Source organism: Dermacentor albipictus, unplaced genomic scaffold (genome assembly GCF_038994185.2).
Source record: "Dermacentor albipictus isolate Rhodes 1998 colony unplaced genomic scaffold, USDA_Dalb.pri_finalv2 scaffold_14, whole genome shotgun sequence".
Classification (NCBI taxonomy): domain Eukaryota; kingdom Metazoa; phylum Arthropoda; class Arachnida; order Ixodida; family Ixodidae; genus Dermacentor; species Dermacentor albipictus.
Window position 1 is genome coordinate 4,401,858 of NW_027225568.1, and position 144,179 is coordinate 4,546,036.

Sequence of the window (144,179 nt, forward strand, 5' to 3'; positions counted from 1 at the left end):
CAAATGCGAGCGTATAGTCATTTGGCGGAGATTTAGCAACACATTTTCTAGAACTATCGTTCACCGCTCTATCACGACATGGCGAAGCAGCGTGGTTGGTCCTTAGTAAAATTTTCTATGTATTGCCAATTTTGCGATAGCAATTATATGGACACAACCGCCGAAATATATCTGTCGGTGTTGCCGTGAGCTTACGTATAAAGTGCGATAAGATCCTATCCTGCGCCGTTAGCTGTGCGCGTTAAAGGAAGTGTACGAGGGCGATCCGAGATGTATAGTGCCTGAATGGGTGCCCCAAGTATCTATAGGTGGTCACGTGATAAAACGCGCGCAAGCCGGGGAAAGGAGGCGCTGGTTTAGCACGCTTCTCCTCTGGCCGTTGCTCTAGCCCGGTCTGGCGCCACTCTCGCTCTGTCTTGGAGATAATTTCCGATGGGTGCAAAGTGGGGAGGGGGGGGGGAGAGGGGAAAGGCGCTTCTATATCGCCATTTCAAGTTTCGGAGACGCTTTGAAGGACGAGGCAGCAGAAGCGTTCTGTCCGCTGTGTTCGCGCCCTTCATCACGCCGACGCTGTGGCAGCGAGTGTTCGCGGTCATTGAGTGAAATCTGTTCATGTTTGCACGTGCGCGCGTGACCCCGTGCTTGCTAATTTACGGAGTAAGCGATTGTTTACTGCAGTTTATTCAGGCGATGAAGCTACGAACCTTGGTTCGTGCAGTTGTTCGTGCAGTGGTTCATGCAGCATTGGGGGGAAACTGCTATATTTTTATTTTTAAATTTCTGGGGGGTTCAAAAGCAGTGCTGCGTACGCTAATGCTTGTTTCTGGTCGCGGAACGCAACGCACTGCGGTAGCCCAGTGGCTTTGGTGTTGCGCTGCTGAGCTCGAGGTCATGGGTCCAATCACAACCGCAGCAGTCGCATTCCAATGGGGGCAGAATGCGAAAACGCGCGTATATTGTGCATTCCGTGCACGTTAAATAACCCGAGCTGCTGAAAATAAATCTGCAGTTTTCCATTACCGTGCGCCTCATAACAAGATCTTGATTTTGGAACCTAAATCCTCAAAATTTAACTTTACGTAGCGCAATTACATTTACAATCGACACTGTTAAGTGCGCCTACTGAACTTGTTATCTCGTTGCTGTGCTCTCTTAAGTAGCCAATGCTATATTTTTTAGATTTACTTATGGTCAGAATCCATTGTGACAAATCCGGGTCTTCCTTAGCATAGGAAGCCAGCTACCGCTTAAGCGTGTGAGATATTAACAAACATGTTCAAGGAAAATCGATATTTAGAGTTCGATGTAATTGCAGAACATGACAAGCCTGACGAAAGAATGATACACCGCATGTCGGTAACATCATTTCAGCATCAAACAAAACACTCGGTTTTCTAAAACGTCACCTTCGTCTTGCCCCACCACATGTTAAATTGCTCGCGTATAAATCACTTATAAGACCCAAATTAGAATATGCATCCCCCATCTGGAGCCCACTTCAAGCATATCTAATCACCGCATTGGAAGCTGTGCAGAATCGTGCTGCCCGATTCATTCATTCCTCATACTCATATGACGTCAATGTTTCATCCTTGAAAGCTACATCCGGACTGTCACCCCTCTCTTTTCGTCGTCGCATTGCTAGCCTCACCCTTTATCACAAATTCTTTTATTCTCCTCTCAATCAAGCACCGTATATCGCCGCCGCATCACGCATATCTCACCGCACCAGTCATCCCCTTCATGTTGCCCGCCCACTATCACGTACTACTACGTTTTCAGCTTCGTTATTTCTTCGAGCAGCCACGGACTGGAACGGCCTACCCCATGACATCGTCGCCATCGCTTCAACACCCGCTTTTCAAGAACGCGTAACAGATCACCTTCCATGTTAAATCACCATCGCTGTTTGTTTTCCTCACTACAAATGTAATCCCACCCCTTATGTAACACCCCCTGAAATGGGGGCCTTAAAGGAATGAAACTGAACTGAACTGAACTGATTACAACCAGGACAGGAACCCGAGGGCCTGCCTATAACAGAAGACGTTATCTGGTATTTCTTCTCCTGCATTTTAATCTTTCTCTCGCCAGACTCATCTCGAATATCAGAGGAGTCGCAATCTTGCACGACGACTCTTCGCGTCCTATTAAGAGTCAAACGACCCACACACAAATGTTGACTCTTGTTTTGTGACTCTACCCGCGCGAAAATGGGTCTTCGTAAGAAAAAAAAGAGTCAAGTTGCTGTGACTCACTTTTTACTCTCTTTTTTCTTAGAGTGTAGAGGAAAAGGAGCGCGACCAGAGTACGTGGCTGCGATATACGCGCGACGCAACCTGCAGTGTGCTTGCGGTTCTGCGATGAAAAAATAAAATGAAACCCCTTTAGGAAGTATATCAGTCCGCCATTGTGTGTCGCAGTTGACAAAAATAAAATGTCATGGTGGTGGGTGACTTGTGTTCTGTGTACAATATGTTGCGAGAACTGGAAAACAGTCGTTTCCTGTTTTCTTCATTCAGTAACCTGCCGCGTGCATCGGCACTGTGATGCCCATTCATCGATACGTGGTGCCGGCCCGTATTGACACAACGACATGACCTCGAAATATAGTATCCTTATGCCATTTCTTTAAAAAATCATTATTTGTGTAAACGAGCGTTTTTGGTTGAAACCAAGAAAAACAATATTCAATGGTAGGTATCATTTTTGTCCGGAATTTTAGTTCTAGCTGAAAACAGTCGGTGAAAGCAAATTTACAATAAAGCTATGGCGACCCTCAATCTACACGGAGCGCAAGCCTACATGCGCTCCAATGAGAATAACCTGCCAAAGTTAAGGTCATGTGTCAGCTGGCGGCTCAACCAATCTTTACTTTTTTTTTCGTTTCTGCATCCGTTCTGCCTGCTGCGGCAAAAACGTGAAGTGGGAAGGCAGATAGATAAACAGAAATTGGTGGAGGCAGGTGGTAGCGTAATGGTTAGCGTGCCAAATACCCAAATGCAAGATGGAGCATTTGGGAGATGGGCTCGAATCCTGGTGGTTGGTTTGTGAAGACAGCTTTCTGTGCTCTCTGGTGAGTGCGAAGCTCAGAATGAGGCGGCAGCCTGACGACAACGGTCGCCGTCAACGTAGCAGAATAAGCGGGCGTGCAAGGTCACCCCTAAAGCCGAAAGCACATTCAGAGGAAATACACTATGCTCTTGCCGACAAAAAAAAAAAAATGGCTGTGGCTTAGGTAAGGTTAAGCCCAGGATGCGAAGCATACTAGCCTTTATTTTAGTTGTTGAACCACTGTTTAGCCTGGTGAACTGCTGTTGCTTGGCTATATTTGGTTCGGCTAGACGAAGAAACAACTCATGCATTACTTCTTCGCCTTCAAGAGTGGAACGCGACAGCGTTCCCGTCGACCCGCCAAGGGGTGTAAGACAATGGGCTACAGGGCAGCGACTACGCGCCCCGCATTGGACGCGGTGAGCGTCGAGCAAAGCAGCGTTCGGCGCGGCAACGAAATGTGCGCCTGAGCAAGAGACGCACGCCTTAGAAACAGCGCGTTTCTAAGGCAACACCGCATTCACTAGAGGCGCTTTTGTACCGCTTTGAAGCGTTGTACTCGTGGCTCAGTGGTAGCGTCTCCGTCCCACACTCCGGAGACCCTGGTTCGATTCCCACCCAGCCCGTCTTGCAAGAGTTGAGCCAAAGCCACTTCTCCTCTGTCGTGACGTCACGGTGTCACGTGATTTCATGGTCACCGCCGCGCCTGAGGAGCTGGGTTGAGCCCTCGTAATATGCTTCGCATAAAAACAAAGCAAAAAAAAAACTTGATGAGTAACGAGCTGTGTTGTTGAGCGAGGCTTTAGACGGATAATGTCACCATAGACAGGACCACGCTCCAATCCCGGTGCTCCGCGGAAATATACATCGACAGCGTGTCAGCTAGCGTGTAATTGATACTTCATTAAGGTCGTTGCGTGTTTGTGTTGTGTCTAGCAGGAGCGAGTAGTGTAATAGATGAAACTGGAGAGAAGGCGGTGAGCGAAGTCCGCGAAAAGTAATTGAGGATAGCTATATTGAAGTCGACGCCATGTTGAATAAAGCCTGCGAATTCAGTTGCTCAGCCGCCAGAAAGGCTTGAGTCGTAGCATATCGCTGGGCGTATTTGGTAACCACAGCGATAAACACACATTTTGCGGATGTATACAGAGGAAAGGGACGTAGTGAGTTGGCCGCCCTTTTCGAGCTCTGGCATAGTTTGAAAAATGAATGTGGCGAAGTATGACGCACAAAATAGTATATGTCAACCCAAATGAATCAGCGTGGTCATACTTGCGCGACACGCCATGGTGGCCTGCCACCAGGACATCATGAACTTGCAGTGATGAGAGTTTTCATTGCGTACTTGAGAATAAAAACGAGCACATCAGAGACGTTCGAGGGACATTTCTAGGGCGCAAGAGCACATCACCTCCTCCCCCCCCCCCCAAAAAAAAAATCACGAATATAAGCTTACGAATATGGACGTCATAAGATCGAGCACTACGGCACTTGTTGATCTTGTTTAGGATAATGTCAGCATTTTATTCAGCGTTTATTTCTGAGAAAAAGAGTTGCCCGTTTATTTGCATCACAATGGCAGGCGTAATCAGGCAAACATTGACAGCATTTCATTAGACAGTGCCTGTATACTCTGAGGAGATTACGTATGACAGTGACAACAAACACAGAAAGCTTTGCTTACATCGATTCGCACATACACGGGATTCGCATAATTTTGTCGCTGTCAATATAAATGCTTAAGAATGGCGCTCATTAACGCCATATTTCCATTCACAGTGAGCAAAAGCGGCTGTCGTATCCACAGTAGAATTGATTTAACAGGCTTTAATCCCGTGGACATTATATCGTTACCAACCGTGGGATTGGTGCCGTCAAAATGGGATAAAGTTGACAGGGAAACCAGGAGGTTGATGAACGGCGAGAAGGCAGAAGCTTGCACAAGAACTCAGGGATATAAAATGACTTTTTGAGCAGCTTGGTCAGGGGGCCACGCAATGGTTTCCACGCCTATTAATAATCCAAAATATGAACAGAGGCCGACAAAAACGCAGGCATTTCGGGAACGGTGAAAGAGCTGGAAATTTCAGGACAGCATTGGCCTAAATATAAAAGATGACTTAAAAATAAGAAACCATAACGTTGACAGGGTGGCCAAATTTTGGCACAAATAAATTGGCTGTTGAAGCAGTTCAGTTGAAACGTGATGGTGCGAAATGATGCCCCAACCACTGGCACGCGCCGAAAGCTTCGGCGCGCGCTGGCAAGCGAATGCGTCGCTTCGCTTCGGCTGGAGGGAAAGGGCGCGCAACCACTGGAGACAAGCTCCGACGCGCGCCGAAGCTCGCTCCTCGGCTGCGGCGCACTGTTGCTGGACTATTCCGTCTTCATCCGTCAAAGTCCGGCCTAAAACAGCCTGCTGTAAACTAAGCTTGAAACAAAAAGTTAGAGATCTGTATGTGCTTTTACATATAAAAAACACGTTTGAATAACGAATACACGCCTGCCGCCACAGTTTGTTTTTATTTTTGAAGTAACAATAGTGTACAAAATATCGACATCAGCGCTCGCGCGTCGTCTGTCTGCAAGATCGCTTTGCAAACACCTGCACGACGATGCCATATATCAAAAACTGTTGTACCATTTCATTTTTGGGTAGCTTATTGCACAGCCAACTATGCAAGAATTAGGCGTGCAATGTATAACTGAAAAAAATCTGTGTTGGAAATATTGCCACGTAGTAGTGACGGTAATTGAATAGTGCCGGCTCAATCGCATCGATAGCGGCGAGCAATGTCGGCAATCGTAGAAAATCTCATCTGCGGGTCAAGCGCGTCGGTTTGCATACGTCAGTCGTCGAAAGTTACAGCCCGTTCGCTGGTGCCCGCGCGCCTTCCAGAAACAACAACACAATTCGTGTCGCGTATGCAATCAGATTAGCAAGGTTCGTCGACAACAGACAGAACCATCGATAACATTCGCGAAACTTCCGATACGTTCAGGCGCATCCTGCACCGAGCGATAACGTATTGACATTTTTTAGCCGGTGAAATACGGTAACCGGACACAGATAAAGCATCGGTGTCAATATAATTATGCTTGTTGGTGCATGAGATAAATGTGAAAAAGTGGGCTCTGAGAAAATCAGCAAAACAGAATTGAAACACCTGTAGCACTCATAAAAAAAAACTAGAATAGCTAAAATGTATGTAATTCGTATCTTGTCTCCCCCCCAATTCATGATTCTGCCAAATCTAGCCCATGGAGCACCTCTATTATTCTAGGTTGTTTTGATGCATCAACACCGCATCTGGAGGCCTTCACATTGAGTGTATTGCTACAAAACATTTTCACAGTGTAAGGGCCATGTTCTATTGTAACTGGTTTCCACATATCAAGTTTGCCTTTCTTTACATTAATCAAATGACATACCGTCAGATAATACAAGCTTGAGAATTAGAGGGTTTTAATAGGAGTCTTTCGTTGCCCTTTGCCAAGTCGTACTATTGAAGCACTTATTCGAATGTATGGGAGCAGCTCATTTGCATAGTATAAGAAATATATAAACACGTTATTTTCACAATTTATACACTTCGTCAACACAAAAAGAAAAATTGCAGTTTATTGTTTTCAGCCTGCTATGGTGTCTTGACTGAGAAAGATATATTCAATTTGTTCTGCGAGGCACGCAATAATTGCTGTGGCATATTATTTTATTGCACAACACTGCATACAGTAGCCAGCCATTATTAAAACTCAGAAGAAATTAATAGCACAATGCATATGATCAGGCACATAGCATATTATTGCATTTTCCTAATTCATGCCAGAAGGACGACCACAGGCGTCCTTCTCCAACAAGGTCAGCATCCATCGTGCCTCCTTACCTTCGGGCTTCACACCCTCAGCACGTTCAACCTCAGCTTTGTGGTGTTTAAAACAACCTCAAGTGCGTCTTACGGTTCCAGGGATAAGAAAGAAGACCGTCCTGCCTACCTTGGCCTTGAAGCAAGCAGCTCTGGATTGTTTGCACACTTTCTACTTTGATCGAGTCCACATATATACAGATGGTTCTTCCACTCAGACCAGCTCCACCAGCGCAGTGGTTATACCATCACGATCACAAAGCATCCAATACAAGATTTCTCACTTGACAACGTCGACTGGTTCGGAGCTTGTTGCCCTCCGAGGTGCCGTTCATTATATTAATAACCAACCGCCTAATCGGTGGGCAATATTCTGCGACTCAAAGGTGGCCTTACAATGTCTTGTGTCATCTCTTCGTCGCGGGTCATGTGAACAACTCGTGTTGGAGATACGAGAAATGCACCATCACATGATCATGAAAGGACACGACGTTGTGTTTCAGTGGCTGCCTGGTCATTGCGGTATCTCCGGCAACGACCTCGCTGTCGAAGCTGCTAGGAAAGCACACGAAGGAGCAACCCTTGTTTCAATACCTTTATCGCGGACCGATGCAGCCCAACACTTAGGCAAGCTAGCACACTCTTTGACATTGGAGAAGTGGCACACATCTGAATTCACTCACCACCGCTTGCATTCCCTCGATCCCTCTATGCAACTGCGGCTGTTACCAGGTCTTCCGCGAAATGAGGAAACAGTGCTGTGCCGCTTACGTTTGGGCGTCGCATTCACCAGTGCATATGCATTTTTGATTGGAATGGCTGATAGCGCCGACTGCAATGCCGGCGGTGTCGAGGAAACCATATAACGCCTAATGTGCTACTGCCCATCTTTTGAAGATGAAAGGCAAGACCTCTGCAGAGCTCTCAATCAGCTAGATGGAAAGCCGTTCACGTTGAACAAGATCTTGGGACCATGGCCTCGCATATCGCAGCTACAAAAGGCCACAGAAGCGCTGCTGCGATATTTGAAAGATACCGGATTGAGTCAGCGTCTGTGATCCGGACTGAGTGACCGACTGATATCCCCAGTGGACTTTCTCTTCTTTTAATCTTTCTGTCCCCCTTTCCCTTTCCCCAGTATAGGGTAGCTAACTGGGCTCAGTCCTGGTTAACCTCCCTACCTTTCATTTATCATTTTCTCTCTCTCTTCTTAATTCATGCCCTTTTTTTAATTGCACAAAAGCTACTGCACTAAAATAGTATACTAGTACATATTTAAAAAGCACAATTTTATACTACGATAATAATCAATCATTCAAATTTTCATTGTAGTGCCCAGGAACAGCTAGAGAGCCTTTGTACTGGTGCATTTAAAGAGCTTTAAGGAATGTATAATGTTATCGACCACCTTATACAGGAACAAAAGGTGCGATTAATTAAGACTTGAATCTAGTGGTGCGAGTTGAAGTATATTTGAGAAGGCTCAACTGTGGTTGCCAGAATGGCAAAAGTGGTGCTTCAAGATAGACATCAATTTATTCTGGATGCGTTCAATGCGGTCAGAATTAGATTTGCTCATTGCACCCCGCTCCTACAGAGGCATACTCTAGTAGTTGGAGGCACAGAGCAGAATTTCAGAAACACAACAAGTGAGTGGAAATCATGCAATATACGGCATGCAATTCCAAGAGCGTGAAGGGAATCTTGTGTAATTATCTATGTGAAGAGAAGCTTAGCATTTTGTCGAAGTACACACCAAGATCTTTCATTTCATCGACCCTAAGGAGTGGAGCATCACGTAGGGTGTATCAAAATTTCACATGGTGCGTTTTGTGCATATAACTTAATGCCATAGTGTTGGAAGCATTTAAGAGTACTTATTGTTTCTGCACCAGTTTGAGAGTGAAAAAATGTCTTTTTGGAAGTCGATGCGGTGGTGAACACTGTTGACAGTCTGAAATAGTTGTCAGCACATAAAGTCATGCTGTTCATTTATTAAAATGCTCTTAGCACTAACAGAAAGCGAGGAATCCCATATCGATTCAAACACCTGGCGCACTGAAGAGGATAGATATAGGTCGGCAGTTAGTAACTGCCCATCTAGCACCTGATTTGTGCATGGGCAATGTTCATGCTAGCTTCCGAGTGCTAGAAGAGGTACTAGACTTTAGGGAACTATTGAAGATGCTTGTGAGAACGAGGAACAAGTATGCTTCCATACGTCTTAACCCTTTCAGGCACCACTTTATCACGTTGATTGAAAAAGTGCTTTCACCACATCTCTTGCATCCTCAGAATCGTAGAAAGTGTACAGCTGCAGCAAATATTAAGAATTTTCAATTGTTTAGCGAGTTTTGTCAAGCTTACAAAATTTCGACTCCATGCGAAAACTCACTACAGGAACACAAACTATGAGAACATGTACTATTTCGTGTTTTGAAAAGCTTGAAAAGCTCTTATCCAGCCACTTGACAATTATGCCTGGTGCACGACATTGTAAAAAAACTGGCTGTGGCTTAGCTAAGGTTAAGCCCAGGGTGCGAAGCATACTAGCCTTTATTTTAACGCGACAGCGTTAAGGAGCTCGTGTCGCAGAAAAGCCGGTGTCGTCGGCGTCGGCTCAGGCGTGCGGCGCTTGCTCAGGCGTACATTTCGTTGTCGCGCCGAACGCTGCGTTGCTCGACGCTCACCGCGTCCGATACGGGGCGCGTAGTCGCTGCGCCGTAGCAAAGCCACCTAGAAACAGTCTCTGTAGCACGCCGCAACCTTCGCTTCTCATTCCAACGAGCAGCTCTGTCTCCAGGAGGCATCTCACCTCGTGAGTGTCTAGCAGAGGCAAGCGCAGCTGCTTATATACCACCGCGACGCCGCGAGCGACGGCGCGAGTTGGAGCCCCGTTTCTCCTCTGTCGTGACGTCACGGTGTCACGTGGTCAGCCTTGAAGGCGACGCCGGGAGCGACGGCGCGAGTTGGAGTCCCGTTTCTCCTCTGTCGTGACGTCACGGTGTCACGTGGTATTGAAGGCGACACCGCCGCGCCTGAGGAGCTGGGTTGAGCTCTAGTAATATGCTTCGCATAAAAACAATGAAAGAAGTGAACCCGCTACATACAACGTACTGACACAGAGTAACAACACCCAGCCGTCTACCTTCCCACTCATTTTGTTAAAACATTCTGCACGTTATTCAAAATTGCAGCACAGTTCCAATAATAAGTGTTTTAAGATGTATGAACACATTTTAAATACCATTACTTTTATCAGTGCTTTTGCTATTGATGCACGCTCCTGCTGTGCCCAATTGTGTAGACAGCGTCTGAAAGGGTTAAGCTCTGTGGAGGAAATACCATCAACATAACAAGAAAGGGAAAGTTTAAGGCAAAATTTAAGGCACTTCATTTCATGTACTTCGAAATGAGGTTTTCATTGACTGTTAACATACACTGTGCCAGACTGAGAAGGAAGGCTACTTGAAGCATATTTCACACCATATAGCAAACAGAAATGTTCTGCAATGGCATCAGCAGTGTTCGAGACAACACCACTATTTTCATGAAGGCGTACATCTTTGGGACTCTTTTTAGAAGGGAGAGACCACAAAGCTCCAGAAATATTTTGAATTATGTGTCACGCTGGCTTCAACACAATCAACGTGGTCAAAGTGATGATTCTAATAATAATGATAATAATAATAATAATAATAATAATGAAATGGGGTTTATGTAGCTCGTTCGAGGGATCGCAGGTAGCTCTAGATCACGAGTCCTAGCGCTTCGCATCAACAACCCGCGCTCGTGTCTCGCGCCGCAGCGGTGGCAGTCCGCACAGTGCCACATGCATATTACCCGCTACAACTGCCCCCGGGGCGAAGAGGAGCCATCCTGGCGACCTAAGGCGATGATACGATAAGGGGGTCGTGGTACGGCTTCAGGCGGCTGACGTGAACAGTCTCGCGGCCACGGCGGCGTTTGTCCGAAGATGGCGTCACCGGTTCGACCACATAACTCACACGCGAAGTACACGCGCCGATCCGGTACGGACCTTGATATTTCGGGGCAAGCTTTGGGCTAAGGCCTGGAGCTTGGAAGGGCAGCCGAAGCCAGACGTGAGAGTCCACGGCGAAGGACTGTGTGGGCTGATCGTTGTCGTGGCGATCTTTGCGGATTCCTTGGGTATCCGACGTGAACGAGCGAGCCAGTTGGCGGCACTCTTCAGCATGGCGAGCAACTTCGGAAAGAGGGGTGAATTCAGAGGCATCCGGGTGATATGGTAGCACGGTGTCGAGGGTAGTGGATGGTTCACGCCCATAAAGAAGGAAAAATGGTGAGAAGCCTGTGGTAGCCTAAACGGCGGTATCGTATGCGAACGTCACAAAAGGGAGGACATCGTCCCAATTGGAATGATCCGACGCAACATACATGGTGAGCATGTCCCCAAGGGTGCGGTTGAATCGTTCCGTGAGACCGTTAGTTTGTGGGTGATACGCCGTAGTGGTGCGGTGAATAGTGCGGCACGCGGCGAGTAGTTCATTAATAACTTCGGACAAGAAGACACGGCCTCGGTCACTGAGCAGTTCGCGCGGTGCGCCGTGCCGTAAGACGAAATGCCGTAAGATGAATGCGGCGACGTCGCCCGCAGTAGCCGAAGCAAGTGCAGCAGTTTCAGCATATCTTGTCAGGTGGTCTACTGCGACAATTATCCAACGATTTCCGGTAGCACTGCATGGAAGAGGCCCATAAAGGTCGATGCCAACCCGATCAAAAGGACGTGCAGGACACGGTAAAGGTTGCAGAGGGCCTGTCGTATGAGAAGATGTCTTGCGTCGCTGACAGGCTGCACATGACCGAATGTATTTGCGGACATAAGAATACATGCCGCGCCAGTAGTACCGCTGGCGGAGCCGCTCGTAGGTTTTCAGGACACCAGCATGAGCTTGTTGTGGGTCGGCATGGAAATACGTGCATACGTCGGAACGCAAATGGCGAGGGATGACTAGTAGCCATTTGCGACCGTCGGGCTGATAGTTTCGGCGGTACAAGATGGCGTCCCGTAGCACGAAGCGGGTGGCTTGGCGACGAATGGCTCGAGGGCATGTAGACGTTGAAGAACTGCTAAGAATGTCAATGAGAGACACAATCCACGGATCTTTTCTCTGTTCAGACGGCATGTCAGTAACAGCAAGCGTAGCAACCGGGCACTCTAAGGATGAGGGTGGCCTTTCGTCGGATCGCATGGGCGCACGGGAGAGCGCATCTGCATCAGAATGTTGGCGCCCGGATCGATAAATCACGCGAATGTCAAATTCTTGGATCCGAAGAGCCCAACGTCCAAGACGCCCCGACGGGTCTTTCAGTGACGCAAGCCAGCAGAGCGCGTGGTGGTCTGTCACAACGTCGAACGGACGGCCATACAAGTAAGGACGAAATTTGTTTAAGGCCCAAACTATAGCTAAACATTCTTTGTCCGTGACAGAATAATTGGATTCTGCCTTCGTGAGAGCACGACTCGCATATGCAACCACATATTCTGGAAAGCCAGGCTTCCGTTGTGCAAGGACGGCCCCAAGACCAACGCCGCTGGCGTCGGTATGAACTTCAGTCGGTGCACTCGGGTCGTAGTGGCGTAGAACAGGCGGTGAGGTAAGTCGACGACGCAAAGTGGTGAAGGCTTGGTCACACGCCGGAGTCCAGTCGCGAAGGTCACCAGAGCCAGCCAGGAGCTTCGTCAGGGGAGCGATGATGCAGGCAAAATTGCGCACAAAGCGGCGAAAATAAGAGCAAAGACCGACGAAACTGCGGAGCTCTTTCACTGTAGTCGGCCGCGGAAATTCTGCGACAGCACGAAGTTTGTCAGGGTCGGGAAGGACGCCGTCTTTGGAGACGACATGGCCAAGTATGGTCAGCTGGCGGGCTCCGAAGCGGCACTTTTTCAAGTTAAGTTGAAGGCCGGCGGTGGTAAGGCAAGTAAGAACTTCGCGTAGTCGAGAGAGGTGAGTGGTGAAATCAGGGGAGAAAACTACCACGTCGTCTAAATAACACAAGCACGTCTTCCATTTGAGGCCTCGTAGAAGATTGTCCATCATGCTTTCGAATGTCGCGGGTGCATTGCAGAGGCCGAATGGCATTACGGTAAACTCATACAGGCCATCAGGCGTAATAAAGGCTGTCTTGGAGCGGTCGGATTCATCCACTGGCACTTGCCAATAGCCCGATCGCAAGTCCAAAGAAGAAAAGAATTCGGCACCATGAAGACAATCTAGGGCGTCATCTATGCGCGGTAGAGGATAGACATCTTTTCGTGTAATCTTGTTGAGGCGACGATAGTCCACACAGAAACGAATCGAGCCATCTTTTTTCTTAATGAGTAATACAGGAGATGACCAAGGGCTGCAGGATGGCTTGATAACACCACGTTCAAGCATGCCTTCAACTTGCTCGGCGATGACACGACGCTCGGTGGATGACGCGTGGTACGGACGCTGGCGTAATGGTGCGTGGTGTCCCGTATCAATGTGTGAGAGACGGTACTTGTGCGGCCTAATGATGCTTGGTTGCAGTCAAAAGAGGCGTGAAAATCATTTAAAAGAGTAATAAGCCGCTCACGTTGTGTCGGCTCGAGGTCATCGGCAATAGAGCGACAAAAAACATCCGGTGGTACTCGGTTAGATAGCACATGGGGTGCCAGTGCTGTTACGTTGGCAGTATCCACGTCGTCGGGAACAGGGAAATGCACAATAACGCCAGCGTCCACAGTCTGGATGGTACCAATAGTCTCGCCACAGTGCAAAGCCAAAGTGTACGAATTTGGGTTAGAAATCAGTATTTCTGCAGCCCCATGGTGAACCGTGAGGAGAGCGAAAGGCAACAATATAGGCTGGCGGCGAATGAAGATGGCAGCGGGTGAAAACATGACCGTCGCTTCGGCAAGCGATGCGCATGAAAGAGGGACAAATACCGCAATGTGAGGGGGAAGGTCAGTATCTGAAGCTACACAGATCCTGGTTACATCATGAACTTGAAAGTCGTGAGATGGCATATCGCACAGAACGGAGAACTGAACCTCAGCACGTGCACAGTCAATGACGGCGTGATGGCGCGACAGAAAATCCCAACCGAGAATCACATCGTGGGAGCAACAAGTTAGCACAAAGAAATCAATCGGATACAAAATGTCTCGAATCAACACCCTGGCAGTGCACATAGCGACTGGCTGAACTTGCTGTGCACTGGCTGTTCTAAGCAATAATACCGAAGGCATCATGGTCACTTTCCGTAATTCACGGCAAAGTTTCTCACTAATCACAGATACAGCAGCACCTGTATCGACGAGGGCAAGACATTGGATGCCATCAACAGACACTTCAATAACGTTAGCGGGGGAAAAACGAGGACTTTGATGTTCCGACGATGACGCAGTTCGTGCCTCAGGAACTGCGGAAATCAGTTTTCCGCCTCAGTAGTACTGGCACTGGGCCTACGACGCATGGGTGAGAGTGAGCGCCGACGAGGGGAAGGTGAGCGACGAGTATTGTAGAGCTGTGACTGCGGTGCTGGTATGTCATCAGCAGCGTAGACTTCCGGTGGTGGTCGCTGAGGCATACGGTATGGTCGGAAGCCGGAGCTGGGTGGTCGCGCGGTGCCCACGAAGGCCGGCAAGCGCCGGCGGCAGAAGCGCGCTACATGTCCCGGTGTACCGCAGGCATAGCATATTGGGCGGTTGTCAGGAGTACGCCAAGGATTTGTGCCTTGCTGCTGTGCGCTGAAAAAGGGAGCGACCTGCTGGCAAGGCGAGGGCGGATGAGAGAACACCGGCTGGAGAGGCGCTGAAGGCGGAGGGGAGAATCCCGGCAGACGAGGCGCCCGTGCAGCGGCTTCAGCATACGTCAGAGGCGCGGCCACGGGAGCCGGCTGACACGGAGGTGGAAGAGCTTCGGTCACTTGCTCTTGAATTACCTGTCGGATCGCTGGAGCCAAATATTAAGAAGGCTTCTCCGTGGCCGGCAAAATCGAGAGCTGTCGCGCGACCTCCTCGCGCACAAATTCTTTTATTTGCGTCAGCAAAGTTGTGTGGTTGTCGCCAATAACCAATGCTGCTAACGAATCTTCCGTAGGCGGTGGGCGCCGAGCTAAGATGCGTTGTTTCCGTAGCTCGTCAAAACGTTGGCACAAGTTGATAACTTCGGCCACGGTACGCGGATCCTTCGCTAGCAACATTTGAAATGCGTCCTCATCAATGCCTTTCATAATGTGTTTTATCTTGTCCTGTTCCGCCGTTGACGGATTCACGCGCTTACACAGGTCAATGACATCTTCGATGTAACTTGTGAACGTTTCACCGTGATGTTGCGCGCGCCCCCGTAAGCGTTGTTCTGCGCGAAGCTTGCGCACAGCGGGGCGCCCGAACACTTCTGTGAAACTTGTCTTGAATCTGCTCCACGTTGTGAAATCGTGTTCGTGGTTTCGGAACCAGAGGTTCGCGACGCCGGTTAAGTAAAACAGCACATTGTGCAACTTTGTGACGTCGTCCCACTTGTTATGCTGGCTCACCCTTTCGTAAGATGACAACCAATCCTCCACGTCATGATCATCGGTGCCGCTAAAGATGGCAGGATCACGCTGGCGCAATGCACCGAAAACGATGACCGTCGGAGGCTGAGGTGCATCTTCCTGGGTTGTTTTGTCAGGCATGGTCGCAGCAGTCGGTAGCGTCCGGCTTCGGAGTTCCAGTTTTCGAGGTTACCAGTTTCGGTTACCAGTTTCGAGGTTTTCGAGGTTAATAATAATAATAATAATAATAATAATAATAATAATAATAATAATAATAATAATAATAATAATAATAATAATAATAATAATCTTAGTGGTAACTTGCCACACTAGACTAAAAAGAAGGCTGATGCCTGTATGTTAGAGCATCTGATAACCAGCCATCTAAAACTTCCTTCCCCTCCACGTGCACACACAGTTGCTCAATAACACAGCACGGCACACACACACACATTCGACAGGTGCACAACACACAGGAGTGCCAATGAAGTCTGGTTCCAAGGAAGGAGAATCCAAATCGCCAGGGGCGTGGAGAGAAAGCTTTGGATGCGAGATATAATCATGGAGTTGTGGTGTCAGGCCATAGAGGCGTGATGAGGGCTCAGGCTGTGCTGACCACTTGTTCTGACGAACTGAAGAAAGATTAGTGCTGTCCAGAGAGTCGTCAAACACCCTGCAGTATGGACTAGTGCAATGTTGCGTTGGTATTGCACGGAGTGCTAATCGAGGGGTTTGAGGCAATCCTCGAAGGCTGGCATGAGCTTGTGACAACCGAAAAGACGGCAGTAAAGGGTGCGTATTGTCCGGCGCTGAACAAGCTTAAGTTTGTTAGCGTCGCGAGCTTGGTACGGGAACTATACTGATGAGCAGTACTCAAGTCGTGACAGAATCATAGAAGTGTAGAGTGCTCGGAAAACCTTAGGTCATCAGGGAAGGGAGACACGGGACACAAACCCAAGAAAGGGCCGGTGCTGACATACAGTGCTGGCGACATATACGGAAAAGTTGAGAGAACAGCTAAATGCTGCACCCAGAATGGGAAGGGCCCGAACAGTCTTTATAGAAGTGCCTCCAAGGAAGAAGGTTGGACGTCCAGCAGTTTCGTTGTGGCTGATACGCATGGCAGCACTTTTTACGGTGCTACTACGAAGTTTGATCCCAGTCGTTCACCTTTACGGAATGTATTTATTGTAAGCACATATGCTGTGCATCGGCATATTGTTGTTGTGGAAGCGTTAACTTGTTAATCAAACACATTCTGCGCAAATGCATTAGTAACTTGGTTTTGAGTAGATCTTTGTCCTGACTACAATTTATAGTATCGCAGCAAGAAACATTTTAGTAGAAGCTGAAGGGATTCCAGCAGTTTAAGCATACTGACTGCACAAAACACTGATGACACCTTTTCACCTTCCCCACCATGCACTCACACGATCTACACTTTCCATAAGCAAAAAGTGAGATAAAAAATCAATTACAGTTTCATTGACTCAGTACTTGGTGCTTCTGAAGCGGGCATCGAAGCAATCGTGGTATACGATGCTACATGCATAGGTCTTGCATGATGCAGGTCCTGCTATGCACTGCACACAGGGCACGCGTTGCAAACAGATTTCTTTTTTGCAGTGCTCAACTATAACGACACACTGACTCAAACATGACTGCGTTGTTAACGTATGCTTCAGTGCGTCAGTGTTCTTGATTGCTACATGAGCGATTTATGCCCAACTAGCTCAAAAGACGGACGCACTAGAAAGAAGTGAGTGAATGAGCACAATGAACTTGTACTGAACTGGATTCACATGCCGAATAGAAGAGCGCAGTGTCAGCTGAAACAAGCGGCACGGCTGATTATGTAAGTACTTCTAATAGTTCGGCTACTAGTGTATTTCGCTTTCGGAAGTTATCTTTACCACTAGAAACAGCGCAGAGCTTGCCCGTTAAACTTGAGTCAACCGACACCACACGAAACACGCCGCGGTTGACCAACAACTTCCACACGGTTCATTCACCACATCACAGGTCACACGAAGTCGAGAGTGCCATATTTTAAATCACTGCAGCACCAAACGGACCTGAAAATTCATTTCCTTCGACAGAGTTTTTCAGGTGAGTTCGTTCACTCGCCAGTTAGGATCTCGATGGACGCGCTAGGCCTACGCGTAACGTAAGCAACATCGGCGATAGGCGAGTGTTGATTGTCCAGACTTCGGAGCTCGTAAACGTGTTTACATTCGTTTTGAGCACAACAATATGCACATACAACAAGTACAGACGTTGCGGCAACCGTGATTCAGTTGGCTGTTTTAGCAGACGATCGTACCGAGCCCGGCGGAACCCAGTGGGCAGGTTGGATTAGTCGGCGTCGTTCGAAGTCGCTTCGGATCCACGTCGCACTGCCACAACCCACGGTCGTCGGTCGGTCGGTCATGTCATTGTCGGCCTACTATTACAACACTGTCTTTCAGGAACACTGTCGCGCGCGTCGTGCGTCCAAAAAACTAGGATGATCGTTGGTGCCGGCGCACTTCGCATCGTCGGCCATTACATGCCTAGCAGCCGGAGACTCCGCAGCCTCCGATTGGTTGACGCCTGCGACTCGTCGCAGCCTCTCATTGGTGCACGCCGGCGCAGCTTCGCCGTGCGTCGGCAAACTTCTAGCATCGGCAGTAGACATAATCGCTGCGCGACGTTCCGCTTCGCAGAGTCCCCGACCGACGCTTTGGCGCATTTGACCCTTTGGCGCGCGCCGAAGCTTTCCAGCGCGTGCCAGTGGTTGGGGCGTAAGGCGAGAATGTCGGCAAGTGTTGAACAAAGGTCAAGTACGTCCTGTGGCCGGCGCCAGCGCTCGGCAGCTGTCAAGCGACTGCACGTATTAGCGAGATGCCTGGTCGTCAGTAGTTACAGTACCATTCGGGTCTGAAGTATTGGACGCGGACTCCATCACATTGAATACAGTGCATTCTACAGTGTCATTCTTCGACAGATGGTACCGATTCTCGCGCAATGAAGATGGGAACAAATTGTCTCACGTGCCGGCTGTCACCTTCCTCCTACTGCCAACATTCCTTCCCCTCCGTAGTTGCTTAGCTTTTATTGGGTTCGGAGCTAATCACGAGGTCTCGGGATTAAATCCCAACTACGGCAGCCGTATTTCAATGGGTGTGAAAGGCGAAAAGCCGCGTACTTAGGGTTAGGCGGACGTTAAAAAATCCCAAGTGGTCTAAATTATTCCCGAATCCTCCACTACCGCGTGCCTCATAATAAAATCGTGGTTTGGGCAAGTAAAGACTCATAATGTGTTATGTAACATTCGTTAAGGATGATCTGGGCAGTCGCACAACTCTTGAATACAATTAAGTGTCAGGAGTTGTGCGCGAGGTCTTTGAGTATGTGGATAGCCTTTATCGCGTTCGATAGCTGCTAGTCTGCATTGCGGCTATATAATAAAGGCGGAACGGCAACGTGGTAGAGAATGTGCAGAAAATACAAATCCCGCATGTATTACTGCACAATAATTTTAAATAGCGTTCTTGCTTCACGCACGTGGACAACCGCTATAGGAGACTACTTTGGAAACTAACTGCAAGTACTGTATATGTCGTACCCAAGGGTGTACCTGGCTTGCTGGCCCGTAAATGTGACGTAATATTGCGAGCAGCTTCGGCCATAGCATGCTAACGGACGACGACACAAACTGAAGTGACTAGCGCAACAGTGGACAGGGAACACTAAAGACGCTACAAGGACAAGTGCCCAGTTGGATGTTTGCGCTTATCCTTGTCCCTTCTAGTGTCCCGTGTCTACTCTTGTGGTAGTCACTTTAGCATGGAATACCAACTAGCCCGGTCTCACACCCTGCGACGAAACAGGGACAGTTTGCTCAACTCTCGTAACGTGCCTTTTGTGTTAAGGTGAAAAACCAACTTATCCATTTATATGTCTTAATACTTTTTTTTTATTGCGATAAAGACTTGCCCTTAAGGCATAATTCTTGATGCGTATATGTGTATTATATGTGGGCTGTGAGGTCTGTGTTGTGTATGAATTGAAGCAGTGTTTTGTGGAATCATGTGTTGTCATGTATCCAGCGGTCATAGCTGGTTGTCACACTGTAGCGGAGGCCGGTTTGCAGTAGGAGAAGCGAGCGTTCCGATTTTAAACCAGTACATGTCCATATTAGGTGGTATGCATCTGCTTCCATCACAGGAACGGAGCAGTATAGACACGTAGCACCCAGTGGTAAAGGTGACCAGTTCCACCTTGAGATAACAGCCGGTGTAAGGGCCACCCCGGCCCGAAGCCTCCTAAGCACAACTTTCTCCGCCCAAGTAAGGTGAAGGAGGAGGGAGCAGACAAACGGTGGGATAAGAGCGCGTGTGTCCTGCCGGAGAAAGTTTTTGAGGGCTCGGAGCGAGTTAAGGGGTTGAGGTGGGAGGGGAATAGGCGTAAGATCAGCATTAGGAGGGCAGTGTGCCTGCTGTTCAGCAGCAATGTTGTGAGGGTTCGCTGAATGGCCTTGAATCCAGTGTACCTTGACGCAAGTAGCTGCCTTACTATCCATAGTGTGTATTATCTCACAGATTTCCATCGCCTTATCAACCTTCTTAAGTTCCTGAATAACCACTAAAGAATCAGTGAAGATATCTAGTTGCTTGATGGTAGGCAGCTTAGATGTCGCATCTTTCACAGCCTCGTGGATGGCTTGAAGTTCCATTACTAGAGCGCTGGCTTCCGCAGATAAATAGCGCTGGTGGCCGCTGATGAAATTATGCGTAGTACTCAGGAATGATGTCCTTCCGCCGTCTGGGAGAATGGCAGCATCCGCATGAATGGTGTTAACGCATGATGCATCGACGATATTGTGTTCGTCAATAATACCTGTTGTATCGCTGCGTCGTAACTTCGTTGGCTTATTAGTTGTGATGCTGGTGAATTCCCAGGGAGGCATTGGATAGGGCTGATTGTCAATTCGAGAGCTGCGGTGAAAATGAGCATGCAACGCAGCAACAGCCGGAATAAGTAGCTTTTTTTATTTCACGTTCTTTTGCACGTTGCAAAATTAGCTCTGCAATTGTGTTGAGCTGGGCATGTTCCTGTAAGGTTGGTATCGGAGTGATGCGCTGCAGTGCTGTGATTGTGCGCATAGCATCGCGATTAATCGTCTCCAACTGTGCCAGCTGTGCCAAAGTCAGATGTTGAAATTGTGCTTGATATAAAATTCGTGGTTACAAGACTGCACGCACCAACCGCCGAGCTACGTCAGTACGAGCTCCAGCTGCTTTTGCTGCAATGCGACGAATAAGGTGAAGTGTTTTTGTCGAACTCTGTCTGGTTTTACGGAGCCAGTGTGCACCACTGCCGGATTGGTGAATATCGAGACCCAGTATGCGGATGTCAGAAGCCTCAGGGATTGTCACTGCACCGAGTCTAAATGTAAAGGGGTGCTGCGTGATTCTTGTGCGTCCTTTCTTGTTGGCCACCACAACATAGCTTGATTTTTGGGCGGAAATGTCCAACCCTGCTTTCCGAGCGTAGTTGTTCAGCACATCAAGGGATTCTTGAAGCTCTTGAGTTTGTCTAGATATATATTTATGCACGGACCACAAAGTGACGTCATTCGCATAGATTAAAGAGAAGCTGAAACACTAAAAAAAATTAGTTCTCTGCGGCATTCTACAGTTTTGAGTCCCCTAAACACGAATATCTCGTTCAAAAAGGGCGGGAACAAGCGCGAGCGGCTGTTTTTTCATGAAAACGCGCACCAGCGCCTCAGGATATCGCGCGAACGCCGCTGTTGCCCGTGATTGGTCGGGGCCGCTTTGACGTCATTCGCGGCAATCGCCGGTCGGCGCCGCCGTTTCAGAGCGTAGCACGCTGTTCTGTTCTGGCTTCATAGCTGAGTTGTAAGCATTATGGAATGTTCTCGCTGTCTCGGACAGCTTGTATTTTCGCCGTACATGTTCGAACTGACAGCCGATACGGAAAACGATGGCGGCAACGGCGGCAACGACGATGCTGAGTGTGCCAAAAGTTTGAGCGATGTGTGCACCTTCTCGCGCGTGGGATATCTTAGCTGGTACGTTTTTTTTTCATGTAGCTGCACGTTCCAATGACGGGAGAAAAAATGAGCTAAAGTGTCACTGGGAACTTGCTGCTGGAAGAATGCCGAAGCACTAACTTCTCATTAGATTGTAAACACGGGTGCAATTCCGCGATGTCAAGCACCTTGCCGCTGCTTGTCTGAAGTCCCGTGGTTTTTTGAGTGTTGATATACGATCGCGAACATAAGTGCCGCGTTTCAAAGCGCGCACATGCAGTGCTGCGAGGTACAGTCATGGAAGTTGCTTATCATACACATCCAGAGATGGCCAGAGGTATTATATGTTCAATATCCATACTATGGTTCAACGACTTTGCGATTGTGGCTCAATCAAGAATCGGTATGCGTGCTCCATGCTAGTGTTGACATAAAGATATTAGGCAGTTTTTGCACCGCCGTGTGGTAAACACGATAACTGCAACCGTACGTCGAATGTCACTAGGCAAGCCTATACTCCAATTTATACCTCAGGTGCAACGCTGCGGAATCTACGCATGAAGTCCGGTCACCAAAATTTATTACTGCGCGCGTTTCCGTCTATGCTTCGCAGCGTGCCAGCGGCGTTTGCTCGCGCGAGCATGCACGTGAAGCTGCCGCGACGGGCTGTAATTAAAAAATGCCGAAAAGAAAATTGATTTAAAAGAAGTGTCAGTAGCCGTATAAGTGTACGGATTGTTTCTATGGGTAAATTTTTTTTTTTCATTCAGAACTGAGCTTTTATATGAAATGTTTTTTCAAAAATTGGGTCAAGAAACACCGAACTTTTTCTAAGTGCGAACGCAGCCACTGCAAGAAGTATCTCAAGCCTCCACAGCGTTGCACCTGATGTATGAAACGGAGTATAGCAACGCTAGCAACAACGCGTTTCCGCATTTGTCGTAAGGCTATCCGGCTATCGCGGAAATGGTCCGAGCACAGCACAGTTGATTTCGTCAGCATGAACTTATCTCTCCTCATGGCACTGCGCTGCAAACTTCTTGTCCTTCGGGAACCTGTGAAACACCACATCGTCTCACCCGCCTGTGTTCGCGCAGCCGAATGCTGCACAGAACGATGGCATGTTGGGCACCCTTGGCTGTAGGCACTCACGCAGCACAGAAGGAAAGAACAGTTTACGAAAATCGCAAAAGAAAACAAACGTGAGCGGCGGCGGCGGCGGCGGCAAATCTCTCGTAGCGTCGTTCAGCAAAGCGCAGGACGGAAAGAGGCATGCCAGCACATGCCAGCACGCCGGTCCGGCAGCTCGGTCCCCGCGAGTGACGTCACTCTCGCCGGTTCTCTCCTCTGGCAAACACCACACCCGGCGCTCTGGGAAGCGATGGGGGCGTGTCGGCGGGGGTGATATAGAAATTGATTTCCGCCCCTTATATTAAATAACGAAGAAAAAAATTTCGGAACCGGAAATTATTAGGTCTGTTCTTCCCAATACCAGCAATTCATGGAAATTGAAAACGGTTTCAGCTTCCCTTTAAGAACCTCACATCTGGAATCCGATGTAGTTGCCAGGCTAGAGGTATTAGAGCAATGTTGAAGAGAAGAGGAGCCAAAACCGAACCTTGTGGGACTCCTCTGTTCGATGTAAAGTATCCTTCTTGCCTTCCATCTGCTCTAATCGCAAATGTGCGATTCTGAAGGAATGAGTAGATGAATCTTATCACCCGTGGTGGAAGTCCCAGGTCGGTGAGGTTGGATATAATGATTTCGTGGTCTATATCGTCCTAAGCTTTCGTTATGTCTGTTGCTACTACCGTGCGCACAGCGTGACTGTGTGGAGAAACCTGTAAAACATCGTCTGATAACATAGGAAGTCTGTCTTCAGTTCCCATGTAAGAACGGAATCCAATTTGAGCAGGACGATATCTATCGTGGCGTTCAAGCCACCAGGAAACTCCTGTGGCCAGCATCTTTTCAGCGAGTTTGCAGACAGTTGAGGTTAGTAAAATTGGGCGTAAAGACTGCAGGCTAATTGGAGACTTTCCTGGTTTCGGAATCGCGACAACAATTGAATGCTTCCAATCAGGTGGAACGTTTCCAGTCTCCCATACTATATAAATAGCCTGAAGAAGTGCGTCGTGAGCTGTTCCTTCCATGTTCTTGAAAACCTCATAAGGAATACCACCGGGACCAGGTGTTGTTCGTTGCTTCGAAGTTTCAATCGCCGCTATTAGTTCGGCCATGCTGAAAAGGCTGGATATTTCGGATTTGGAGGTTGTGTCAGACTCATCAATTTCGGGGCAGTTTATGGGTGACGCTTGATCGTATTTCGGGAAAAACGCTCTAGCAGCGTGTTCAGCAAATTGATGTGGCGAACTCTGCATCGCTAACCTAACATTCGCTGCAGGGTCAGGTTGCTTATGACCGCGTTCCATTGACCGGAACGTACGCCAAAGCGCTCTGTTTCCAGTGCCCGATCCAAGATTCTCGCACCACTCATACCATCGTCGTCGAGAAAGTTGCTTTTCGTGCTGACGCGCCTTCGCCGCTATATGGTTAGCACGTGCACGGCTACCTGGTGCATCGGGATTCCTCGACGCATACTATTCCGCCTGACGTCGCTTTGCCCAAAGTTGCAAAAGGGTGAGGTCCGGTTCAGGTTGTTCCTCGTCAACTGTGGTTACAGTAATGTTCCTCCGTAGCAGTTCTTGCAAAGCGGGAAGAATTTCTGAGGGCTCTGACGGTACTTTATCAATCGATGATTCCCGAAACTTATCCCAATGCGTGACTGTTACTCATCGTCGAATTTTCTTTATGCACGTTCTGTGCAAACCAATCATTATCGGCATATGATCACTGCCCCATGTATCTGGTTCCACCCGCCACTGCAGCATTCCAGGACCCAACCACCCAGTGGCGTAGCTAGGTCGTCTGGCACCCGGGGCCCATTGGTCTTCTGTCACCCCCCCCCCCCCCCTCCCCGTTTGTAGTTGAGGAAGGCGAGGATATTGACAATTTCCGGGTTTCAGCACCAGTACAACCGGCGAATTCTGGATCAAGCTACAGAACAGGTATTCGGCTTTAACACAGGAAGAGGACCTTAGTGTTGAAGCAATGAACGACAATCTTATGGGCATCATTAAGGAGTCTGCAATAGAAGTCGGTGGCAACTCCGTTAGACAGGATACCAGTAAGCTATCGCAGGAGACGAAAGATCTGATCAAGAAACGCCAATGTATGAAAGCCTCTAACCCTACAGCTAGAATGGAACTGGCAGAACTTTTCAAGTTAATCAACAAGCGTAAGACAGCTGACATAAGGAAGTATATAGAATAGAACATGCACTCAGGAACGGAGGAAGCCTAAAAGCGGTGAAGAAGAAACTAGAAATAGGCAAGAATCAGATGTATGCGTTAAGAGACAAAGCCGCCAATATCATTACTAATACGGATCTCTCCAATGCTATTCACAGCGTGTTTACAGGAGGTATTCAGAGACCTGGATTGGGAAGAATTGGGGATAAGAGTTAATGGAGAATACCTTAGTAACTTGCGATTCGCTGATGACATTGCCTTGCTTAGTAACTCAGGGGACCAATTGCAATGCATGCTCACTGACCTGGAGAGGCAAAGCCGAAGGGTGGGTCTAAAAATTAATCCGCAGAAAACTAAAGTAATGTTTAGCAGTCTCGGAAGAGAACAGCAGTTTACAATAGGTAGCGAGGCACTGGAAGAGGTAAGGGAATACATTTACTTGGGACAGGTAGCGACTGCGGATCCGGATCATGAGAATAAAAATAATCAGAAGAATAAGAATGGGGTGGGGTGCGTTTGGCAGGCATTCTCAGATTATGAACAGCAGGTTGCCATTATCCCTCAAGAGAAAAGTGTATAATAGCTGTGTCTTACCAGTACTCACGTACGGGGCAGAAACCTGGAGGCTTACGAAAAGGGTTCTACTTAAATTGAGGACGGCGCAACGAGCTATGGAAAGAAGAATCATAGGTGTAACGTTAAGGGTTAAGAAAAGAGCAGATTGGGTGAGGGAACAAACGCGAGTTAATGATATCTTAGTTGAAATCAAGAAAAATAAATGGGCATGGGCAGGACATGTAAGGAGGAGGGAAGATAACCGTTGGTCATTAAGGGTTACGGACTAGATTCCAAGGGATGTGAAGCGTAGCAGGGGGCGGCAGAAAGTTAGGTGGGCGGATGAGATTAAGAAGTTTTCAGGGACGACATGGCCACAATTAGTACACGACCGGGGTAGCTGGAGAAGTATGGGAGAGGGCTTTGCGCTGCAGTGGGCGTAACCTGGCTGATGATGATGATGATGAGAGCCGCCGTGGATACCGCGCACGTCCCCCGGGTCCCCCTCTCTTTCGCTTTCTTTCCCATGAGATCGCGAATGCAGCTGGTATTGGCGGCGAGGAGTTACGGAGTCGCCATCTATCGGAAGCGCCTCGCTGGCATAGTATGAGGGATCACGCGGCACGCTCGTCATAGGCTTTGCTGTCAGCGCTGACCGAAAACACCACGCGGGAGCTCTCCCGGACATTTCTGTAGGTACTTTGGAAACGAGAGAATGTTTTTACAGTCTAAATAATAAACTTGGGCAAACTGAAAGCACAGAATCGTTTACAGGCGCTATCTCTTTACCGAATACGTACAGTGAACGCGACTGTGCGCGGTCGTCGGCATGGAGTCTCCCAAACCGGCTTCTTAAGTGAAAGATAGGCAAACGCTGAGAGCAAACTATGTGGAATATGTTCTTATAGTGTTTGTATAGCTAAATGGAGCGTAATAGAAAGAAGCCTCAATACAGCTATCGCGCAGATTCGCAGCGACTGACTGCGGGTCTGCATGCTTGTCCGCCATCGTTTCGCTTTCCCCGCGCGCGCGTTTTCGCACCGTGCCATGAGCTTTAGGTCGCAGAATATCAGCATTTGACAGTATACAAGCAACCATTGTTGCATGGGCGCTATTAGAGCTGTTCAAAAATAATTTCATTGTAGAGACTTCGACGCCTACTGGGACTGTGATGTGACGTCGCCATGATTCATCCTTTTTTTTTCTAAATTCTTAGACATTTCAATATTATTCCTCGAGTTGCGCCGCACTATATGTTTATCGGTGTTCTCAACGTGCGATTTCTCGCTGCTTCTTTTTTTGTAATCCAGTGCACTATTCCATAACACAAGCATGACCATATGCCATGCTTTTTTTTAATGTGCTTCTTACCACTCCCTTTCCATTGGAGTGAACTTGCCAGTATTTATAGCATCGAAAAGTTCATAGACCAAACCGTCATGATATCAGTCGGGCAGCGGACTCGGGCGAGCGTCTCAGTGCGCGTTTTTCGAACATCGCAGACCCGGCGCCGTAGCAGAAATCTTCCTCGCCCTGTGCTTGCTGCATACCCGAGTTGTAACCGATGACTGTTTGCCGGTTTTATGTTTCGCGAGCCAAGCTTCGCGCAGCTTCTTGTCCTGCGGCTACGTATGAATAAGGCTGACACCGGGCTCCGTTCCGTACGTCCGGCACTGCGGCACCGAGCAGTAGTCTACCATGTTGCGCGCCTTCAAAGGCAGCCACTACCTAATGTAGTGCTTTCAATCGTTGTAAGGGAGACACTCGAAGCTGGAAAATCTCGCCACTAAATGAGGACCGCAGCGTACGAGGGAACTTATACGATCGTTTCCAGCTCGCTTCGGCGCTCCCGAAACAGGCGACGCGGCCACTATGTCCACGTGATCCCTAATAGCACGTCACGCCGACAGTGGCGCCAGCTTTTCCAGTGTGCACACAGTGTGCTGCACTGATAACTTGTGATAAGCGCATGTGCACATCTTCTGTCAGACTGTAAGGCTTGGCAACCAATACAAATGCGGCATCGTGGCTAATACGGCTCACGTCAGAAATAGAAATAAAAACATTTTATAAAGATTTAACTGTCAATTTTAGCGACCACATTGCATTTGCAAAACTGAAGGCCGACATTCATATCTTGCCCAACAGCAACTTCACAAAAATCGTCGTAGGTACTATGGCCCGCAGTATTTTGGCTGTGGGCAGCCCTGAACGAAAACGAAAATTAAATTGTGTCTCAGTGACGCTGATCTCCCCACCATATTAGAGAAACGGAAAACGCCACCTGCCTCCCTGCTGCGCGGGCGCCAATGCTATGACAATTACGAGTTGTCTTCATTCTGATCAATAAAGCCTGTTTTTATTTGCTGCTATGCGGACAAACGTGATTATCCGAGCTGCGGTACCACCAACAGATTGGGAGCAGAATAGAGCACGCTTCGCGTCGATTCTTGGCATCACCATGAAGCCCGTGTCAGCGAAACCTGTTCATTTGCACTCGCAATGGAGAGGGTTGAGGGATCAACGCCACTGGTCTACTATTTCATATTTCTTTCGCTACTGCCATACTGGGCGCCGTCCGCAGTGCCAAAGTACTGTAGGCTGCAGCACCCAAAACGATTTTGTTTAGGAAGTTTTTGTTGACTTAATAATATGACTTTGAATTCTCAATTCTTGGAATTGAAGTGCTTCCCCCTTAAGTACTAATTAAGGGATTATTAAGGATATGGTTATTACTTACCTGCCATATTTTTCACGCTACCGAGTAGCTAGTAATCACAAAGACACATAACTTCATAGAATATCAACAAATATCCTTACAAGATTCACGTTCTTTTTTTTTGTAAAATTTGGTGCAGCTGACACAGACGCTGTACTTGTGACATGAAGTCACACAACAACAACAGTTTACTGAAACTTTCGAGGGTAAGAAGGAAAGCGTGAAACATAACGGCAGGTTTCGCAGCGGCTTCTCGGAGCGAGTGGGAGAGGGGAAGTAAAAGCGAGCTGAACATCGCGGCACCCGCGACTGTATACAGCCTGTCGAGTCATACGCCGCCAAACACTTCGGCCCCACCGAGTCTGAAGACGATCCAGAGAATCCCATTCGCGACTTTTGAGGCCCGCACTTATGCAACGTCGCTTTCAACGAACGCTTCGCCGTAAACGCGAGCGCCGGGCGCGCTGGTTGAACGCCCTCTTTCTGCCGTCTTAGTTTGGCTTCGCTGCGCGTTCTGAACGGAAGAGGGACCCAAGAGCCCCAACGCCTAGTGTTCCTGTATATGCTCCCGCATATACAGGAACACTACCAACGCCTTACAACGCCTCACTGTATCTTTAGCGACTCCTGCTCTCAGCATGAACGCACGGCACGAGCGCACCACACATGAAACATTCCACTAAGGCGAGTAGCTTAGCGACCATTTTACGGATTAGTTTGTTTTGCCCGCACATTCGTGGAATTATTTCGTGGGGTGCTCATAGAGCTGCAGCCGACAATTCTGCGGCCGCGCAACGCATCGGGTACATGAGCTCGGGCGACTGGATACCGGAGCATTCGTTGCCATTTGCGTCCAGTCAAGCCGGCGGAAAGAGGGGTGTCTTCAGGCGTATGACCCCCCCCCCCCCCACTGGGCCCTTGCACCCGGGGCCCACGGCCCCCCGGCCCCCCCTGTTGCTACGCCACTGCAACCACCACATGAGGTCTGGAGCGTTTGTTCTAGATACTGCGGGTACAGCACAGGTAGCCACAGAGTGATGGTTCAGCAGTGTAAAAGTGGCATCGCTCATGATGTTTTTAACTTGGTATCCTCTTCGGCAGTTGTACTTGTACCCCCATTCTGTATGTGGGGCATTGACGTCTCCACCCGCGAGAATAGGAATTCCCGGGTACGTAGACCGGAGATGGGCTATCCACCCCAAGTTCAAACGTGTGCGCTGCGGTCTGGCGTAGAATACTTAATACTTAATGCTTAAGCACATCTAGATTTGCAGCTGCGGTGATAGCCCATGAGTGCGCATTGCAAAGTCGCTAGTGAAATAATTGTGTGCACCTTAACGAATTCGATAGTGGAAAATCAGAATCCGTCCACGACAGCGTCTCTAGTAGACGCTGTGCGATGTTCGGACGTTAACAATGTGTGCCGACTGAAGAAAGGCTGCCCCGAAGTACTTTTGATGATGAGGCTAGCTTCTTTACTCCGTAAAATGAAGAAAAAAGAAACAGAAAAGGAAAAGAAAAAAAAAGAACCGCATCAAAAGCCCACAATCAACCATTGCTCGTCGCGACTAAATGCTCTTAGCATGACGAGTAATTTCTAGGCGACGAGCGAATACGCTTGATCAAGAACACTGATAACACCGGCGGGACAAGCATTGTGGCGAAGTTCAATGCGCAGGGATAGCTTTTATTTTTTTTATTTTGTTTGGTTGACGTCACCACGCGTCACCGTGGAAAGTTTGAAAAGTTTAAGGTTAGTACGCCACGTGGTGGCACTCACGCGAACTAAACCCTCATGTCTGGAAAAGCTGGATACGATATGCCACTACAGTCATAACTTCTTGGAGGGCAGAATTTTGGTTTAGTTGGTTTGATAGAGTTATCGGGACCATAACGCTTAGGTGACGCGGACAAGGAAGAATGGCTAGGACGGGCACCCGTCTTTGTCGTTCTCCCTTGCTGCGTGCTTCCTTTCTTTCAAACCATACTCACTTCGAAAAGATCAATCTTTCGTTTATTTATGAATCGTTCCAGCTGATGCCATGCGCCGGTTACGTACAGTAGGTATTCGGGCCCGAGCTTGTGGCGCCAAAATCAACTCTGAATGCTTTTTCAAGCATAAAGAGAAAATTGACGTAACTAAATTAACTTGGTAGCCTATGCCAAAAAAGTCACTCGAGAGACCAAGACTACCAGGGGTTGCAAAAAAAAAGCATAAACAGCAGCTTGTTAACTGCCGTCGTCATGGTGTTTACCAGATACGTCTGTTCTGACAGCGTCTCCATATGTAGGACAAACGGGGCTTTGTGTTATTTGCCGCATGGCCGAACGCTTAAACAAGGTCAGTAAGCAGGCAAGAAATAACCAGTTGTCATCGCATTGCATCGAATGCGGCTGTGAACCCCTTTTTTAACGATTTCACCATATATTTACAAAGTACCATGATGAGCGCGCACGACTGATATTCAAAGTCTTCCTCGTCGAAAGAAGTGGCGATGCATGCGTGTAGTATAAGCCAACCTTCCATTTCACTGCTTCCGAAGAAATCATTCCTATCGGAACAATTTCGTTGCATATTCCTTTCATGCATGCTCACGTCTTTATTATTAATATTTTTTTGCTTCTATAGTTGAGCTGAGCACTATACTAGATGCGGGTTGAAAGAACAAATATTTGGTTTTTTTAGTCAGTGCCGCTGTCTGTCCTGTTCTCATGTCTTGTTATTTGGCGCTGTTTGTGCTCAAGTCATGAACCAGCTATCTCAAATACGTAGCTTCTGGAGAAACAACTGACGCTGCCGTGATGGTGTACGCATGAGATTGTCGGGAAGCGGTAGCTTAGCTAGACTGCGCATCTGTCTAGGAGAGCCAACATACCGTGACCACGCGTCGGACTAGCAGTGTATCACGTGTCGCAGTGGTTAATTGTTTACTAAAACACAGTGTAAAAGGCTGCTTTTATTGCTATTATGTGAAAACATTATTAGAACACCTGCTGGGTTCTGCACTTCAGTCTGCTGTGCTGGGAAACTGAGATTCGATCCCTGCATTGGGCACGTAATGATTTTTTTTACATACCCAGTGATCCATTATGGTCTGACGGTTGTTTTCGAAACGGATTCCCTCGGTACATCAGCTCAGCGCTCTAGCCATTCAACTATTCACTACCTAGTGACGAAAGGTGTGAACTACTCGGCAAGAGACCACCACCACCACCACCACCGCCACCACCGCCACCACCACCACCATTATTTGTGCGCAAATGACTGTTTTGTGCCATGTCGCGTCCAAACAAGCCCCTCGCGCCCACCACAACCACCACCACCACCACCACCACCACCACCACCACCACCAGCGCCCTCTAGAAAACTCGCATATATAGTTGGTGATGCGAAATTTTCTTTTAGGCCATATTGTAAAAAAAATTGCTATTGTCATTGGCTTTCGGGTTGCTTGGTTTGTAATTTTTATGTACCACGCCACTTGCCGCCTTATTGTTTGCCAATATTCGGTTAGGCAGCCGGCGGCCTTCGTTATTGTTCTATTGCCTGCCGAGATCCCTTTCGTCAACGACATCGAGAACTACGACATTTTCGGAGGCTTTCATTCTGTTGATTTCGGGTTAGTACTCTGAAGACCCCGGTGACACCGCGTACTGAACGCGCAAAACATCAGGCATTTTGCGGTTCGCTCGAAAAGATAAGAGTTTGGTTTTACATTGTGATTTTATGCTTTGTTAAACCAGCTGTTTACGCCGAATAAGCTTTGAGATTATTTCTAGAAGACCATCTACCGTGCACTCTAGCTTGGAAGTTCTTATTGTTTGTTTAAGAAGCGTGCGTTACTTGTGCAGCTGTTGCGCCGAAAAAGTTTAGCAACTGCAATTATAACTGTCTCACTCAGCATCAGCAAACTTGCGCTGAACGGCTGTCAGCTGATTGCATTTTTAAACAAGGTAAAAAAGTTTAATCAGCGGGCGCTTCACTTGTCTCACTAACTGACAGGCAAGGCAGCAGCATGGCCTTGGTCTCAGGCAGGCATCGAAACTTGTCTGTCCTGCTGTTATTAAAAATGATTTCGTCCAAGTCTAGAAAGCGACTGGTCACATTCACCCAATCAGTTATGATTGCAAGCGAAAGGAGCATTCGGAGCATTGTCGGCAAAGGACGTCATTTGTGAACGCCATTTTTTTACCTCGCTCTCTTTCTTTCTGGGTCACTTGTTTCGACGTCGAGTGCTACTACAGAAGCGGTATATTCTGCTGCACAGACTGAGAGCGAAATGCTAAGAGGGAAAGCGTGAAATCAACAACGCGCTGAGGTAATTTCCCGACATCACTGATTTTGCCGCAGTTTCCCTCTCATCTCACGCCAGTGTTTTCGACATATCGTAGCCAAAGCTGCACTCTAATACGGGAGCCTCCTGAAACGCCTCAACTATGGCAGGAAAAAAAAATAGGACGCTTAATTGGTTTGCTCTCCGGCGGTGAGCTCAGTACTCAGGTGTTCGCACGCAGCTACGTGCCCTTGGTCGCGTACCTCACTCCACTAGCACTGATGATCCGACTTGCACCATTCCCATCGTTTGTCGTCAGAGTAACTATACCCTAATTATTTGCTTCTGGCGTCATTTCTGAGAAATCCTTGAGGCATTCTGCATGGTCTACCGTTTCTGCGCATATGGCCATCCACGGGCAAGCGAAATTTTTGTAACTGTGCACATCGGCTCCGCGAAGGAGGCTGTCTTCTTTTCATAACCACGTTACATCAGTCAGCCAGGAGTGCCCAGAAGTGTCCATCCTTTGTAATCATTCTGCACCATTACAACCTGGCCACGTTGACGAGTCAACCGCAACGATTATCAAGACCGGTTGCTCCAAAGCTCGAAGCCAGATTCATTCATATTTTCCCATTGGCAAAACGTATATCCATACGCTAACGCCACATTGATAGATTAAAGTGTCGAGCTGCATTTTTTTGTGTTTCGCTGCTTTGCCGACGGACATTGCTGTGTCACTAGAGACTTCCATGTTCATGCAAGGGGACTGCCCTTCGTACGGCTGTGGGCAGAGATAACTGAGTTTTGCAAGGTTTTACCGCTCTTCTCTTTTCATTAACGTGGCTCTTCGTCTTAAATCATCGTAAAAAAGAGGCAGCCAGCAGATACAGAAAAAAAAAACGATAGGAGTCCTGTTTTTTAGGAATCGCGCACAATGTTCTTTCTATCACCGATGGGGAAAAGTAGACGGAAAAGCACCACCATGAGATTAATTGTCTTGGCGATCTGCTTGCTGCTCGATATCTCCGCTCGATGCTCGCTAGCAGAGAATGTTACGGGTGGCGCCGATGAGAAATCTGCGCTGTCGACACCAGTGAGAGCAGCTGCCGCAGATGCAGATAATAACACTGCTGACATCACACAAGGGCTACAAAACATGATGACCAGCCTCTTCGCCAGCGTACCACCGTCTCTGATGCGGAAGCTTTACGGGGCCAACATTCGGCAACAGTGCAGATTGGCCCTTCTCCGTACGGTGGCCGCCTTCAAGAAACCGGAGCCATGGGCACTCAGACGTAAGTGAACACGCCTTTTCCCCTGTATATCGTGGTTGGTAAGTGAGCGGCGAAACTACAGGAAGTACGTGCGGTACTGTCGTTGAGACAACCAGTGCACCAAATCGTAGCAAAAAGAAAGTATACGTCGAGCCTGTCATAAGAAGCCTGGATATCGTCGCAAATATTGCGTTCGGTGTGGAGCTAAGGGGCACAGCTACTACTTCTTATGCGTTACTTTTTGTCCTCAGCGGTGGACCATGCACAGCTGTTTCGCCCCCCTCCCCCATTCTGTAGAATAATAATATTTACTTCTGTGCCACCACGATGTCGCTCTTACACTTTTATTTACGATCATTCACGTGCACTGTTGCTTCAGCAGGCAGCGCAGCAGTGGAGCATGCAGGCCTGTGATAGACAAAGCTTTCACCGTCCTGTAACGCATGAAATGAACAACCACTGTCACTTCTTTTTAGCGAGTATCTTCAACCATATCTTCCCTTTCTGTCGTCGCTTTCTTAATCTGGGCAGGAACCAAGCCTCATGAAACAATTCAATTCCTTAGAAGGTAACGTTTCGTCTCGTTGCTCCTTTATCATCCTCACAGAGGTGAAAACGTGACATGACTGCACACACTTCGAGCTGCAAAGAACATGTACGTTTCTGCATAGTCTTTGCACCAAAAACTGTGTAGCGCTGACAAAATTTGTGCCTGGCTTAGAGCAGGGACAATGATTCTTGCGGTGACGTCCTGGGAACCGATAGTGGGTCCAACAACAGGGTTCGCGACGAGGTTTTCTATATTTTAAGGAGGATGCGTAAAAAAATTGAAAGTTTCTAGTGTCGTCTCCACGACGTACCAGAAGTGTTCAATTGTCCGTGAAACTCTGTGACACTGACCAACTCTGTGAAACGTTTGACTTAGCGCTGCTGCAGCGAAAGCGAAGCCCTGAGGGCAGTTCGGTGTACACGAGTCCCGTCAACACACCAGCCGAAAACACGAACCTCCCAGATTTCTTTTTTGCAATTGTGGGCATTTAGTAGGTAAAACTAAATGCAACTATAAAATATTGTGCGCGAAAAACATGTTTTGTCTGCTTGAGAATTGTTTGAATGCTACCCTTTAGGGAAAATAAAATGCACAAGAAAAAAAATCGCGAACGCTGATACTTAATTCAAAGGAAGTGGGAACTTTGTCTCACAAACTTAGAAAGAGTGTGCTTTACTATGCACTAACCATTGAAGGCCCCAACCTTATTTTTGATCTGGTTATAATGCGGGCAGAAAAGCAAATTTGGGGCACTTTTTAAAGTTTAAAATAAATGTTTGATTAGTCCACGGTTGTTTTGTTAATAATTTTTGGCATAATTATGTCCTAATAATTGTCTAAAATATTTTGGCACGGAACAACCACAAGATATTAGAGAAAAACGATCCCACAGTTTCAAAACTTGAAGTTTTGTCGCGATTTCAATTGTAAATTCCGCATTCAGGGGGTTCACTTAAAATGATGAAAAGTTCCGTATTGCATAGGACATCTATCAGTTTGTTTCAAAATGTGTACTTTAAGTAATTTTTGCTGTGTTGAAGAAAAATTTTGAACTTTGGTCCTACTCTATTCAGCGCCGTTGGCTAGCAGTTCATCTTCACTGCAATACACGTTTTGATGTGGTGATAAAGATTGCGTACTGACATTATGTTTTTCTCGGGGGATTGCTACAGAAGTGCTTGAGGCTGCCCTGGCTCAGTTTATTTAGCCACATCTAATTCATGTGTCGAGGAATAGGAAGTCAGCCCCACACCGATCACGGATAGGGGACGTTGTATTAAAGTGGAAAGTTAGGCGAGTTGGTATACATTCGTAATGGGAACAGCGCGAACAAGACGACAACGCAGTGAAACGACATCCTTTCATCTAGGGAAAGGCTCGTCCAGTGTTCTTTCACTCCGTCATCGTCTTGTTCGTGCTGTTCCCATTATGAATGTAGAGGACGCTGGATGAAATCGGTGGAATTGTGTACCTGCGACTGATACGTCTCTTTAAAACCGTGACGTTAGTTTGATTTCTTTTTTTTGCTTGTATAACGTGTTTCAATACGCATATGACCATGATCCTTTTGACTTTTTTCTTTTGCCCATTCTAATAGCTGGTCGCGATGTGGTCTCTGTAAGTCCTTTGAAGGCTTGCCCTAGCCACTGAACTCTTGACGATGCTACCAATGCCATTGCAAGCACTTTTACTATGCGAAGAGTAAAAAAAAAAGTTCGACGATTACGATACTCCCTAATGGGAAATTTGAGTGCAGCTGTACACGTGTTTTCATTTCGCGATATACTGAGGCAAAGTATTTTAAACCAATATCACCGCACCGACTGGCAGTGGGCCGGTGCCATCAGCGCCTTTGCAGAGGGAGAGCAAGTATGGGAACGCTGGCATGATGAGTGGCATCGGAGCCAGCTGTGGAAGACGACGACGACGAACGCGCGAGCAGTGGCACGAGTGCGTTCGTGCGGTTACGCCCAGGGACGGCGGCGCTCAACGTTTAGAATATTCTTCCGGCTCTTGTATAGAGACGAAGCTCCAATAGAATAGTAGCATAGTTTACTAATTCCGTGAAACTGTTGTTTTGTGAATCTTGAAAAATTCAGCTCAGAACGCTGACACTGTGGTTTGTTTTAGGCAGTGTGTAGTGATCACAGATATCATCACCGCTTTCATCCGGGTGGAAGTATGTGCCTGTAGCACAGGCTGCAGCCCGTTCGTTCGTCCAATGAAAAGACGGGAGCATACTGAATAACGTAGTGGTAATTTTCTGCGAAATCTACGAAAACAATGACCTCGCCTTTTTTGCTAATAGTGTTTGGATCCCGCTATAATTTTACATGTTGTTTGCTTATCAAATGATCTACTTTCAAATCCTGACTACTGAATAAACGAAGCACGGAAATATCAAACATTCTACGACGCTCCCGTGACACAAACGTTGTCGGTGCACAGGTTATGTTTTTCGCCACTCCAACGCGTATACGGCAATGAACGCGCGCTGTTAACATTGCGGTATGAAATATGTACCAAAGTTCAATTTCTTTTGCCTCAAACAAATTACTCTGATTAAGCTTTCTGAAACAATCTATTACGCGTTCTTCTATGCTAATGATCTGGACAAAAGACTGCCAAGAATAATGAACATAGCAACTATGGATGAATGAACTGTTTATGAAAACAACAAAAATGCCTCAAATTGGCCGGTTAGCCAGCTTATACGTAGATCAAAAAATAAATTGAGGGCCTACAAAGGAGAGTGCATAGTAAAGTACAATTTTCAAAGTTAATAAGACAATATGTTCGCCTTCTTTGAATTGAACTTCAGTTTTCGCGAATTTTGTCTTGTGCACTATATTTTCATAACAGTCAGAATTCAAACGGCGCTGCAGACAAAAAGCTTAGTTGCAAAAATATTTTGGCAATGCATTATCTTGGACCTACTAAATGCCCCCAATTTTTAACGAGAAATTGGAGACGTCGAATTTGCCGGCTGGTGCATTTAGGGTAGAATGTGGAACCGACCGCGATCGCTTGGGGAACCCACGAACGATGGAGGTGCCAGTATCTGGGGAAAAATTGTCGTTTTGGCACTACTTCGTTGCTAGGAGTGTGATGAAATAATTATGGTTGAAATGTTATATAGCGCTTTCCGATATTAGCAAGCAGGCACACCACATGCTTTCTTTAATATTTCATGGGCTTTAAGACACAGAAAAAGAAATGGTTGCGTAGCAAGTAGAAAGTTTGAGGCTGCTGAATTAGATGTTTCCTAGAATGCTTAAGAACTTTCTTTTCGGAATTTTCGCCATATGCAGTTAATACTCACGAAGTTTTCAAACAACACTGACTAATTATGCAATTAAGCAGATTAACAAATAGTGTGATTCTTCTATACAATAGCGAAGAACATGCATTTGGTCTCATCCTTGTATTGAGCGCCTCGGCATATTTTCAATCATTGACTAAGGTTAGCTGAAACACCCTGTATCGCCGAGAAGTCCTTTCTTTGCGCTTCGCAGTGACGTCGACATCTTACGTTCTTCGCTGGTGATTTGGTCAACATCCTCGGACACTCCATCAGATGTGGGCATTGTGAACTTGGTCTTTCCTTGTCACTCTACTCACTTTATCGACAGAACTTGTCCAACAACATGTATAGCACTTTAGTGGAACCCGCAGTGTTCCTCGTGCGTCCAACCTGTCGTACGTATCGCCGCTCCTGCATGGCTTCGCAAAGATCAGCTACTCGTCCTTTTCCTTGACGCTGTGATGTAGTGATGAACAAACTGCACCCTTTGCGCGTGGTGTGTAACAGCCCTGGGCGTGCATATGAGCATCAAGCGAACATTTGTGCGAGATTCGTCTGACCAAGGAACGTTCATGGCACCCTGGACAATCATAACCTGGCTGCCGTTATAGTGACCTTCAGTGGTCAGTGGTGGACGACTGAAAGATAACGGGCTGTTCGGTGTGGCAGACACGGTGTTCTCGTGGACGAACATATTAGCGGAAGTTAGCTGTGGTCCCCTTGATGCCGCGTCAGTGGGAATCACAGCAGGCCAGATATACATGCTGCCGCAGGTGGCTTCCCTTTGCTACGATTCAAGCTTCTTTCGCCATCTCGTTCTCGTGATCTGCGTGGTAAAGGAGTAGGACATCAACGCCCCCTTCATACGGGGCTTCACAGACATGGTATGCTTAGAAACTGAGATGTGCGTCACTGTAGTGCAGTGTTAGTTACAGATCTTGCCCATTTATTTCTCGAAAGCCATCAGCTGCTATATAAGAAAAAAAAAGCTCGTTTGCATTGAAGCTTGACCTCTCATGTCTCACTCCTCGGCTTTGCGCATCGAAATGGCCGCTCCTCTATACATTTCAGTTGACACATAGACACTACGTATCAGAATCGCCTTTGCTATAGCCACCAAAGTACATGGTAGATTTCACGATAGCTTACTGGGCTCCAGCCGACGAGTGCCGCAGGCGCTTGCAAGAAATAGGCTCTGAATTGAGTTTTATCCTCCTGAAATTTGATGCAACAAACCAAAAAGACGCGCTGCATCGAATTCCTCTTGGTGTCGTCGTTCACTTGACACTATGTGCATTGCACCATACTTTTCAGCTGTACGCGTGACAGCTGCAGACGCTGACCACGCTGCAGGCACACATCGGCAGGCAGGCAGTGGTCTCGTGAGCGCGTGGCAGCCAGAATAGCTATGCGGGTGTACGGACTATTTGCGAAGAACTAGACTGGCTCTTGGCTTTGCGCTCACCAAGAGCAATGGCTTGAGGAGCACAGGAAACAACGTGCAAACGAAATGTCACAAGTGATATGTAGAGGCATGCGCTGATCCTGTGCAGCGACATGGTTTCTAACCGTGGTCACCTCGTCAAAGGTAGCCAGTGCATTTGAGCATCGATCTGTCATTTGCAGCAACACTTGCGCGCATGATGGAGTGTAATCGGCAATATTATGCTGCTGTAAACGTCACTAAGCATTTACAAATTAATTAATTCAAATTTTGACATAGTGACCTCGAGGTAACTCAAGTAAAAATTGGCGCAAGGGCGACGTTTTCAAGATTTCGTGTTGTGTTTTATTAATGGTTACATTGCCCTCGTCTCACGTTCACCACATTCGTGCCTATATGCTTCGTTGCTTCGATGTTGTGTTGCATGTTATTAGCCCCACACGTTCGTAGCGCTTCCTCTCTCCAGAGGATGCCGCTGCGATCATTATTTTGAATAGCACATGCCTCTAGGCCCTTGTGGTTCAAGGGCTCTGGCGAGGCAGTAGTGCTGTAAGCAATTTAACATCTCGCATATTTTAAACAATGCATCATTCTTTTACGATTGATTTTATTGTTCATAGTATTCGTCATCTGTCATCGCCATAATTTTATAGCACGTAGATTTTACGCACTGCACAGCGACTATTTTTAGGCCACTTTACAGCCAAGTCACATCTTCCAGAATACATCCTTAACACTACCACTAGTCATGGCGCTCTTTGGCCAAACCTGGCCCTTGCGCCACAAAACACTACACATCATCATTCGTGCATTCGTTGAGCGATTAATAAAGAGTACGTGTTTTGGCGAGTTAAGTCCGTTCCGCCAAAAAGCCGCACGTAATATAAAGGCACTGGTAGATGCCAATGGAGGAAGCGCGCGCATTTTTTGTTCGGTGTAATCGCGTGACCCTAGAATAAAAGCACCATTCTCGAGCAAACGACTTTTAAAAGACAGCCGACTTGCATTATTGGAAATACATTCGTGCTAGAATTTCCGCGGATGGTCAGCACGTGGGTTATGTTCGTTACATGCGGCCTGTTACCCATTCAACATGGTAGGTAAACGTTTTACTTAATGTAGCACGTTCTTTGCCTCGAATAGCAAGGAAGGTGAGATCGATATCTTTTGTCTATTAAGCAGCATTCGTCACTGACTACAAATGAGCGGAAAGAACCTGTCGCGCCATCGAGAGCTTGAACGCAAACGGTCTTCTTTCTTTTCTGTCTTTTTTTTTGACATCATTGTACAGTGACACTGAGCCGTCATTCTTTACGAGCGCAGCTGCAGTCACCGCTGGGCACTCAAATAGATCGACGCTCCGTAATGGAACTGGAAATTGCAAAAGCAACCGCTTTACGTCAGAGCGACATTTGATTGCACTTAATCCGCTCACTGCGGTCATACGGTCACCGCTGTCGCGCATCGTACTGTGCGCCGCTATGCTGCTTGAAGCCGCATCATCTGAAAAGACCCTTTCTGCCTGGTGATGTCGCGCTCGCTGCGCTGAATATCTCCGTTTAGAATGACCACCCGGAATGTTTACCATCTGGAGATTTGTTAAATGGCGTCTCACTGGAGAGGTTGCAAGCAGTACGCCTCGAGCCACTGCAGTTCACTTCTATGTAAAAAAATCATAAATAAATAAACAAACAAACAAATAAATAAATAAAAACATTTCAATAAAAATAAAAATGAAGATAATAAAACAGAAAGGATGCCATAGCGCGCCCGAGCACTGACACGTGCAAGAAAAAAAGAAAGAAAGCAAGAAAAAAGACATTAACAACGAAGGCATGGGATTGCATAAACTGGGCCCTTGCATTTTGAGCGTCTGAAATTCATCAGATGGTGAAATGAGCCCGGCGTTCTCCTCTCCCAGAGCGCATTCGATTACGTGGCCTACATTCGGTGCGCGGGAAGACGGTGCGCATCAAACCGCCGCCCTTCTCGGCTCATCCTCGCACGATTATCCCTCGCACCCACAGCATGTACCGTGCGCGGGGCGCAATGAGATCTTGTCGCACTTGGACTTTATACTGAACGGCGATGGTGACGGCGCGAAAATTCGCCGGAAGTGTCCATATAAGTGTCATCGCAATAAGAGAGACAGCAAAAGTAAATCGTGACATGTGTTGTCACAGCAACGGCAGTCTAGGCCTCTGGTAATCTTGCGCGTTGTTTCAAACATTGTAAAAGCAGCCAAACACCTGCCGTGGTGGCGTAGTGACTTTGCTCTGCTAGGCGCGGGATCAAATCCAGGTTGCGACGGCCGCATTTAGATGGGGGCGATATGCAGAAACACCCGTGTACCGTGCATTTGGTGCACGTTAAAGAACTCCAGATGGTAAAAATTAAAATGTAACCCCCCTACTACGGTGTGCCTTACAATCAGATCGTGGGTTTGACACGTAATATTGCAGAATTTAATTTTTAAACAAACAGTAGATGACATTGCAAGTGCTGTTTGCTCGCGGAGCGGCGCTGACCATGCAAACTGTGCAAACGTAAACAGCTATAGCCGTCACATCTTAATAAAAAAATTCTGGGGTTTTACCTGACAAAAGCACAATATGATTATGAGGCAGGCCGTACATAGGGCGTCCCAGCTAACTTTAGTCAGGCTGTATAAAGAAAAGGAAGATATAAGAATGCGTAGCAAGACGCCATATGTTCTGTTGTCAGACCTCTGATGACCTAGCACTGAATGTTTTAATAATATTATTTGGGATTTTACGTGCCAAAACCACTTTCTGATTATGAGGCACGCCGTAGTGGAGGACTCCGGAAATTTTGACCACCTGGGGTTCTTTAACGTGCACCTAAATCTAAGCACACGGGTGTTTTCGCATTTCGCCCCCATCGAAATGCGGCCGCCGTGGCCGGCATTCGATCCCGCGACCTCGTGCTCAGCAGCCCAACACCATAGCCACTGAGCAACCACGACGGGTCACTGAATGTTTTATAATCGTACCTTGCAATGTGTTTTTGCTATCATTTCTTTTTCGTTAAGCAGCTTGGCTATCGTTAGCTGGGACACACGGTATAGTGGGGGACTGCCGAATAATTTCGGCCACCTTGCTTTCTTTAACTAGCACCCAATGCCCGGTACACGGGCATTCTTGCATTTCGTACCTTCAGATCTTTATAGACTGAGGACGGGAAATCAAGGCAGGCTTTTTGTTTCCCCTCGGTGTGTCTGCGAAAGTTTATCTCACAGAACGACAGTGTGGTCATACCCTGCGTAACCTTAACGTGGCCGTGGAAATGCAGTGTTCGACGCTACGGGCAAATACCCGACGGGCGTGCTACAAGTTACCCGCGTCGACCTAGGAGCTTTCGACGAGTGCATCGAGACGGAGGTGCGGGACGGCTCTGGAAATGTGAGCTCACGTGGCCAGTACTGCAATTTGCAGATCCAGCCCAAGAAGGACGCTCTTGGACCGAAGGAGATGGAATTCTTATCGGCCATGGTGCATCCTAAGGTAATGTAATCCTACTATCCGGTGCTGTATCTACGGGTAACCGATGTTCTATCACAAACATTCTGCCCCAAAGAAGACTTTCTACTTTTCCGCCAGTTTCGCTTTAGGCGAAAGGGTTGTCGGGCCGCTGCCATGCATGTACAGGACGATTCATTTAATTTAATTAAAGGTGGCATGAGACAGATATGATTGAATTGTTACATTTACGCTCCTACGCTCCTGCGATGACGACCGCTCTAAGAATGGCTCAGTGGACTTATGTGAAAAGTAGCAAACTAAAATATGCCCTAATTATTCTCTCACGGCAGAGTCGAGCTGACGTACCATCGACTTGATTTACAATAGATTGCCATGTACTTAAAATAAATGAACAGACCTCAACTTAGTATAGTTTAGAAAGTATGACAAGGTACTGTATCTGTATAAGTAAAAGGGAGTCGGTTCTCATTGTGAAAAGGAGACTTTTACGCCTACTTATCTGCGGTTGAGTTTGACGAAATTCAACAAATATTTTATTCATGCGCCTCTGACGCTTATAAATATCACCCGAATATGCATGCAGCAGAAACAGATATTTAGTCCATGAGAACTAATTTACAGCGCATATAGCTTTAAAATGTTTCCCCGTCCTAAAATGCGAAAATAGAACGAACTCCAATCTTAATATAAGCGATTTCAAGCTAACGTCCTATTCATATGATTTCCCGACATACTTGCTAAACCGGGGCTACGGATTTGCTCTTCTACATTTGTTCACATGCAGTATACGTTTTATCTTTGAATGTTTTCACCATAATCAGTCTGATCACTCGCTTAAGCACTGGCATAAAGCCGCAGTGAGTTGTTTCATGTGTTTCTGGTGCTGCACAGACGTTAGAAAGTCAATAACTCTATCTATCGATTAGCGTCCGCGTCGAAAATAATCAAGCACTCGTAGCGCTCGTCCTGTCTGCTTCTAGTCTGTGTCTGTGTCCCTTCGCGCTGCAACCCAAGATCATGCTAGCGCACCAACTCACCCAACTTTCTATCTTTTGCTGTTTATTTCGTTAGGTGACATGAATTTTCCATCGATGAGAAATGTGCCACGTGGGGTAACCTTGCCATCATCCCTGAATGCTCTGAATCCCTGAATGCTCCGCCTATTACACGAAGGTCACCCAGGCACGACGCGCATGAAAATGATCGCTCGTAGCTATATGTCTGGTGGCCGAGGGTAGATGCTGACATTTATTGTCTAGTTCAGCGATGCAGCACTTGCCAGTTGACACACGATGTTCTACGAAAAGTAGCATTGCTGATAGGGGTTTGGCCGATGCGCAGGCGGCAGCGAGTGCATCTGGACTTCGCTTTCACCGACAACCAGTGGTTGCTGTGGTCAATTGATGCGCATTCTATATGAGTGGAGGTCACGCTGATGACAACAACCCCGGACAGAACCACCGAAAAACTGCGCAGTGTTTTTGCAGCATACGGACTTCCGGAGGACTGTAACTGATAATGGCCCACAGTTCACGGATACTGCATTCAGTACCTTTCTTCGCAAAAACGGCGCCCACCATACTAAAACGCCGCCGTACCATCCGGCATCGAATGGAAGCACGCAGCGACTCGTACAAACGGTAGAGAAAGATCTGCTTCGACAGCTATGTGACGAGGGAAAGGGGTGTGTGAAGAGAAGCTTACATGATCAATTATGCTCGTTTCTTTTGTGGTACAGGAACACACGTACTGCGTCTACGGAGAAGACCCCTGCAGAGTTGATCCTTTCGTGGAAGCCGCGCATTCGTCTTACTTTCCTGCAACCGAGTCTAAAACACCGCATGTATAAGTGATTTTGCAAAGCAAGGAACACCGTAGATGAAAAGCGAGGAGCCTGGCGGTCCTTCAGGCTGAATGACCCGACCCTGGTGCAAGGTCTGCGCTCCGGCGATGAGAAATGGCTACGCGGCATCGTAAAATAGCGATACAATTCTTCAACATAAATCGCACTAGTCGGTTAAGAAATCAGGTTCATTCATGCCGACAAATTGCGCCCACCGTTGTTGCCTGAAACGGAGCCACTAATAACGGGTATTCCCCCAACGTTTATAGAATCTAGTCCTGAATATCACCTGTTCCGTCCCCAGAGCCTCTCTTACAGTCTGCAGGGCTGCTACCAAAACCAGCTGAGACTTCAGATGATTTGCCGTCTTCATCCCGTGCTACTATTCGGGACCACAGTGTTACGATACAGTCCCCGCAAGGTGACACCGCGTTGGATCCGGAGAAGCAAGCTCCTATAGACGCAGCGCCTACGCCAGAAAGCCTCCTGGTCGGTACAAACCGTAACAAAAAAGAAAGAAAAAAGGAAAAGGAAAAAAAAAGAGGGAAGGAGTGTTATCTAAGACGCGCTTTTGCGTCTGTCATGTGGCGGCACTGCGCAGCTGTGCGCGCACGTGTCACATCTTCGCTGGCGTTCCGCTTGCTGGCATGCCTATATAAGCACCCGACACTGCTTTGTTTATGGTTCATTCTGTCCGTCACGAACTAGCTTGCCAAATAAACAGTTTGATTCCGTTGCTCTAACTATAGCATTGCCCGCCGCGGCCACAACACAAACCGTGCAGCTCTCCCCTTATATGTGGACGATATTTGCATATGGGCATCAGGAGTGACCCACATACAAATCCGCGTGCAACGTCAGAAGGCTTCGGTGACAGTGACGACATATCTAAGAAGGCGAGGCCCAGGGAACTTTCACCTGACAATAGTTCACTCGTTGCTTTTACTCGCAAAGGGATGACTCCATACGCTTTGCGGATAAATGGTCAAATTGTTACAAATAGACGTATGCACCGATTTCTTGCTGTCATCATCGGTAGGGACTTGTCTTGGAGCACCCACGTCTCGTAAGTTACAAAGCGATTAACCACTGCAGTGCATTTTCTCGCGCTTCTTGGCGGGAAATCCTGGCGCCCTTCAGTACGTAGCATGAATGCTGCAATCATTCGACACACTATTCCTGGGCTTTCTGTACTGAAATTATCTGTAATAGCTAGGAAATATTTGTGCGACAAATATTTGAAGTCTTGAGAAGTGTGCAAGCCCAAGCATTCACAACGTGTCTTGGTCTCCTAAGCAGTGTATCTCCAACCGTTACAGTGGCCATTGCCAGATACTATCCTATTGTAGATTACATTGCTACTTATTCCCTGAGAGCGCGCATTCGCCGTCTGACTCGGCTTCCCTCAAACCATCTTGCTTGCCTGTCAGCAATGAGGCCACATTCAACATTTGCCATAACCATTGCAAGACATTAGGCTTACTTGCCAGCACAATTCACGCCTGCTACATAACTGTCAGCCCCGTTGTGGTGTCTGCATCGGCCTCAAGTACAATGGGCGATGCCGGGCAACATCAATAAAGCTGGAGTGCCATTGCAAGCTTTTAACACAAGCAGCCTTGGAAAAGTTTTACAACATGCACAAAATCGTCAACGTGTCTACACATATAGTTTAGTGCAACTCAACAACTCTGCGGCTGCAGTCATCACCCCGGCGAAATCTGAAGACACCAAGTTGAAGGCACCATATGTTAAAACATCGACGGGCGCAGAGCTCGCTGCACTCCGAGCTGCACTTGACTTTATTAGTCCGGAGCCATCCCAATAATGGACAGTTTTCTGCGACTCCAAGGCACCTTTCTAAAGCATACATAATGCAATGCACCAGGGACTCAATGAGCAACTGGTCTCGGATATTCGACTGACTTATCATCGCAGCCATGACAAGGGGCATGGCGTACTTTTTCAGTGACTTCAGGGACGCTGCAAAATCAGCCGGAATCACCATGTCGAGGAAACCGCCCGATCGGCACTTGAGAGTGGTCGATGATCTTTGATTCCGCTCTCGCGATCTGACGTTGGGGCTTGGCTGTCACTGTCCCGAGAATGTACATTGCCCCCTGTTGGACTCGAACGTTTTAACCATGTGTTGTTTACATTCCTTGTCCCCGGATACGCAGCTACGCCTACCACCTGGGTTATTACGACGCGAAGAGACGTAAAAGTGAAAAGAAGTAAAAAATGGCCGCAACATGAAATCAGTTGGAAGAAAACTTGGCATAGGACAGGCAAGATGTGTGCAATGAGAGTTAAGCAGGGTAATATCATCAGCAATTTCTATCATGTATTAAAAGCAACACAATTCTATACTGACCTGGCCAGAGCAGCCACGCAACCTCCATTGGAAGTAGTTGTGAACAGGATACAGATGCTCCTTCTATTACAAGCGAGGAAGTTGGGAGGGTCTTGCAAAACATGTCCATGGGAAGAGCGGCAGGAGAAGATAGAATAACAGTCAATTTAATTAACGATGGAGGAGCTATTATGCTTGAAAAGCTTGCGTCCTTTTATATGCAATGCCTCGCGGATTGGAGTGTACCAGAGAGCTGAAAGAATGCCAATATTATACTAATCCATTATAGGGGAGATGTTAAAGAATTGATGAATTATAGGCCCATTAGCTCGCTTTCAGTACTGTATAAAATATTCACCAAGATAAATTCCAATAGAATCGAGACAGCACTTGATTTCAATCAACCAAGAGAACAGGGTGGCTTCAGTGGCTTCAGGAAGGGATGTCCTGCAATGGATCATGTCTACGCCATCAATCAGGTAACTAGGAACTCTGCGGATTACTATCAAACTCTCTATATGGATTTCATAGACTATACAAAATCATTTCGTTCAGTATAGATACCAGCAGTCATAGAGGCATTCCGTGATCAAGGAGGACAGGAGGCATACGTGAATATCTTGGGCGGGAAATGCCTGCAAAAGTTCCAGAGTTAATTTGCTTCTCCACAAGAAAAGTAGAAAAATACCTATCAGTAAATGGCTCAGGTGCGGAGGCAGAATATTTCCAATAATATTCACTGAATGATTAGAAGAAGTATTCAAGATAGAAAATTGGGAATATCTAGGAGTGAGGATCAACGGCGAATATCCCAACAGCCGTCTGTTTGCAGAGGACATTGTCTCGTTTAGCAACGCTGGGGATGAATTGCAACAAATAATTGACGGCCATAACCGAGAAACTGTAAGAGTAGGGTTGAATAATAATATGCAGAAGACGAAGGTAATGCTCAATAGCCTGGCAAGGGATCAAGAGTTCATGATCGCCAGACAGCCTCTAGGGTCTGTACAGGCGCAAGTTTATCTAGGTCAGAGGGGATCCTGATCATGAGAAGGTAATAACGATATTAATAATACTTTATTTCGATCGAGATTGTAACAGCGGAGACAGAGAAAAAAGGCTGGTGATGGCTTGACTAGCTCCTCCCTCCCCAGTAGGATCTTACAGGAAATTACAGAAGGAAAACTACAGAGGAAAATTTGCAGAAGAATAAAAATGGGGTGAAGTGCATACGGCAGGCATTACCGAATCCTGACTGGGAGCTTACCATTGTCATTGAAAAAAAATGTGTACAATCATTGCATTCCACCGGTGCTAACACATGGGGCAGAAACTTCACGGTTAACAAAGAAGCTCGAGAACAAGTTAAAGACCGCGCAAAGAGCAATGGATGGAAAAATGTTAGACATATCGTTAAGCGACTGGGAGAGAGCGATACGGATTAGAGAGCAAACGGGGATAGCAGATATTCCACTTTGACATTAAGTGAAAAAAGGGGAGCTGGGCAGGCTATGTAATCCGTAGGGCATATAACCGTTGAATCATTAGGGTTACAGAATGGGTGCCACAGTAAGGGAAGCGCAGTCGACGATGACAGAAAATTAGTTAGTGTGGTGAAATTGGGAAATTTCCAGGTGCAAGTTGGCATCATCTAGTGGAAGACATGGGTAATTAGAATTCTCTGGGAGAAGTCTTCGTCCTGCAGTGAACATAAAAGCTTGCTGCTGATGATGAACATTCCAACCACACTGGAATTGCCGACAGCCCCACGTACGGCACATGCGGCTGTGACGAGATACTCGCACATCGTATTAGTCTGCCCGTGCTATAGCGCCGAGAGGCAAGTGATGTGCACAATGCTGTGTAGACTGGGCAATCGTTCACTGTAACAGCAATAAGGTCCAGGCCAGTGCTTCCAAAGGAATTCCACGTAGAAAGCTTTGTTCACGCTGCTCAAATTCCTGAGGCCAAAGTGCCTTCATGACCACCGCGTATAGTGTGCGCAGTTTACTTTGTTCATGCGCGTCTCTCTTTCTCTCTCATTTTCCTCTCTCTTTCTCTTTTTTCCCTCCTAACCCTTCCCCCCGTCCAGGATAGCCAAGCGGAAATGCCTCCGGTTAACCTTCCTGCATTCCTATGCATCATTTCTCTCTCTCTTCTTACGCACTGGCGGCGCACCCGGAATCGGGCAGTATACTACGAGTGTCGCGAGGCTTGATGCTGCGTCAGAAATTGTCGCGATGACAGCTTAACGACCTGATTGTTCATCTCGAATGTGGACTACGAGCGTTAAACACAATACTCGTGTAAATCCTTCGACATGTCTGCCCAGTGCAAAAGACGAGGATAGGTCACATCAAAGGTGCTGTGTATCTTCTGCGCTGTGCAGGCATGTCGATCAATCACCGACTCGCCCATTCTTCCACTTTGTCAAGTGTAAACTCTGACTTTTGGTGCAACGCCTACATATTGTGCTTGCCGTTGTCGCCGCTTCCCAGTCGTTTTATTTTTGTTCGCCCAATGAGCAGCTTGTTTGTTCAAACTTGTCATTCTTTTCTGCCTTCGTGCTATCAGTTCCACAGGAGAATAATACGGAAACCGACGCGTAAACGGTTGAATTCAGCATTCGTATGTGTGAAATACTGCAGAACAACTGCTATTTTAACATTGCTAGAGAAGCTCTCCGTCAGAAGAGGACTTCCCAATGTTTTCCTAAGAGAGTACCTCAAACAGCTGTATCATATAGCGCTGGCGGATCAATATACCAGAAAGCTTTTCTTTATTTTGGCTTGATTCCTGTTCATTTAGCAGGAATCAATTGTCACAAATGATGCTACCAAATGTTTCTCTACTTGCGACCGCTAGTGGTGAAAACGCTTATGTCTTTTTCAGATTCTTGATTTCATGGGAGCAGTCAAGGAACAAGAAACGCCTTTGATTCGTATAGGCATATGCTTTCTAGACGACTGCAATGAAAGTGATTTGCAAGCACTAGCTGACGCAGGTGAGTTCCACGAATTCAGTTCATGTGAGTTTACGTGAGCAAGCGAAGCGGCTCTAGGTGACAAATTTTCCCGGTCATGCATTCTCGTCAGTCGCTGAAACCGTCTTAAAGAAGATTCGCTTAGCCGCGGGTGTGTGAAAAGTCATAAATATGTATTAGCACAAGAATTCCCACGAGCCGAAATGCTAGCCTGCTAGTCAACGTCAAATGGGCTTGTCAACGCCAGAGAAGCTTAGCAAGCTTTGTAGCAAGCTCACGTAATCTGAACAGCCATACCCACAAGGGTGAAGAAACCAGCAAGCCTCAATGTCATGTGCCATAGAGTGTAGCTTACAGCGTACCTCTGTCATGGGGGCTGGATTACATTGGCCAAACAGGAGGATGAACTAACGACTGGTGGAACGAACACAATAAAAGAAAGCAGCAGATCCAACAAGTTGGAATCTACATACAGCGAAGCTTTGTGTGAGTGCATAAAGAGCCGAAACACGAGTCTGGGTTTACTCTTGCCTCCGCACGGCCGCCGCCTTCGCCACTGCCGTGCATGGATGGATGGATGTTATGAGCGTCCCCTTTGGAACGGGGCGGTAGGTTGTGCCACCAAGCTCTTCCTATTACACTGCCTAATGTCCCACGTAGGTTAAAAAAGAAAAAAAAGAAAAAGAAACAATATGAACTCGCATAACCAAATTTTCTGACCTCATATTGCGAACTTTGCTTTTGCACGTCTCCGTTTTTTATCGTTTCCCTACTTTTCTTCCACCGATCTTCTAATCGCCTCTTACTAATCTCTATCGTGGACATGTTTACTTTTGCCCTGCTCTCGCTGAACCCAAAGGTTTCAAGAAGGCCAGCGGTGCCTAAATCGACCGCTGGGCAGATGTCTTCACATTCTAACACAACATGCTCCATCGTTTCCCTAGCTCTACCGTACCAAGCACATGCTTTTTCTTCCTTCTTATACCTCGCTTTGTAGGTGCGTGTTCTAAGGCATCCTGATCTCGCTTCGAAAACTAATGAGCTTCCCTTTGAGTTACCATAAATTGTTTCTTTCCTGATTTCGTTTTTTCTTCTTAAGTAGTTACTCGTGGCCGGTTTCTTTTCCATTGCCGCCACCCATACGATTATTTCAGCCACTCTGACTTTCCGCTTGACGTTCTTTATTGTTGTGTTGCCCACCCTACAAGCCGCATACTTGCTGGTAAGCTTCCTAGTTCTTTTCCTCCACTGTGAATCGATGTTTTTCCTGTACAGATACCTGAACACTCTCCCAGCCCATTTACTTTCTCCCACATTCCTCAGTCATTCTTCATAATCAATTTTACTGTGAGCTTCCCTCACTTCAAAACTAGTCCAGCCCATATCACCGTGCACAGCTTCATTTGTAGCCTTCCCATAAGCCCCCAATGTGAGGCGTCCCCCTGACCTTTGGTTCCCATCGAGTCCTGATTGTACCCCTGATTTCAAGCAAACAACCGCATTTCCAAAAGTAAGCCCTGCAACCATTACACCTTTCCACATATCCCGGAGAACCTCGTACCTATTGTATCCCCATAGCGCTCTGTGCTTCATTGTGGCTGCATTTCTCTTCCCCTTTACTGTTATTGTTTTTTCCTGTGTTTCCATACGTCTATTGCCTTCGTTTATCCATGTACCAAGGTATTCATGTTCTCTTACCCCAGGTATTTACTCTCCCGGTATTGCCATTGCCTGTTCACTGTTTTCATTGAATCTAATGCAGAAAAAGATTTTTAAAGTATTTGGTGAAAGACGACGTGCTTTCACACAACCGAAACAACGAAGCCCCGCTCTTCATTTTCACACATGCACGTAGCAGTTATCAATTGAAATAATGGCACTTCCTGTCATGTAGCGGTTCAATCTGTCTTAAGGATGACGTTAACGAAAGGTAATGAATCAGGATATTGGGTGTGCGGCCGCCTCAGCACCGCTGAAGTCGAATCTGTGCGTGCTCGGCCAGCTAAACATAGGGGAATAAAGCTCTGTTGGTGTTAAAGGTCTCAGTTCTAAGTCAGTGCGTCTGGAGGTAGTGTCATGAATTCCGTCTACGAGAAATGACCGCGTGCAAGTTCATATACAGTGTAGTTGAGACACCAGTCGGGTTTCTTGAATTTTCTTCTTTTTTTTTCAGTACAACCCCCTATGGCAGAAATTCGGGTGTCGAATTGTGTTACGGCGGAGCCCGAGCCGTGGAGCTCACTTCAAATTGGAATTGTGTAAGTTGTTCTTTTATTACCATGTCCACTAACAATGGCTAATATGATTTGTCAACTTGCTCATCTTTGTTGAAACTTCATGAATCGAAGTTTGTGTGGAAGGTTGTAAGCAGCAATAGTGATTATCTATAGTAGTGGACGAAACGATATACTTTGCATTGTGGGTCTTTGGAGCTAAACTGCTCAGAAAGTTTGCGCTGTTTTATGCCAGCCTCCCATAGCCTACAATAGGCTCTTCAACACTCACCGCCATGGTATTCGCATTGATAGCCTATTCATCGCCTACAAAACATGTGTATTCCAGGAATTCATCACAAGAATGCATCAAACGTATTTTATAGGGTGTCCCAACTATCATGCATCAATATTCAAAAATATCCGAATGCCCCGTAGCTGTGCATAACCAAGATAATATAGTTTGCTGTCACTTGGAGATACTGAGATTACTTTTTGCATTCTGCCTGTTTACATATCTATAATTAATTATTTAATTATATTCTCAGATATTGCAATTAGATTAAGGGTGTCAATGAGAAAATTGTAGAGCAACTTGATAAACTCCCGATACAGCCTTCTGTTGCTCAGTACGGGCTGCATAAAGGGCCGTTTATAGTCCGACGTAACGCACGCGCGCGTGCGCGCGCGCGCACGCTACGTCACGTCGGCGAAAACGACACCTCTATAGTCGGGCGCACCGGCGCAGCTAACGTAACCGGCGGCTTCCAACGCGCCCCGACGGGCCCGGCGCCGATTTGGCTCCGGAGCCATTCGCGCGTCGAAGTCGGCGGAACTCTCGCACCACAATGCATTGCGCGCGAAGAAAAAGGCGCCAACACAACTCCGCAGACGGCTTTTGCGGACGGCGCGCGACTTGGCGAACCTTCTGCGCATGCTCCGAAGATAGCAGCCTACGGCGCGCGCGTTGAAGTATAGAGGGGATGGCATCTCGGCTGGCGCAGCGCAACCGACGTAGCGTGACTGACCGCGAACGACGCTCGCCCGCGCGCCGATAACGTCGGACTATAAACGGGCCTTAAAAGTGTTTTTCCGAGCGTGAAAGAAGTCCGCGAATACGCGCAAAGCGCCTCGCACGGCCAGTCGCGTGCAAATTTTTTCTGTATTCGCGGGCTTTTTTCACGATCTTAGAAACACTTTTATCTGATGTAACACGCCTTTAACGAACGCGTACATGCGAAGGTACACTCTGCTTGGTTTAGGATAGTTTGCATTTTAACATGCGCATGTATGACCACCGCGTTGTCATTCCTTGCACCGATTAAGTCGGATGAGCGATCAATTAATCAATTATGACATTGGAAATATTCGCGACAGACACTTCGCTGACCTGTCAACACCGTGACATTGTCGCATACACGAAAAGATGGCATGAAAAGATAACAGTCTTTAGAGCTATAATGCAGCTTCCATACCACACCTAACATTCATTTGAGTGCAATAAAGAAGGCGAACCACTCCTATAATAAAGCATTTGTTGCATAGTCTGCGATCAAGCATAGACGTAAACTGTCTTCGTAGCGTACACGGAACAGTCACTTTTCAACAAGCAAACGATTGAGTGATTGAACGGACACATGCGACTATAGGTGGGAATGAAAATAAAGGCAGGGGAGGAGGGGAAGGTCAATAAGAAGAAAGAACGAAGGAAAGGAGGAGGTGGGCGTGGCCCAGCAGTGCTTTGGGATACCGCGCGTAAGCATCAACAACATCACCAAAAATGAAAACACACGAGATCACACTCGTAGTGACGCAATAAAAACAACGATACATAACATAAAGAAAGCGCAGGAAGCTAGAATTCAAATATATATTTGCTAGTCGATTAAGGATACTTTGACGGGATGTCACGGTCGTTCATAAGAACGCTGTTTGCAGCCTCCGGATCACATGCATGTGCACGCTGTTGTAGTTTTCGTTTTCGCCTTGTGTACATTTGCGAAGCTAAAAAAAAAAAAACTCCCGCTTCATTGACGACTGTTCTTTCTGTCCTGCAGCTCATTCCTAATTGTTTTAGGCGTCATTATAGTCGGCGCCACGATCGTCGACCTAACCATTGGTTCAAAGTCAAAATATGCGGAAAAAGGGGGTGAGTAAATATTCAGTTTTTATAAGCGAAATTAATATGGATGTACCTTGCCGGTTCTGTGGTATTCTCACATTCCGATTCATTTTTTTTTGATGTCGCATGACACTGACGAAGCAAATGCCCATATTGCAGCTGAAGACGCCATCATGGCCTGCTTTGTTTTCTTGACATAGAGGGGCGATACGCATTGATCAAATAGAGCCGCATATTGTTATTTGGACAGAAACGTAATACAATCCAAATCGTATTGACGCCAAATGTTGAGAAGTAAACTATCACCATGGGCAATCGTGCTCAATTAAAACAAAACTTTTAGGCCAGAGGGCATTTAGGACAGAAAGCATGGGTGACTTGTTCAGATGGATTATTAATATTAAATAGAGGATTCTTTCGTGAGTGCCAAAGAAGTTAAGAAAATAAAGAGAAGAATGCGTTAACATAGAAAAGTATGCAAATCCAGGGTATTTGTGATGATTGATAATGGTGATGATTTCTTTTGGAATCCCCTTTGAAACGTGGCGACGACAAGAGTCCGCTAGCCTACCTGAGCTTATCAGGTTTTACTACATCTATTGCAGTCTGGTATCTTGCCAATCTCTCTTATTAAAACCTGCCTCTTTATTGTAAAGTTACCTACGCTTGTAACGATCCCGGCTCCACCAGTACATTTTCATTTTCCCTCTACTTGAACTGCGAACTCAACCGCTTACCACTTAACGCTTCCGCCGGCTTTGAATACCAGCGCTTCTAGAAGGTGGACGTTCCATACGGTTCTTGCTGGATGAATATCTTGGCGCTCCATTACAACACGCTGAATCATCCCCGAACTTTTGCTGCAGCAGATACATGCCTCATTTTGTGGCGAATATTTGCTCCGGTGTATTTTTGTTCTCAGGCAATCAGCTCGGTACTCAAATAGCCAAGTACTTCCCTTTGCCTTATCGTGTAGATTTTCTCTCATATTTTTTGCATGCCGTATCTGTAAATCTCCACGGACTTTCTCGTTTTCATCATCTTCATTTAATTTGTCGTCTGTTTCTATCAGTTAAATTTTAATGACTAAGGGTTGTCTATTTGCACTTTTATTTATCCTGTACTTGGTTGCCAAGTACCTTTACCTCTTTTTCCATCCTTTGTCCAAGCTTTCGAGGTACAGATATTTGAGCAATTTATCCTCCCATCCGTTTTTTCCATCCATATTCCTGAGTCTTGCTTCGAAACTAGCTTTGCTTTGCACTTTTCTGACTTCAATAGAGCCCCGACCCATGTCTTCCTTCACTGCTTCATTTGCAGTTTTAGCGTGGGCCCGCAATGCCAATCGGCCCACCGACCTTTGGGTACCTTTTTACTCCGAGAAGAGCCCTGATTTTAGGCACACAACGGCATTTGCGAAGGTTAAAAAATTAAAAATTAAATTATGGGGTTTCACGTGCCAACACCACTTTCTGATTATGAGGCACGCCGTAGTGGAGGACTCCGGAAATTTCAACCACCTGGGGTTCTTTAACGGGCACCTAAATCTAAACATGGGTGTTTTCGCCCCCGTCGAAATGCGGCCGCCGTGGCCGGGATTTGATCCCGCGACCTCGTGCTGAGCAGCCCAACACCATAGCCACTGAGCAACCACGGCGGGTATTAGCGAACGTTAGCACTGGCACCATTACTACTTTCCGTACGCCAAAAACACAAAAGTGGGAAGGTTTGCTGTCCAGCGTCAATTCGCTGGACCGGCTTAATCTTGTCATACAAGCGCGCCGGGCGGTAACAGCTCATGGGGTTCTGGACTGAGGGCTCTTGCATTACTCGAGGGCTTTTGTATTCCACCCCTATTGGAATGACCACGCCCATTTCCACCGCAAATCAAACGAGCAACATCACCGTGCTTACAGAAGGAAGGGAGGAAAAAGTGGAGAAGGAAAGGCAGAGAGGTTAACCAGTTTAGCTTAACCGGTTTGCTACCCTACACATGGGAGCGGGATGTGGGGGATGAAAGATGGGGAAAGGAGAGAGAGCACATAGCAGAGCACACACATCGTCTGTTAGAGTCCATTACTCTTGCGTGGTACGTGATATCATTGTCACAGCCACTTGTCCAATCCCGTCTCTTTCAAAAACCGAAGTAGTCCCTTCGTCGCCTTCAGATGCGATGTCTTGTGTCGGCGGCCTGTGAAAATCGTTTCGAGGGACAATGATCTAGTGTCAAGGTGCGCTAGAACGGATGCCAGGGACTGCCACTGAACATTATATTCAGGACAGTGGTACAGAATGTGTTCCAGCGTCTCCTCGCAAAGACAGGCATTGCAGAGAGCGTTGTCGGCCATTCCAATGCGAAATGAGTAAGATTTCGTGAAAGCCACCCCTAGCCATAAACGATACAGCAGAGTCGCCTCTCTTCGGCGGAGGCCAGTTGGCATACATATATGCATCAAAGAGGGCAGGTGGTATTGACGGTTGCTCCGGTTGGTCTGGCTGTTTGGTGTGCACCATAGAGAGAGCGTGATCTCCTGTGCAAGCACTCGAAGTCTGGTAGCTGCATCGGACCGTGAAAGTGGTATGGCCTCTTCTTGTGCGTCTTCAAGAGCTGCCCGAGCGGCATTATCGGCGTCTTCGTTTCCCATGACGCCGCAGTGACTTGGCAGCCACTGAAACGTCACGTGGTGTCCTTTCTCCTGTAATGTATGGAGTAGGCATCTAATATCGAATACGAGCTGTTCAAATGGCCCGCGACGCAGAGCTGATAGCACAGATTTGTAGGGCTGCCTTTGAGTCGCTGAAGATTGACCATTGTCGAGGTGGCTCCCGATCGACGAAACAAAGTGCAGCGCGAAGAGCCGCTAGTTCCGCAGGTGTCGATGTTGTTGGGTGGTCAGTCCTAAAGCTGATGGTAATAGCCCTTGCTGGGACAACCACAGCACCGAACGAACACTGGATGTTTGTGGAACCATCTGTATAAATGTGATCACTGTCCGTGTACCTCTCGTGGAGAAGAAGCAGAGCCAGTTGTTTCAGCGTAGGCGACGACAGTTCAGACTTATTCCCGATTCCTGGTACACTGAGATGGTCAGTGGGGCTGATAAGACACCAAGGGGGTATCGATGGTTTAGATGCAGCGGTGAAGCCCGAGGGAAGTTTGTCGTTGTACTTGACAATAGTTTTAGAGAATGACGCTTGGTGCCTGTCTGAAGGTAGTGTTGCAAGGTGGCTATAGGGGGAACGTGAAAAATGTCTGATGTGCGTACTCAGGGTTTCCACCTTAATGTGAGTTCGCATTGGATGGTCCCGAGCAATCGTATTAGTCGCCTCTGTTGACGTGCATCTGGGCAAACCAAGGCAAACTCTGAGTGCTTGAGCTTGTGCTGCCTGCAGAACACGAATATTTGTCTTGCAGGTGTTGTTCAGTACAGGTAGACTATATCTTAAAAAAACCGAGAAAGTGAGTTCTGTAGAGTTTCAGCGTTGCGTCTACTGACATCCCCCACACCTTTCCTGTCAAGTATTTAAACAACTGGGAAGTTGCTGTCAGGCGCCGTTTCATGTAGGCCACGTGCGGGCTCCAACAGAGGTATCGGTCAATAATTACGCCAAGAAATCTGTGGGCTCTGACATAGGAAATGACCCGCCCATTGATTGAGATGACATAAGGCGTCATCGGTTTGCGAGTAAAGGTCACTAGTACGTATTTTTCTGGTGATATGCTGAGACCTTGTTTACACAAGTAGTTCGCTGTCAAAGTTTCCGCTCTTTGAAGCCGCGCACGTATCTGAGGACGTGTGACTGCCGAAGTCCAGACACAGATTCCGTCAGCGTATATTGAAATTTTGATGTTAGTTGGCAAGTATTCAGCAAGTCTAACAAGAGCGAGATTGAATAGCATCGGACTGAGAGCACCACCTTGAGGAACGCCCCTGCTGGTATTGGGTCGCGTAGTTGGGCCATCGTCAGTTAACATATAGAATGATCTTGCAGATAGGTGACTTCCAATCCACAAAAAGACTCGACCACCTAGGCCAACCGTCGCAAGATCGTTGAGAATGGCCTCATATAATACGTTATCGTATGCCCCTTTCACATCTTAGAACAAAGCTGCAGATAAACGCTTACGGGACCTTTCGTTCTGGGTATATGAAACGATATCAACTACATTGTCGATGGAAGAGCGGTCACGTCGGAAACCAGCCATGGAAATCAGATAAATCTTGTAGTGTTCTAGTTACCATTCCAGGCGGCCAAGGATCATCCGTTCCATTATCTTTCCTACACAGCTGGCCAGCGCTATTGTGTGGTAAGAGGTGAGCTCTAGTGGGGATTTGCGCTGCTTTAAGAGTGGCACCAGGCGGCTTAGTTTCCATTCATCAGGAACATTTCCCTCCTGCCATGAGGAGTTGTAAAGACTCAACAATTCTATCCGTGCGGATTCTCCGAGATAGCACAAAGCTCGGTATGATATACCATCTGGACCCGGAGATGATGAGCGCCTGCAGAGAGCTAGTGCCGCTTCGAGCTGCTCCATTGTAAAAGGAAGGTCCATGCGGCACTCACGCGAATAGTGGACGTCAGCTCGTGCTGCAGGATCTGGCCGAGTCGCTTGGTCTGCGATCCGCACACAAAAGTCTTCTACGACATCGATGTCTTACCGCCCTTGGAAAAGCGCTAGCGCCTTGAATGGAAAACGCCGTTCCGGAAGGCAACGCAGACCTTGCACCGTTTTTCAAATGTGAGACAGTGGCTTGCACGGGTCAAGTGTCTGGCAAAACGTTGCCCAGTGTTCCGACGCTAATCTATCCGTTTGACGCTTAATCTTCTTTTGCATCCTCCTGGCTGCCCTAAGGCCATAGATTGATTTTGTACGCCGATATCGACGTTCCGCCCGGCGGCGAAGTGCTCCAAGTCGCTCTAATCCTATGTCGAAGTCATTTGGCGTGGAAGAGATCTTCATCATACGAGTGGCATTTTGCATCGTATTTTTAATTGTTTGTTCTAACCCAGTGGGTAGGCCCTCGCAGCAGGCATTTTCCATCTCAGATTTGAAGTTGGCTGATTGAATCGTCCAAATTGTACTCCGTGGGCCTGATCTAGACGACAAGCGTTTGATGTTCAGATAGGTGGGAATGTGATCACTCCCATGTGTCTCAATGTCTGGAAACTAGTTCACTCATCTGGCGAGAGAGTTGGAGACGAAAGAAAGGTCGAGGCAGCTGCCGTATGTCATGCCTCGAAGAAAGGCGGGGCTACCATCGTTCAAGATAGTAAGGCCATAGTTGTAGGCGATGCTTGCTAATCTTCGTCCTCTTGCATTTGTCCTTGTGCTTCCCCATGCTGGATGGTGTGCATTGAAATCTCTGATGATGACCCATGGGGCGGGACAAACACTGAAGATATCCGCTAATCTTTTAGTATCGAAATTGCTGGAAGGCGATATATAAACGCCTATGAGAGTAAACAAGAGTTTGTTCTTTTTAACTGTGATGCATATATATTGACTGTCGTCGTGGGGCGCAATTGGCTGCAAAACATAGGTGAGTTCACGACGAACAAAAACAATGATTTTGCTGCATGCAGCATTTGTTGATGACATGATCAATTTGTACCCTGACAGTCTTATTGGTTCGGACAAATTGGGCTCACAAATGACCATGAGTGGAAACACATTAGTGTACACAAACTGACGAAAATCTGAAATTCATGATTTTAGCCCTCTGGCGTTCCACTGGATGACGGACGCTGCTTTGACTTTGTTTCGGAAGGATGGGGTATGGGCAGCCATCTGTCTAGTTGAGGGATTCAAGCACTGGGCTTAAGGCGTCTAGCACTTTAAGTACGCTTCGAGCAGACGGTGTCCCCATGTCCACTAATATCACTCGGATGGCCTTCATGAGGGAACGTAGCACCGAGAGGACTTGACGGTCTGTTTTAGGTGAATCATCCATGGCTGGAGAAGACTCCGGTGGGGCCCCAACCTCCTGAGGTTCCTTAGCAAGGGAGTGGCTCGGTAGCGTAGGCCATTCCTCTAAATAAAGAGTCTTATCTGCTTCCTTCGTGGAAGTGGTGGTCTTTTTCGTGGCGCGACTAACTGGTACCGCAGCGGAGTGGGTACTGTCACTTCGCGCATGCGCCTTCTTCGAAGACGTATGGTGGTGCCGACGTCGACGCCGACGCCGGACTACTTCGGCTGCCTCCCTGTGGGCCGAATTGTCTCTGGCCATTTGCTTGAGAACCGCGTGCTCTTACTTCATGCGGGGACCGTCTTTCGACGAGGCCGCGTGAGGGCCGCTACACTTGGCGCACGTCAGAACCCTGGCACCGCAGGTCTGTTCTGCATGAGGTTCAGCGCAACGGGGACACAGTAGCGAGTTGGGACACACGTCCTTGACGTGTCCTAGCCTGAAACACTGATGGCATTGAAGCGGCTTCTGGATGAATGGTCGAAACGGATGTCGGAAATGTCAGACTTTAACCTGGGATGGTGTACAATCCCCCTCGAAAATTGAATCCCCCTTGAAATTGAATGCGTAGCATGCACTGATCTGATGCGGCAGGTCTAGAAACACAGCCAACGAAACGGAAATATATCAAGGAAGTACATTTTTACCTGTTTAGCTGGCACAGTAGCCAGGAGCCGTGCGGTTTCTGTTTTTTCTTTGTTTTTAATTGCTGCAGACCTGTTCCAAGTTGCACGAGAGAGAGAGAGAGAGAGAAACGAAGAGGGAAAGGTAGGGAGGTTAACCAAGGACGTGCCTGGTTTGAAGTATATGTGCGTATGCAGATTACCGTCGAAATTTCGATGCATTTTTGAGCAGAGAGAGACACGTTACGAAGAGATTTACGGCAGTCGATTGGAATGTTCCAGGAGCTTTACTAGCCCTCCGCGCTTTCAACTCGTTGCAGTAGCGCATCTTGACCCGACGAAAATATTTTTGTAAAATCTCTGTTTTTATAATGGGGTCGCAAAAGGAAACGCGACATTATAGATATAGACTCGGTCGTAAGCCGGCAGGTTCGTTCAGGTTGTTACCAAGTTGTTTATAAATCAAACTGCCTTATAAGGCCGCCATGAGTTCGCCGCAACGAACCCGGCGCGCGGCTTCTGCATATTTTTTTTCGTCGCCACTCAACTGAATTGAACTATATGCTCACGCACGGTGATCTACGTCACTGCTCGCGTCATCCCAGGAATTTCGAATAACAAAGCTCAGTGCTCCCCGTATAGTGATGGTGCGAGCATTAATGCGAGTACCGTGAAACAACACGGAAGAAGCGGCCAAACGCATCTCTAGTCTCTTTAATTCCCGGGTACACTGTGAAACGAAACGGGAGAAGGCTCATGGTGCTCACAATGGCAGGGGCGGTTGAAAAGTAAGCGTCCACCGCGGTAACGCAAAATGCGGCTTTATTCTAGGCATGCTGCTGGAAGTTGTGGTGGCGTTCTCGGCAGCGGCCAGTACACGCGAATTGTTTCACGTTGCCGAAAGAACGAATGCAGACCACTACTCCCTGCGCTTTCTCTACGGCCTGCGGACCATCAGCATGGGCCACATTGTGCTGGGCCATTCCTTCCAGGTCGTGTCAGACACCTGGGGTGAGTGCACCTAGGCATTCTTTGTGAGTTTCTTTGTGTGCGGGTTTCCGTGGTTCTTGTTATTTATACATACTGCGGTGCTTGTTTTCTTGATGTGTATAGCGCTATTTCTGGTGCAAACGTAAAAGCGAAAGCACCGCTGTATGCAGACTAACGGACCAGGATAACTTGGGGTACGAGGGTCCACGCTCTCGAGAAGGCTCGCTCGAAACGTGTTTCTGCGACGTTTAGTGACAGGCGCAGTGGCAACGCGCGCCTCGGAATTTCAGGCAGGTTTGTTCAACCAGCAGCAACCACGCATGCCGCAAATTGTATTATATGACGTTTGTCCGGTCATCGCAAGGGCGAAACCCTTCACTTTCATAAGACTATATATTGAATTTAGTACATTTAGGAAGCTTATTGATTAGGAGAGGCGTCTTTTTTTATGTTCATTGTATACTAGAGCGTACAACTTTCCCGCCTTGAGCTGTAATGCGCGTCTTCGCGAACCACAGAACGTTCTGCGGCTCACCGGTGCTCTCTGTGTTATCCTTTCGTTGTTTTTTTTGTATTTTTACCATTACATAAACGCGCCGATGTCAAGCCAGTTTGCTTAATAGTTGGTTTTTGTCCGATATATACGAATGACAAACACAGTGGCGCTGTGAAGCACTCTGGAACACACACAGTGAAAGCGCGCGAGACGTTTTGGTGTAGCTGTCAGCAGCCCTGTAGTCTCATCAGGGTGGCGCTGCAGGAGATGGTGTTAATTTTTACTCTATAGATTTGAAAGTATGAAGGTGCGAATACAGACCTGCCATGAGAAGAGACGAGGGACCAGCGCTAACTATTGCAGTGCTTGTTTTATGACGTCCTACATATGCCTATACGCAGATGATCCAGTCCCAAAGGGAAGGAAATTATGAAGATGATGACACTAAAAACGCTGTGGCATGGCTTTGCACGCCTCTAGAAATGGAAACTCCGCCGCATACAAAAGAAGGTGACCGGTCGCGCTATCCCCATTACCTTTTATTCGGATCGATTCCACTTGCAGCCAAATAAAAAGTAATCGCTCTCAAAGCTTATTCCGTTTGGACGCGTAAGATCCAGAGGTGCGTACGTTCACGTTGTCCGCTTCGCAGAAGTCCCATGTTGGAGATCTGAAATTGGACACTAGCGCACACAGCCTTTCATTTCCCTCTACAAATTTCCCGATCACTGCTTTTTGAAGGACTCATGATGTCTTTGAAGGACTTTGAAGGACATTGCTTGACTCATGATGACTCAAGCAATGTCTGCCATGCGGTGACGCCATATCCCTCGAGGCCAGATATTACGCGCTCTCGGTAATGTCTGAACCTCGGCGCATGTTCTCGACTCCTGCAATGTTATCCGTTCATCAGCTTATGTTACAGGTGAAAGAGTGCAATACTTCTTTCTTTTTTGTTTTCAGCGCGCATGCTAAACCTGATGATAATATCGTCCAGAGTGGACAACTTGATTTTACCGGCGGCCTACAACAGTGTGGATACGTTCTTTTTTCTCAGGCAAGTGAATAACATTGAGCAGTGTCACAATGTCATTTTTTTTATCGTGCAAACAGCACTTGGCTAATCGGGATAAAGGTCCCGAATGGGAACGAAAGAAGGGCAAAAGCGTGGACAACTTATTTTTCAACTTCAGGCATTATGCGAGAACGAATGTCGTCAAAGAAATATAGTAAGCACGCACGCGCGCCCACACAGAGAGATGGAGATAGAAGTACCATACTTTCTATGTTGTCTGGTCGTGCCTTATGCCTGAAGGATAATAGAAGATCTGATTACTGCTCCCTAATTAAGCTAATAAATATCTCATGGACGAAGTGTAATGCTACAAGGAACGTCTTAAAAAGTTATTCTATATTGTGTGATATTCGCGTGATAATTTTGAGCTAAATTTTTAGAAAAATAAAGCTATATACAACCAAAGAACATTTATTTGGTTTTCAATGTCAAGAAAACGGTTAGCGCAGATGAAGGAGGTCTCCGGTTAATCTGAATCTGCGAGCAGTCCAAACCTGAACGAAATATCGCCTGTCGAGAGAGGCATATACTGTCAAACGTAAACGACACCTAGTCACAAGTATGCATTGAGGCTTGTCTTGCCGTGGCAAGGCGTGACACTCCCTTCTTTGGAGGTGATAACGGGCAGTTGTAATTTCGAGACGAATATGGCCCCCCTCTTTCGACTGTCGTTTTGAGGCGTAATGAGCGTGCCCACTCGCTGAGTGTGTCTCCGGGAGATTTATGTAGGCAGTTTCGCAGTACGTGCAGAGGGTGGTCAAGGCTTCGCGCAAGTTGTAAATGCATGCCAGTGCCTCTAGTGAAGCCGCATAAAGTTCCGCATCATTCTTTGACCTTTAATGACGGCGCATATAAATACCAAAAAATGTTCACGTTCTTTCTAAGTGTCACATCGAGAATAAGCATAATCAACGGAAAGAATGAAACATTCTGCGGAATTTTTTTCAGTAATAGGAGAGAGAGAAAAACAAGCTTTAATGATATACTGGAGATGTTAGCCTGGCTGTTCGCCCGACATACTGCTCCAGGCGCTGGGTGATGTTTATGATACATACAGTGATAAACACTTAACATCACATACAGTCACACGCACACACACACATATATACAAAATAAATCATGAGAGAAACAGCAGGAGAGAAACATCGGACAGAAAGTTGGAAGCGGGCTTCAACCGAAGGCACCTACGGCTTCAGTTAAAAATTTCACGAGCAGGTCTCATCATAAGTGCACATTTTATTTTCTTTTCATCGCATGTGTACCACCATTGCAGCCGGAGATCTTGCATGGTTCCGTCTCCTCTGGCCGTGCTGTCAAAGGAAAGCGAGTCGCGTGCCTAACTCCTTCCTCGTCCTGTGTTTCCGCTATAAACCTACAAATGAAGCTTGCTGCCTGTCGTTCAGTCTTGAGCGAAAACATGTAGCTAGAGACTCCGTACTTAATACCGAGACTCACCAAACAAATTTTTCTGGTATGTGGCCTGCATAGGCAACACTCGTCAATAAATGGTTAAGATGACCGCACCGGGCAGGCATGCTAATTGAAATATTGATTATATATATATATATATATATATATATATATATATATATATATATATATATATATATATATATATATATATATATATATATATATATATATATATATATATATATATATATATATATAAACGTGTTGGTTGAGTGATTTATTGATAATTGCAGCGCTTAAACCTTCGCTTCATGCGTTTTCTCGACTATCCTTCCAGCGGATTTCTGCTGTGCCTCGCAGTCACGAAACAAAAGAGAAATAGGATCCTGGTCTTCGTAATCGCTGTCTATCGAAGGTTGATCAGGTAAGATGTTCCCTGCGGTGGGCTCCCTTCAGCCCTTCTAAGGGGCGGGGGAAGAAGTAGGGTCTTGAAAATACGAAGATATATAGCGTGCGGTCGTCACAGTGAACTGGCTTTTCCTTCAATTCGTCCTACTTGTCGAAATAGTCGTAGAATTCCTTTCTCGACTTTTCGGAAAATTTAACACGAACCTCTTTTTACTTGCGTTTCTTTAGCGCGTATTAGAGGAGGTCGTGCGATTCCCTGCATCGGCTCTCAACGGTGGTCGGCCGCGCTACGATTCCAACTCGGCGGCGAGACCAGCCGTTCCGTTTCTGACCAGACAGTCACAAAATGTTTACGGAAATGTGCGGGCACCGCTGTACGTTTATTAGAGGAATAGGGGGGGGGGGGGAGGGTTGAGCAAGGCCGCTATTCGCTACAGCTATGCATATCTTTAACTCCGTACTGCTTTCGGAGCGATAATTTCTCGTGCATGAATGGAAAAAAAGTCCCTATAACACCGACGGTACAGCGTCCGCTGTTAGAGTCATGCGTTAGAGCACTGCCGGCAGATGATCGGGAGGTCGCGATAAACTTGGGGCGGCTTACACGAACATTTAATAACGAAAATAATAACGAATTTAAGAACGCGTTCTTGTTCGGACTAGACGTTGTCTATGGAACATCCAAGAACGCGTTCTTAAATTCGTTATTATTTTCATTATTAAATGTTCATGCAAGGCGCCCCTGGTTGATGTAGTTATGTTTGATAATAAAGCGTGCGTATGTTGTCATAGGACAAGTCGGAGCGGAGTTATCCACGAGGTTGTAGGGAGAAGCAGGGACCTCTAAACTCACCCGCTCCACAGGCGCTAACTGAGAACGTTGTTCCCAATTTCCAACTTGCTGACAATAGGTATACTTTGAAGAGTGTTTAGTGAGGAAACGATATAGATACAGGGAAGATAGGACGGTTAATGTTATTAACAATGAATTCCACCGCCAAAGCTTTGTTTTTGAGAAGAAGAATTAATATGTAAAATTGTCATTTGCTGCAGAGGAAAAGGGTTGAAAATCGGCTAGCTTCTCGTTTGGCGCAATCCTGGGGCTTGCTAATGCCTTTCTTAACTGCCCGCTAAATTTAGCGGTTTCTTTTCAGTGAAACGCTAAACAAAACTTTGATGTGTCCAGAGTTACTAGTATTATGCTGGGGGAGAGAAGGCGCATAGGGGACATGAGCGCATCTATAGTTTCTTTTTTTTACTTTCTATTTTTATTTTCGCCGCAGGACTGGCGTTCCAATATTCTTTGTCATCACGTGCATCTTCGTGCTTCCACTTTTTGTAACCGGACCGGATGCCAAAACGTTCTTCCAGAAGTTCAACGAAGAGATTGGGGAGAACTGGTGGCACTTGATCATTCCGATAAGAAATTTCTTTGATATGACCGAAAGGGTAAGGATTTTGGGCGATCTTAGCATAATCTATGGATGTAAAAGGGCGTTCGTATTCTCCTCAAAAGCACATAGAAGCAACTCACGTACCATTGATTGACGCAACTCTGATTCCATATTAAACTCCGTGGTTTTGCATTCCAGAACCACGATCTGATTATGGGGTACGCCGTAGGGGGGAACTGCAGATTAATTTTGACCATCTAGACGTCTTTAACGTACACCCAATGTACAAGTTCACGGGTGTGTTAGGATTTGGTCGCCATCGAAATCCGGCTGCCACGACCGGGATTTGATCCTGTGGCTTCGTGCTTAGCAGTGCAACGCCATAGCCGTAAAGCCACCACGGCCAGGTAGCTTTGATGCTGATAACCAATCACGAGAAGGAGTCACTTATGACATATGTCGCAGTCATGGCAAATAGTTGATTGCGGCTAAAGTAGTCCTGAACCGCCCTTCGAGCTTGGTGAAAAACACAGTCCGCGGAGAGTATACGCTCCTGTGTACATCTCAGTCAAATTTCACAGTCGTGCGCCGCGCAGAGCTCGCAAGCGTAGCGCGAAATCACATTTTTCTCAAGCGCTCTCTGGTTCAACAAAAGCCTGCTCCTCGCTCTCTTCTGGACGCTTCATTTCGTAATACAACAGATACGCGCCTCCTATTGGCCAATAGTTGACATCAATCAAGAGGCGTGTTTGGATCAGTGCGCTTCTTCCTACTGTTACTGTGTATATTTATTGACGCAGTTTAATAATCAGGCTGCAGCAAGCAAAAATCTGCTTTCGGATTTCTATAATAATTACGTACTTCCGGAAGATGTCGACTATCGTCTGCTTACGCTTGGCCGCGGCCACTCGCGTATATATATATACGAGTTGCACTTTGGCCACGCTGCTTGTCGGTGTCGTAGCCGTCGGGTAAAGCCAATTTCGGCTAGTTTTGAACACTCAACTAGCCTCGAACCAGGGGTGACTTACGGCCAAACCACACGCACGCTTGCCAGTGCGCGGGCACTCCTGGTCGTTCCTTGTCAGACGCCTTGGCAGACTTCTCTCTGTATTGAGCTATTGATAAAACTTCAGAATGCGCAGTAGATGTGGCTACTATCCATCGGTCAAGCGGACGCAGGATAAAGCCGGTCTGCACACCACGTAGCACGGCCAGACTGCAGCATATGAGCGCGAGCGCGCACTCAAGCCCTGCATGTCGTGCACAAGGCAAACGCTGCGCATAGGTAATTGTACGTAGCTGCGGTCTGCTACGTAGCGTACATACCGGGGCCAAAGCGGGGTGGCACTACGAGTGCACTGACTGAGCGCACCGAGGCTCGCTGAGAACAACCGCGTTTGGCGCGTCGTAGGCGCTAAAATCGCGAGTAGTGGCGTTTACGTGAACATCCACGATCAAATTTGAACTGCGTTTCACGGGGACGGTCAGTAGTCGGAGCGTTGTGGGCACTCCCCGCTCCGCCGCAGCCTTCGCAATGCACGTATATTGAAAAAGGAACAGAAGCGCCGCGAAGGGGATGGTTGATTGCCAATAATTGCGCTTCTGCGGAACGCATTCAAGTACTTTTTGCGGGAAAGTATTTATGAAGTAGTCTATTTTAACTTCGAATGCATATCTCGACTTCGATAAAAAGTGGTTCAGGGCCCCTTTAAGTCCATAGCTTTGGAAAAGCTACATCCGTCACCGGTCTATGGAGACTAAGCTGTTCTAGTAATACTTCCAAGCAAACATGTGGTACACATGTCACGTGCCGCGTGACATGAATGACATGGCTTACCCGCATGCTTTCTAAACTGGCGGATGTTATTTTTATTTGTCTGTTTGCGGGAAAAGAAGCAGCCCGTCTCCACAGCTGATGGTGCAGAATTTTCTGGAACTTTGTTTTTTATCTGTTTCCAACCAATCGCCGAATATTCAGTGTCCTCTACCCTACGGGATTTCACAGTGCGGCTTTCGCTCGGCACCACGCTATAGGGTGCCGCAAGGCACCTTACCATGCGCTGTAGAGCTACTGTAGAGGGGCCCTTCAGAGAGCCAGAGTTGCGCCACTGCTTTCCTCGAGCGCCATCACATGGTCAAAACGGGCTCCACTGCGTTGCGGAGAAGCCAACACTTCGCGGCCTCGCCAACACTCCGCAGGAACCAGCGGACCAAGCGCAGTTGACAGCGGCACTGTCATTATTATTATTCATTTTTCTCGGTGCTGCTGGCCGGAAGATCTGTGCTCGCAGATTCTTTCTTTGGTTAACTTGCGGGATCAGTGCCACACGACGAACTGACAGCTCTTGCTATGTGAGAGGGTGTTAAATAAAAGTGTGTTTTTCCCTAATCGCGGCGCTGCAGAAGTTGCACAAGTGCGTGACGGGTAAGACGCGTCAAGGATGTACTGGAATCGTTAGAATCAACATAATTGTGCATGGAGACGGAGGGGGGGGGGAGCGGTCAATGCAAACTGAGTGCATGCAATTCCTCGCATCATTTACCTGGATAGTATTTATCTTGCATATTTCACACACAAGAAATGTTGGACGTGACAGCGCTGTTTCTCGTACACCCGCATTCAGGACTTTCAGCTCTCGCGAGCCGTAATCAAATTCATGCCTAATAAGAGTTATAGCTGATCTATGAAAGCTTGGAATTATATTTGACACTTTGCATAGGAATTGGAAAGGCTCGCAGATGTTGCCACCATGCGCCAGTGTATGTGTTCAGCACACGCTGCTTCTTCGGTAGCCATCAGATAATAGGGCACGAAAAATTCAGGCTCGTAATCATGAGGTGAGTGATCAGCTTGTATTCGCAAAATGACAATGAATTAAAAGAAAGCGAAAAATAAAAGAAAAATGAAGTACTGCTGGCATTGCCATGCGGGCGCGGTTTCTACGCTTACCTGGAGTGGCTTTCCCGCATAAATTTTGTGGGGTTCTCACCCATAAAGTAACGACGACACAGTAGTGCAAATAATTACAAGGGCATTTATTGCACCTCTCATAGACTAATGTCTGCTAGCGGAGTTGCTATCCACAAAGTATATGGGTGCGCGACCAATCGCGGAAGTCCGACTCACCGCGACCGGATAACGAGCGAATATGTTCGCGCTTTGCTGGACACCAATGCCTCGTCGTTCGCGCGTACGGTCACGCGAATGGTGGCGCGTTCGAACGATCGTGCGCAGAACGTCCGCGCCGCTTGGCGCACCCAAGCCAAAGAGGAAGAGCCTTCACGTTTTTGCGCCCAAGTTTAAGCGGGAGACACATGGTGCGGTTTTCCGTGCGATCTGTCGTACGGCGCGTCGTGTGCGACTTGCCGCATGCGGCGATTCGGGACACATGGTACGAATGAGCGAACGGCGGGTAGCTCCGCCCAGAACCGGCGCCCCTGCGTGGAAGTTCGGAATGCAGCATAACTTCGAACAGAAAGTGAAAGCAAACGTATTTGCACAGCTCTCTTGTTTGAAACAAACGATGACAACATAAACACGCCTATGGAAGCACTGTAGACGTGTTTCCGCAAGGCCGCGTTAGCAGTAACGGCTTCGTTGACAGCCGCCCATGGCTATAGAAGCCGGCAGGCATAGCTCGCTCGGCCATCGAATCCGACACCGGTGGCGCTTGTGACACGATCGCTTGCAGCTCGTATAACGAAGCGCCACAACATGTACACAGTTATCTCACGCTTAAATTGCAGCACATTTAATTTCATTGGCGCCGACGGAAGCGAACGAGCTGCCAGGCGAGCTTGCGATCGCTGGAAGACTGTGTAGGCCTAGCTAGCCGGCCGTCTATCCGAGGCCGACGGCCGATGCGATGCGTCCGCAGCTCGTAATAAAGTGCCTAAATTGATCAGCACAATCAATGCCTGAACATTTATGTTTCTCTTAAGTGAAAATACGGTTAGTTTTCTCGGTGCCGTTAGTAGCGATGAGTAAACACGCCAGTCAGGCGAGCCGCTTCGTATAGACGATTGCTGGCACGTCTGCGCTGACCGCGTCTGATTAGAAATCTCACCAACGATTTACTATATCGCACGTTTTATAACATGCACTCTTTCGAGGCCACTTAATTATATAAGTTGCTTCGTGTCAGAAACAAATTGCAGCTTATTTATGTGCCACCGTCAGCGGCGAAAGAAGCCTTCGTTTCGACCAGGGAAAAAAAAAAAAACAGACATGATCGGAGCGGCGAGGCGCTCGCTCGCCGGCTCCGCACTTCGGGTCTATGACGTGGCCGTGACGTTCGCGCTACCTGCGCTGTCATTGGCTGCGGTCGCCCGACCGATGCGGCAGTCGCACGAGAATATTCAGCAAGTTGGTCGCATGCGCGGCGTGCGATTCGGCGCCGCGTGCGGCGGATTTGGTTGAGAACCTGTTGAGTGCGGCTGCCGATGCGAATGGTCGTACGACCGATCGCACCCGAAATCGCACCATGTGTCTCCCGCTTAACTCCGCCATTAGGTGGCGTTAGCATAGCAACACTCGCGCCACAGCGCCGCGGTAAAGCTACGCGGTGAAATCGGATTACAGGAGACGGGAGCTATGTGAGAAAACAACATATCAGGGCACGCGTGAGCGTCGCGCATCCCCACACTTTGTAGCCCAAGATGGCTTACCTTGGCGCGACTCCGGTTCCCTAAAGGGAGCCTATGCAGTAACTCTACAGCGCTATGGCGAACAGTGCCACCTGTGGCAGAGACCTCGTTTCTAGTATGCTATAGAGTGTGCTGTAACGTGCGAAGCAGACGAGAGTCCGCAAGAAACATGTCGGATGAACGGTGTGGTCAGAGTGTGCTGCTGTCGTTTCATAATGTTAAGGCTTCCCTAAAGGGCCTCTCGTCCTGACTGGGCACCACACAAAAGGTGCGCAGATCATGCGGTGACGATCGTGTCTGCAAAACAATACACCAATGCACAATGCGAAAACAGCTGAAAAGGCAAAAAAAAAAGCTCACGCGCCATTCTTTTCGGAGGATTACGTCACAGGTGTGGCGCATTCCGGTTCCTGTTAGAAACATGCAGCCCATTACAAATGTAAATTTGCGTGGATTTCTTACGCATATATCTGGAATTGTTGGAGGCATTTACATGTAGAAAAGTGGGTCAACTGTAGTGTATGTGAAATAATCTGCCGAAAATAATTTTGCCACGAATTTGGCGGCAGCTAGCGCCTTTGCTGATGCAGCGTACGTAGTCAAATTGATTCACTTATGGCTATTAAAAGACCCGCTACAGTTCTTGGTGCTTTGAACTCTGGCCGTGACCCGGCGTCGTTGCTCAGTGACTATGGTGTTGGACTGCTGAGCACGAGGTCGCGGGATCGAATCCCGGCCATGGCGGCCGCATTTCGCTGGGGGCGAAATGCGAAAATACCTGCGTGCTTAGATTTAGGTGCACGTTGAAAAACCCCAGGTGGTCAAAATTTTCGGTGTCCTCCACTATGGCGTGCCTCATAATCAGAAAGTGGTTTTGGCACGTAAAACCCCATAATTGAATTTTTAACTCTGGCAGTGTAATTTACGTTTATTTGTTGCAGAAATGTGAAAGATGTGTGCTTCGTGAAATATAAATAGCAATATTTCTAATTTTTTGCGTTTATTTCGTTAGGCGACAATATCTGTGCGCCTACAGCATTACAACACGCTGAAGTTAACTCGAACAAAATAGAATGATGCAAAGCCGAAGTCATCTGCACTTTATCGCAGCCGTCTGATATTTTGTGCGGCTTCTTCAGAAATCATTAAAAAAATATTTATTGGGTAGGCTGAATCGGGGACGCAATCGCAGTGGGGTACGTGAAATAAGCCTTGAGCATGCTGCTGCTGAGGGTGTATAGGCACTAGGCTACAGAGATGACGTAACCAAATACACAAGTGACATTTATTCATGCATTACAAAGCTTACATTGCCCGTGTACTTAGATTTAGGTGCACGTTAAAGAACCCCAGGTGGTCGAAATTTCGGGAGTCCTCTACTACGGCGTGCCTCATAATCAGAAAGTGGTTTTGGCACGTAAAACCCCATAATTTAATTTTTAAGCTTACATTAACTTATGATTAAGTTAGAGGGGGGTCCTACGGTCTAATCTTAGAATCGGGCTCGCTCCCTATTCGCAGTGGGCCCGCGATGGCCGAAGGTGGTGGGAGAGAATTGGCGTCCCTCTGTCTTGCTACCCAAGTCTCTTCGCGCCATGTCTAGACCCTACGGTGTCGAACACATAGCCCAGCAACCGTCAAACTTCTGCCACACATAAAGCACTTGTAAGCCTTATAACTCCCGGTGAGCACGGGTTTCAAGTTCGATGGATCATATCTACTCTGGCTGAGTGATCGCTCAAACGCGACCACTCCCGCTCAGATCGACAAACGCGCTCCCGAGCTACGCCTCTCTGAACGCCGAGCGAGACGGTAAATTTAGCTCCGATAGCGTCACGCGCGGCGCGAATACTGCGCCACGCATACTGCGCGTGACACCTGCACGATCGAGTAACGACATCTTTCGTCCACACAATACCAAAGTAAGACCGCGTGGGTGGTGCGGTTGCAAATGCATAAGCGACACTTGTTTCACACGTTTTCGTTGCATTTTGTTACATGCGGTTTCTTCAAGTTGCCCCCTATGCTGATCGAAATGAAAGATGTTTCCCGTCGATAGGAAAGGGTCCTAACTTACGGGTTATGAGCATTCTACATCAAATTTTTGGTGACGAAAAGTGGCGTTTTCTCCAAATAGCTTTCACCAAGTTCTCAGCAGACGTGCCAGTAATGTACCCACGTACTTTTCAAAACGCTACACTTGTTCAATTGTAAGGATGACGAAAAGACCGCGTTTGCAAAACGGTCAAATGCTTGCACTATAACCGTTAGCAGACGCATTCGTGTTCATGACTGAAGCCCCTAGAATAGCGCCGAGTCGGCGTTGGCTTGGACTTCATCGGTTACGGTACTCTTAGAAAAAAAAGAGAGAAGAAAATGATTTTATTGATTTTACGGCCGCTTAGTGTCGCTGTCGGTATATTGCTCCCGTTGGCAGTTGTTCTAAGGGAGCCAGTTTGCTGTTGGTCTTTCAGAGATAGTCTCAATACTACGGCCTGGCACCACTCTTTTAGGAAAAGTTCAGGCAGAACAGGACTAAGAATGTTTGTCATTTCGAAATTATGCGCAGATAACGAAGGGTAGCTTCGCTTTCTTGACTGTTCTAGAAGAAAAAAAATTTAATGAGGCCAATGGCAGAGTATTTATTTATTTATATATTTATTTATGCATTCGCAGTCCGTGATGATCCATCTATGGTATGTGTCTGCAGACTTCCAGCTTTTCGTCGTTTCTCTGCTGGTTCTACAGCTGCTGAAAAGGTGAGCTCATAATAGCTTGGAACGTTGACTAAGCGATCATCAATTCCGAACAAATTTATTAAACGGGCAGCGGTAGAAGGTGAGGCGCGTGTTCATCATATCAGTGGCTGTAGTATTTATTTTCGCCACACGTTCTAAACCTAAGCTTTTTTAAAGATGGATACTACTCACGCCGAAGCCTTCTTTATTTTCCCCCTGATATGCGTTGAAGTATGATTCTCTGTAATTCGCATGGTCGACACACGCAGCTTCAATACACTGCCACAAAACTTCCTTTATACACTGAGATGTCGCATCCGAGTCAAATGACGACCCTCTGTAAAGCGCCCTTCGATAACGAACCCAATAAACGTGGCCCTAGGTCGTCCTTTCAACGCTTCTGGGGATAATTTGCAGGAGACACGAGTGGTATAGTGGGGCAGTATCTTCTGGGCCCATATTCACAAAAAGGAGGCTAAAACTGTCCGTGAGAGCTGGTGGCAGTTAATCGTAATATAGGACATATCATTAGCGAAGCCGGCTGGCCAATGTAAAGAAAAAAAAAGCGTTTATGTAAGAAAGGAAGAAAAATAAAACGTCTGCCCGAATTTGTTTTAAGGTGAATGTCGATAATGCGATTGGTATTGAGGCAAATGATGCATACCGTGCATAGCCACGTACCACCTAAACGCGTCATGTACGAGGCGTGTACCTACTGCAGGCGGGCTCCTTTCTCGCACTTCCCTCTGGACATGCTATCTAGGGCCGCGCTTGAGAAGTCCGTGATTAGCCTGCGGAATGCGTGACAAACCTGTGAGCCCAAACAATGAGAATTAATCTATCCCCGCGCGCGTTCGTGGCGCAGCGTGCTATAGCGTGCGGCAGCTGCGCTTGAGAAACCTGCATGTCGTGGCTTCGATTCAGCCCAGCACTGGATAAATTTTAACAAATTTTCCTTTTCAATGCATAGCATTCTTTGCCTCATTCTCGGCTCTTTGCGGTAGGTAGATAGGCAGGTTCCTGTTTCGCCTCGCTTTAATAGAGATAAAGTAATGGGGCACTCACGGTGGAATCGAACCTCCACTCATCGAGCTCAAGCAGCCTGGTGCTGTAACAATTTCGCAACGATCGCACGCATATGCTTCCGTCGTTCCAAAGCCAGCCAGTTCTCTGAAATGCGCGGCGCGTTCGCCCCTTACTACTTCCTCGTCTTCCTTCCTTGTGGCAGCTCGCCCTCTGAGGCACCATGTTAAACTGCAAAAATTCCCGGACTGGCCCACATTCGTCAGCATTTTATTCATAGCACGCTGCGATAAATTCTGCAATGTTGTACGGACTTCGTGAGCACATGCTTTAAAATTTCTTCGCTGGAGAATTCAAATGACCGTCGTCCTTTTAACACGGATCACCTGACATAAACATAGGTGCGTACGTACGTAGTCGCTCATGACGTCACGCACCAGCTCGCTTTACACACCCACACACAGACATGTGGGTCCACCTGGTAGCACTTTGCGGAACCCTAAACAATGACAGATAGCCAGGCATATCTGCAAGAGGCTTCGCATAACCTAGATCCTCACAGTGCGTGGAATATGCATAATTTTTCACTGAAGACCGTTCGTGGAAGACGTTAGGCCCACATTATTAGACTGCCTGCATTAGACATTATTGCACTACTTTCAGGATCGACTCGCATTTTTAGAGTGCACTACCCCTGATATCGACCCATATTCTTGGCTACACACCGGTAGACACACAAAAATAACTGCTTGAAGTATCCAAAGAATGCTAATGGCATTAAGAAAATAGCTTTGTATGTTCGACGAAATGTGAAGAGTTAATGGTTTCATGCATGCATCATCTCTGCGTGAGTCGAGACGCAGAAGCACCGTTAATGAACCTTTGCTTTGTAACAACTTTTTTTTTCATTGACCGGTGCCAGCGCATACGTCATCAGTTATCATCGGCGACCGCCGGCTTTCTTAACATACGCCCCGAAATGTTTTCACCCGCCCCTTTTGATGTGTGTGCATGTCGTAATCGAGCATGCCATCGTTCTAACGCCCTGAACATGAAATCCCGCACAGTCAGAAAAGGCTGGCCATAGGAGCGTTCGTCGGGCTTTCTCTGTTGGGCTGCGCCATTGCATTGTGGACTGCGACGGACCCTGATATCCTGCCCTTCATTACATTTCCTTCCTTCACAGAAACGTAAGCATGATTTACCATTCCTAGCGGATTCAGCAGACGTAGTACCTATATACGGTACACGTAAATGCAAGGGATTCGCGAGTGATTCGATGCATGGCATAATGAACTTACGTTGAGTCAAGCCTGCATGCAGCAGCCGAATGGCAGCGGGGAAATGCGCATTAAACGTCAAAATTGTTTAATTGGTATAACTATAAATTTGTGTTTAGTATTTTGGTCTTTGGTTATACTTCTGTCATTTTTTATTGATGTTGTTTCAATGATTTCGTGCGGTTCGCGTTGTAAGCTTGGAGTTTCGTAGGTTTTACGCTTACGCCGGCTGTTATATACGTTTATATCATATTCTTTTTACAATTATTGTGTTCGACTTAATTTTGTAGTTACCTTTCTTTTCCTACCTATTCTGTAACATGAAATGTTTACTTCATTGTTCTACCATGCTGTATACTTGCGCATGATATGCATGTGTTTTCTATTACGCGGTCACTTGCCGCGGTGGCTCAGTGGCTGTGAAGATTTAGGTGCATGTTAAAGAACCCCAGGTGGTCAGAATCGATTCGGAGTCGCCTGCCACGGCGTGTCTCGTAACCAAATCCCAGAATTTAATTTGACTCAGTTTGGGCCTGGCAAGTACTCTCTCTTTCTCTTATACCCCAGTCACACGGCCATACTTAAGGTCCTTTGAAGGAGCGTGGAGCTTTCAGAGGAACATTAGTTCAAGGGATATGTGTCAGCGATACACGGTCTCCAGGCGGTCCCTGCTGACGCTTTTAACAGAAACCGCAACGTATCCTAAAACGCAGAAGTTAGGAGGAACAAATGGGGAAAAAAAAAAACTAACGACGCGCGGAAAAAAAAAAAAGAAAACGAGGACACTTCGATGCGTAGCAGCCGATAACCAAATCCCACGTGACTCCCGTGCTGCGCCGGTGTTGCTGATGGTGACAGGTCGTGCCGGCGCTGTTGTACCGGAGCATTTATCATTGATATGGGGGGTGTCATGAAAGTGTTTAGCGCTTAGAAACTTCCATAATACACGGAAACTTGTTTTTAGCGGGAGAAAAATTAAACTTCCGTATTTATGGAGAATTTTTTTGTCAGCTGTCGGACACCCTCTAGGCTCAAAAAAGTATTCCTTTGAGATTTCAAAGGACAAACGCGTAATCTATTGACTCAGATTCGCTTCAACTAGGCCTCCTTTTTATGCGCCCTTGTGACAGCATGCGCATTCCCTTGAAGTAAAGTATCTTTGGCTCAAAGGACTTTGAAAGTGCCCGTGTTACTGAGGTATTCTACACGCGCATGCGGGAGCCTTATTTAACAAATTCCCTACACAGCATTTGTGCAAAGAACACGCATTAGTTCACAGAGGTTATTGGGTGAAAAAAAAATACCGAAAAAATATTTAGTCGTAAATGACATCCGACACTGTTTAAGAAGCCTTTTGTGTGTGTGTGAATTGATGGCGGGGACGTTAGCGCGGTATTATTTCTTACAACATGCAAAACACAGTATTTTTTCCTGTTGCAGTGCCTTGTTGAAAACCATGAACAAATATTACATGCGGCCTTTCTACCACGCGATATGCTTCTTCAGCGGTTGTATAACGCTCCTCGTCCTGGACAACTTCAAGAATCTCAAAATTTCAAAGGTAAGTCGCCATCAAAAAAAAAGAAAGAAAGAAAACACGTAGCCTTGTGTGAAAATTCCGCATCCGCATCAGTCACACCTAACCGGGCAACCAACATTCGACTAATCTAATTCTCAGATTTAGACAGCTACCATTGACGCATCGCTTGTATATAGCGCCGTCTAATGTTCTTTTTTTTATGTGTGTTTATGTAATCGGCTTCCGTTAATTCTTTCGTGTCTCTGTTTTGTGAACCGTGTTTAGACATTTTCGTTTTGCAAGCTCCCCCGCAAGCAGCGCACGAGAGAGCAGCCTCATTTGGCTTTGAGACAGTCGGCCAGCAAGGGAGAAAATTCGTACCCAACTCCACAGGCATGCTTGTGATGCGGCTCAGCAAAAAAAAAAAAAAAAATCTGTGCTCTTTCACTCTAAAGAAAGATGACCAGCGAAGCTGTGTATGAGGGCCCCGTAATGGCGAACTGCACCTCCGCCGCGGGTCGGTCCCTATGTTCGGGATCGGCCCACGTACACTGTAGACGAAAATAAACCCAAGTGGGAGTTTTTAAACCTCCCCATCCTTTAATATGTACTCCGATGTATGGGAGTAATACAGCGGCACTCCCTCGTTTCACTCCGTTGGCTATATCTATAGCTGCGGGAGGATTAGGCGACATGACGCGATTTTAGTCTGCTTCGAAATATTGTTCTCCTGAAAACGCCACTCAGGGAGTTTTAAAACACACCCCCGCCGAAACAGGTTGTCACGAGGTGCTTCCCAGGAGGCTGCGCGCTGCGCCAGCGACCGGCCGCGTTCGGTAAAGTCGGTAGCGCTCGTGGCTGACAGCTTGTTTACATCTGTGAAGTGGCGTTCCGTGACAGCTTTTAGTCAATTTGCTTCCCTTATTTCCTTCCAGAAAGTGATATAGGCGTGCCCGAAGCTCACTGTATCTCAGCTTCAAGTACGTTAGCTGTGTTCACTTTGCTGACAACGATGATTGCAAGAGCAACGTTTTCAAGTGCGGAAAAAGACTTGGGTATACCTCGAAGCAGCTCATTGACTCGCGATGTCGTCACATGTTTCTGACTGTGTTTTCGTGCTGCGTGACCGTGGCTTGTTTTCTTCAGTACGTGAAGGGCTACTTTTATGTCCTTGTGAGTACATGCTGACAACGTCCGGTGTAATGTTTGAAAGGACCGCGTAGCAATAGCAACAGCAGCCGCTGTTCGAGTGACGACGTCCGTGCTAGTCGCACGCGAATGGCATACTCAAAGTTTGTTGCGGTGCTGTGTTGCCAGTGAGAAAGACCGGAGTGCAAGTAACTGTTTCTATGTATCTGTGTACGGATATCCTCGCCCAAGAAAAACGGTAGGACATAAGTATGCGTACTGTAAATAAAGCTTCTTACTGAGCGATGTGAATCGAATTGTTATTGTGCACTTCTGCTTTGATCACGTCGTTGCTTCTTATATTGCATTAAAATTATGCTCTATCCCAGATACTGATTTAGAAGCATGCTTGCTGGCTTTGGGTGCGAGAATTCGCTCGACAGATCAGCGATGTAGCGACTTTTCGCAACCGAGAGAGATTGCTTGGACGCTGAGCAAGTAGTACCGTCTAGGAAATGTATAACTACGCATTTCTCGGTGTTACTTCGGCTGCTGCGGGTCATGCTCACACGTAATAAGTTCTTGCAACGCTACGACTATTTCGCACAAAGTTAATTTTGCCATGAAGCACACGCGTTTACATTTTTCTAACTTAATGTAACCATGGCACCACATTTTGGCCGAAAACGCCAGCAGTGTGCGAAGTCGCTTCAGCACTAACAGAATGGCATGCTAATTTTGAAAAATTATGCCATTAACTCTTTTCCTCGCTATTCTGAATTAACAGTTTTGTGTTGATGAAGGTCTCCTGTTAATTTCAGAGAGGCAGCTCTCGTATGAAGGAGCATGTGAGTCATAATTCTGAAAACAGCACAGCTGCTCACTAGGTTGTTTCGAGGCACACAGTACCATGGCTATATATAGCGGCAGCGTTGCTTCTTGTGTGTCGCGTGTACGTTGGATGTCTTTCAATGTTCTGCATTGGCCGTTTCTGAAATGTTTACATATGTCATGATTTATGTGCTTTCATTTACTTGTTTCGTTGAATTAGACGCAGTCTTCTGTGTATGTTTCGAAATTTGACCTGTAGCCTCTGCATACAAAAATCTTCGTGCAAGCTAAGGCGATACCTCTTGTTATATTCCCGTTGCACTTCGAAAAAACTCTGTCCGGAGCAAAGAAAAAAAATGATAAATTTGAAAAGTACTCCCATGGTTCCACGCCAAAATTTCGCTCACACGGAGTAAAAATTATACTCCGATCATACGGATCATAATAAAGTCCCAACCGGGGTGTCGCTATGAGGACAAGCATTGTACTCCTACCTGGGAGTTATTTCCGTGTACAGTGTCTGGGGAGTGCTTAAATCCTGCTTCACCCCCACCGCGGGTCGGCCCGGTAGTGCACTGTTGTAACGTGGTAGTGACATTCAAGAAAATAGCAGAAATAGCCAATGAGCGTTCGCGTACGCACCTACTTGGACAGTCCTCAGCCAGCCCAGGACGACAAATCGAAGAGCACCCACTGCGAACTACATTTGGAGGACATAGGGGGTGACGGACGTCAACGTTTAAATTAGTGGCAGCTGTAGGTTGCGACGTCTGCAAACAGCTGTGTCGCTGAGGCAGCAGCAACCGCCGCCGATTCCTTGACCGCATTCTCGCGCAAGCTCCCGCTGGAGCTCGGGACGAGCGGATTCCATCTTTCGAAATAGCGCGCCGCACACAAGCACCTGCCCATCGCCTCTCCTACTCGCGCCTGCGCGGCCTCTGATAGGTCGCCTCCTCACCCCGCCTCCTCTTCCTTCGCTTCTCTTTTTCTTCGGGAGAGAGCACCTTTCTAGGTCCGCCCATCTTATCTGTAGATCGGATACTGATCTCGCCAGTGCACGCCGAGTGTCAACTAGGAGTGCACGTGCACTCAGAGCATAGGTCATCGCCAGACGTAGCCAATCCCCCACTGCGCGACTCCTCACCCAAACACTTGCGCCGCGACGCGCGACCCTAGCTGTTGCCTCTCAATGTCTCGCCTTTCCTCCTCTCCACTTTGCTTTTCATAGCTGCGCCGAGTTTTGAGCTGTCGCAGGGCACGGCTGGAACTCAAGCTTAAGAGGAAGCTTTAGCTCCAGTGCTCCTATCTAAATACATGTAAAAGGAGAATTCGTTTTTTTCGGCAACCACTGCACCGAATTTAACGAGGTTTGTTGCATTTAAAAGAAAATTTAAAATTTAATGACTGTTGGTTTCGAATTTTTGAGTTAGGTCGTCAATTTTTTATTAAAAATTGGCGAAAATCGAAAATTTTCAAAAAACGAAACTATCAAGTTTACAATTCTGTAACTCAACCACTAAAAATTATAATACAATTCTGTGAATTGCATCTAGTAGCACATCTAAAGCGGACAAAATTGATATGTTACACATGAATATAAAAAAATTTAATCATAGGGAAATACAACTTTTGCAAAACCGTTGTAACCAACGTAACAAATTCACGTAAGATGTAAAATGACATATTGAATTTGTCCGCTTTGAATGATCTAATGGATGCCGTTTACAGAACCACGATATCGATTCTTTATGCAGATCTATGAATTTGTAAACTTCGTGCTTCTATTTTTTTCAGACGGTCAAATATTTGAAAATTGTTTTAAGAAAATTCAAGCCCTAAATTGAAATTCCGCTTCCAACAGTCACTAGAATTTAACTTTCTCTTTCAAATGCAACACATTTCATCAAAATCGGTCCAGGGGTTATCTCATAGAAACGTTTTTTGCGTTTTACATGTATTTGAATAGGCCGCGTCAGAGTTGGGCCCGAGCTAAAGCTTCCTCTTAAGAGAAAACTTTAGCTCGCGTGTTCCTAACTAAACACATGTAAAAGGAGAATTCGTTTTTCTCGGCAACCACTGCACCAAATTTGGCGAGGTTTGTTGCATTTGAAAAAAAAAATTGAAATCTAGTGACTGTTGGTTTCGAACTTTTTATTTAGATCATTAATTTTTATTAAAAATTGGCAAAAATCTAAGATTTTTAGAAATTGAGACTATCAGGTTTACAACTCTGTAACTCAGCAATAAGAAATGATATCACAATCCTCTAACTTGCATATAATATTACATCTAAAGCGGAAGAAATTGATATGGTACACATCAAACTAAAGCAATTGGTAATATGAAAATACACCTTTTGCACAACCCTTCTAGACAACCTAACAAAATCACGTAAGATATAAAATGACAAATTCAATTTGTCCGCTTTAAATGATCTAATGGGAGCCGTTTACAGAAACGCGATATCTGTTTTTGATGCAGATGTATTACTTTTAAACTTCGTGCTTCTATTTCTTTCAAACTTTCGCATTTTTGAAAATGTTTTTATCAAAACTCCGGCCCTATATCGAAAATCCCCTTCCAACAGTCGCTAGAAGATAACTTTCTCTCTCAATTGGAACAAATTTCATTAAAATCGTTTAGAGGTTACCGCGGAAAATTGTTTTTGCGTTTTACAAGTATTTGGATAGGCCATGTCGGATTTGGGCCCGAGCTAAAGCTTCCTCTTAAAAACGTATTCGCGAACGAATGCCACGTCAGGCAGCTAAAACCTTACAGAACATACGTAACAGATATTGTTTCAATGTTATTCAAGTACGCGGCGGCAGAAAATCGTACCATATGAGCAATGGCTAAACTACAGCGAACGCGTGCGCACTTTGCCAACGCACAGCCGGGCGGCCGAACGCCGCGCCGTAGCATGAGGACTGCTCGCAGCGCCACCGTCACCGTCATTCGGAAACAGGCCTCGCTCCCGTCGGCGGACGGCAGAGTCACCGATACTCTAGGGACCACAGTGAAGGGCCGCTATGGACTCTAAATAAAAGAAGCGTGGACTCAAACGTGCTAGCTTCGAGAACTCGGCCTGTGCCAAAATGGGCCAAAATAAAAGAAAAATACCTTGCATCGCGTAACGTCATAATGACGTAACGGCGCTGGTTGTTTCATCGTGAGCATGAAACTTGCGATTTTGTACTTGAACTTTCCTGAACTTCTTGCGTGTGGGGCGTGGCCTACGTTTTCTCCACTATATAGTGACCAGCCGTTTCTGCACTACATGAACGAAAACGAGTTATGTAAGAGCTCTCCACCAGCCTTAACTATATGCAGCGTTGCGCTTTTGTGCCATTTTAAGTATTGTCCCTGTCGATAATTCATTTATTGTGCGCTTTCTCTGGTCCAGGCTATGAACGCGGCGGGATGGTTCGTGGCCATTAGCTGCGCGCTGTGCGTGGTGTTTATGAAGTACCCCTGGTACAGAAGACCGGATCCCACCTCGGAAGCTGTGAAACTGCTCGCGGCCTTCTTTGACCGCTTCCTGTGGTCAATATTTCTCTCCTGGTTCATTTTGGCTTGCGCCACTGGCCGAGGCGGTGAGAGTTATGGCGCGGTTTTGTCGGTCACAGTGCTCTGCTAAATGGCAGCAAAAACAAGGATAGATATCTAGATATGTACACATAGATATAGACAGGTATGATTAGATATAACCAGACAGATATAAACAGGTATCATTATAAGCGTAGATAGATAGATAGATAGATAGATAGATAGATAGATAGATAGATAGATAGATAGATAGATAGATAGATAGATAGATAGATAGATAGATAGATAGATAGATAGATAGATAGATAGATAGATAGATAGATAGATAGATAGATAGAAACTGAAACCCCATTTTACAAAACAAGACTTTAGCAACTTCTCGATTTTATGAGCAACAAAATCGTTGCCGTGAGCCAGAGAGTTCAGTACGATCATGAATTTAATCTGAAGGATTGAATTTAGCTCGAATTACGATGAACTGAAAGAAAGATAGGCACGACCAAAAAGTACAAGAATGACCCACGGGTATAACAGCCCCATCGCGCAACATATACCTAACACTACATGAATAGCAAACACGAACAGTAATGCCATGAAACATGTTGCGTAATCAAGCAAAATTCAATCCAGGGAATAAACAGCAGCATCGATTTTCCCTTCTGATTATTGTGATTGTTGCTGTTCATCCGGTTGTGCATAATTTCAGTACGAGTCCACAATAAGTCTGCCTTGGTCTGCAAAACTACGGAGCCTGAAGCAAATAAATTAACAAACAAACAAGCAAGCAAACGTGTAAATAAATATATAAAAGCGCGCACACACACACACACACACACACACACACACACACACACACACACACACACTGTGTGGGCTTAGCAAAAATTGTTTTAGCAAAATTGTTTAGCAAAATTGTTTTCAGTGGTAACTGTAGGGAGTTTATAGGAAATAGATTTCGCGTATATATGAACAAGTTATAATTTTAGAGAAGGGTTAAAATGAGATAGTGCTCCACGTAGCGTATTACGAGTAGTTACAGAAAGCACAAGGAAGCAAACAACTACATTGTATCTTCCTTTCCAGTGGACGTAGTGATATGTATAGAGTCATGAATTTAAATTACACTGCATCCAAAGACATTGCAAGTTTCTCGTCGCGGTATATGCAACCGAAAAAGAAAACTACGCAACAGATACTGTTATTATTATTCGTGTATGAAACTAAAAGCCTTTCAATATTTCTTGAATACAGTGTGCAAAGAAAGCTTTAATTATATATGTACAGATGCGATGGATATTTGTGATTGGTCCTTCACTAGTCTGCTACCCTTGTTGGTTACGTGAGGCGCTTTCGAACTGGTCGACAAATTCAGTCCATATCAGGCACAATCGCGATTGAAAGTGCCTGCGTGGCTGCCGTACATAAGCGCCTTCAGGTATATACTTCTGCGTACCCACCTCTCTCTCAACCCATTCTCTTCGTTTCTTCTTTTCTTTTTTTACCCTGTACGTTTGCATCTCGTGGCAAATAACTTTCTTGCCTTTTCCAACTCAACCTGTTGTCGCTCTCTCTCTTGCAGGATTCGTTGCTAGAGTACTCTCCTCGGACGTATTCGTGCCTCTGGCCAAGCTGTCATTCGGCGTCTACCTCATACACTACCCCTTCATCATGGTGATGCTGCATACTACTAGGGAGCGCCTGCTATGGTCTCACTTTACTTTGGTAAATCCATAGCAACCGCTAGGCCTTGCTTCTCGTCCTAACTGACGCGAGATTACATCAGCATTTTTTAGCAGCACAGCAGTTGATGTAGGCTCACTTTATTGAAGTCCTGCAGTTAGCAAGCCATTACATGAGCACTGCAGTTTATTTACTCTATACACAGGGCACTGATGCTCTGTTTGTCGTACTGCAGAGGGACGACCACGCTGCAGTGATTTATAGCACCGCCGTGGTTGCAGGGTTGCAGTTTTACAGCATGTTAACCGCATGAAACTGGGTTTGCGGTGTCCGTAAATTTCTGCTTTTTCGTTTCATTTTTTTTTCTTTCGTTTTATTTATGCGTTCCCTCGAGGTCCGAATGCATTACAGAGGAAAGTGGTTGAATTCGTTAATAGACTTATAAGACAAAACTCCTGGTTATACAATGTTAGCTCGTAATTCAGGAGAAGGAATAATGTCTGGCATAGAAGAGATTTGCCCGTATGGGCGATTGCATTCTTGAATGAACGCCGGCAAGTCTTTGAACTTAGTATTTTTTTGTGGTTGACCCGTGAAGAAGAGAGTGGGGAAATTTGATTAATGCAGAGCTATGGAATACAGTAGATATTGCGAAATAAAGAAACCCTGCAATACTAACGGCGGAACGCAAGTGAGGGTAGTTTAAGGGCGCTCTTCATGGATGTGAGACTAGGCATGTGGTTATTTCACTCCAAATTTTAATAGAGCAAGTTTGTTGTTGCATGCACTTTCAGTGTAAGATAGGTTTGCCATTAAAAAAGAAACCAGTCTCATGCTTTGGCTACAAATGGGCTATTTCTACTAATTTTTGCTGTATCGGTGAATCATACTTTCTATACCCACGGCTCAAAGATGCTGCCTCGAAGAATGCGGGAGCGAAGCGACATAAAAGCTGAGCGAATCCCGTTTCCTTTTACTTGTCCCTGTCGGCATCCTTTAGTGGCTACTTTAATAGCTATGTAAACGATACTTGAAGCTACTCATAAATCAGCAGTGTTCTAGTTAGCTTATAAGGAATGCGTTAATTCCATCAGAACGCTCGTTGTAATCAACGCTTGAAACATGTAGAAAGGATTCTCAAAAGATTCGCGAGTGATATTTTTCCATTTGCACTGCTAAATTTAACCTTCAATCATGATATCAACCTGAGACGACGGTATGATCTTGAATGTATAAAAAAGTCGCAGTTTCGCCCGAAAGGCGAATCATCGATTGCGAAAGCAAATTACTGGACAGCCAAACGAAGTAAGAATAGTAGTGTCACCGGCCGTGTAAACTTGTAAACATAGGCAAGCGAACTAAATTAACAAGCACGGTGTCACGCGCGCACAAGCAAACATGAACACATCTGGCTCGTTGACCGCTAAAACTCGCTATCAAAACGCTGACGTGAGGAAAGGCAGCAGTAGCAGCGAGCGAAGTGACATTCGTGCTGTCTATCGCTTCAACGAAAGGTGAGCGCCGAGACGCGCAAAGCTACCAGCCGCCGACGCGCCTCGGCTCTGCGCCCAACGCAGATGGCTCCGCAGCCGGGCGACCCGGCGCAGCCGCCACATGTGCAGCTGGAGCAGAACGCGGCCCCCTGTCTCCCCTCTCCCCGGTGCCTCGCAACGTGGGGTGCCTCGCGCACGACGGGAGACGGCGCGCTTCCTGTCCGCTTTCGTCACGCGGGCGAGATTGAGCCGCGACCGTCGGCTCCCCTCGTGCGCCTTCACTCGCCCCATGCAGCGTAGGGCGCGCGGCAACAGTGCTAGCGACCTTGGACTTTATACGGAACCGCACGGCGACGGCGGAAATGCGCTTGGGGTGCCCATATAATTGCCATCGCAATACAAATGGTCGTTCAATCACCTCATTTATTCTTGGAACCTTTATATACAACGCCAGAGAGATAAAAAATTATCAAGGAAAGCAAAGAGGTCCGCCTGAGCTAGTATGCTTTGACCTGCCACTCTGCATAGGGGAAAAAGGAAAGGGGACAAAGAAGAAGAGTGATGAACTATCATGATGAGCACAGGAGGAAAGGATGCGTATATAAAATAACTACTTAACCACGTTTCCTTAAAGGCATGAGTCCAGTTCGGTTCTGTTCAAGCCCTTGCAGTTGTTCCTACTTCGTGGTCCACACTGCTGACAAAATAGCACTTTCAGACAATGTTTCCTTTCCAGTGCCTGTGGACATCGTAGAAGCCAGCGTATTACGCTGCGACACATGGAGAGGGAAGTCGCACAACTGATGTTGTACAGTCTCAGACAATTGGCAGTCTTCACAGATCGGGCTGTTCGCCTAGCCGACAAGTTTTGCGTAGCGTCGAGCAACGGCGACGCCAAGGCAAATTCGTTGACGCATGCTTGTTTAGCTTCGCTTGACTTCAACTGGGAGGCGCGAAGCTCTGCCAGAGTACAGTTATCGCAGGCGCCCGTACCGATGCTCTGGTTGAGTCCAGTAAGCTACTGTGCAATCTCGCATGAGTGAAGAGAGAGAGAGAGTAAAAACTTTATTGAATATAAATAAAGTAAGCCACGATGGTAGGAGTCCCTATTCCAGGGGGCAGTGAAGTCAACAAACAGTTTGCATCGCTTCGCCAGTACGGTATTCTTACGTCGACTGTTTTAGAAGCAGCGGTTCCGGCTTTCGCTTTAGCTAGCTAGTTGCTCGCGACGCCACAGTGTCCAGGTGCCCTTTGAATGACCGTTTTGCTGCACAAGATCCAATACATGTGCGGCGTCCGAGGTTGACCCATAATACTGGCCTCTTCTCGAGAAATAATTAATTGCTTGCACGATAGACTCAGCGCTGTTAGAGGGTAGCTGTAAGTCCACAGTAGGGCGACTTTGAACTTGATTGACTGACTTTGAACTTGACTGACTTTGGCGAAGTTTTAGGTCGTCTACGTAGACAACTTAAACTTATTGAGATAACGCTGTGCTTACTTGTGCAGAAGCTAGGGCTAACAGATGTGGACCTTCACGATTGCTATCTTTCGGATAGCACACACTGTTTGGAGCCTGTGTGCTGTTTGCAATGCGAACAAGCAAATCAGTGAACGTGGTGACTGGTTATTCCTCCTAAACAATGGCATCATCCGTTTTTATGATGAATTAGAGAGAAAGGTGGGAGTGACTTTGATAAAATTTTCTAAATTGCTTCCAGAAAAAACCTGGCCCTAGTCTCCACGAAACAAGTTACAAAAGTACCAGCTTTTGCTTCTGCCGCTTAAGTGTTTTTGACACAGTTGAATGGCCTTTTTGAATACTTTTTTTATTTCCCTGCGCCAGCATTCGGAAGTACCTATAGTTATCGCATTTCTCTATAGCTTTCACAACCATAGTATGTGAAGTTGATAGTCCCGCTTGACGCAAGCTTTTCATGGCTTATGTTTAAAGCAGTTGGCGCTTCCTGCTTGTGCCGTTCACGGTATGAGCGATTATAACCTGCTGCTAACGCGCCTAGCAAAGGCCTGGTCCGTCCGGGTAGAGTTGGTTTAGCGCCTAGCTGGCACCAAGTTCAAAGCTTCGGCTGCTCAAACGCAAATCGCAGATGGTTTATTATTTTATAATGAAGTGCAGAAATACACACAGACACGAAGAAAGTGGCGAAAATATTCAACGAAAAGTACAAATCCGTGACATGGATGTTTGCAGCGGAAATTGCCATTAGATGGCAATGATTTAACCTCACATCATGCTTCTACGGGACGAAGTACTGTTAACGTGTAACGCCTGCGTTATTACAAATCGGCGCTTTGCCAGGGCATCATATTACAAGCGCGTCGTGTGAGAAACATTTCGCGCGATCACGCTCGTGGCGTATCAGCGCGGCTGCGTCCTTCACGTTTATTTTTTTCTTCCTTTTTTTCTTTTTGTGAAACTCATGGAATGACGACAAATCTCACAATGGTTAAGTGCCTTCAATATAGATGCAGGCACGGCTTCGTCCGTAATATTTTGAATGCGTTTTTTTTTCTCGTATCATCTCAGGTGACCCAATTTTTTGGCGTGTTCGTCTGGAGCAACATCTTGGCGTACATGGCGTTCATCGCTTGTGATGGACCAACTGCCGCAGTGGACAAGCTGATTTTCCAAAGACTGATGGGACGAGGAAGACCCGCAAAGCGAGAGATGCAGCCGGATGCTAGCGGCGCAGCAAATGGGGAGAAACTGGGAGCTAACCAAGTTCCTCCGCTGTGGTCCAAACTTTGATTTAGTCTGTTATTTTTTGTCTTTTGTCATTCGAATCGCTCAGAAAAACCTCCGCTACTGCCGTCGCTTTAAGCGCCAGAGAATGGCGCGCAGCGCGACTTCTCCTGACAGCTGTCACTCTGCCGCTAGATTCCACACCTATAGGAGAATTAGACATCGCTCTACTTTTCATTACCATGCAGAAGTTTCAATAAATATGCGTGAGGAAAATGTGCGAACCTCATGACAAACTGGGATGTTTGCCTATTTTTTCTACATGATGCAAAAAAAGAAAAAACCCCGAGCACACCTAAGCACTTCTTACCAGTTGCGAATTCGCAACCAATAGATGTCCAATTGGACGCCGCTGAGTGGTCCTTCAAATTTCGCACGGCGAGTAATGCTTCCGTTAATGCACGGTCCGCTCACCGTGTGTTGGGAGAGTTGACGACGACGGTGGATTTCGCTGCCTACCTCTTCGCTCGTTTTGCTGCCTTCTTCCGCTCCTTCGTCTGCGCTGTACTGGCGTGGACGGCCAGGTTTCGCTGCTGCCGAGGCCGCCGACGATGCCTGTGCTTCAGACTCCACAGCGGTACGCGCTGCTCGAGCCAGCCAAGCGCGACCGGGTGGGACTGCGCGCTCGTGACGTGGCGTCGCAGCCAATGGGAAGTTGGGTGGCGTTTCTTCGACGCCCTTTCGCTGTTTACGAACATACGCCCTGTACGGCTTCCGGTTTTGCTCGCTGACCTAGTCCGCTAAATGTAGCCAGCAAGAAAAGTATGAACGGCTATGCATCGAGTAGCAGGGGTGCGTTAAAATATTAGCCTACACTTTTCTTCTGTACATAACGACAATGTACAAGGTTGCCGTAAGTTATACGAGAAATTTTGTGTATTACTTTTAAGGCGTAATGCGCAGGCCTTTTACCTAAAAACTTAAAAATAGACTTTTAGCGCAGTCAAAGAACTTAAACACACGCTTTGTGTTCCGGCGCAGCAGACTACATGGTGAGGCCCGTGACCGGAAGTTTCTTGGGGCCGCTCTCTCACTGCTGTTATTGCGCGAGTGAAACCGTCGTCGCCGGCTTTTTCGGGAAAGGGGCGTTTGACGTTTTCGCATTAAAATTGCGAACCGCGTCAGCTACGTGACGATGCAGCCAGTAATTCTCCGTTCAGTAATACCGAAGCGATGGTTAGTAAAAAATGCGGCTCAGTATAATAACAGTGGCGAGGAAAGGTTATGATTACCATTAAGACATACAGCATGTCCCAACTATGATGCGCTATCTTGCGACTGGAAAATCGCAAGCGTAGTGCCAATTCACAAATCTGGTCCTCGTGACACCGTCTCAAATTATAGGCCAGTATCACTAACTTCAGTTGCGTGCAGGACTCTTGAACATATTTTGTACACTAGTATAGTAGCACATATGGACGCACATTCATTGTTTAATCCTCGGCAGCATGGTTTTCGAAGGGGCCTATCTTGTACTACGCAGTTGACTGAATTTGTGCACGAGCTGGCAGAAGCACTGGACAGGCGTCTTAGCGTGGACTGTGTGTTCTTGGATTTCAAAAAGGCATTTGATACAGTGACGCACTGTTTACTAATAAAAAAAAATGGCCTTTTACAATATCAGTCTTCAAGTAATATCATGGGTAGAAGATTACCTACGCTTACGTCAGCAGTTTGTGATGGTGAATGGTACTCAGTCACAGAAGGTGCAAGTTGTGTCCGGTGTTCCGCAAGGCTCCGTGTTGGGGCCGCTATTGTTCTTGCTGTACGTGAACGACATTGGTGACGGAGTAGTGTTTCAAATGCGGTTATTTGCGGACGACTGCGTTCTCTATAGAGTAGTCACTTGTGACCGTGATGCTGAGATCTTTCAGGAAGACTTGAACAGAATCTCAGAGTGGTGCGTCAAATGGAATATGAATTTGAATTTGTCTAAAACTGTTCATATGAAATTTACAAGAAAGAAAATCCTTGATATGCAACCGTATGTTATTAGGAATGTAATGTTGGAACAGGTATTCGAATTTAAATATTTAGGTGTTTATTTTACTCCCACTTTGAATTGGCGCCGTCAAGTCGATTATGTCACTGCTAAAGCGTGCAAAATCCTGGGATTTCTTCGCCGAAATGCAAACACTTTTCCACAGTCATGTCGGGACATCTTGTACAAGACTTATGTGAGGTCAATTCTGGAATACGCGTGTACGGTTTGGGACCCGCATACTCGTAGAGATAAAGATAAGCTGGAGCGGGTGCAGAATATTGCCGCTTGCTTCGTATCTGGCATACGCGGGGCTCAATACAGTGCATCGCGTACGAAGGAAGCACTCAACTGGGAATTGCTAGACATGCGCCGTAAGAAGTTGAGGCTGAAGTTTTTCCATGCTATTTATTATTCAGCTGTTCGGGTTGATCGCGAAAAGTTTGTGCTAGAGCCTTTTTATAGATCCAATCGTGTTGACCATGATTTTAAGGTCCGTGAATTTGCGACAAAAACTGAATCGTTTAGAATGTCTTTCTTTCCTAAAACCATTAGGGAATGGAATAGACTGCCGAGTGATGTTGTGAGGGTTGAATCAAATGATGCTTTCTTTTTGATCTTGTAGATTGTAGATGTGCATTGCTAAGGGCTTTGCCTTTTTTCCGTTTTTTTTCCTTTTTCCTCTTTTGTTATCACTTTTAACACTGTACAGGAGCAGAGGTGTCGTATGTATTTCTTCTTGTACCACCCCCCCTCCCCCACTGTAATGCCTTGGCGCTGTGGGTTCCTTAATAAATAAATAAATAAATAAATAAATAAATAAATAAATAAATAAATAAGATGTAAAAAAAAATATGCAAATGCCACATTGCTGAACAAAGCCAGGGCGACGTTGCTCGCCGTCGCTTGAAGATCCTCAGAGTACTTTTTGCATTCCGCTTAATTACAGAACTAGTCTTAATTAATTAATCAACTTCCCAACTGCCTGAATTCGTTGTTTCCAATGTTCAGTTCAAAAAATTCACCGACAATTACGATAGTCTCTAATGCGATATATTGGCTAGCGCGGACAATCTGTCTCGTGCCGCACGTTGCAAACGAAGCGAAGTGTCATGCTACTGCCTCACTAAATGGGAGACCGCGAGAGGCCGCGCGCGGGTGACGCGTGGGTGCGATTCATAGCAGCCGTCGTAGACAGACCCCCGCTTATGCAGCGCTTTGTTTCCATACATATCGTTATTGGACTGCAGTGCTGGACATAATCCCGCAGTTGTCTACCAGATCGAATGCCTGGCTTTAGAACATGTAAATGCACAATGTACTGCATCTTTGATTTGGGGTGGGATCGGAGATCGTTGTTCGGCGTGTTCGTTCTGTTACCGGCGCGCGTGATTGACCTACTCCGCGCCGACGTCGGCAGCCGCGGGGCGTTGCCACGGTTTTGGTGACGTCAAAATGACGACACTCTCCTGTCAATCATCTTACAACCGAGCACGTCGTCGGCTAGGCGCCGAACGCGACGGGAGTTGGGGAGCTTGGAGCGATCATATGGCCGTTACGAGACCGGCTTCACATGGCGCGTCTGGTGGATTGTATTAGATCCAAACGGTGGCTTCGGCCGCGGAATAAAACGTTCGGATCCAATCCATAGTTTAATTCGAGAAAATGGCGCTTGCAATAGGAGCTTCGGTTGTTGCAATGGCGTTGCTTGAGGAGGAACGAGAGCAGTGGAGGTGCGAAACGCGTTTGAAGAAATGGCAGAAAGCGAATTCCGGCGTTGCTTTGTTTCTCGAAAGAAATAGTGCGTTGGTTGTGCGGTGAACTAGACCCCATCATCGGGTGCCAACAAGCCACTGAAGTGATGTTCTTGCCTCTTGAAAAGTGCACCACTGTTCCCGTTCCTCGCTGTGCGCGACACCATCTAGGGACGACGCAGTGAAAGTAATAGTGTAAGGAACCGCTTTATTCCAGCCGAGCTCGTGCTACTGTCACGAGGATCAAGCTGTGCTGCTGGTGATGATATATACAGATGAAGAAGATGTAAAATGGATCATGATATGTGGAGAAGATGAAGTTGAAAGTCGGGCATCTGTGGCGTTCACACTAATTCTCTCTCACTGTGGAAGCGACCGCCTGGCCACGCGGAAGTATTATGAAATGCGTCGAGTATATGGTTTTAGGCGAGATACATTCACTCTCTCTGTTCCACGGCAACAGGAATCGGACGGCGTTCTAAAGTGTGAGACGCGGTAATTGACAGGTGATGTCTGCTCAATGACCGCGTAAGGTCCAATAAAACGCATGAGAAGTTTTTTTGCATAAGCCGGGAACGCACACAGGAGTGCAAAGAAGATCTTCGTCGCCAGGAGAAAAAGTCACAGTGCGGAGGGTCAAGTCGTAACGAAATTTGCGAACGTCCTGGGAGATACCGGTGTTAAGGCAGGCGAGGTTACGGCAGTCCGCGAGGCGAGACAGAAACTGTTCCGAGATAGGAGCTGCTGGGGGTACAGGAGTCGAAGGGAACGATACATCAAAAACTAAACTTGGTGAACAGCCATAAACGAAAGAAAAAAGCGAAAAACCGGTGGTACGTTGCGTAGCCGTGTTATAGGTGAATCTCACGAACGGCAGGATTGCATCCCAGTTCGTGTGGTCGGTGCGGATATACATCGCAATCATGTCAGGGGGGAGGGGGGGGGGCGCACGATGAAAACGCTCCGTCGAGCCGTTGATCTGCGGATGGTAACTGGAAGTCTTCTTGTGAATTGTGTTATAGGCGCGCAGAACTTCGGTAAGGATATGAAAGAGGAAGACTCTGCCACGGTCGCTGAGCAGAACGCGCGGAGCGCCATGGCGTAAAAAATTTTGTGCGGAAAGAAATCGGCGACTTCAGCAGCAGTCCCGGTTGGTAGAGATGCTGTCTCCGCCTAGCGTGTTAGATGGTCTACGGCCGTTACAATCCAATGAACCCCATATGAGGTCGTGGGAAGAGGACCGTGCAAGTCTATTCCAACTACATCGAAAGGCGAAGCGGTACAAGGCAGAGGCTGTAAAGAGCCAGAAGGAGCTGTTGTCGGTCGTTTGCGGCTTTGACAACGAACGCAGGATGCAACCCACTTCGCAACAGCTGCCGTTCTACCAGCACCTCCACCACTTGTAAGGAACCGCTTTATTCCAGCCAAACTCGTGCTACCACGAGGATCAAGGTGTGCTGCTGGTGATGATATACACAGATTGTAGGAGTTGAGGAAGACGTCGGCATGAAACACTTGGGAGGTTTATTTACATTATTTACAGTGAGAGTCAATTAACCGCCTTAAAGTCATTACGGGCCGGCAGCAACTCGGACGCTGCGGCCCGTGGCAAGAAGCTCGAAAGAGATCAATCAAGGAATGCTCTAGGAATGCTCTAGGAATGCGTCTTTTAAGCCCTTCGGTGTCTCGAAGACACGTCACGTTCGGCGAATGGGCGAGCCCGCTCAGATGACGCCATTTTCAGCCAATCGGCAAGCCCGCTCAAGTGTCGTCATTTTCGGTCAATGGTAGGCGCTTGTGCGATGGTGTCATACCCGGCGAAGAGAGTCGCCGCTGGGTCCCCACTTGTCCGAGGGCTTACTTCTCCCTGCGGTCTTGCCTTGCTGACTTGCAATGCGCCGTCACAATAGCCAGGTGGGGGCGACGCTGCCAGGCCTTCGCGGTGCATTACATCCGTCTTGCTTCGGGACTCACGTTACCTGGAACAGCGCCAGGCTCTCGCTTCACTTTCGGGAAGAGTCAAGCAGTGAATAGCTCCACCGGCGGCACACGAAGTGTGGGCCGCCAACTTGTTTGCACGTGCCGCGCCTCAGGGATGTGGAATCCGTGCTTCTACGCTCCTTGATTAGCTGTGGTGCGATTCGATGTGCTTTGGTGAACTCGAAGTAGGCTCAGGAAACGGTCCCGCATCTAACAAGATGAAGATGTACAATGGATGATGACATGCGGAGATAATGAAGTTGAAAGTCAGGCATGTGTTGCGCTCACAATAGCTATAAATTGTAGTAGTCACACGTATTACTATTAGAAAACGTGTTCAGGCTTGAGAAGAAAAAAATACATTTTTTAGATAAAGATTTCATTCATTGGAAGACGAGAAACATTTTGTTTTTAGTACAGTATCTGGAAGCAGACGACAAACGAGGGAAGTAATCTTCCGGCGAGACCGCGAGAGGTAGTTCACCGCTTGTGTCACGCTTGTTCGAGAGGGAAGTTCACGACTTGCCGATTGGCTGCACTCTCCGCCCCGTTCTCACAAATTTTGCATACTGCCACTTTGTGACGTTGCAGCAACCGAACAGAACGTGTATCGAACAAAGATCTCCGATCACGCCCTTGGTAGCATTTGTTGACCACGATATGAGCTATTCAAACATTGCTGTTGCTGTATTTATTGAAGTTAAGAAGGCCTTTGAGTCGGTCAATCATCGCCATGTCCTGTGTGGACTCTCGACGCTTGGAATGTATGGCCGAGTGTTCAAATGGATATGTATTTTCCTGAAAGACAAATGTACATACAGATGCAAATGATGCACAATATGATGCATACACTATAAATAAAGGAGTTCGGCAAGAAAGTGTATTAAGTCCACTTGTCTTCAGTGGAGCAATAGCAGGCTTACCAGCAGTAATTCCGGAAGGCACAAGCATATCTATCTATCCTAATGACATTTGCATATGGACATCGCACAAATCTCGAGACGTTGTCGAGCATTGGCTGCAGGAAGTTTTATATGCAATAGGCGATTATTTAAGAGAACGGGGCGTGCAGCCCATGCCGAATAGGCGGTTCGGCCCTTAAATACAAAAAAAGTTAGAAATTTCGCCCTTGCATCAGATGGCCATCACACCAACCTGGTTCGGAAGCATTGTTTTCTCGGCGTGATCATAGACCATCAGGTTCGATGAACTCGTGATTTGACCGCACTGGAGAACCCAATTAGTTGTCGTAAATGTTCTCCGCAGAATCGCAGGAACGAAGTGACGCGGAACTACAACTATTCTCCACTCAGCACTTCTCCGCCAGAGGATTGCTTACACCGCACCTGTATTGCACAAAATATCTGCGATGACCGTTCACCGACTACAGCTCTTATAGGATCGGATGTATCAGAAGCGCTGGTGCCACCTTTCACCGTAATTCGCAACCTGGAAACACTCCAGCATTTGTTCAGACTTTCTACTCAGCATTCTGCGCCCCCAATTCTTTCAATGATAGAGAACCGTCGGGGTGCACAGATACCTGCCATGTTTCAAGACAGTAAATCACAACTTCGACGATCGGGCTTTTGGTACGCAGACCTCTACTACCCACCATGGCTTCCAAAGGCACGGAAAGCAGAAACGCCAATTGAAGGTCTGAGTAAGAAAAGCGGTGTTTCCACATTAGCAGCGAAATAATTAGCAATACATCAGCTATTTGACAAGTATCCGGATTTTATTCACGGCTACGCGGATGGTTCCGTTAACAGAAGGTGAGAAGGCGTACAGGAGAGATGCCTCGACCTGCACCACTAATGCATCGCAGATTAAAAATAACTGAAAATGCAGAGTGCCAAATACATATTTTTCAAAGAAAAAAAGAGAAAAGAAATTAAGGGAAAAAAGTTTACATGGAAGAAGGAAAGATTAGGGGGGAAAAAGAAGTAGGGGTAATGGGGTGTGGGAATGGGTTAGATGGAGGTACGGGTGAAGAATAAAGGACAGACGGGATTTGTGTCACCATCAACGACCACAGCCAAGGGAACAGGCTAGTTGCGGGCTTTTATTAATATAACAAGGTATAACTTTTAACAAAATACAAACAATAAACCTTGAAACTCCTCTTGACTAACAATTTCGTTTTCATTGCTGCTTGCCATGTTTTTGATGTGTTACTTCGATGCTCTCTGCCAGGTCTTCTTACTTCTTGACTCTGTTCTTTTCCTGCTTAATATAAAGCAAAATTGCATTTTATTTGAAAACAGTGGTAGGTTGAAATTAAGTATAGCATATGGATAATATTTCATCATCATCATCATCCGCCTGGTTAAGCCCACTGCAAGGCAAAGGCCTCTCCCATACTTCTCCAACAACCCCGGTAATGTACTAATTGTGGCCATGTCATCCCTGCAAACTTCTTAATCTCATCCGCCCACCTAACTTTCTGCCGCCCCTGCTACGCTCACCTTCCCCTGGAATGCAGTCGGTAACCCTTAATGACCATCGGTTATCTTCCCTCCTCATTACATGTCCTGCCCATGCCCATTTCTTTTTCTTGATTTCAACTAAGATGTCATTACCTCGCGTTTGTTCCCTCACCCAATCTGCTCGTTTCGTATGCCTTAACGTTACACCCATCATTCTTCTTTCCATAGCTCGTTGCGTCGTCCTCAATTTAAGTAGAACCCTTTTCGTAAGCCTCCAGGTTTCTGCCCCGTAGGTGAGTACTGGTAAGACACAGCTATTATACACTTTTCTCTTGAAGGATAAAGGCAACCTGCTGTTCATGATCTGAGAATGCCTAACAAACGCAGCCCAGCCCATTCTTATTCTTCTGATTGTTTCCGTCTCATGATCCGGATTCGCCCTCACTACCTGCCCTAAGTAGATGTATTCCCTTACCAGTTCCAGTGCCTCACTGCCTATCGTAAACTGCTGTTCTCTTCCGAGACTGTTCAACATTACTTTAGTTTTCTGCAGATTAATTTTTAGACCCACCCTTCTGCTTTGCCTCTCCAGGTCAGTGAGCATGCATTGCAGTTGGTCCAACAAATCTGCTGTTACCTGATCCTCCCCAGCCGCCTTCCCCCTTTGCATAGCTCCCAGCGCTTTCTTTACTTCTTCCGGCGTTACCTGTGGGATTTCGAATTCCTCTAGGCTATTCTCTCTTCCATTATCGTCGTTGGTGCCACTGGTACTGTATAAATCTCTATAGAACTCCTCAGCCACTTGAACTATCTCATCCATATTAGTAATGATATTGCCCGCTTTGTGTCTTAACGCACACATCTGATTCTTGCCAATTCCTAGTTTCTTCTTCACTGCTTTTAGGCTTCCTCCGTTCCTGAGAGCATATTCAATTCTATCTATATTGTACTTCCTCATGTCAGCTCTCTTACGCTTGTTGATTAACTTCGAAAGTTCTGCCAGTTCTATTCTAGCTGTAGGGTTAGAGGCTTTCATACATTGGCGTTTCTTGATCAGATCTTTCGTCTCTTGCGATAGCTTACTGGTATCCTGTCTAACGGAGTTACCACCGACTTCTATTGCACCCTCCTTAATGATGCCCACGAGATTGTCGTTCATTGCTTCAACACTAAGGTCCTCTTCCTGAGTTAAAGCCGAATACATATTCTGTAGCTTGATCTGGAATTCCTCTATTTTCCCTCTTACCGCTAACCCATTATTCGCGTTCTTATGTATCAGTTTCTTGCGTTCCTTCCTCAGGTCTAGGCTAATTCGACTTCTTACCATCCTGTGGTCACTGCAGCGCACCTTGCCGTTCATTGCTTCAACACTAAGGTCCTCTTCCTGAGTTAAAGCCGAATACCTATTCTGTAGCTTGATCTGGAATTCCTCCATTTTCCCTCTTACCGCTAACCCATTAATCGCGTTCTTATGTATCAGTTTCTTGCGTTCCTTCCTCAGGTCTAGGCTAATTCGACTTCTTACCATCCTGTGGTCACTGCAGCGCACCTTGCCGAGCACGTCCACATCCTGTATGATGCCAGGGTTAGCGCAGACTATGAAGTCTATTTCATTTTTAGTCTCGCCGTTCGGGCTCCTCCACGTCCACTTTCGGCTATCCCGCTTGCGGAAAAAGGTATTCATTATATTCATATTATTCTGTTCCGCAAACTCTACTAATAACTCTCCCCTGCTATTCCTAGTGCCTATGCCATATTCCCCCACTGCCTTGTCTCGAGCCTGCTTCTTGCCTACCTTGGCATTAAAGTCGCCCATTAGTAGTATAGTGTATTTTGTTTTCACCTTACCCATCGCCGATTCCGCGTCTTCATAGAAGCTTTCTACTTCCTGGTCATCATGACTGAATGTAGGGGCGCAGACCTGCACAACCTTCCTTTTGTACCTCTTATGAAGCTTCACAATAAGACCTGTCACCCTCTCGTTAATGCTATAGAATTCCTGTATGTTAACAGCTCTATTCTTATTAATCAGGAATCTGACTCTCCGCTAAGCCCCGGTAGCACAGGACGTGCCCGCTCTTTAGCACTGTACGTGCTTCTTTTGGCCTCCTAACCACACTGAGCCCTATTATATCCCATTTACTGCCCTTTATTCCTCCAATAGCACTGCTAGACTCGCCTCACTAGATAACGTTCTAGCGTTAAACGTTGCCAGGTTCATATACCAGTGGCGGCCTTCTGGAGCCAGGGATTCTTAGCACCCTCTGCTGCCTCGCAGATCTGACCGCCGCCGTGGTCCGTTGCTTCGCAGCTGCTGGGGACTGAGCGCCGGGGTTTGATTGTTGTGTTTATATAGGAGGTTGTGGCCAAGTACTGCACCAGGGTGGCCAATCCTGCTCTGGTGAGGGAGTGGGGGTTACCGGTTCTGGTCACCGGGATCAGGCCGCACTCCAGGCCTGTTTATGCAATTTTATCAACACGCGTATTTTTTTTTCTGGTGGAATAATACCGGCACCGGGATTCAAACCACGGACCTCTGGCACGCGAGGCGGGTGTTCTACCTCTACGCCACCGCTGCATCCACTATATAATATTAGTATTATATACTAACATTAAGTATTAGGTAATACTAATACTAATATTTAGTATTAGGTATATACTACTATTTAGGATTAGGTAATTAACTCTGACTTGACCTAACATAAGGTAAAAAATACCGTGGAACAACTTTTAAAATTGCATTGATTGCATTGATGAAGAGGTGTTTTCATAGTCGAGTGGCAGGGGATAGTTGAGTTGAGTGGTTGTAGGTGACTGGTGGGATTATCCTTGAAGTTGATGCCGGTAATTGCTTCACCGGAGCGACACTTAAAGTAAGTAAATCAAGGAAATCAGACACAGACCTCACAATTACAAATAGGCGCTCCTAAGGTCACCATGTGCAGGCCAAATCCGCTTTATATGCCAAAGTAAATGTAATATGTGAAGATATATATATATATATATATATATATATATATATATATATATGTGTGTGTGTGTGTGTGTGTGTGTGTGTGTGTGTGTGTGTGTGTGTGTGTGTGTGTGTGTGTGTGTAATCACATCCTAAGAAGCCAACAATAGGCAGAGCATCGCAAGCGTAATGCGAAGTGGATCGTTCCCCACCTGTGGCAAGTTGTTTTTTCATCCACTTTCACTTCCATTACTTTATCATTTCTTTAATTCGATTAGTTGGTACAAGTAATTTCCCCTATGTTGTCCTTGGTGTTCTTGTTTGTCCGCTTCTTATGATATGAATAATAAAAATAGGGCCCCTCTGTTAGCCCCCTTTATTCGCTTTATATACATATATTATATACTATAAACATCGCAACAATCAGTGGTCTCAGCTCAGTAACACATATAGGCCCACATCTTAAAGCCGCACACGCAATCGGCCCACGAATGAGGCCATAAATATACCTCATGCGGAAAACTGGTGGTAACACCCTAAGAAAGATTTCATCTTTTAGCAGATCTCATTACCTTCTCTTAACTCACTCTACCATGCGGCCAATAGCAGCGGAGCAATGGTGTTGCATAGAGGAAGTTCTTCAGCCTCGGGTGATTGCCGAGCGTGAGTAACTTGTCGATGGCGCAATCCTGCTTACAAGCTTCCATATTAGAGAGCGGATTCCCTCGTACCCACATGCACTACAAAACAGCGCACTGCCGCTGAGCAGACTGAACATTCCACACGTTTCATGCGGCACGTACCTACCAGCGTTTGAGAGCGCACGTTGACAACTATACGCGGCGTGCACGCCGATGGCCGCACCACTGGTGGCGGCCTTGCGCAGAACGCACGGGAGAGGAACGAGCCGCGCGCCGTAGCACGCCGTAGTTTGTTGCGTCGCTGATAGTGCTTCTGCGTCTTATTTGTGTTTTCAGAGCAAAATAGGCAACACCCTTCGCATGTGTGGGATGGCCGAAGCTTCCGAAGAATGTCGAAGAATTGTTGCAGGGTGGGGGGCTCAAATACCGGCGAAAACGTGCCGGCTATACGGTTCTAATTATTCCCCGCAAAGCCTCATCAGCAGGAGCAACGGGGGCAATGGATCGTCGCTTCGGCGCGAAATTTCTTGTTCTCATCCTTTCCTTTGTCATTTCGGTGTTTTTTCTTTTCTATTATATTTTTTTTTACTCGATTGTAGTTAGACGCGTAAGCGACGAAGTTCGTCTGCAGTGCAACATGCGGTTTAAAGGCATTTCGCTAAAGTTCGGAATGCCGTTTGCCGCTTATATTGTTTTCCGCTTCTTTACCGCGTTGGGCTAGCTAGGCAGCGCGACTGCATAAGCGCATTGTGTTGTATGTTAAAGCTACAGAAGTTTACAAGAACTGAAATTGTTAGTTTTATGTGGCCCGGTAAAACACCAGCTGTCGCGTACTTCATGTTTTTACATCTATTTTATGCGTGGCTTCACACATGTTTAACTGTTGCTAGTTGCTTCATGCATAACTCTTGATTCTTTTGAGCTGCGAGGTTTTCACCCTGCCTCGTTTGTAAAGGGTATAAATCACGCTGTGTCTTATCGGAATGACACCAAGCAAGTGCTTCTTTAACAGCTTTATTCATTTCGCCCGAGGGCATCTTAGATATTGCGGTTTTTTTGGGAAATGTGTTTAGAATATAGGTAGCTCAGGGCGAGAATTGCTAATAGTTGTTGCATATGGCATTTTTGTTCCATTTTTCGCTGATCCATTTTTCGCTTAATAGTTCGCGTCACGTTTGGTAAGTCATCACACCTTGATGCTGTCTGAGCAGACTTAACACGCCGAGTGATTTGTTTGTTTCACAACGTAGTCGCTTCTTGCAAGTGAATTTTGTACTCAACTGAATTATTTCTTATTATGCTTACGCCGCATATAGGACTAAACCCGGCCTTGCCGCCAGCGCTGGATCTAATTTGACTGGCGCTGCTCTGCCTTTAAATATATCATCTGGCACCTCTCTCGTTTAAAAAAAGTACTGCAAAGTTAGTCAGACCATAGCTTTGTATGTTTCCGAGCAGCTGCAAAAACTGCAGCGCGAACGGCAGTTCATCGGCAGTACAGCGCTAACACGCGCTTAACACACGCAACGAAGCCACCCGTGCGTTTGGTGGCTTCGTTGACTATACAGTACGCGTTTCTATCAATAAATTCGCATTTATTCTTCAGGTGACTTTCACTACACTTATTCAGCGGCGTCACATGTATTCATCGGCAGAAAAATCGCAACGGCGCATGCAGACATCGCACCGTGCGGATTTGTTATCTAAGTCTGCACTAACGACGGGTGCTTATTATTGAGGTACAGAAGCAGCATTACGGCAAGAGTAGAATTAAAAAAAAAACACGGTCGAGACGTCGCATTAGTCAAGAAATTTATCGGCTAGTTTACATGAGCTCCACTTCATCTAAATGGTCTTCATGGCGTTTGTCTGCGGGACGCACCTGGCGCGTATGTGGACCATGTTGCCCCAAACACCGGGGTAACATCTTGTTCATACCCGCTCTCACAGAGGTCTGCGTCTTCCCTACAGCTGTCACCGCAGAAGAAGCAGTCTGGCGCCCGAACAAAGGACAAATCGCAGCCGCGAACTTCAGTCACCCTTACTGCAAAGCGTTGTCGTCTGCTACTGCTCCCGCGCGTATTGTTTGAAGCGCCCACTAGGTGGCTATCAGTGGCGCCTCTATGGGGAACCAGCGCTGGATAGGCGGCGCGTCGAAAAGAGTGCGTTGCACGCCGCCCTGGCGACGAAACGCGACATATCCCAGCCGCTCGACCAGACGACACACACGTGTGCGGCCGTATTATAGTTCGTATATGTTTACGTTTTCGCGCCGCTTCAAGTGGACAGTTTTCGTAAAGAAGCTAGCGCCATCAAGTGAAGAAATGACGAAAGAAGCTTTTTATGCGTTATATATTTTTCACAGTGTGTCGCGGCGAGCACGTGTGTTTCATTAATGGTTGCGCGTGTGCCGTTGCCATGCGTGCGGGGCAGCCTGCCTCGCAAATCTAGCAGCTATGGCTCCGGTCGTGCTGCGCTATGGTTTCGGAAGTATTAGTTGGCCTCAAGGCTTTCCATATTTCTCTGGCTAGACATAAAAAAGTTTGATGTTACTGCGCCACAGCAGTCAATGGAGAAGAAAGCTTTATCGCATCAGCAGACTCGCGCAAGCAAGGGTTTGAGTGCTCCGCTGCTGGATCCGTAACAACGCTGGCTACATTTAGCACTGATTACATAAATTTACCGGATGCATCTCAGCGCCGAGTTCTCATCCGCATGCGCATTTAAAAAAAAATGGCTGTGGCTTAGGTAAGGTTAAGCCCAGGATGCGAAGCATACTAGCCTTTATTTTAGTTGTTGAACCACTGTTTAGCATGGTGAACTGCTGTTGCTTGGCTATATTTGGTTCGGCTAGACGAAGAAACAACTCATGCGTTACTCTGCATTGCCTTGGACGCCCCACATTGGACGCGGTGAGCGTCGAGCAACGCAGCGTTCGGCGCGGCAACGAAATGTGCGCCTGAGCAAGCGACGCACGCCTGAGCCTTAGAAACAGCTCGTTTCTAAGGCAACACCGCATTCACTAGAGGCGCTTTTGTACCGCTTTGAAGCATCGTACTCGTGGCTCAGTGGTAGCGTCTCCGTCTCACACTCCGGAGACCCTGGTTCGATTCCCACCCAGCCCATCTTGCAAGAGTTGAGCCAAAGCCACTTCTCCTCTGTCGTGACGTCACGGTGTCACGTGGTATTGAAGGCGACACCGCCGCGCCTGAGGAGCTGGGTTGAGCTCTCGTAATATGCTTCGCATAAAAACACATAGGCGGCTTAGTCGCGCGTGCGCCGGCAGTATGCGCACACAACTCGTATTACAAGGCAGCTTCCCTCCCATATAATTCTTAGCAATGAATGGATAATATTTACTTTTCGTATCCTTCGCTTCGTGCGGTGGCATTGGAAGGGGCTTGGCGGTGGTATTGCGAAGGAAAAATGGTTGGTACATATGCCGGATGGTGCATCCTATTGCTCATTTTGTTTCCGACGAAATGCCGACTGCACATTCTGCTGCTTGGTACTGGCTGCCACGGCTGACCGTCTTTACTATCGAATAAACCAAGCCCACACGTGAAATTCGGTTTAGAAACCAGCCCGACACCGCTTGACAGGGCGACAAAACAGGAACTGCTCGCCTGACTGCTTGTATCCAACGCCGCCTCCGTTCTTGTTCGTAGGGTTTAGATGGAAAGACGCAGAGGATACATCCTCCCTCATCCCAACTTAGTTGTGGCACTTGTATACATAACAGTACGTCGTCGGCGTCCTTTTGTTTTCCTTCGACTTTCAGCGCACGCAACGCCACTACCAGTAGCAATTTTCGTTTGCGGGAGCGGCTGAGTTGTGAACGTTCTGACCGCCAGCGCGGCGCTGTAGGCGTCGTGAAAACTCCAGCGCTGGTTCCCCATAGGCGGTGCACGAGGTCTATACCTGCGAGGACGAAACCCACGGTTCACACAACACTGAGACGAGACCCTCCCCGCCTCCCTCCGATGACTAATAGCAATATATATGCAATAGAAATAACAAATTAACACCATTGCCCCTTGACGCAGCATTTGCGAGATCCGCGTCAGCGTCACTATATAACTCACGTCAATTTCACAGCTCTTCTAGACATTCTAGAATTCCATAGCTCTTCTAGACACACGCAGGCATCCTAAGATTGAGTGGGACGAAGTGAAGTCGATGTGTTTGTCATGAGTTTGAAGAAAGAAGTTGACCGGACTAGAGCACACTTGCCTTCCATTTGCGTGAACGCTAAATCAGCCACGCCGCGGGAAATGGCTTGCAGCGTGTGTCCTTCACCCTTACGTATACGCTGCCCCTAGCCGCTTGCTGACCGATACTGCTAGTCGGCTCGCGGATTACCTGCTGAGGCTGTGGCGCCAATTGCGAAGAAGGGAAAGATAAGACAGAAGCTCGTAGGGCGTCGAGAAAAGGAAGACGCAGGAAAGCAAACCAAAGAAACATTGGACGAACATGGCTAAATGGAGGCATGATATGAGCGGCTCTGCGGTGTTTGAAAACCAAGATTTGAAGTTCTGCCAAGTTTCACAGTTCTCAAGGGCAACAGGTGGGCGCAAGTCTTTAACGACATTCTTTAGCATGATACCCGTTTTCCACGGGCACAAGAGTGTTGTTGGGGCACCAAGTTTCTGCCCAAACCTGGGTGACATAAGCGCATGCACTGTCGCTCGGTTCCTTCTTCAAGATGGTAACTAGTCCTTGTTCCACAGATGATATACTTGTAATGGCGGGCATGATGCTCGTGTTAGTTGGGCTACACGTGTTGTTCACAGTTTGCTTTGTCCGCGTCTGCTGCCTAGACTGAAATGAAGAAACAAGGAATACTTATCGATTTTATTCAGCTTAAGAACACTGACGACGAAATCATGCGCAAGCGTAATTGTTAGCTCAGATTTCATGTACCGCTTCTGTGAGATTGACGCACTTATAAGTAACTCCCTTTTTACCATGTTTTGTGCCGCCTATGGTTGTAGGAGCCCACAGAACAAAGCTTGAGCAACTATTAGCTGTAGGTATGAATTGTGAGATAACTTTGACTTTCAGAGACTTGAAAACGGCTAGAAAATTTAGTTTGTTGGGACATTCTGCCGTCCATGTTAGCTTCCTATCTACGAATTAGAGTTCTGAGTGAAAATTCCTTATGTGTATTGACATTTTTAGCTTGCTTCGAGTCATGTCATAGCGCAATATTTGTAAGTAAAAATCAAAAGGTTCTTTTAGAAGCGGTTTTAGGCGCAAAAGATAGGACACGGACAACAGAATAAAAAACAACGGACAGGCGCACAATCGCAACTAATTTTTGTTTTCCCCGATGCTTCACTTATATAACCTCAGGTATGTGAACAAGAACATACACAGATAAAGTCCCATGAGATAGAAACCAAACCTAATCGTATCCTATCAGCCAGGAAACTAAACTCATTCACGGGAAGAGACAATGACGGAACGCTGATACACTGGTCACCAAACTTTCTGATATACATCGCCTCTCCCTTATGAAAATGACTGTTGAAATGTTGTTGGCATATTGTTGACGAATTGTTGACTCAATAGCCTTTCAACAATACCTCAACAAATATTGAAACCACAGAGCAATAATTCAACAGTAAAGTTGTTGGGCAGTTCACAACAAAAAAGTCGTTGACTAAATTCTGTTGGTATGTTGTTGAATAGTGTTGAGTATTATTGAGCCATTGTTGAGTAGTTTTCAACAATAAAGTCGTTGACTAAATTCTTTTGATATATCATTGAATAGTATTGAGTATTATTGAGCCATTGTTGAGTAGTTTCCAACAATAAAGTCGTTTACTAAATGTTTTTAACTTATTGTTGAATAAGATTGAGTCACGAGCAATATTGAGTTTCGAAGTATATGTGAAAAACACACGAACATACGTATGTGTGCGTTTTTTGCATATATATGTTGCTTTACTGATCACTTGTCACCATTGCATATATACAGGGTGTTGTTTCACGTTACTTGAAGCATAGATGTATATACACGTGTTTCAGCTAACTTTACTCAGAGTTTAAAAATATGCCGATGCACCATAAGACGATGTGACCAAATGCATGTTGCTCACTCTTGTATGTGTTACGCTATTCTTGTATTTTTCCTAAGTAGTTAATTAGTCAAGAAAATTAGCCATTCTGAAGGAACAAAGTTAGGCGAAAAATTCCAATTAGAAAGTTCTAGAGCACTTTGTAAAACGTCCGATTAGGCCATTTCTAACTTTCTATCTATTAAGTGTTATTGTTTTTCAGCTTACTGCGGATGCCCGCGAAATACAAAAAATATCACCTGACATACCCGCTTGCGCGCCGTGCTTGCAGCGCTCTCAAACGAGCATACCATCGAGCAGGGTGTGCTGCCGCTTAAAAGGCGACAGGGCAGTGACGAAGGCGTTGGCTGAGGTATTATAATTGACGCCAGCGACGTGCTTCCCTCGCTGCGGTTCATGATGGCGATAAGCAGACGAGTGTTCACACCGGTTAAATGGTATGTTTTCGTTTGTGCGCGGAAGGCTTAGGAGCAGTGCAATCACGACTCGCAGGCGGGCATGTCATGTGGTGCTTTTTGTATTTCGCGAGCATACGCAGTAAGCTGAAAAACACTAATGCTTAACACATAGAAAGACAGAAACGGTTTATTCGTACGTGTTGCCAACTGCTCTGCAACTTGCTAATTGGAATTTTTTTCCTAACTTCCTTGCTTCAGAAGTTGGTTAATTATCCTTGACTAATTAGCTAATTAAGCAAAACACAGAAATAGCGCGACACGCTACATACCAAAGGGAGCAACATGCATTTAGTCGCGTCGTCATAGAATGCATAGAGTTTACACTCGGCCTAAAGTTAGCAGGAAGAAACACCCTGCATATGTATATATATATATATATATATATATATATATATATATATATATATATATATATATATATATATGCAGTTTGAGAAGACAAACGTCTCTACTAGCAGTGACAAACAACCGATGATTGGACGCATCCTGCATTTCCATCGGCGTCCATTATAAGGGGGCAGTGCCCTGGCTGTGTGTTAGGAAACGGCATTGCATGCCTCCATGTTAAATATGGTCAAGGTGGCGGAGAACGTTAACAAAATTCAAGACTTGGGTTTGACGTGCCAGATCCACGCTTTGATTATGAGCCGCACCGTAGTAAGAAACTCCATATTTATTTTCACCATCTGGGGTCCTTTAACCTGCACCGAACGCACAGTACGTGGACGTTCTTGCATTACACCTCGATCGAAATGCAGCCGCCCCGAGCGGCATTAGATCCCAAGCACTCGGGTTATTAGCGCAACACCTCAGGCCACTATGCCACCACAGCGGGTGCGGCGGATAAAGGAGTGAACATCGTTTTTACAGAGTGCGTATCGCTTAGATGTTACCCGTTAGCACGCACAGAACGAAACGAAAAGCTTGGCTGATATGTATGTCATCGTGCTCATATTTCACATGGAGGCCACATTCTTTTCTGTGACGTAGACGGGGTGCTGGCGAATGTGTTGGGAATCTGCTCGGCCACCAAGCAGAATCTGCGCTGCTATACGTTCTCGGTGACAAATCGCACAGCGCAGAAGCACACACGCAAATGTTTAAAAGAATGGGACGACAGACCGCCTGCAGTTTGCTGTGACGTCGAAATAAGAAGCACAAACAGCGACGTTTCTGTACTTTTCTGGTCAATAGTTCAGTTCGCATGGTTGCGGCACGCATTACTTTTTTTTAAAATCCAAACGACGAAAACTGTGCGCGCACAAATTAGCACGGCGTTTGCGACGTTTGAATTTGGCGCCTTTTCCCGCGCACTCCATTAGCTCCGGCCGGTGCACCGCGTTACTGCGCCAAAGAAAGTAGTTCATCAAAGAAGTGAAGCAAAAAACTTTAATACACATGCAAAGCGCAACAATTGTTCTGTAATAACATGACATCACAGAATTTGTTATCAAATAGTACAATTTATGATAATATAAGCGTGTATTTGTATGAGTGTACATGTATGATTGCGCCTTTGCGGTGTTGATGCTTGGAGCATTCCGGCGAGTTCGTGTACGCTGTTCGCTTGAAAGCTTCCTGCTTTTCTGCGTTCTTTGTGTGCTTCGCTGTGACATCTTTGGAATATTCCTGCGTGTTGCTCGCTTTTTATGGGTTTGTTGCCTCGAAGATCGCCATGATCGCCTCCGACTCAGCGTCATCAAAGGTGAGTTGATGTTTCGAATTCCCCTTGTTCGTCCATTGCGAAGCGGTGTACGGGAGCCCGGAAATGAGTTCAGCGCCTGTGCGTGTTTTCCGCGGGCCTCTTTTCTAGTTTTCATTCCTAGCACTATCCTTCCGTTGCGAGAATGGACGGTTTGCAAAATAGTGAGCGCCATCTGGTGCATAACAGGCAAAGCTGCAGTTCTCTGCGTGCGAGAGTATGTGGTTAGAGAGCGAGTTTCGTTCCTCGGCTGCTGCCTTGCCTCTGCCGCGGCAACTCCGTGTGTTCATGGCGTCAAAAATAATTGGAGACGCCGTCACTCCGTTCCAGTTTTCGTGCATTTCATAGACCTCCGACTTCTCGAAGCGTACCACTCAAACTGATCGCGTGTGGCAATATTTGCTTTCTATAACTGCCACTATTCGCCAGGCTCATCGAGGCTCGGCACTGAAGGAAGATCACGTTAAAAATATCGTATATTTGGGGCTGCTGATGCCAGCACGGGACTGATGCGAGCGAAATACACTCCTTCAACAAAGAGCAGAGTGCGCGTAGTCGAAACACGCTGCCGATGTGTCGCCGAGTGTCCGCACTTGGTTTCGCAGAGTGGCCGAGCACAGCGACCACTGTGCAAGGCGGCTAGCCTATTGGCTGCCGTCGGAGTATAGAGAGAACCAACCCTGCGTTCATTTAACCGCGACATAATCGTCCCGACGCTAAAATACTCACGAAAATGAACACTTTATGGCCCGCTCCGTTTCCATTACAAGCGCCGTCGGCTGCTTCTTCGACAACAGGGAGCTGCCGGCTCGAGCGATCGGCGGCTGCCGACAAAGTCAGTGCGCCGAGCGTGATGTTCCGCTTAGGAGTGTTTATCCTACTAATATGGCCCATCTGGAACAAAGTAAAGCTTCACGGAGCTGTTTGACTTGTTACGGCGGTCCTTTTTTCGCGCACGGCAAATACGGGAACGTCTCAAACGACGCGCCGGTGGGCCTCGCTCGCTGGCTGTGAGTGTCGCCGGTAACGAAGAAGCTTCTGCTAGGAAGTGAACGCATAGTTTTTTTGCTAGCTCTTTAACTCATGCATCAATATTAAAAGGCTAAATAAGAAATACATTTGGCTATCTGTAGACCGTCGGCAGAAAAGAGCAAACCAGCCGAACTCCGTCGCGCGGCGGTCGCTCCGCGCTGCCCGTCGGTCCCACCAACTGCCCTCGAATGGAGAGTTTCGATCACTTCAGTGGCGTAGTACCAGGCGCTGATTGTCATATGAGGCGCACTTTCGACATCACTTTGTAATATTCAGTATAATAACATGTCAGCGACAACTGAGTGACACCACTGTACATTCGCAAGCGCTGTCCGTCCTCGTCCATCTTGAACTTTCCCTGTTCCGGCAACATGCAGCTGCGTTTAAGGGTGTCTCGAAGCTTGCAGGCCGATATAACCTCGTAGCGCTGGCATATTACAATTCAGTAGCAGCAAGTAGCGCGATGAGAACTGGCTCTGCGAGGAGCGAGCAAGTTGTGTGCTGTGATGGCATCTCCGGCCGTCGCTTATCCATGCTGCTTTCCTCACCGGATAGCTCTTCTCGGACGGAAACGGAAATAAACTCGTGCTCCGTTTGCTAGTGAAACACTTTGTGCACAACACGCAGAACAACGAGCCGTCCTTTTCACGAAAATACCGCGATCAAAACCACCACAAACCGTCGTCTCAAGGCGCTCTATAGCTGCGTTGGTTGTTCGTCTGCTTCTCGTACCTAACCATGTAGAGGGCGCTCGTGACAGCCGTGTTCGCGCATGCGCAACAGTATTTTTGCAAACCGTCAATTGGTTGTACAGCACTAGATTTGTGATATATAACGGGGAGCTTTGTCCTGGTTTAACTTTACTCTCCGCTTGTGGTGACGTAAGGCAGCTATGTGGTGCCAGCTAAAACAGGGCTGTTGTACGCCATGATTTCGGATACGGTGTTCGAGCACCGATTGAGTTAGCCTTATTAATGAGCGCATAACAATGCGACCTGAAACCATCCGATCTGTACTGTAATCGAAGATATTTCGTTTGCGCCACGCTAGTACAAGGCGTGTGAGTGAGCTGTAGCAACAAAGGGGGGGGGGGGGTGGCGGTGGGATCAGCGAAAATGTATTCTGTTGCGCTGTTCCCTTCAGGATCGAGTGACACCGCGGTGCTTCAGCGCCACTATCTGTCACGCCGTGCGGCCGACGTTCGCGCGACCGGAAAACACAGAGGAGGCTGTCTCGCAATAATAAAAAATTTCAAGTGTGTACACGCGATTCTATGCGATACGTGACATACAATAGGGGTGATGCCACAGAGTGCTGCGAAATCACCGAGTTATACGCCTTGCCAACCGCGTGTGTTTTGTTTTCCACCTGTTAGCGCGCATTCAACTTTCTTTTTTTATCTTCTCCGTTCGGTGCCATCGAGTGCTTCGCCCAAACGGCTTCGCGTAGGTGCTCTGCATTCACGGAAAGGCAGATTTCATGGCACTCCAGGTCCTACTTTACTGGGATAGAACATTAAAGAAATGTAACAGCGTGAAATTTCAGCTTTTCGCACTTTAGTAACTGATTGATGTAACAAAGTTTTAAAATCAGTAAAGGAACGAGATAAATGCCTGGCATATCTGCCTTGTCGTCCCACTGTGTTTCGAGGCGGCATGTATATGTTATCGGCAACATAAACATCAATAATTAGCATTGTTTCTTGTGACCATAGAAGTAGCTAGTTATGTCGAAAAGCCATTTTTGCTTTGAATCCGAGCACTACACAGTGAGCAGATTGAAAGGGGAGCGCATCGTTGTGAACTAAATGACGACGCTTTGCCACAAGCTTGGAATAATGTTTTTTGTCGAAAGAGCAGGTCTGTGAAATTCTTTCTTTGAGTGTAAGCAAAACTTCAGTAGCATCAGGTAGACGGGGAGTAAAAGAATGTAACACTGGGGCCTTATATGAAGGAGCTGCCTTTAATATGTGGCCATAACAGTTAAGTAGATGCGTGGAAATAATTTTTAATATAAGTAGAGGAATGTGAAATAAATTATTTGACAAGCTCACACTGCCATTGGCAAGAGCAGCCACACTTTCGTGTATTCGATGACTAGTCATTTGTATCCGTCCATTTATGTCAGCCTAATGGTCCATGTAGCTCTTTTGATTCTCGCTTTTGCTGCATCGTGGCTTCACGTTTTAATACTGACATCTTTTTTCAGATTCAAAGTGAGCTGGGAGACGCCCCAGCTGGCACGCTAAAGGTGAATTCTTTGGTCATCCATTCTCTAGCGTCACCATGATCAAATACAGTGATGCCGTGAAAATGTATTGCAGGAAGCAGGAAAAAAAACATTGCTGATGCAACTGCAAGGCATTTGCTCCAGTGATCAATTGGTGCAGAGTGCCTTCATTAGGAGACATGGTGCCTTTAAGCACTCAGCTGAAAGACTTAACAACTGCACCGGGACTGGGAGTGAATTCAGTGTCACTTGTGAACATATTAAACGCAGAATGTGTCTTTTTCAGTGTATATGCCTGATATGAAACTTAGTGTGGACATTAGTGGTCTACATGAGTGAACATCTTTATAGTTTTACCAGAACGAAGGTATAATGGCCTATGTCATACAGCAGTGCACTGCTAGATGTATCAAACCAGAACAGCAGCACCCTTCGAGAAAGTTGGCTGAAGAACGAGCAATGATCGGGGCTTTCTGCATTTCAAGGGTCAAATTCCAAAAAGATTGATGCCGAGCTGGATGGTGCGAAGTGCCGGTCACCACATGCTCTATCTTGGCATTATGTCTTGTTAAGATACAGAAATTGCATCACTGCTCATAAATTGGAAATTGGAAGGTTGAGGGGAAGTGGAAGGGCTCCCCTCTGGAGCAGCCAGTGCATGCCCTTTGCTATACTGATAATCCTACCTTAATGAGAACCAGTGATGCATGTTAACCTATTACGCAGCCAAGTGCATTCCTTGTTTTGTATTAAGGGGACACTAATGACACCCTAAATGAATTTTAAATAAAGCATCGTCTTAAATAACTACTTCTGTAAATTTCTTGGTAGTTGCTTGATTATTAGAGAAAATAAAGCTCAAAGTTTAATTTTCTGAGTATCGCCCCAAAATCTTCGTGCTGACACCTCATTGTCACATCATGGATTCCAAGTATCTTTTCATACTTTGGTTGTATTGGTTCTGTAAATGTTCCTGACGCTTTTTATTTGGGTTTTTGGAATATGATGAAGAACATCTTTATTTGTAAAAAAAATTGCTACACCTGAACAGACGTCATCTAAATCCATGACGTCACAGCAAGCGGGTGTGGTAACTTCAAGGCAGCACTGCCACCAATCTTTCCTCTTGCTGCTTTTACAGTTTACTCGGCCTCTTGTCACGGTATGAGTGAATCTCTTGAATTGTAGGAAGGTCATGTACAGATACATCTAAAATAATTTTTCTCTATAGTGCTTTCATGCCGTAGTTGCTTAGGGGTGTTGGCACAGCTCCTCTAAGCACGAGGTCACAGGATCAAACAACCGCATTTTGATGGAGGATAAATACAAAACTGCCCAGGTACCTTGCAGCCTAATTTAGTAAAAATTAGTCCAGAGTTCCCCACTATGGCGTGCCTAAACATCAGATTGTCATTTTGGCACTTAAAATGCCAGAATTTAATTAATTTATATTTCTTTAGTGCTCCTTTAAGTGGTAGAATTCATGATCTCTGCAAAAACTCATGCTCAAAGTATTCTCCATAAAGATTAAATAAACAGTAGATATAAGTGTCTATTTATATATTGAATTGTGGTGATACGTGATGACTATTAGAACGGTGGTACAACAAGACAGACAGAATTGTAATACAATGTGTGACGGCACGATGATGCACATCGAGGAAATGACCGAATCTCCCTAGAAGTCCCTGACATGGACATCAACTGACTGTCCACAAACTTCTGAGTTCACTCCGTGATCTTGTGCAGCCTGTGCTTTGCGAGTCGATTAATTTAATTGAGGTGGTGGTTGGCACATACTGTCCTTGCAACTTATGTACATTTCATACAGTGGAGTGGAATCCTCACACATTACATCTGGAGCACAGCAAGTGAACATGATGTGTAGTGGTAATCTTAGTAATGATCGACAATCATGTCCCTCTTCGAGCTCCTAATGCTGCTTGCCAACACAAGCAGCAGCAGTTGCCCAAGATAGCGGGAAAGAGATTCATTGAAAAGTGGCATATGCCCAGGGTCGCATAACCAGTCACCCAAGCTGTTCTGACGGTTGATTTTGAACTCTTCCCTCAACATAGCAGACCAATCTCCCCATTAGACCATGGGCTACCTATTGACACAAATGGATGGGAAAATAGAGACCTGAAAATATGAAGTATCCTAAGAATGGTAATCACAATAAATAGTACTAGATGTGCATTAGCTCAAGCTCTTGGGTCAGTTGGTGCATGATGAACTTGAAAAAGGGGGGTACCAGCAAAACAAAGGACGCGCACACACGGAAGAGGCGTTAGACAGGGAGTCCGTGTCTAATGCCGTTTCCTTGTGTGCGTGTCATTTGTGTTTCGCTGGTACTCCCCTTTTTCAAGTACTAGATGTTTGGATACTTTGGTTTATTATTCTTGTTTGTGCTGGATTGTTCTCCTGAAACGTGGCATCCGGACAGCATAAGAAGCTTGTAAGAAGTCCAGTTTAGCATTCTAGATTTGCAACAGGTACTTTTTTAATTTATTTGCAGTAGAGCTGTTGTGTGAATGTGCTTGAAAGGCTTAAAACTGTTTTGCTAACATTTACTTAAACGTGCAGGTTCACATAGGTTGAAGGAGCGCACATTGAGAAGGTTATCCTGGCACAGCTTACCATGGCCTGCCATGGTGGACCAGGAAAGTTTGCAAGGGCCTTGCTTCACCATGTGTTCACAGAGGAGGAGCTCATGGGCCATTTGGCCTTTGGAAATAACACCAAGGGCAAAAAGGGCTCTTGACCCCACCAGGGTCAGTGCTGTTATAGGCAAGTACCATATATCCTTTCTGGTTGCATTTTTACATTCACATTTTTTTCTAAAATTATGAACTTGCCATTGGCATAACAAACGACTTTCAAGTAGCCCGTGTGTGCAGTTGTGTGCTACGATAGCCTACTATTTGGAATGACTGTTCATATGATCATAAGTGCGTAATGCCGCCATACACAAATGCTTCTAAAATTTGAAAGCTGCCTTCACTGCTGAAAGTTTTTAGTGGCTCCACCACATAACATGAGCTGCATTGGCGCATTAGCAGTGCTACATGGCTGTCATTGCAAGGAATAGTTGTCTGTGAAGCACGCTCCAAATCTATTGGCATGGACGACATGTTTAATTAGCCTGAAAGTGTTATTCTAATACACGAATTGCGGAGAAGCTATGCTCAAGTGTGGTTACTGCTCAGCTCGAGCAGGAGCACGTTCACCAAATTGCAGAAATCAAAACAGCTCTCCAGGTTCTGAGATGTGAAACAGTAGATTCACCAATTTTAACATACCACATCGAATTAAGGTTGCTCCTATATTGAAGGAGGTCCATGTGATGCCAGACAGCAGCCTTTTAGCAGAGGGAACCTGAGTGGTGTGGCAATTTTCTTTTGGTTGTTTCAATCAAAGAAACAACATGGACAGAGTTGCAAGCATTGCTGTCAACAGTACTACGTTTAGTGGGCGCTTACCCATTCTAAGCACTTAACCTATGACTCGTATTTATTAACGCACACTTTATCACTTTGTATTCTAAGATATGAAAAAAAATATTTATGTGGCTTTTCCCCATATACTTCAATAAATTGAAAATAGGCTCTTGGGGCCTAATGTATAAAGCTTCTTACAGTCCATCAGACATGTCCACTACTCCCATTCTGAAATTGTTAGAATTGATTCCTGCTTCCTTACTTCACCTACCTGTTAACATGGTTATGAACCATTGCCAAGTAGATTATGGGCTTAAAATAATCAAAAAGATGAATGGGCTTTTCTGTCGCTCTTGTTTAGCCCGTTGAGGGTCACATTTTGGGGAGAAATATGCCTCTCTAATTTAGGAGTTAATATTTTTTGTGGTTTGCAAATGCTCAAAACTTTCGAATTGAATAGTGTCCTATTCAATTTAGTCTTTGAATGGTCACTATTTGTAAATGTGAGTATTCTAATATTTCGAAACACCAATAAAACATGAAATTTGAGCCAAAGTACGGTAAATTTTCACATCCAATAACATAGTATAGACATAAAACGTAAGAACTTGTAAGAATAGCAGACCAGGCTACATTACTTAAGTAGCTGTACTTTGTACAGAAATCATTTATGCTTACTGAAGAGTCCTGTGCATGTGAAGAAACCTTTTGCTGCTCCATTTGTGCTTTTAATAAACAGCTCTTCATAACATAACAATGACAGAAACTTGCAAACATTAATAATACTAGGTTGTGAGCCTCATCTTACATTAATTGTGATATCAGCTGTTCATTATTCAGAAGCTATCCATTATTTGATTTGCTTCTAGCATTATTCGGTTCAGCCTCAAAAATCACTTTTCGTGCACTCTTAATATTTTTATTGCAGATTTAAGTTCTTCAGAGTGACGTTCCGAGAAAATGAAGTGGTAAATAATATTTTTAAATAACGATGAAGTGGCAATACCATTTCAGTATTTGCAGTTTTAGATGTTTTATTTTTTTATGCAGGATAAAGCAGCATAATTTTTTTGTGTAATGAAACTTACAAAAACTTGTGGCAACACTCCCAAATTACTGCAATGACAGACACCAAGGAGCTAAGTGAAAATCAGTTTTGGAGAAACCCATGGAGCGACAGCACTTTAAGAATATTTTCTAGAAGCCTCAGAAGGTTGCAGCACCTCCAGTGGGATGCTAGGCAACACTTTGTTCTGAAACGGCAAATTTTTCCAGAACGTTCCGTCACAGCCACAGATGTACGGCAGTAAAGCCTAAAAGGGTTAAAGAAGTCAGTCCTATGGCATATGGCTCTTAAAAGACAGCATTTCTTCGTATCTGTCACATTCTGCATGTTTCATGCTAAGCAGCTTGGTGCACAACTACATGGAATCCTCATTATAACAGTAATTCAATCGTTGAGGCAGAAAACATACTTTGCTGTAAGCAGTGTCTTCTTTAATGTAGAAAGTCCTAAGTCATTGTAAGGCGAGAAGTACATTCCGATTGCATGTGAACTCAGGAAACCTAATTTCAAATGAAGCTACACTCAATTGTAGTGACATGACAGTATTGTATTTGGAGCATGGAAAAGCACAGTTAAATGCTGCACATTTTAATTATGAAAGTTACAAGAAATAATTTAATTGTCAGTTCAGGTTTATTTATGAACAACATGAATTTTTTTCACCATTTTGTTTCTCAGCAAGCAAAGTTCACATCTTCGACATTGAGGATATTCGTAAAGTTATTTTGCTACAGTGTTTTGTTCCTCTTTGCCCTTTCCTGCATTTGACACTTAGTGGAGTCCCGTGCCACACAGAATCAATTTAAATGGTCATGCTGCAAAGCTGTACCCGTGGAAAGTTGGAATTAAGCTACACAAATACATAAATCAATTTCATTATAACAAGGGCATATTGCATGCCATTCTTTTGCATGTAGAAGTTGCTTTTTAAAACTTGTTCTGGCTTCTTGTTGTTGCAGGCTTCACGTGTCACGAGTTTCCTGGTACCAACATGCCCTATGTAAAGAACTCTGGCCTCGCTTCTCGCATGGGACCAATAGCCTCTCAAGAGCCCAAGTTGGACAGCTCAAACCAAAACACAAGTGTTGTGCTTTTGTAACTCTCGACATTTTTATGTTTTATGTTAGTCTCCTGAAGGGCTCAATTTGGATTTCTCAAATGAGCATACAAATGTTGTGCCTTTCTATGCCTTGACATTTTTATGTTAATTTTATTTATGCTAATTATGCAAGTCTCCTAAGAAGCCCACATTGGATTGCTTAATCCAGAATACAAGTGCTGTGCTTTGTTATAGTTCACTACACTTTTATGTTAGTTTTTGATATGGTTCCAGTAAGGATAGTGTTTCCTTATTAATATATTTTTTAAGTATCTTAAGTCATTTCATGCCAAACCACCCAATTTTGTCAAGAACTGTTCCACTATGGCAAAGCATCTCAAGTTTGCTTGATTTTGAGTAGGTACAATAAGAAAATTTTTGAGAAAATTTGCTTTCATACATACACTTGACTCATTCCAGGGCAACCAACCAGCGTTTTTTTGACCATCACAGATATAGTTGAAACTCCGAACTCTTGCTCCCCATTTATTTTCCTTCGCAAAAATTTTTTTGAATTTTGGCAAAAATTTATTGTTCTTGCCCAGCTAATCTAGAAGGCACTGATACACGTTTCTTTTGAAAGGGAAATTGTATGATCCAGATATTCATATGATGTTCATGTCAAGAGACAAGTGGTGTGACTGCCAAAATTTGCAAAGTTTGAATTTTCTTCTAATGTAGGGAAGTACAGAAGGCACAAAATAAATATAAAATCAGACTGGTTGACTTGGGATAGCTGCAAAATATTTCAAGCCTTGTAGGTTCAGTTGATCAGCTAAAAAAACTGAAAGTTCCAATTTTTTGCAAGAAGCTTCGTGTTGAAGGTAAAAAATTAGCTTTGGAGGTTGGCACAAAAGTATGTCGCCCATCGTTACACAGCCCTACATGTCTGCTATGCATGTGACAAGTAACAAAAAGGTATTCTTTAAGTGCAATAAATTATTTTCTCTAATGTTCATTTGTGGATCACACATACAGCATAAATATAGCATAAATATATGAAGCCATGTCAGCTAGCAAGGAAAGATTAATATAATTAGCCACAAAAACTACTCAACAAACTGACTGCCTTTTTTATCATTGCGAAGGCAGGTGACGTCAAGCGCTACAGGTGCAGTCTCAACTTGTATTTTTTAACATGAATGCAAAAAGTGGTCGCCAGTGGTGTCTGACCACATCAGACTGAACAAGGCAAATATGACTTTTATAGGTGAACACGTTCTGGCTCTGAAACAGTGGTAGCAAACAACACCACAAGAATTTGTTCACACTTATGTAGGTTTTCAGTCTTAATTATGAAGGTGTTTTCTACTTGCATCATCATTGGGCTCCAGGGAGCAGGGCACGAAGTGTCCTGCTCCCTCTGTGTTGCATTGCAGTGCGACATGCCCTTTAAAATGCTTTGTATGAACAATATCAGCGCTCTTCCTGGATTTACTGTCTACATAATAGCCGATATTTTTTTTTTGTAAACTGCATGAAAGATATCTTTTAACACTGCAGGATTCCCTCACATATTAATACGTACGAGGTCTGTTAGAAAAGTATTTGACTTTTTTTTTTGCAGACACCTGATGAATATGAAACAAGCGCGTTTTCATCAGCCACCCTTGAACCTTTTCGCGCATGCACGAATTTTTTCCCGCCTGCCAATAGCGTGAATTGCTGGGACGCAGCATTTGAATGAGGTAGTACACAGTGCTCTCGTCGTTTTTTTATTGCAAGGAAAATGGCGGAGCGACTGGAGCAGTGCTACTGCGTCAAATTTTGCCAGAAACTGGGCGACAGCCACGTGGAAACCATTCAGAAGATTCAGACTGCTTTCGGTGACTGCGCTATGAGCAGCACACAGATTAAGGAGTGGTACAACCAGTTTAAAGACGACCACGCATCGGTGGAGAGCGAGCCACGCTCCAGTCGGCCATCAATATGCCGAAATGACCAGGTCATTGCCTAAGTGAGCCCTGTGGTGATGCGGGACCGTCGTGTGACTATCCAAGAAATTGTGGAAGAGGTGGGCATCAGCACATTTTATCCACATTCCATTATCACCGAAGATTTGGCCATGAAGAGATTTGCCCCGAAATTCGTTCCCAAGCTGCTCATGGTGGAGCAAAAGCAACTTCGTGTTGAAGTCTCACAGACATGCTGGATTCCACAAACAGTGACCTCAACTTCACGAACACCATAATCACTGGTGACAAGTCTTGGATGTATGTTTATGACCGGGAAACCAAATCCCAGTCATTACAGTGGAAGCATTCCACGTCACCAACCAAAGACCGCTAAGTGCGCATCAACGTTAAAGTGTTGCTGACTGCTTTCTTTGACTCCTGCAGTGTGGTACACCACGGGTACGCACCACAGGGTCAAACAATCACTAAAGACTACTACAGGGATGTCCTCCATGGCCTATGTGATGCTGTGTGGCGCAAGATACCAAAGTTGTCAACAGGAAATTGGCGCATCCATCACGACAATGCTTTTCTCGCACTTGATTCAGACTCTTTTGGCGAAAAACCAGACTCCTGTAGTTCGACAGGCTCCTTACTCTCCTTATATGGCCGCCTGCGGCTTCTGGCTATTTCCCAAAATCAAGAGGCCATTGAAAGAAGCACAATTGCAGACAAGAGAAGACATTATGGCTCCAACGACAGCTGAGCTAAACTCCATTCGGAAAGAGGCCTTCTCGGAATGCTTCTAACAATGGCAGCACCGCTGGGAGAAGTGGCTGGAGTCCCAAGGAGACTACTTTGAGAGTGATTAGGTTTCCAACGCTCCAGTTATCCCAGTTTTTTTTTTCTTCAGCCAAAGGTCGGATACTTCTCTAACAGACCTCGTATTGATATTTTATGTGTAATGGCTGTATGGTTTACCTGGCCCACACCAAACACAAGCCTCGTTGCGTTAGAGCATGTGTCCCTTGGCAATAAAATGGAGACACTAACACCGCTTCTCTGTCATCTGTGTGGAGACGAAGCCAGCTTTGTGGTCTGCATTCCCAGCCGGCAAGCAGTGCGCACATCCGAGAAAAGTCGGTGCTGACAAAATTTCAAAAAAGAATTTCTCGCATTTAAAAATAATGCCTTTTTTAACTTCACACATGCATAGCAGACATGTAGAGCTATCCAATAATGTATCACATACTTTTTGGCCAACCATGAAAGCTGTTTTTTCCTTCAACATGAAGCTTCTTGCAAAAGATTAAAATTTGTTTTTTTTTTACAGGCGATTAGCTGAACCTTCAAAGCTTCACATTTTTTTGCTATACTATGTCACCTGGGCTACCATTCTGTATTTAATTTCTGTCCTGTGAATTTTCGTTACGAAAAAAAAAACTAATGGATTGCAATTTGACTCATTTCTTGCCGGTGCCGAAAGCAATTGAAGTATTCAAATATTTAAAAAATTGGCTATTTTGGCAGTTGCATCACTTCACCGTATTTCCACGCACACCATTTGAAGGCCTCGATCAATACAATGTTCATTTGAAGAAGAATGTTGATTGATGTCCTCTAGCTCAGCTGAGCAGGAAAACTAAACTGTCACCAAAGTGCTACAAAATATCTGGCAAAAATAAATAAAAGTGGGTAACGAGTTTTGAACTCTAGTAAACATATAGTAATGTTTCAGCTATATGTGTGCTGTCAAAAAAACGCTGGTCGATTCGGCATGGAATCGCACACCTGCAAGTGCATCTGTGCCATTGTCAGAGTTCAATAAAAACTGCATTTGACATAACTTTGTAAAAATAACTTATTGCCTTCTAAAATACATGAGTAAAATTAATAGGTATAAGTCGGCTTAAATTTAAAATGCAACGAAAGATCTCTGGTAATGGCAATGATGTGCCTTTCATGTTTGCATTAAACCATATCTTTTTCTGAATTCTTTCGTTATTTTTTTGTGGCAGTGAATAAAATTGTAATGGAACTCTCACAAGGAGTAACTTTGATTCCAGCACATCACTAATAGCTGTTTTTTTTTCCATATAAAAATCTGAAGTACTTAATATGAATAAGTCGCTTGATATGGAATGACCTGCGCAGGAACGTTATCATGGCGGAAAACACAACTGGATCATGCAACAGCAATGCAGCATAATAAATTGCTCCCATCAGCATCACTTATTGTGATTGCCATGTTTCAGAAGTATGTAACGTTTACCGAAATTGGCACATACCATTCAAGCAACAAATAAGGATTGTACAGTGATCCTTTTTCAGTTTTACAGATCTTTAAGTTGTCTGTGCCAGGTAGCATAATTTTTTTTCTTGAGCTGGATTATTCAGAGGTGGACATTACTAGCACAAGAAATGGAAACATTAAACTGATTCTCATAAATTTATTAATTCACTTATCACATCACGGCACATATTTCAGTTTGCAAATTGTAGCCAGTGATTTTGAAAGACATATTCACTTGAAATTAATTTCCAGGATGACACCAGTTGCGAAATTTTTCCATAAATGTGAGAAATACATGGGCATTCCGGTTACTTTTGTGCTTCAATGCGTAACAGTGCCTTCTGTTAAAAAAAAGTAAGTGCTACAGCAGTGCATTTCTACAGCCAGTTTGATGGCATGTGTCTCGTTACTGGTGTCATTCTGGAAGTTCGTTCTAAGTGCATACACCTTGTAAAATTACCGTCTACAATTTGAAAAGCTTTATTAGGAACTGAGTTTTTCTTAATCATCTGACTATGGTGTCTTGATTTCTCATGCAAATAATGTTTGGCACTCTGTATCTAGAATTATGTTAGCTGGAACAGTCCGTGTTTAATAAATTCCATGAAACTTAAAGATAACCACCCTGCATATCAGGTCTCAGTTGAGTGCTGTGGGCTCAAGCAAATCGTGCCATGGTAATAGTACCACTGGCTCCCAAATAGAGAAAGCAAGTGCCTTTTTTGAGTGCTCTTATTAACAGTCATGTCAGTCTGCTTCTACATTTAATTTAGGTATTTATTTTTAAAAATTTATTTCTTTTGAGAAATGTGTTTTACTTGAGGGCCACACAGACTACATCTTCAGTATTCTGTTTTGTTATGGTGTCAAGCTGCAGGAAGTTTGTACTGTGCAATAGTTTTTAAGAAGTTTCTGATGTGCTCAAACTACAAATGGTTGTACATTTACACAGATGTTTGTTTACAAATAAACAGTTCACCTAGAAAAATGGTTTTTGTCTGCATCAGTTCAGCACTCTTAATATTGTGGAGGTCCATCCACTCTGACAATTGAAAAAAGTGGCATAACAGTACTGCTAGCAGTTTTACAATATGGTTTATTACAGGCGATCTGGGAGCATGCTTTTGAGCCCAGGGTGGCAGAGGCCTGCGATACAAAACCCCTGTATTTAAATTTTATCCCTGCCCTCTCACAGCAAACATACCAACGTGACATCAAAGGTAATTATATGCAACATAGCTCAGCAGTATTTTAAGGAAAGTGCAGGTTTAAACTGCTAAATACCCAGTGGGGCATAAAGGGCTTTCAACATAATTTGTGTTGATGTTCAACAGATCTGCAACAATTCTTCCATGGGCTTTCAATATTAATGAACAACACATTTCAACAACACATCAATGGGCTTTCAATTTTGAGACAACACATCTTCAACAATGCTTCAATGGGCTTTCAACATTGACAAAGAACACATTTCAACAATACGTCAATGGGCTTTCAAGTTTGAGCTTCAACAATGCTTCAATGGGCTTTCAACATTGACAAACGACACATTTCAACAATACGTCAATTAGCTTTCAATATCGACAGGCAACACATCTTCAACAATGCTTCAATGGGCTTTCAACATTGATGTACACCATAGTTTCAACGATATGCCTACGATCTTTCAAATTGAGAGGCCACAATGATGTTTCGACAGAATGTCGCGGGCCAATTATCAACACTTGTCAACAATTTCCTCAATGCTGTTTCAACAATTCCCCAATGATCTTTCAAGGTCATTTGTTGACGTTGAACAATGATATCTCAATAACCTTTCAACAATTTTTTTTGTAAGGGCTGCTAGTTCGCTTAATGACCCTAATTAACTCCCCCAACAAACACACATACAAATTTTAACGATTGCATATCTTGCACCGCATTCAACCTATGAGCAGTACGTTTGTCTTCTGCCAAGATTACCGGCCTGCATTAAAGGATGCGCTAGATCATAACCAACTACGCAGATTGGCAGCTCAAGGCATTTCTTTTTCTTTTTTGTTCTTTTAAACATCAAGCGGGTAGGTGACGGTGTCACTATACGCGTAGAGCAAACAAAGTAGGCGGGTAGTTCGTACAATGGCACCAGGTACAGTGTACATTACAGAAATCTTATTTATGACGTCCAAAATAAAAAAAAATTCTTGTGATTACTACTTGCCGGTCACACTATATACTACCTTGGTATAACTGCAGTTGGTGTAACGGTAGAGTTGGATATATTACTGACTAAACAAGGCAATCACTACTACTAATTGGTCTCAGCTACCAATTACAAACACAGTTAGCACCGCCAGATGCAGTGCTTATAGACTACAAGTCATATATCGCGCCAGAACTGACATAATCCAGAGTGGGTCCTATACATGTGTTATAGGCTATAGAAACAGTGTTATACGCAAAAAATCAACCGTACTGCCACACCAACTGCAGTTATACGAAGGTAGTAGATAGTGTGACAGGCATGATGCAATTGCAAGAGTCTTATTTTGTTTCAGCTACATGCCGGTAAAGTACACTGTACCTGTCGCCATTGCACAAAATACCCGCATTTTTTATTTGTTCTGCGCGTCTCGTGCCACCGTCACTAACCCGCTTCTTTCATGTCCGGCGACAGGGGTTAGTGAAACGCAGAAACGTTTCATTCTAAAGTGATTACTTTATTACTACCGTTTAGAGGCTACTCTCGCCTTTTCTCGCATATTCACTGCAGATCCTCCCGACAGTGCGCGTTTATCAATGTTTACCGATGCGATGCAACAACAAGCTACAATGCAGCCCTGCGACATTGAAGATGCAGAAAGGGACGCGCACTCAGGTTGGTGGCAACATGTGATTATAGACTCGTACGAAGTGCGGACGCCTTGAAATCACTCAATGCCTGACACAGCCAGGCCGGCGGACTGTGCTGGTCGGTCTGTTTTTGCATTCCTTGCGAAGGGCCTTTCGTCCCGGCGAGAGTGCAATGCCGGGACTACCCACGGCGCAGCGTCGCGGCCGCGTCGTCGGAGCCATCCCTCAAAAAGTCGTGGTAGTGGTCCCGATGGATAATACGGGGCTAGACTCCCACTTGCACAATAGAGAGAGAAAGATCCCATCCGAAACAGCCAGGGGCTGTTCAGAAGTCAGAAAAATTCAGAAAACAGAGAAGTCGGGCTCCGCTTTATGCAGATGCTCAAAGACTAGTTTTGATGGTGTCTGCAACTTCCTCTTTCTTGAAACAAAAGTAAGAGCACAAACACGCGCACGCGGAAAAAAGAAAACGCTGCAAGCGAACGAAAATCTTTCACGAGCGCCCGCTGCGACTGAGGCGCGTTCTTTCCTCGTACCCGCCGTGGTTGCTCAGTGGCTATGGTGTTGGGCTGCTGAGCACGAGGTCGCGGGATCGAATCCCGGCCACGGCGGCCGCATTTCGATGGGGGCGAAATGCGAAAACACCCGTGTGCTTAGATTTAGGTGCACGTTAAAGAATCCCAGGTGGTCAAAATTTCCGGAGTCCTCCACTACGGCGTGCCTCATAATCAGAAAGTGGTTTTGGCACGTAAAACCACAAATATTATTATCTTTCCTCGTGCACCCCGAAGTCGATCGACACAAGCACAGGTGCTTCCAATGCCGGTTCAGCTGCTTTTGTACGATAGCTGTACATATTGGACAATTCCACATGTCTATTTTAAACAAGTAGGTTTTAAAAATATGTACGTAAATTTCTAGGGAGTTAGGTGAATGATGTGGGGTTAGCCTGGCATAAATAGCCGGTAATTGTTCCGCCTAAGCCTCCTGAGAGTGTCACTATGTGGGTCACTAGGTGTCGAAGAGCCCCGTGTCTCGCATGATGGCAATCAGGAGTCGTTGCACTCTCTTCCTGAAAGCCGGGGGCCCCCCTCCGGGGAAAACGACTACTTCAAAGATCCGGTCCGAAAGGCCATTCTTTTTCAACCTGTCCATCATCGCTTTACTTTCTGTGTCGAAGTGTGGGCATAGCCAAATGAAATGTTCGATGTCGTTCATGCCACTACAAAAGGCACAGAGCGGAGAAGCACATCGTCCAGTCTTGAATAACCAAGCCGGGGTGTACGCGGAGTCGGTTCGGATGTGGTACAACAAGGTTGCTTCGTCCCGAACGAGTCTATGAGTCACACAGGCTAGGCGCGAGGACTGGTGGATCGCCCGAAAATTAATGCGCATTGCATCCTTGGCGTTCTCAAAAATCTTTGGCGCTCTTAATTTTGGGACACAGGTAGACACTAGGCGTGCAAGACCGTCACCTTTTTTAATTTCCTTCAATTCCTACGTAGGATGGGATTCATTGAAATTTCGCCTTAAATCCCTTGCTCATTAGAACTTTGACCAGGGCCAGAAATTGCCTCGTAAACTTCTCTTGAGGTAGGCCATGGTCTAACTGCCGTAACACTGAGGTTGAGTGTGTTAGCACCACGAGTTCACATGCGGAATAGGTGCGTAGTTTCCGCAAGGCCGCGGTAATTGCAGTGCTTTCTACTGTTGTTGACGAAACTACACGATCCAGGCGGTGAGACCATGGTACATCAAGGTGGGTATGCAGAATGCGCTGCGCAGATATCTGTTTGTGCACACACCAACCCCTCTGTGTACACTTGTAGGTGGCTTTGAAACGCTGTGCTCAAGTAAGCATAGACATAGGATTGTTTCCCCAACGTGCAACTGCCATGGGACGAAGGGCGTTGACTTTTACACTGATACAGTCTAAACACTTTACCATGCGTGTCGCCATAGTAGCTTGCAGTCGACGGTGATGCCCAGGAATCGAACAGTAGTGCCACGACGAATTGGATGGCCTCGAATATTCAGCAACAGGAGTGTCGACTTCGGCTTCACTCCCGGGAAAAGCATGAAGGCAGATTTTTCTGCTGATAATGATAGACCAAGCGTGGATAAGTGACGATCGATAACGGAGATTGTACCCTGGGCTATCTGCGCGAAACGTTCATGTTGGTACCCCGAGATCCAAATACAGATGTCATCTGCATAGAGAAACAATTTAACTGCCGTCCAACCTACCTTCAATGTGTCCGGAAGGTTGGCTATGGCAATGTTAAAAAGCAAGGGAGATAGGACACTTCCCTGTGGGACGCCCTTGAAGACAAGTATAGATCTATCGCTATCTTCACTAATGCTTCAAAGTCTGCAACTTCAGTATTACGTGCTGCCCATAGCCCAAACATCTGTAAATCTAAATCATTGCATAACCATAGCCGCATTTTTACAGCGGAAGATTACAGTATTCTGATCACTGTTCAGCCCATTGTGCATTGCAAGAGAAACTCTGTAGTGTAAACTGATTGTTTAAGCGCTCTGACAGCCCTGTACTACTGCAACGCTAGCCGAGATCCTGTGTTCAACAAGTTACTTAAACACGTACGTTCATGAACGAGATGAAACGGAGCCGAGGATCCCGATTTTTATTAATCGTATCTTAAGAAGCCAACAAACAAAGACACCAAGGACTACATAGGGAAGGTACTTGTACTTAGTAATTGAATTAAAGAAATTTAAAAAAATAGAAATGAAAGTGGCTGGAAAAACTGGCCTCTGGTGGGACACGAAACCACGTCCTCGCATTACGCATGCGATGCACTTACCATTTTGGCTACCACGGCGCCGCTTTCCCATCCCCTTTCTGGAGTATTTATATTTTACTTTTAGAACTATACTTCCGGTGAATCCGGCAACATTGATGCCTTCAGGTAGCATGAGTGGGTTTATTGACCAGTTGCCGTCTCCCAAATGGATCACGTACTCGTGACGTCTGCGGCAGAAAGGATATGTTGCACATTCGTTGTCTAGGTTTTGGAGTGGTGGCGCGGGCTAACACTCCCACGGTTAGTTCTAATAGTAAAAACTAGCCCACAAAATGTATGGGAAAACGGCGCCGCGGTAGCTCAATTTGTAAGAGCATCGCACGCATAATGCGAAGGCGTGGGTTCGTATCCCACCTGCTGCCAATTGTTTTTTCATCCTACTTTCATTTCCTTTAATTTAAGCTTTCTTTAATTCAATTAGTAAAGATATTCATGGAGCATATAAACTAAACCTTGCTCTTGTCGTGTGCTGGCTGCCAGGCCACTCTGGGATCGGAGGAAATGAAATGAGGAACAAAAATGCTGACGAAGCGGCACATAGGGACACGATTGATGTAAGCTGCAGGTGTGTCACTGCCGCATTTCTTTCTATTAGAAGCCTACCATGCATTTCTGCATGGTAGGCTCCTAATATTAATATCCCGATCGTGTTCTTACTTTTCCGTGTAATCTGAATGTCTGAGAAGAGCGGCTCACATTTGCAGGAATCACAATGTGGGGGCAAGTGCGCGCCTTCTTTATTTCCTACAGACAACACATGCTCCCATGCTCGGTCATTTACGCATCGGCCAGATTGCCTTATGTAGGACGACGAAAAGACAATAGTTAGGTGATATACCGCTTTTACGGCGAAATCTGCAATGCGTGTGGCGTGGCTCTTGCCAGAAACCAGTTTTTTTTTCGGTTGCAATAGATTCGTGGGCATAGGCAGGCGCGCTTGCTCGTCGCTGAAAACACCATAGACACCTTATACCTGCCGGCAACCTTCTTCAGGATATGCGAAACCCTATGCAAGTAACGTAGCACAGCCAGTCGACCCTTCCTTTGCTCAGTCTCAGCCTTTATTCGGGCGCCTTTTACTTGCTGCTGTAAGACCGTGACCAGCGCAATTAACGACAACCAAACAGGGTAGTCCAGCTGAAAACAGCCGTTCTACATGATTATGAGAACTTTCCCGCAGGCCTAATAAGACACTTGGTGGCGTGAATCGTCCTATCTCCTTCGTCTATGTATGTGCTAACTTGCACCCTTCTTCTAATAGGTATGCGTCACCAACAAGTACGACAAAACGTAATCTTACAGTTGTTGTCTGGGTAACATAAACATGTCTCGTTTGCGAATAAATCTTTAAATGAAAGTTCAAATTTCGGGGCTGCGAGTTTTCATGGAGGGTAAGAGACATCTGAGTTCCAAAATTCATGTTGTGGTAGTAGATGTTTGAGCAGCTGAATCACCTTATTGGTGCGAGCCCTGTCTCTCTCAATAAGTGCAGTTCCTAGTGAACGCCTATTGTGCTGCTCTGAAACGCGAAAGACGAGCTGACAGGTTACGACCGTTCTCATAATGGGAAATGGAGGATGACGTGCCTCTGCAATTCCTAAGGGACTTGAGGTTGCCCGAGGAACGCATAAATATACTCTAGGGCTCCTAGCTATTAATCGTTGAAGCCACGCTTCAGATGAACGGGAGATCCCGTGCAGAACCGGTAAAGAATATGCTATGGTTCACTTTATAAGTGCATTAAGTTCTTATACTAGTGGCGAAACTGATCCTCCCCATGTCGTGCCTGCAATGCGGCGTCAAACGTCTTATGGCTAACCCGGCCGCGAGCCTAATGTCCTCAAGCATGGCTCGGGCTTGAAGCCGGGGGCCCGGGCTGGGCAATGGGCCGTTAACTGACGGGCCTCCATCGGGTTTTGAGCAGACGCGGGCACATATCCAAGGCGTTTTGGGTGCAGATAAAGCGACAAGTTGGAATAAGTTGGCCCATTACAACAAGTATAGACAAGTTGGCCTCATAATTACCTTAGCGAACACAATTTTTACAAACTGTGGAAGTTTAAGATTGCATTAAAAGCTTTTTTGCATTATTATTGTGTACTGTGGAAGTTCAATTGCATTTCCTTTGTTATTCTCAGCGAGAATGCCAATCGTCTCTTACCGCGGCCTGCTGTAAAGGGGGGTGAAAATCTGGTCAAGCGCTTTAGTGTTCTTTTTTTCTTACGTGCTGCACGTTCATATATGGATGGAAAATAAGATTGTACTTTATTGAACTGTATTGTATTGTATTATTGTGTGTTTCTACAAAAAGAAACTTTTAACCTCGAACATAAAAATTAAAGGCCGCTATGGATACGATTTTAGTGTTACCGCTTTTGGTGCGCATATTTTATTGCTATTGCAGTATTCTACCGCTTTTTCATTTATTACACCACTCTGAACATGTATGTCTCAATGGTCACTGCAGTACACATTATTATTATTACTATTATTATTTGTTTTGAACACACGTACACATATACAGAGTTAACAGGAAAGGGAAAGCGAGGAGCAGGCTGGCAACTGCCACCGGAAGAGGCACAACGCCTGCCTACTCTTCTGAAGGGAAGTGACAGCAACACAGAAAAGGAAGATAGAAAGGAGGGGAGGAAAGGAAGAGCAACAGGACAAATTCTCGCTTCCACCTTAGCCACATTCGCGATATTCTTTGTAGACAGCCTTAAAGCTATAGACAAGAGAAGTTCTTTCTCGTCTGCTCGCCAGTTTCGGTGTACACCAGCTCATTTCCCACTTCCGCTCGTGTAACTGCGTGTGATGTTAAGGAAATTTGCAGCCTTTATTTTAGCTGAAGAAAGAGAAAATGTCGTTAGCTGTGATAGCCTGATTATACTCCCAAAGCTGGATCATGCTGCAAACGATCATTATTTCATGCGTCCAAACCTATTCTGGCGCCGAAGTTGGAATATCTGCATTTGAAATGTGAAATGCTGTTGTTTTCTGTAGACCTAAGAGAATTTTAAGATTTGCCTTGCTGCAAGAACTATTTATCAATTAGGACCTATCAAAGAAATCTTATATATTATATGTGCTGAACACAAAGCGTACGCAGGAGCTTTAAATAAAGTGCCTTGGCAAAAATTTTTAGCCAGCCCTAACTTTTTTCGGCCTTTTCATGTTATGTACACATTACTCTGATGGAAAAGCTTTTATTGCAATGTCTTTTGATCGCTGCAATTTTCTAGTTATGTGTTTCGATGTACCACTTACATATGCCATTTTAGATACACCTACAATAGATGTCCATCTAAAATCATACGCGTTCGAGATTTTGGTGTGGCATATACGACTCTTTTTTTTTCGTTTCTTCTAAATTCTTGGACCTTTCAATATGACTGTTTCAATTTGCATTGCACCTGTATGTTCATCGGCATTCTCAACCAGCAATTTCACGCCGCTTGTTTTTCTTAATCCTCTACACATTCATTGTTTGGTGCTAATACGAACATGAGCATATGTCATGCCTTTTTTTTAATGTGCTTCTTACCATTCCCTTTCCCTTTCAGTGAACTTGCCATTGTTTAGCATTAACAAGTTCATGGATCAAAGCTTCATGACATTAGCCGGGCTGCGCGCGCGGGCGCGCGTCTGAGTGCGCGCTTTCTGCTACGCACCCAACATCGCAGCTCCGACGCCGTAGCAGAAATCTTCCTCACGGAAGGGCTTGCTGCACACCCGAGTTGTAGACGATGGCTGCTTGCCAGTCCTACATGTCGCGATCCAAGCTTCGCGCAGCTTCTTGTACCGCGGGTACGTGTGAAGGTAGACACCGGGCTCTGTTGCGTACGTCCGACACTGTGGCACCGAGCATTATAGCCTACCATGTTGGATGCCTTCAAAGGCAGCCACTACCTAATATAGTGCTTTCAAGTGTTGTCAAGTGGATACTTGAAGCGATATAACCTCCCCACTTAATCAGAACCTCGGCGCAGGTGGCATTTAATGTTTTGTTTTCATCTTACTTCGGCGCTTCCGAAGCAGCCGACACAGCCACTGTGTCCGCGTGATCCCTCATACCACGACACGCCGACGGCAGCGCCAGCTTTTAACGCATAGCGTTGAGGAGCCCGTGTCGCTAAAGATCCCGCGTCGGCGTCCTGCGTCTGACGTCGCTTCGGTAAAAAAAATTTTTCGAATCATTCACATTACGGCCATCCACGCAGAGAATTTATTGAATTATTGAATTCCTGGAGCTAAAATACGTGGAAAGATCGTAAACTACGACATGCACACGACCTAATGACATAGTAGCTCTCGGATTGTAATTTGATTGTATGAGAGAACATAATTCTGTAACGCGAAAACTCAAAGAAACCCCTTTTCCTGCGTTTCTACAATTCACAGACTGGCCGCGGCGTCCGCCATTTGCACGCGCCGCCGCGCGGGTCTATCGGGGGAATGGTCGGGGGCCACGGAACTGCGCGCCCGGTTCCTTGCAATACCTCCAGCTGGCGCTCCCCTCCGCTGCATCGCGGCCCACACACAATGCCACGTAGGCTTGTACCATGTCGGCTGCTCTTTGCAATGCCTGTTTGATGCCTCCAGCATTGCCTAGCCATCAGCAGCGCCATGTCATCGCCCGTATAGATGGCATGGCGGATGAGCGGCAACTTGTTAAGTTTTTTGGGTAGGTTCCTCATTGCACAGTTGAAAAGAAAAGGAGATAGTACTGCACCCTGGGGTGTACACCTAGCGCCGAAATCGATCTGCGGGCTGTTGATATCTCCAATGTTGAAGGTGGCTGTACGGTCGCGAAGAAAGGTAATGATGTATCTGTGCGCCCATGCCCCAGCATTCGTGTCCGATAGGATTGCACTGCAAATTGTAGTCAACAGAGAAGTAGTACCCCAGGTCCACACCATCAGAGTGCTAGGGCTCTTCCTAGAAGAAAAGAACTCATGCAAAGAAACCATGATGAGACTGGCGAACACCTCTCGCCAGATAATCGGGCTGCTGCGGCGTATTACTAGCCGCAAGTTTGGACTCCAAGAGAAAGAGGCATGCAGGCTAATCCAGGCTTACTTCGTCTGCAGGATAGCATACACACGCCCTTTCCTTCATCTACGAAAGACCGACATCGCAATGATCGACACTTTACTGCGTTCAGTCTACATAGTAACCGCCGGACTTCCTACAGGGACAAGCAACGAAAGACTGATGCAATTATGACTCCATAACACCGTCACCGAAATCGTGGAAACGCAAAGAGCTGCGCAGTGGTGAAGGCTGTCATGCACACAACAAGGGCATGAAATCCTACAGCTCCTGAATCCTACAGCACCCCCCCCCCCTCCCAACACAGGAACTACTAAGAGAAGGAAAATTCCGAGAGAGATTAGGAACAAACTGGCCATTCCACCATTCCTGAAAAACATCGGAGAACACAACGAGGGACGCCAACGCACACGAAGACGCTAGCAGACAAACCGGCGGCGTCTGTGGACGCTGCGCCTGTGGTGAACGGCACATATGCGATATCGGCTGTAGACGGAAAGGGGCGAATACGCCGAACCGAGGAAATCGCAGCGAGGTCTATCTTAGAAGCGGAAAAGGCCGCCATTGCTAGTGCAACCGCAGTCGCAGGGACGCTTTTCATAGTATCGGACTCAATGTCAGCGATCAAAAGCTTCAGATCGGGCCAAGTATGCCAAACCGCGGCAGAAAAACTACAGAGGCCGGAGATAAGCATCGGGCTTCTCTGGGTCCCTAGTCACGAGAGAAACACCGGCAACGAAGCTGCCCACCTCGCAGCCCGCGCAACTACTAACCGGGCCGAGCGGCAGCCTCCTCCGGAAAACCTTGAAACACTGTCATGGATGGACGTTATGAGCGTCCCCTTTGGGACGGGGCGGGGGTTTGCGCCACCAAGCTCTTGCTACTATACTGCCTAATATCTTAACTAGGTTAAAAAAGAAAAAAGAAAAAAAAGAACATTGTGAACTCCCACAACCAAATTTTCTGACAAATTGCGAACTTTGCTTTTGTACATCTCCGTTTTTTGTCGTTTCCATACTTTTCTTCCACCAATGTTCCAATCGCCTCTTACTAATCTCTATTGCTTACTAATCTCTAATCTATGTCACTAAGTTACGGGGATTGCCTCTGTAGCAAAGGGGACAACGACAGATTTACCCGCCCCCATGTGGCGGCCTAAGCAGACAACAGGCCGTGGCCCTGCGCAGAGCTCAAACGCTCCATGTGCTCAGCCTCAGGAGACTATCAGCCATCCTGAAGGATGACAGTGTCTCGACATGTACGCTTTGCGGCTTAGCTTAGGCTGGACAGGATCACATTCTACGGGGATGCGACCGCCATCCGCCCCCAAAAGAGCTCCTGCGGCTAGCCCCCTCACCTGAGGAATGGGAGAAAACGCTGTGAAGTGTCTACCAGGAATCACAGTCAAAGCTGGCGGAATGGACGGCGACAGCTGCGGCCCCCTGGGCCCCGACCTAGCCTCCACCCATCACCTGGCTCCCGCTTCCCCTTTCACTTCCCTACTATTTAATAAAGTTGTTTCCTCCTCCTTCACGCAAGAGGCCGCGTTTCTGCCAGAAATCCCGCCTTCGTGCATAGCATTCGCGGCCAACGTTTTACGGTAAACATTACGGTTACATGCGCTCCAGTTGCCGGGAAGCGTGAGAAATAGTCAGGGATCTTTGAAAGCTATCGCGTTCCACTCTTAAAGGCGAAGCTTGAGCTTCCTCAAAATTTTCCCAGTGGTGGAGCTCGCCCCCAATATTGATTCTATTCTACACATTACTGTCGACAGTAATCGTCAGATGGCTTCCGCCGCAACTCCTTTTGAAATAGCGTAAGTTTGGGCATGTTGGTGTTCCATTACTGCATCTAGCGCACAACACAAGACAAGGACAGAGTGGCGCTAATAGCGCCTGTCTTCGTCGGGTTTCACTCTGTCCTTGTCTTGTGTTGTGCGCTAGATCCAGCAAACAATTCTTCTTCTTTTTTTTTTTGCAACACGTACCAACCAGGCCAAGTTCGCACTTTATTGCTGTTCATTTTCAGTACATCCAGCGTGGCTATCGCAATAACTAATGCTGTTCATACACCCCATTCTCACCCCCAACCTCGCGCAGGAAGACATTGTTTTTCACCGTCTTTAATTAGAGCTTCAATCGTCTTCCAGCCTTATTTTTATTCGGCATTTAGTGTTTGCTTAAACAACAGGAGAATATGCGAGAGAGCGCGTAAATGTATTTCGGCGTTCCGAGAAAACCGATGGCCGAGAATCATGTTCATTCCTTGTCGAATGCAGGGAATCGCCAAGTACAGAGAGAAGGAATAATCAATGCGGCGCGTGCTTTGAAACTAAGCTGCGTCATTCTTGAACTTATGTGACCAATAGAATGCAGTTTCGCTGCAGCAGTGGCCATCTGAGTTGTCGCGCAACCTATGCAAATAAGGTGGGAGCTTCTGTCGAGCTAAGGGCTCTAAATTAAATACGGAAAGAGTCAACACTGTGGCTCTATGCCACTCTGCTGCTGCCGCGTGTACATATGGGGATCAAATGCAAAAACTCTTGTGTGCTTAGATTCCTGGGCACGTGAAAGAACCCCGTGTAGTGACAACTAATCCACAGCCCTTCACAACGGTGTCACTCATAACCCACTGTTTACTTTCGGAACGTTAATCCACATTATTTATTGCATAAAATGCAGTCTATTATTTAATGTACTAGGATTAAATGAAAAAAGAATTGTCATCCACCTGACGGATAGCACGAATTAACAAAGTAAAGCCGATACGGCTTTCCCGGAAAGATAATCAATTGTGTACTAATGAGTACTAGAACTTTGAACTGCTGTTCTGATGTTGATATACTTGCAATAAATATATTGAGAAGGAACGGTATTACTCGACGCTTTTATTCCAAAAGCACGAGCTAGCGCGCCGAATATAAAGATGCAAAGCGATGGTGATGGTTATGTATAGATGAGGAAGATGATGTCCATAATATAAATGCTCAAGATATGTATATAAGGGGAAGGTCTTTTCTGGTTATTGTTGTTGATAATTATCCAACTTATTATAATTGCTGTGACAGGCCAATCCTGTGGAGTTACATAGAACCGGTTTACCATAATCAGTGTCCTACCGAGCTGAAAGGACTAAGCCACTCCCCGACGAACGTTAGAATGAATATGGTTGGCCGCTTGTGGTTCAGAACATCAAGAATATGATGACTCGGGAGCCATATAAGCCTTCCAAAGTGGCCCCGACTCTGTCGTTTGTTCCTATGAAACTAAGCTACCGTCCGGGATCAGCGTTATTTACGGGTTGGATCCCCGGATAAAGACGAAAGTTTACAGCGTAAGCTTTTAGGGGATCATTCCAATAGCCATGTCGGTTGGCGGTGGTGTCCGCCGCGGCCGACGCCGTTTCCTCCGCCGCCGGTGTCCCGTGTCCGTAGCAGCTATCGCCGGATAGGGAAAAAAGAGTACGCCATGCCCGCCGAGATCGAACTCGGGCCCACTGCGTGGGAGTCAGCTACTCTACAACTGAGCCACGCCAGCGCTTGTTAGCATGCAGTGGAAAAATGCCCTATAAACGCGTCCTCGCGCGCGAGGAGACACGCCATGTGACATGCGCACCGCGTAGCCTCGATACGTGCATGTTTCGCTTTGCACTATAGCATGTTATTACACCAGGTAGAACAACATGTAACAGATACAATGGGGTGCAAGGCCGTTAAACAAGGTTTGAGGAAGAATAAGAAGATGCACACAAGAATGCTAGAAAAACATACGTTATATACCGTATTAAATTATGCTGGCTAGGTGACTATAGGAGTTATAAAGCTGGAGTTGTTGGTGACATGTGGCGCCGGCCGGGCGGCCATGTTGCAATCTCGTAGTCGGACGGCGATGGGTACTGCGTTTGATTGCGGGGAAGGGCGCCCAGAAAAACGCAGGAAGCGCAGGCACTGTTGCGTATACAAGGGTCAGAATGAAGAGGGATACGACCCGAGCATATTTTACTCATTCCCGCCGAGGCCGTGCGAGAAATAGCGGCGGCAACGGCTGGATCCAAGTGGTCAGGCGAGGGCGGTAAATTTAATCATGCCCATGCTTCTCCGAGCACGTAATAATTTATTCTGCCGGGACGTGCGTCTCCTTTGTTAGTAGCATGTAAGCTAACGCATAGTTTACTGTATGTGCAGGCCAGACGCCCAACCGTGGCAACCAACACTGAATACAAGAATTTGTAGCGAGCATTTCGTTGGAAATAGGAGGAGCGACATCATGCAACACCGAGTACCACCACACACTCTAAGAAAAATTTACACCCTTTGGAGTGTATATTTGCCACAAAACAATAATCGTCATCCGTCTTGCCCACGTTTCCTTTCTTAAAAACGCTGCGCTCGTTACTTTCCTGTCGGGAATGCTTTGCATTGCTGATAACGCGCATGCCGTTCGTTACTGGAAAGTACCGAGCTCGGCGCGTTAAAGAAAGGAAATGCGGACAAGACAGATGACGATTAGTGTTGTGTGGCAAATATACACCCCAAAGGGTGCAACTGTTTTTAGAGGGCAGTGCCACCTCAGATTCCACAGGAGCAGTGGAGAGAAAAAACAGGCAAGTTTTCCTTGTGCAGATCCATTAACTACGAGCTAGACGCTCTATGTGGTGGCGAAATCTTATTAATGTAACATCGCTTCGGCTACAGGCTTAATACAGCGAAGCTGTTTATGTGGATCATGTGCCGTCGTTCTCTGAATTCGACAAAACTATCACCATCAGCAATGACTCGAGCGTCATCGTCTTGCTCCGCAGCTGGCTCGTGGCGCCCTTCTGCGCTACCACACGAAAGCGCACGTGCCACTGCTCCCGCGTTCGTCGTCGTCCTTGCAAACTGAATGTGTCATTTGTTTTTGACAGCTTAGGGACATTGTTTACTGATATGAATATTTTGTTGCTCCTTTTTTTTTGGTTAGTAATGGTCAGGGCTTGCTGCTGCATTGCCTCGTGACAACAGCAATGACGTAAGTTAAACACGTGTAAATCTGCATATCTAGCAGTCGATAAAATGTGTTACGTACATTTTTTTTTAAAATTCTGACTGCAATCTTTCATTATGCAATTCCCCAATGTCCTGATCAAGCTGACCCATTGGACCTCACGGAGGAAATCTATGTTAGGAACGAGAAACCAGTGACAGTAGATTCGGCACTACCTTGCCCGCCCCTTGCCCATCAGGACGTGGGGTGGGAAGAGGGAGCAACAGCTGGTCCAGCACCAGCATCATCGACTAGCTCAACCCTGTTCCATCATGCTGTGCGGTTGAACCCAAGGGCTCGTATACTATCGGTGTTACAAGTCGTTACTAAGACAGTCTGCTCCAGAGTGGCAGCTCACACTCTGTTGCCTTCGACCCTGCTCGCAAACTCGGTGTTCGGCGCTGTACATTTTGCACGCACGCACGCACGCACGCACGCACGCACGCACGCACGCACGCACGCACGCACGCACGCACGCACGCACGCACGCACGGCACAAAAAGAGACAGCCGCTGTTACGTCGCGCCACCTGGCCAGCGCTGGTTCTCTATGTCACCACCGCGTTTGAAAGGATATGCCAATAAATCATCATCATCACCATTGTTAGCATCGTCATAATCATCTTGGTATCCTATCTTGCCTCTTGCCTTACGATGTGAGATGCGCGCCCCATAGCGTCTATACGTGCGCCCTTTGCATTGCAGTTGCCTATTATTACACTAGGTGGCATGCCACGTAGCAGTTGCATAGGTAGCGGTACAAGAGTGATACAGAAGGCTTGAGGAAGAAAAAGAACACTGTGGAGATTTATAAATATTGATGTAATGAAATAAATTCATGGCATACCTGATTAACTCAAGCAGGCTAGGCGACTGTTTGCCCCCAGCTGGTTTCGAAGGGTATGCCAATAAACCATCATTATCATCCACAGTAACACACCATGCCATGTGTCAAGAGATTTGAGATGTGCGCCGCGTAGTCTGGATACCTTTGTTTACGCTTCGCTACACGTTATGGCGCCTCCTCGCAAAGTACGAACCGCTGCTGAAGAAGCGAATCGTAGAGCTACGTGGGCGGCCGCAACCAGGCAACATCGGGCTCAGCAGACCGCTGTGCAGAGATCAGGACAAGCCACAGCTCGTCTTCGACGCCCGGTTCAGATCGTTCTCGTGAACACGACGCGAAGACCCTTTTGTGTGTGGTGGCGAAAATGAAGCTCCTATGGAGCCATTTCTCCAGCTTACGCTGTGACTGTGCTGCGCGCGTCGCGCAGGCCTGTGACTTTTTTTTTATGCAACACATTCGTTGCATCACACCAGGCACTTTGCGGTCGGTATAGGTATGTCCCGTCTCACTTCGGGCCTCTTCAAAAAAAAAAAAATATATATATATATACGGGTCTGATGGTGGGATGGAGCCTCGGTCGGCCGCCACACAGAGGCCCTAGCCTTTGCGGCGCGATCGCACGCGTACGTCTCTTGTATGAGCGCAGACAAGCTCGTTTAAACATACCAGTTTCATTCTGGTACCGGAGACGCCAAAAACGAAACCGCGAATAAACGTCGCAGTTAATAACTTTATGCGCGCTTCAGTTGCATAGTAACAAGTTGCTTGAAATAAATGTCAAGAATATAATACACGAAGAAAACGGCATTTGCGATAAAACCTGGTTAAGGAAACGTCGAGATAAAATATTCTTGGAATTTCCCTCAACTCTTTACTACCGTGATCTTTATCATAACTGTCGCTTGCTTGTCGCTAACTGACAAGAAGCCTTGTCAGCAATTTCTCTAATTTTTTGTCCTTGGTCTCGTCTTACTGTTGCTTTGCTGTTGAGGGAAGTTCCATGACCGCTTTCGTTAGGCAGTGAAGACGGACGTATGAAGGCGTGGTCGACATGAGTGGGCGAGGCAACAGTGGCGCGGGCACCATGTTGATTCGCTGTCTGTTTGTCACGTAGTTCGCCTGCTACCTTCTGCCTCCTTGTTCGAGAATGCTGCTGCGCATGTCCCTGACGTCGCGCAGCACTTGGCGTTATCATCGTTCCCTCACCGTGTCATGAATGTGCCGCCTGGTTAACGCGTGTTCGACCCTATCTTCCTTGCGGATAACAACGGCAGATTGCTCTTCGCTTCATCGGTCCATATGCCGCATGCTGCGCTGGTGAAGATTTACGTCACAATCCGCCGCCTAATCATCGACAGACCAGGTTCCACGACAACATGGTCTACGGCTATAAAAGCGTCCCCGGCAGTTCCCTTCTTCAGTGGGCGAGGCAACAGCGGTGTTGATTCGCTGTCTGTTCATCACGCATGTAGGTTACCTTGCCGATTCTAGGTGCATCCGTTCTGATGACCGATATACGCTGCTGTTCTCTCCCCTACATGACTGCAGCCATGATTTTGTCTGTATTTCTTTGTATTCTGCTCTGTTAAATGCTGCCCGCAGGCGGTTAACGAGCGACGATGTGGAAGTTAGCTGTGGTGCCAACGCTCGTTCTCAGTGCGATCCTGCCTCCCAGACCCGATTGACAGATGTTGATAAACAACCCGAAGTAGTGGAAATGCTCTCCAAACTCTTATACAGCCAAAAGAAACTTGCTCTGGATATTGCTAAAATCAATATGTCTATATCATTGGTCAACACGAGGTCTGAGACTTTGGAAGCTGGTGTGTCCTCTCTGGAGTCACCCTTAAAGTCTAGTGGTGCGCAGGATTCCACTGACAACCTACACACTCGAATCCAGCAATTAAAAATATCAACTCTCTCTTACAGAAACGACAATTTAGAAAGCAGGTCGCGTAGAAACAACAATATTATACATGGTCTCAGCGAGGAGCCTAACGAGAATTATAAGGAACTTTCTTCCAACATTTATTTCTATGTGGTTTCACTACACTCTTAAGATCGCATGTCCGCGTATCGAAAGGTCATAGACTCGGCAATAACTTCAGAGGCCGGTCACGTCCCGTTATTATGAAGCTCCTTGATTTTCAGGATAAGGCGCTGGTGCTGAGGAATCGCTATAAACTTAAAAACACTAGCTTTCGTGTTTCTGAAGACTTCTCGCCACGGGTTCGCAATATTCGTAAGAAGCTCTGGGAAGCATCCTGCTCTCATAGGGATAGTGGCTCATCTGTCCAACTTCGATTTGATCATGTATTTATTGACAGGGTACGATACAACTGGGATAGCACATTCAATACTCTTGTCAGATCATCTGCTAGCTCAACTAAACCCGCCGAAACACTTGCTAGGACCGAATCCCGTTGACTATATGGTATACTGGGAATAAATTTTCCAGTTTAATCATTAATGCAAGAAGCCTTGTCAGGACTTTTTCAAATTTTTTTTCCTTGGTCTCGTCTTACTCGCCACATATTATTGGTATTACTGATACTTTGGGCCCTATAACGTAAAACTATTCCAAAATGTTTTTATTCCAATCTCCTGACGCCAAATTTGCGTAACCGCCGACGCAAGGTTCGGGCGGTCACCCGCCGGGTTGTCTAAACAGACTAATCAAACGCTCTCCTCGTTCATAGGAGGTCACATTTGTTTACTTGAAAAACGAATAGCATTGCCTAAATTGAGCTGTTTTTTTTTTCATTTGGAATTGGCTGCCAAGAGGCAAGGAACACGCTCAAGTGGAGGGGGATTCGATGGGGCCGAGCCACTGCACTGAAAATCTATAACCGGATGAAGAGGGTGGTGCCGGCGACTTTGACTGGTCCGCTTTCGCTTACTTAGCATGCGGTGGCTGGTCGAAAGTCGCGGAGGCATGCAACGGAAGCTTCAGAATGACGCTGAAACGGATCCTCAGCAAAGAAGAGTTGGCAGAACGAGGGCGTAAACGTGCCGAAAGTGCTCGAAAACATTTCACGTCCACGCAAGAAGAAAGCTGTGCTCTCCGGCAGATGCGAGTAGCCAGTGCCTGAGCGATCGGCGGCAGCCATCTTTTATTCCTTTCGGAACGGGGCAGCCTGAACAGAATTCAGAACAAAATTCAGTTTTGTTCGGCGTATTAATGCGTCTTTAACGCGTACACGGGTCGTATAACGTAAAACTATTCCAATGTGTTTTTATTCCAATCCCCTGACGTCAAATTTGCGTAACCACCAACGCAAGCATCGGGCGGTCATCCGCATGGTTTTCTGAACAAACCAATCAAATGCTCCCCTCGTTCATAGGAGGTCACTTTTGTTTCCTTGAAAAACGAATAACATTGCCTGCACTGAGCGGTTTGTCTTATCTAATTGGCTCACAAGAGGCGAGGAGCATGCTCAAGTGGAGAGGGATTCGATGGGGTGAGCCACTGCATTAAATATCGATAACCGGATGAAGAGGGTGGTGCCGGCGTCTGCAATTGGTCCGCTTTCTCTTACTTAGCTTGCGGTGGCTGGTCGAAAATCGCGGCGGCAGGCAACGGACGCTTAAGAATGACGCTGAAACGGATCCTCAGCAAAGAAGCGTTGGCAGAACGAGGTCATAAACGTGCCGAAAGTGCTCGAAAACGTTACACGGCCACGGAAAAAGATTTATTACACGCAAATGAACCCATGCTCTCCGGCAGGGGCGAGTAGCCAGTGCCGAAGCAATCGGCGGTAGCCATCTTTTATTCCTTGCAGAACGGGGCAGCCTGCGGCTATTCAGAAGAAAATTAAGTTTTGTTCGGCATATTAATGCATGTTTAACGCATACGCGTCACATTGACATGGTAAATTTTTGCGGTTTTGTGACGTCGCATGAGAGGCAGGTGAAGTGGGTGCAGCCCGAAAACTTTTGACCAATAACCGAGGGCTAATGGCAAAAAGGCGTCGAATCAGAAATAACTATTTTTGCTTTGCATAATCAGTGTGTATGCATATTATGCATAATCAGTGTGTACACGTCATATCAGATGGGGAGCTATCGTGGCTTTCGTGACGACGTGTGACAGGCAAGTGAAGGGGGAGGTGGTCCAAAAAAGCTTTTGACCAGTCGTGGTGGGCTGATTGCAAAATGGGAATAGAAAAGTTTGGAACAGTTTTATGTTATAGCACCCCACGTCACCTTGACGCGGTTTTGCGGTTTTATGACGTCGCGTGACAGGCAGGTGAAGTGGGTGCAGCCTGAAAACTTTTGACTGATAGCCGACGGCTAATGGCGAGAAGGCGTCGAATCAGAAATAACTATTTTCATTTTGTTCGGTGAAATCATGCATAATCAGTTTGTACACATCATATCAGATGGGGAGCTATCACGGTTTTCGTGACGTCGCGGGACAAACAGGTGAAGTGGGGGTTGTCCAAAAAAAGTTTTCGACCAATCGCGGATGGCTGATTGCGGAATTGGAATAGGAAAGTTTGGAACAATTTTACGTTTTAATGCCCCTGGCTACATGATGGTGTGCATGATTCTGAGGTTACCCCCCTGGTTTTAAAGTGGTTCGGCATGTCAGAGAATTCAGGAGAGGAGGTGGTGTTGCTCTATTTCTTCAATCTCACCTTCACCTTTCTGTACTCCTTGCCCCACCTGATACTGAGTCTTTGTGGTGTAAAGTTCAACTTCGAAATATGTCTTTGATTATAGGGGTCGTTTACCGTCCGCCTGGTTCTAATCTTGATCATTTACACAATCTATGTGAATTTTTGTATAGTCATAATACTTCATCCAAAGTTATGTGCATGGGCATGGGAGTTATGTGCATGTTGATTTGTCTTCTATGAAAGTAAGCGGACATGAAGTAGCTATAGGGTGGGAGTTGGTCCACATTTCATTGTCCTGCGGCCTGCACCAGATCGTTCAGGATTGCACTCGGCAAACTTCAGTCCTTGATCTTGTCTTTCTTACTGAATCTCTTTTTAATGCCGATTACGAATAAGATGTTATTGATGGCATATCTGACCACAATGTTGTGTTAACTTCAATTCCTGATATCGTACTTAAATCCCGCTATATCTAACGCACATTTCCTGACTTTAACCGCGCTGATGATTTAGCAATAACAGACACCCTATGCGATTATTTTCATTAGTTTGAACTAATGAGCACCACTAGTGATACTAATACCTTGACAAGTTCTTCGAAAATCTTCTCAGTAAGTGTATCAACCTTTTTATTCCTTTAAAAGAAACAAAACACAACTGAAATTTCTTGGATGACTAGGGACCTTTTGCATTTATCTCGTCGTGTAGCCAGATTACGTCGATCAAAACACTCCGGCGACTCAACAAAACTCATGCAATTCCATAGCGCTAAAAAGGAACTCTGTTCTAAAATGGTTGCTGCAAAAGGATTTTATTACAAGGTAACCTTGCTGAAATTAATAATGCCTAATACCCCTGGAGACTTCAATGCCAGGGTAGGCAAGAAGCAGTCTGGAGACAAGTCAGTGGGGGAATATGGCATAGGCTCTAGGAATAGCAGAGGAGAGTTATTAGTAGAGTTTGCA

General features: G+C 46.3%; 1 protein-coding gene and 1 long non-coding RNA gene across 2 annotated transcripts; both read left to right on the forward strand.

The window, feature by feature from the left end:
- The first annotated feature begins 33,457 nt into the window (after positions 1-33,457).
- On the forward strand, positions 33,458-89,191 carry LOC135917111 (nose resistant to fluoxetine protein 6-like). The gene is made up of 15 exons (XM_070528759.1): positions 33,458-33,661; positions 42,251-42,462; positions 49,530-49,641; positions 51,794-51,878; positions 53,891-53,982; positions 61,379-61,558; positions 62,997-63,090; positions 64,859-64,945; positions 66,213-66,378; positions 73,650-73,732; positions 75,802-75,924; positions 77,455-77,575; positions 82,896-83,085; positions 84,618-84,760; positions 88,760-89,191. Exons 1-15 carry the CDS (start codon positions 33,523-33,525, stop codon positions 88,979-88,981), a joined length of 2,049 nt encoding a protein of 682 aa, XP_070384860.1. The 5' UTR covers positions 33,458-33,522; the 3' UTR covers positions 88,982-89,191.
- A 19,572-nt stretch (positions 89,192-108,763) lies between these two features.
- LOC139051814 (uncharacterized) lies at positions 108,764-122,998 on the forward strand. The gene is made up of 4 exons (XR_011509566.1): positions 108,764-108,959; positions 112,197-112,238; positions 114,804-115,007; positions 117,683-122,998. It is a non-coding gene; the product is annotated as an uncharacterized lncRNA (long non-coding RNA).
- The last annotated feature ends 21,181 nt before the right edge of the window (positions 122,999-144,179 follow it).

What these genes read in the sequence shown, in the direction of transcription:
- LOC135917111 (XM_070528759.1), top strand. Translation starts at nt 33,523, where the DNA reads ATGATGACCAGCCTCTTCGCCAGCGTACCACCGTCTCTGATGCGGAAG. An exon ending in GCAAGCACTAGCTGACGCAG is followed by an intron (nt 49,642 to 51,793) that starts GTGAGTTCCACG and finishes TTTTTTTTTCAG; the next exon opens with TACAACCCCCTATGGCAGAA. An exon ending in TTTCCTTCCTTCACAGAAAC is followed by an intron (nt 75,925 to 77,454) that starts GTAAGCATGATT and finishes TTCCTGTTGCAG; the next exon opens with TGCCTTGTTGAAAACCATGA.